This window comes from Carassius auratus, chromosome 3, assembly GCF_003368295.1.
Source record: "Carassius auratus strain Wakin chromosome 3, ASM336829v1, whole genome shotgun sequence".
NCBI classification, from domain to species: domain Eukaryota; kingdom Metazoa; phylum Chordata; class Actinopteri; order Cypriniformes; family Cyprinidae; genus Carassius; species Carassius auratus.
Window position 1 is genome coordinate 21,627,640 of NC_039245.1, and position 125,268 is coordinate 21,752,907.

At 36.5% G+C, this 125,268-nt stretch overlaps 6 protein-coding genes across 9 annotated transcripts in view; 4 read left to right on the top strand and 2 right to left on the bottom strand.

Annotated features, from left to right (window-relative positions):
- Nucleotides 1–30,231: 30,231 nt before the first annotated feature.
- Nucleotides 30,232–33,826, top strand: nfil3-6 (nuclear factor, interleukin 3 regulated, member 6). The gene is made up of 2 exons (XM_026214030.1): nt 30,232–30,528; nt 31,501–33,826. The coding sequence occupies exon 2, from the start codon at nt 31,610–31,612 to the stop codon at nt 32,702–32,704; it is 1,095 nt and encodes a 364-aa protein (XP_026069815.1). The 5' UTR covers nt 30,232–30,528; nt 31,501–31,609; the 3' UTR covers nt 32,705–33,826.
- Nucleotides 33,827–36,282: 2,456 nt separating this feature from the next.
- Nucleotides 36,283–45,271, top strand: LOC113050760 (uncharacterized). Its single transcript, XM_026214041.1, has 2 exons — nt 36,283–36,568; nt 41,399–45,271. The coding sequence occupies exon 2, from the start codon at nt 42,032–42,034 to the stop codon at nt 43,643–43,645; it is 1,614 nt and encodes a 537-aa protein (XP_026069826.1). The 5' UTR covers nt 36,283–36,568; nt 41,399–42,031; the 3' UTR covers nt 43,646–45,271.
- A 25,425-nt stretch (nt 45,272–70,696) lies between these two features.
- Nucleotides 70,697–82,203, bottom strand: LOC113050764 (ral guanine nucleotide dissociation stimulator-like 1). Its single transcript, XM_026214056.1, has 17 exons — nt 81,489–82,203; nt 78,649–78,923; nt 77,902–77,946; nt 77,564–77,733; nt 76,945–77,087; nt 76,649–76,855; nt 76,460–76,563; nt 76,280–76,364; nt 75,511–75,582; nt 75,328–75,414; nt 74,727–74,759; nt 74,246–74,367; nt 74,061–74,153; nt 73,830–73,953; nt 72,551–72,823; nt 71,795–71,909; nt 70,697–71,637 (listed from the first exon to the last, which is right to left on the bottom strand). The coding sequence occupies exons 1-17, from the start codon at nt 81,510–81,512 to the stop codon at nt 71,492–71,494; spliced, it is 2,118 nt and encodes a 705-aa protein (XP_026069841.1). The 5' UTR covers nt 81,513–82,203; the 3' UTR covers nt 70,697–71,491.
- Nucleotides 82,204–84,653: 2,450 nt separating this feature from the next.
- On the bottom strand, nt 84,654–109,278 carry LOC113050771 (choline transporter-like protein 2). Of its 3 annotated transcripts, none has more exons than XM_026214080.1 (22): nt 108,955–109,278; nt 97,281–97,329; nt 96,888–96,961; nt 94,115–94,193; nt 93,102–93,186; nt 92,401–92,511; nt 92,232–92,292; nt 92,016–92,136; nt 91,800–91,883; nt 90,887–90,999; nt 90,671–90,802; nt 90,234–90,333; nt 89,988–90,080; nt 89,695–89,779; nt 89,341–89,603; nt 89,161–89,255; nt 88,660–88,763; nt 87,915–87,988; nt 87,665–87,735; nt 87,448–87,536; nt 87,150–87,234; nt 84,654–85,318 (listed from the first exon to the last, which is right to left on the bottom strand). In XM_026214080.1, the coding sequence occupies exons 1-22, from the start codon at nt 108,992–108,994 to the stop codon at nt 85,221–85,223; spliced, it is 2,106 nt and encodes a 701-aa protein (XP_026069865.1). In that variant the 5' UTR covers nt 108,995–109,278; the 3' UTR covers nt 84,654–85,220. The 3 variants fall into 3 exon arrangements, with proteins under 3 accessions (XP_026069865.1, XP_026069851.1, XP_026069857.1); XM_026214066.1 differs by having other exon boundaries at nt 84,654–86,605; XM_026214072.1 differs by lacking the exon at nt 108,955–109,278 and adding an exon at nt 99,308–99,459 and having other exon boundaries at nt 84,654–86,605.
- Nucleotides 109,279–115,255: 5,977 nt separating this feature from the next.
- On the top strand, nt 115,256–120,764 carry LOC113050786 (serine/threonine-protein kinase/endoribonuclease ire-1). Its single transcript, XM_026214092.1, has 10 exons — nt 115,256–115,395; nt 115,891–115,930; nt 116,111–116,362; nt 116,451–116,993; nt 117,348–117,508; nt 117,739–117,959; nt 118,181–118,354; nt 118,863–118,974; nt 119,149–119,237; nt 120,488–120,764. The coding sequence occupies exons 2-10, from the start codon at nt 115,918–115,920 to the stop codon at nt 120,588–120,590; spliced, it is 1,668 nt and encodes a 555-aa protein (XP_026069877.1). The 5' UTR covers nt 115,256–115,395; nt 115,891–115,917; the 3' UTR covers nt 120,591–120,764.
- Nucleotides 120,765–122,549: 1,785 nt separating this feature from the next.
- Nucleotides 122,550–125,268, top strand: part of LOC113050796 (glutaryl-CoA dehydrogenase, mitochondrial-like) — a 6,981-nt gene continuing 4,262 nt past the window's right edge. The window contains exons 1-4 of one of the 2 annotated variants that reach the window (XM_026214112.1): nt 122,550–122,793; nt 123,238–123,350; nt 123,863–123,895; nt 125,157–125,268. The exon at nt 125,157–125,268 is cut by the window's right edge and continues 29 nt beyond it. In XM_026214112.1, coding sequence (XP_026069897.1) covers nt 123,251–123,350; nt 123,863–123,895; nt 125,157–125,268 — 245 coding nt within the window. In that variant the 5' untranslated portion in view covers nt 122,550–122,793; nt 123,238–123,250. Of the gene's footprint in view, nt 122,794–123,237; nt 123,351–123,856; nt 123,896–125,156 lie in introns of both variants that reach the window. The other variant, XM_026214102.1, reaches the window with a different exon arrangement.

Sequence of the window (125,268 nt, forward strand, 5' to 3'; positions counted from 1 at the left end):
TGTCACTAGAAAAAATGTTAGAGGATGAAGACAGACTCTCCATTTAAAGGAATAGTTCAACCTGAAAAAATTAAAATGTACTGTACTCACCTCAGGCCATCCAAGATGTAGATGAGTTTGTTCGTCAGAACAGATTTGGAGAAAGTGAGCATTACATCACCTGCTCACCAGTGGATGCTCTGCAGTGAATGGGTGCCGTCAGAACGAGAGTCCAAACAGCTGATAAAATCATCACAATTATCCACAAGTAATCCACACCACTACAGTCCATCAATTAATGTCTTGTGAAGAGAAAAGCTGTGTGTTCGTAAGAAACAAATACACCATTAAGGCGTCTTAACTTGAAACTCACTTTTGGCTAAAATACAAGTCCATAATCCATAATAATTTTGCCTTTAGAGAAAAGTCAATTTCTTGTTGTCCTCTCACATCAAAATCGACTGATATATTTGTTTAGAACTGATTTGGACTGTTTACACTTGTAAACAGTGCTTGATCTGTGCAGATATTTCTCCCGATTCAGACAAGATGACTTTCACAGGTGAAAGCGTTATGTATTATGGACTGGTATTTTCAGCCAGAAGCAATGGTTCAAAGTTAAAAAGGTCTCAACGACAGTTTTGTTATTTAATACCAACATGCACCCTTTCTCTTCACAAGACATTAATTGATGGAATAGAGGGGTGTGGATTACTTGTGCATAACTGTGATGTTTTTATCAGCTGTTTGGACTCTCATTCTGACGGCACCCATTCACTGCAGAGGATCCACTGGTGAGCAAGTGATGTGATGCTACATTTCTCCAAATGTGAACTAGTCCTTTAAGCATGTTGTCTAAGAGAAAGAATAAAGATGTCTCTCTACCTAAAGGACTGAAAACATCACATGCAACTGCACATTCTCTCTCTCTCTCTCTCTCTCTCACACACACACACACACACACACACACACACACACAGGTTAGTGAGAATCACTGACAGAGGCTGGATGTTCTTCACTGTGGTTGCAGCAGCTGGCAGCTCATGGAGAATCCAGATTGTGTCTGGAACAGTCCAGAAAATTAAAATCAGAGCCACATGACCTAAACGAGTTCTTCATGATGTGAGAAACAGATATAAGAGGAGCTGATAGAAAAACGCACAGGAATCTTCATCTGTCTGCTCTCTGCCACAACATGCATGGCTGCTTCAAAATATCCCATCATGCCACCGAATGAATATTTCAGGGATGAGAGCAAACTGAATGTGTGTGCATGTATATGTGTGCATATGTGCATGTGTGTTCATTTACTGAGACTAATGCATTTCACCACATGCTTCAAATGTTCCACCGACTTCTACTCTTAAATTCTTCTATAATGTCTTTGTGAGCTTTCCTGTGTGTTATATTCACTTCAAATTGATAATTATCCAATGATGAAAGAGTATTACTTTTTATAATCATCAAAACGATTATGATTTCTAACAATATTACCATAATTTTAAAGTCAACATAAAACAATATAGACTCTTTATACCCGAGTTACACAAAACACTAAGATAACGAAATATCTTTTATCATATAGAAAATATGTGGCATTATTTAAAATAAAATGGGGAAAATAAAAGTTTAAAGAGAGATTTGTGACATTTTGAACTATATTTCATCCCTTCAAAAAAGATTTCTTCATTATGAGTAGAACAGCTTGCAATTTGATGTGAAACAATTTTTTTTATTTGTGATGCTTTTGGGGTCACGGTGGAGCAGCTGTGAGTTGGGTGATGTGGAAGCATGTCATATTTTAGAGCCTGGGGCTCTCTGAGTTTCTCTGAATACAGCAAGGCCGAAAGCTCAGTTAGAAAGTGTTTGTGAGTTATGCCACAGCAAATCTCCTGCAAACAGGCACAAGCCCCAGGATGTGAAAGATGGAGCTGTTCAGAGGAACCACGAAACTGGTGGACTGCTATTAGAATCATGGAAATTACTGATTATAATCTGGTCTGCGTACAAACTTTAAATTATGGAAATTATAGTTGTGGAGTGAAAAAAAAGCAATTTGAGGTTCTGAGGTGAGAATTAATTTGACAGAATGACTGATGGTGGGTCCTGCAAGCCAACAGTTGCAAATTTAAACACAAAAGGACCGAATGGTTGCTACGCTGCTCTGGAGAATATGCTTGTTTATTATTTCTCTGTTTTGGCCATACAGCCCTATTGCTCTCACATCACATCAAATGACTTTATGGAACATAAAGACGTACATTAACCTCTACAAACATATTCATGAATCAAAGCTGAAGTGAAATACTACAGCATAATAGGAGTGTATTGAAGCTTTCACTGAAATATACAGGAGACACATCTGCAGTATAATTAATGTTCCAAATAACCATATTTGAAAAATAAAGATTTTAAAAAGGGGTTTTCAAAGTAATGCCATAAAATAATCATTTTTGGTTTCCCAAAGAACCTTTCAGTGAACTTTCTTTTTTCTAAGTGTTAATATATATATATATTTTTAATCTAAATTTTCCAGTATAAAGAACCTTTTGTGCATTTGAAAGGTTTCATGGAAGTTAAAGGTTCTTCATGAAAACATCAATGCCAGTTAAGAACCCTTATTTTTAAGCATGTAATGCATGTCCCTTTTTGATGTAATAAAGTAGAAGTTTATGCTAAGGTGAAGCTGTCAGTGGACTGAATTCCATAGCTGCATCAGCATTAGACACAACATCTGCAGACATCAGCATCTCTGCCATCAGTCTACAGCAGCCCTGTCAGTGACAGGTCACATCTAACCAGGACTTTTATAGAAGACATGATTGCTTTCACAAACTCTGTAATAAGTAAGGTGATAGAGGTAAACAGTTCTTCTGGAGGACCTTCTGATGGTAGAATTACATACTACAGCTTCCTTCATTTAGCCTCTGCCTATTGAAATTCTAAGAGAATGGCACAACATAACAGTCCTGTAAGAAAAACATTAAGTGTGAAGACAACACGTGTTGTGAAAACCTCAAATATATTCAAATACTTATCATATATATTGTTCCAAAGTGAAAATAGTGCCTTAAAACCCACCAGCACACAAGATGAAATGACACAAATACAGTACAAACTATATTTTTGTTAAAAAGAGAACACTTAAAATAAGATTATTTAAAATATCAAATAACTTATATATAAATTAACATTAATTTAACACTTTAAGCTTTTTTTTCTATGAAGAAACCCATCACACGAGAAGACAGTTTGTGCTGAAACACCTGCTGGGTCTCTGAAAGTAAATGAAGGTTGTAGAAGACTTTAAAAACAAGCCCAGAGCAGGTCAAAGAGGAGAAGCTGAATAAATCATTGAAGAGCCAGCCAGGACTCTGCTTCTCCAAGAGCAAAAGACAGACTCCCAACACATGATAGCGGAGCAAATCCACAAAACCACCGGGGGGAAACACTTTGTGGCTGGAAAAGAGAAAATATTAATAACTCCATTTACTGCATTTCATTTGCATTATCTACAATAACTGCATGTGTTTTACAATTTTTATTATTTGTAAAGGTAAAAAGGTCAAGGCTGAAGATAAGAGGTGTAACTGCTAAAAGCATTCACACAATAAAAACACACTGTCTGTTGCTTTTTTGTCACACACAATTATAACTCTGCCTTACATTCAGCTGGAAAGCCATCAGTTCACCAAGAGTGCCACGAGTCCAATCATCAGTGTGTGTGTGTGTGTGTGTGTGTGACTCAAACCAGATCTGCTCTTTTAGGATGTGTAACTAGACAATGATACGGATGGATTATCATTATGCGCCATTAATCAAGTAAGAATACTGCAAGATCTATTTCGTCTTTGTAAATTATTTGCATACATATAGGAAGACTGTTGTAGGTGCGTCCTAATTCCATGTTTGTTTTTTGTTTTCTTATAAATAGCATGAGTATATAGTGTGTACAAATTCACGTCAAACACTTGGATAAACATCATGCACTCAACTGTTGCAGCTTTCCTTATGTAGCAGATGTTGAGCAACTGTAAGACTCTGATGTTGGATCACAACATTTTCAAAATCCACATAGACAATTGAATACAACGTGCATAGTTTAAGTGCATAATGTAATATATGTAATTTGGCACAAATATTTCGGTTGCACTTTATTTTACAGTACGTGTACTAACATGTACTTATAGTGAACTTACAGTGTATTTATCTAAGAAGTTCTGGTAGCACAAGGTAACTACATGGGGTAGGGTTAGGTTTAGGGGTAGGTTCAGGGTTAGTACCTAGTTATTACATAGTTCTTGTAATTACTATAATAAGTACATAGTATTTACATGAGGAACAGGACTGTAAAATAAAGTGCTACCCATATTTCCATATGAAACAAGCTTTCACAGAGATCAACAACATTTGTGCTAGTCTGATTCTAACTGAACCATGTCTTTATGACCTTAACAAGTTATCAAGAGGATAATAGTGCATCAGCTGCAGATAGTAATCAGTGGTTGGTTTCTATATGCTACAGACTATAAACAGACTGTAAACATCAGGTTATTCCAGACTCTATTCATGTATCCATAATGAACAGACTTTGAGCTTGACTAACTCTTGAAAGACAGCAGTAATTCGTGCTTCATTTTAACATCACTTATTTAGTGTCTATCATGTTGCTGGAATGCACTGGATTTACAGAAACCTTTTTAATAATATATTTTTTTCCCCATAAGTGAAAAAGTACTTGTGATAGAAGATTTAAAAAAAAAGGAGTTACAAATAATTTCATGTGATTTCATAAAACTATATATAAAAAAATTACATTTACTTGGAAAGCAAAATTATTAAGCCTGTTTGTATGGAAAAACCTCATCAAAATGAATTTAATTAATTCTTGTATTATCCAAAAACTTATTCTGATCAATTTGTCAGTAAAATACCTTGAGTCATTTTGCCCGTCAAGTAAATGTATCTTGTGATAAGATATTTAGATATTTGTATTGGAAAACAAGACAAATATCCTAAGTAAGAAAATCTTTTTTTGAAGTGTAATATTGTTGCAGATGAATACAAGGCACTTCAACAGCTGCTTGTCTCTCTTTCCAAACAATGGCGAGATGCTTTTATGCTCTGTAAGCACTCAGTCATCCTACTGACATACTCTTGTTGTACAGACATATTCATTCTCCAACTGAAAAAGCACTGCGATCGTTTGAGTGATGGAAGCCATTGTTCCAGCATATCTGTGACAATCATCATGGTAACAGCTGTGCTCATAAACCCTGAAGAGAACAACACAAGTACCCTTATCATCCCTCTAATGTAGATCTCAATCAGATCGTCCTCTATTTCCTCCATACCTTACAATATTGCTCAAAAGAACTGATTAAATCTGATAAATACATCTCAAGTTCAGTAGCAGTGAATTTAGAAAGACAAAAACTCAGTGTGCTCCAAAATTAACAGTATCACAATGGAAACCTCCTGTAAATGTTTGTTATGGTCATGATTTATTCTAACTGCTTTAGTACCATAACATTTTATACTGTAGTAATAAAGACTAAAGCTGGTTTGACCCTCCTGCCCAACTAACCACAGGAAAGAGGTAAGTGTGATTTCCTGAGTATAATGTCTCTCTTGTACTCAGGGGCGGATCTAGAAAAATATTGATGGGGTGGCGAGAAGGGGGCAGGAATTTTTGAGGGGTGGCTACATATGGCAGACATATATATACTGGATTTAGTCACAGTTATCACAGTTTGATGATAAATATATGCATAAAGTATGCATCAACATGTAATTAAGAACATTATAAAAGGTTCAGTGTTATCAATATGTCAATTTATTATAAGAAACACAAGACTTTAACAGCCAATGACATTTCCAGCTGGGGAGACTCAACTGATTTTCTACTGTCTAGTGTTAATCATCATCTAACTCAACCAGTCAAGAGCTACATTTAGACTTAGATGTTATATGAATATGGTCTCTGAAGCATAGGTTTTATTAGTTGACAATAGTAATAAATAAATAAACATTAACAAGTCATAAACTGCCAAGCACACTTTTTTTTTTTTTACACATTATTATTAGACTTTTTGTCAATTTGGCATGAATTGTGCAAGTGAATCTTGACTAATGAAGAGAATGTAGATGATAAACCAATGATAAACCATCTCTCTGAAATAGCTCAAAGGTTCATCTCATGAATCTTCAGTTGTCTCAATTCTCTTCATTAGTAAATATTCACTTGCACAATTAATGGCAAATTGACAAAAAGTCTAATAATAATGTGTAAAAAAAAGTGTGCTTGGCAGTTTATGACAACTAGATTAACCATTTTGTATTTAATGACTTATACGATGAACTAAAGACTATGTTTTGAGGGGTAAGACTATTGCACAGAAAACTATATAATACATTTTGAGCAACATGACATTAGCAACTGATAATGTACGAAACAACAGAGAATTGTACAAAATCATTTGCATGGATGTACCAAAGCATTTGTAACTTGTTCAAAGAAATGAGAAACTGCTTTTTTGATGTGCACAAGTGACACAATGATGAACAGGTAGTTTTGAGAATTTCAATTCTGATCTGAGAAATGTACCAAAGTGACTGAGAAAAACTGTAAATTAAAACATCTATGAAAACTTGTGTGATATTCCTTTAAAATGATGTTTTAGTATATATTTTTTTACGTATATTTTAATTTTACTAAGCAATTTCTTACATAATTTCTTTGAGTTAGACCAAACTTTTATTTTGGTGAGTTGTAACCAGAGTTTCTGTGTTTTTTAATAAACTATTAATATTAGCTATTAGGCCTACTTGAAGTATAGCATACTCTACTGTGCAATAGTACTATAGTTCTGTTTGAGTTTCTTCAAGTTATACCGAGATTTTATTTTGACAGGTTGTCGTAAAGACATTGCCGTTTCTATCAGTCTGTGTATACGATACGAGTGAATAGTTTTATCAAATGAAATAGTGAAATCCTCTCATAGCGTGCTGACGTGCATATGTGTAGCATACATCATGTGTCAATATAGTGAAGAGCTGAAAACACCACATGTGCTTCAGTGTGTGTGTGTGTGTGTGTGTGTGTGTGTGTGTGTGTGTGTGTGTGTGTGTTTGTGTGTGTGTGTTAGTGTGTGTGTGTGTGTGTAGTAGAGCACACAATCCCAGAGACGTGTATAACAACACCTTCAGGACCGCTGCTGGCCAAATGGGTGCCCTAAGCAGGATTGAATTGTTGTGCCCCCCTTCCTCAAATATGGTGATGAAAAAAACACCTACTATAGGGGTGAAAAAAGAACTTTAATCAAATAAAAAACTAAATGAATAAATTGTATTATTTACAAATCACAATTGTAGCCTCTCGACATTTACCTGTGGCTATAACTTTATAATGACTATAATTAATTTTATAGTCTCAAGCATTCAGAAATCATGCAAAAGGAAACTAAGCAGTTTTACTATGATATAACCATGGTTTATTTTTGTAAGGGTTGTGATATGCACGTTTTTTGTTGAAGAAATTATAAAGCCTGTGTCATCTATAGCAAAAAGGTGTCCAAAAATGAAAGATTAAGTGAATATGAATTAAATGTTTGGTCAGTAGCCTAAACAAGGATTTGATTGTCCTGTAAGTGTAGCAGCATCACATGGCATTTGTAATAACATGTACATAAATTGTTTATTTTGTATTTGCCTACATTATGTATTTTATCAGTGTTATTATTAACCAATCATTATTGCATCATTATTTTTTTTATATAATGCATTTTAAGTCATTTCAAAGGCTATTGATGGCTTAGGTCTATTTTTATAGCAACAACAACAACAACAAAAAATATTAAAGTATATTAATGCTTTGTAAATTATCATTTTCTTTTCTCTTCGCTGGATTGGATTCATCCATCAATTATGAACATTCAGCCGCAAACATGAGGTGCGAGTGGGGATGGGAGAATGGAGGAAGTTTTTTTTTTTTTTTTTTGGAGCAACTGGGATTGTGCCTCCTCTGGGAGTTGGTGCCCCAGATCGAGTCAGTTCGGGAGTTCGTAGCGGGATCGCGAATCATTTGAGTCAGTTTGGGGAACGCGAATCATTAGAATCAGTTCGGGAGGTTGTAGCGGGATCGCGAATCATTTGAGTCAGTTATGGGGATCACAAATCATTTGAGTCAGTTCGGGAGTTCGGAGCGGGTTCGCGAATCATTTGAGTCAGTTTGGGGATCGCAAATCATTTGAATCAGTTCGGGAGTTCGGAGCGCGTTCGCGAATCATTTGAATCAATTCGAGAGTTCGGAGCGGGATTGCGAATCATTTGAGTCAGTTATGGGGATGGCGAGTCATTTGAGACAGTTCTTTCGGAGCGGGATCGCGAATCATTTGAGTCAGTTCGGGAGTTCGGAGCGGTTTCGCGAATCATTTGAGTCAGTTTGGGGATTGCAAATCATTTGAGTCAGTTCGGGAGTTCGGAGCGGCTTCGCGGATCATTTGAATCAATTCGAGAGTTCGGAGCGGGTTCACGAATCATTTGAGTCAGTGGAGCGGGATCGCGAATCTTTTGAATCAGTTCGGGAGTTCGTACCGGGTTCGCGAATCATTTCAGTCAGTTCAGGAGTTCAAAGCGGGTTCGCGAATCATTTGAGTCAGTTTGGGGATCGCAAATCATTTGAATCAGTTCGGGAGTTCGGAGCGCGTTCGCGAATCATTTGAATCAATTCGAGAGTTCGGAGCGGGATCGCGAATCATTTGAGTCAGTTATGGGGATCGCGAATCATTTGAGACAGTTCGTTCGGAGCGGGATCGCGAATCATTTGAGTCAGTTCGGGAGTTCGGAGCGGTTTCGCGAATCATTTGAGTCAGTTTGGGAAATCGCAAATCATTTGAGTCAGTTCGGGAGTTCGGAGCGGCTTCGCGGATCATTTGAATCAATTCGAGAGTTCGGAGCGGGTTCGCGAATCATTTGAGTCAGTGGAGCGGGATCGCGAATCTTTTGAATCAGTTCGGGAGTTCGTACCGGGTTCGCGAATCATTTGAGTCAGTTCGGGAGTTCAAAGCGGGTTCGCGAATCATTTGAGTCAGTTTGGGGATCGCATATCAGTTGAATCAGTTCGGGAGTTCGGAGCGGGATCGCGAATCATTTGAGTTAGTTTGAGAGTTCGGATCGGGATCGCGAATCATTTGATTCAGTTCGGGAGTTCGAAGCGGGATCACGAATCATGAAAGAGTCGCGCTCCTAAATTTTCAAATTGCTACCAACTGGGGTGGCAGCAGGGGTGGCAAGGCTTTCTTTTAGGGTAGCATTTGCCACCCTATGCCACCCCAGTAGATCCGCCCATGCTTGTACTCTGTTTGCAGTAAACACTAGAGTTCAGACAGTGAAACACTTCCAGTTTACAAAGGATCTTCCTCTTTGTTAGGATGTAGAAGAGAAGATCAGGAAATCAATGGTATAAATGCACTTGCTCTTTATTTTGGTTGTGTAATGTCTACGTCCCCCTTGCTAACTTCGCTGTGAATTTTCTGGGCTCTTGTCATAAATAAATCGTTGCTGCTCTCTACTGGAATGATGCCGGTAGTAAAACAGCAAGATGTCAAAGCTGCAATATTTTACTTGAAATATAGGCTTTTCAGCATTCATAAGGTTTTATACCAGTAGCTTTACATGCATATTTTTTTTTTTCGTTTTAGTATGCAATTCAAATTAAGAGACTCCCAGTTTATACAAATTATTCTTATTACACAGTAGCACTAAACTGTTCTTGGAAATTTACTCTGAAAAGTCAAATAACAAATGTTTATAGAAATAAAAACAAAATACAAAATTCAGAACTATAATATGCATGATGCAAATAATATAAAGGGAGAAGAAGGGGAAAGACAGTTTGCAAAGGAGACTGATTTTGTCAAAGATAATGCAAATTGTCATAAATACAATCCAATAACTGAAAGACATGTAAAATTGTATTGAAATGAAATCTACTGAATATAAAAAATCATGCAGACATGAAACCAAAGAAGAGAAAGAGGAGAAAGAGGCAGTATGGCTCCTTTTTTGTAAATTAATCACATAATGTTAACTGCCCATCTCCACTGGGAGACCACAAGTGGTTGCCATTCACTGTTTTGCACTGATAGAAAGTTAGTTAATAAAATATAAAGTATTTTTCCAAAACCTTTTAATATTTTTATATATTAATATTTTCATGCTGTGACAAAGGGGTTGAAATCTTAATGACATTGCCATGTGCACATTGTAGAGCTTCTTATTCTCAGTGCTCAGGAGGACTCTAAATACTGTTTTACTGTTTTAGAAGATGCACAAGGGATTATCGCCCACTTTCTGCAGGTAGCTCTGAGTCAGTTCCTTTTCCTGAGCTTCACAGACACATTCAACCAGCTTCTGGAGAGTCTGCTTAGATGGTCAACATATACAGAATTCTTGGTCTTATTTCTATGCCATGATGTATAAAGTCAAAAAGGCAGAACTTTGTCCTGTGGTCAAACCTGAGAGTCACTGGTCTCTGGTGACACAGTAGGACAGACAGAGAAACAGACAACATCTTGTATTCAGTGAAGTTCAAACACTGGACAGTCCACAGTCTCAGAATGATGGCCAAATTGCTCAGGACCCTGGACAGCTACCTCTCTGACCACTGTTCCATATTCAGGTTAAGTGTATGTGCAAATAAATGTAACTAACATTAATGAATAAAACACACGATGTACAAGCCGCCCGGCTATTAGGCTACTAATGAACTTGGGAAAAACTGTCACGCTGTCTAGTCTCTGTTTCCCTGGGTGTCCACTAGTGAGCTCACTTCCCCTTAGGCACTTCACCATAGGCACTAGAATTCCTCTAGTCTGGTCCTGTCTTCACTGTAATTGCACTCCAGTTAATTGCACCAGATGCAGGACATCTATTGTCATTAGCCTCCTTATAAATACTAGTCTTTCCCTGTTGTTTGTATGGAGTCCTTACCCTTCGTGTTACCAGCCTCTCGTATTCCGAGTTTCCTCACTTTCTTCTCGTCCTCCTAGTTCCATTTCCTTTCCTCTTTTGTTTTGTGTATTTTTTGTACTGTCTGTTTTGGCTTTGACCTCTGCTTGTTTTACCACGATTTGGATTACCCCTTAATTGTTAATAAACATCTGCGATTGGATCTCACGTTGTCCATGTGTTTCACTGGTCGCGAATCGTCACAAAAACAAATAAGTGTTTTTGATTAGACCGGATTTAATACACATCTGATATGAAAAAGAACAGATTAAACAACATATCAGAAAGAATACGTGCAGATTGAAATGTCAAACTATTTGGACTGGACAGAAATTTACCTGCCATTCACTTCAACAGCTACTTCTGACATATGGTAGACCTCCATATGTCTAGCCTACTGTACATATTCCCTGTAGGTGTGCCCATGTTAGGATTAAAGATTGAAAGAAAGGGGAGTTGTAAAGTCATATTCATGTCATTCTTTATATTTTGAATTTGACCAAAAACAAATAAAAGTGAAAGAAAAAAAATGAATTCAAGAATTCAAAGCATGATCCTTAAAATAATGGTAATCAAAAAACAAAGCTCCTTTTCTGTGACATAAATACAAAAAACAGACCTATAAAAGAATTTCAGTTATGCAAGTTACATATTTTTTGTCTGTAAATGGCATTTATGATACAGTCTACTCCGTACCACTACCTTAGATTTCAAAGGCAAAGGGCATGTTGCATGTTAGCGCAAATCTATATCCATGAAATTGATATATATTAGTAATAGATATTATTTATTTACCATAGTATTAAACACATTTATGTGCAGTGATTTGATGGAATGCACAGGTCAGGTAGATGAGGAATTTCTTTACAAAGAGAGAGTAAAAATAATCTGACCTGGGAGCCACATTACAAAGTCCAAGACGTCTAGGTCCAGAAACTCCATCTCCTGACGAATATCTTGAATTTCACACATGGCAACTGTACACACAACAAGCTCCCACAATCTCAGCACATCACATTTTACATACACAGAAGATGTCACAAAATGTCATGTAGACATGACTACATAACAACATGAGTTTAGTGCTTAAATGGATATATCTTTCTAACAAATATAAGACCTGATCTCAAAAAGTAATACCTTCAGGAATCAGGAATTTCTCATTTCAGACTTTCTGAAGATCCACAGGAACCTTGTCAATAATCAGAAGCTGTGTGAGAGAATAATAAAACCAAGGTTTCTTGTTTCTTTAAACGCTTGTACGGTTATTGAAAAATAAATAAACCAAGAGGTCTATTCACGCACACCTCATAGTGGATGAATGTTAAAGTTGTTCCACTTGTAACAGAAGTAGAAAACATAAGCACGTATGTTTTTATCAGTACATCAATAATGAGGATGAAACTCCTTGAGATGAGAAAGCTGTTGTTACTGAGAACATTAGAAATGACACATGATGAGCTCTACACAGAAATCAGCAACTAAAAAAAAAAGCAACAACCAATGCAGATTCACAGAGCCATACATCACAAAAAAAAGAATGAAAAATAAAAAAAGGGTGGCACCACAAGACCTCCAGTAGGGGGAGCTGCTGCTGTATTGATAATGTCGCCGGGATTTTGCCAAGTAAGACATGTTCCTACTAGATTTAACCCAAACCCTACCCCTTAACCCAACTCTACACATAATGTATTCCTAAAATCAGAGGGAAATGCAGATAACTGAATTAACAAGGGTGTAGAAGCACCAAATTCTGATCGTAAGCCTAAAACAGATATTTTCTGAAAAGTTTTATCTCAATTCTGACTGGAATGTTGTTCCGGGATCAACAAGGATGTTTATCCAGGAACATGTTGTACTTGGTGAAATCACGTTCGCTGTATTGATAACATTCGGTGAAGCAGATATAAGAATATCCATCTCGCCAATAAGGGGCACCAGCTGTCCAAGACATGCTGATGAACACTTGACATAGCTCCTCAAAGTCAGCACAAGGACGGCAAGAATGTGTGGTGTTGTCAACAAATGATGAGAACAGGCTGTCTTATGTAACTCTATTAAGTGATGGATGAGTCATGTGCGATACATCTGGAGAGAGAACATTTCATGTTAGATCAGTCCTCTCTTACGCACATTAAAGAGTATAAAATTAGCACCGTTCCTTCGCCAGCCTCCGGAACTGAGTCATCTTGCTGGCTGTCATCTCCTCCTGTATTAGTTGTATATGATATATAGTGACCTGAAGGAAGAGAGCCAGAAGCTTTTAAAAGCTTAAATGTCTCCACTATGCCTGCTATCTCCTGCCATCTCTTTCCCATTTACTCTTCTCTCCTTTACTCCGGTCCTTTTTATCAGAGGATGATACATAAAATCAGTTACACAGCATGCAATGTTTGTCTGTCATTTTCATTCATTTAGCATCTGTACATTCTTGACCTTTTGGCTTTAATTTTAGATTAAATTACTAAAACTAGAAAGTGTTTACAGGAAGTCACTTGCAAGAAAGCACTCAACAAAATTGCAAGTGTTCCTCAAGCAAACAAATCCAAAGGGCAGATGGGGACAGGGAGCAAAGGAGCTTATTGCCTGTGTGTGAGAAACATCTCAGAGATGAGTCATTATGCTTTCGTTCTGTTACAGGGCTGACCACAGAAGCCTATTAAACACCGAAATGCAGACAGGCCAAAATGAAGGTAAATAAAAAAGCATTATGCCATCTTTACACTACAAAGACAGCACAGAAGCAGCTTCTGAAAAGCTATACCATGTGCATATAGGCTGTGTAATGGTGCTTACAGAGAATAAGTGCATTTATATTTATATTACAGACATTATTCATTCTTGAATCAATGCTCCATTGGTCTCGCTGTGTTTTTGATTCACTAAAAACGAACTGGCTGATAAGAGTCATTTGTTCATGAATCAGACTCTAAACGCACTGCATTCACTGTAAAGATCCATCTTGTTTAAGTAATTTATTCGTGAATCGAATCGTTAAAATGAACCGTCTGATGCAAGTCATGTGTTCATGAATCGTATATTACTTGTCCAGCTCTAATCACTAAAATGAATCGTACTATCATTTATTCGTGAATCACATTAACTTGGTAGCGTTGTATAATGGTTTTTACGCGCATCCCTACAGGACAACTCAACAGAAAGACATTTCTTGTCATTATTTCATCACACACAGTCTTTTAATTGGATATTCAACACTGACTGCAAACTCAGGTAAAACATGACATCTTTTGCATTGAAGATAAAGGAACAAACATTTACACATTTAGCAGATGCTTTTATCCAAAGCGACTTACAGTGCATTTAGGCTAACATTTTTTATCTAACGTGTTCCCTGGGAATCGAACCCATAACCTACTGCACTGCTAACGCAATGCTCTACCACTGAGCCACAAAAACACAACAGGCTTGAAACACTGGTTAGAAAACACTGAAAATAAAGTTGCAAAGACTAAAGTCTCAAATCCAAAGAGATATTCTTTATAAAAGCTAAGAGTCAACCACAACTAAAACGTCTCGTTCTAACACCCCCCCCCCCACACACACACACACACACACACACATCTCTACATCACTGTGTGGGAAGATTTGCATAATATCTCCCAAATGTTCACGCAAAGAAAGAAGGCACAACTTTTATTCTCTCTGTTGCTGCCGCTGCCATGTTGTGGAGTCGCTGTTTCGTTGTGAAAGCCTTCCAAAAGAGGACACAACTAGAAATCAGTGGTTAAGTTGTATTTCAACACTTCCAGATCAGTTCAACCTGAATATTCAGATGTGTGCCGCACATTTTATGGAGGACGAGGACTGTTTCCTGAACCAGTAGCCTGCAATGCATCTGTGGCATAACGACTGTCTCTATATAGTTGGGCAGTTCAAACATTACAAGGACAGTCTGGTGCTTCTGACTCACATCCTGTAAGTACATTATTTATATTTAAATCATTTTCCACTGATGATTCAAACGTGAGCAGTAATGTAGGCTTGTTTGTTTCTCAGATCACAAATGCAGACATGGTTTTATGTTTACGCTGCGTGATATGTATAAATCATTATAATCAGTAATTATATCCCCACCAGGTTCAACAAATGCCTTGTTTGTAATTGGTTTAGTAACGTATCATCTCAGATAAAACAACATGTTTGTGCACTTACTATGGTAGATTTCTGTTTATTCTACCTGGATTGTGACAGACTAAGTAGTAGTAGTAGTCATGACAGAACTTGATTTTAATAAACATAACTTTTCAAAACACACTGAACCGTTGTGTCGCTAAGAGAGCGTCACTAGGAGTGCCAACAACACTTCAGTCAAGTCAAGTCAGGTCACCTTTATTTGCATAGCGTTTATACAATAATTGTGTCAAAGCTGCTTTACAGTGTTAAACAGGAAAATGGTTTGTCAATAATGCAAGAAATCAATAACGGTAATTTTTCCAGCTCAAGTCAGTTCATTTGTAATTCAGTGATATCATCATCCAGTTCAGCTCTCTTCCAATAGTGTCTGTACAATCAGTCAAGTGTCCCCAGCGAGCAACAGCGGCAAGGAAACGAAACTCCATCGGTGACAGAATGGAGAAAAAACCTTGGGAGAAACCAGGCTCAGTTAGGGGCCAGTTCTCCTCTGACCAGACGAAGCCAGCAAGGCATGGTTTAATTCCAGGCTGCAACACAGGTGCAGAGGACTCATCTGGTTCCCGTGGTCTTGTGACTAATCCAATCAGAGTTATATTAAAAAGCTTCGAAGCTTTATAATAGCAGTGGGTGGGTGTTTCTGTTCAACAGTCCAATGAAGCGCATCCATGCATTATAAAAAGTTACGGCTCATATGAGGTGAAGAAAGGCCTTCTGAAGTGAATCAATGTCATTGTGTAAGAAACATAACCATATCCATTTAAAACTTTATAACAACTTTTCTGTACCTTGCGATAACTGTCGTAGACAGAAGCCATTCCGGGCGGATGACGAAGGACCTAGGTGCAGTGTAAGGTCTGGTGAGATTTGTCTTGTGAAAACCAACATTTGTTTACAGTAGCAAAGGAAGCAAAGTCTCCTCTCAGTCCAGTCTCCTCTTGGCTTATATCGAATCCTCAGACATTTTTCTTTACAAATCCAACTCTGTTTGGATTCGTCTGAAAGAAGAAAATTGGACAGCTTTATATGTGTATGTATATATATATAATTTATAAGCACAATGCTTATTGTTGAGACCTTTGCTGGGAATAAATTTTAGAGACTGGACACTATGAAATCAAAATTGACAATTCATATTTCCTATGCAGTATTGCAGTACTGGACGTCCATGACATGTGGAGTCCCACAAGGCTCAATTCTTGCACCGCTCTTGTTTAGCCTGTATATGTCAAATAATGAGAAAGAACCAAATTGCCTATCACAGCTATGCTGATGACACCCAGATTTACCTAGCCTTATCTCCAAATGACTACAGCCCCATTGACTCCCTCTGCCAATGCATTGGTGAAATTAATAGTTGGATGTACCATAACTTTCTTCAGTTAAACAAGGAAAAAAATGAAGTCATTGCATTTGGAAACAAAGATGAAGTTCTCAAGGTGAATGCATACCTTGACTCTAGGCTGGCCCGTTGGGACAAGGCAGGCAAACCAAGCAATTGCTTGGGGCCCCGAGCTGGCCTGGGGCCCCAAGACAACGACTGGTTAAGAATAAAATGCAACGACACTGTGTGAGCGCCCGTTTGATCGTCAATGCAGTAACGTGTAATGACACTGTTATCGGGATCCCCCTCAAGGGGGCCCCTCTCAGTAGTCGCTGACAGCAGCCAGCCAACCACGTGATCTCACGTTATGGACTTATATCTGTAAATATTAAGCCGGAACAGTCTATTTAAATATGAATCCTGCATGTTCTGCGTGTCTCTGTCAATGAATGGAGCAGAAGCGCGAATTCCTTTATTAACATACACTGAAGCGCACGTGACCCTCGCGATAATTTCAGCGTCTGCTCTCACTAAATAAGACGAGAACACATGAACAACATCTCCAGAACTGCCCTGACAGTCACTTCATGAGCATTTGACCATTTGATTTGAGTAAAACTAGCGTCACATCACATACACAGAACTGTAAAGGTACGTCAACCCGTCAAAATAAAAGTCCTGTTTTAGACAAGTATTTGCCAGAGATGTATTTCTATTGTTCAGCAGAATGTACATAGCCTACTACTTAAAAAAATATAACTTTTTTTTTTAAGGTTTAATCACACAAAATTTCTTCCATGTTTTAATTTTAATAGTAAATCCCCATTGTTTACCAAAAAGTTAAGTTTGCTTAATTTTCATAAATTAAAATATAAATTAAATTAATGTTTTGTGTTTAATGTGCATCTCAGAAAATGCTTTATTTAAAACCTCAACTGAATGGCACTTAAATGCACTTAATTCATCTGACTTTATTGTCATTGTTCACAGTACAAGTACAGACAGAGAAACAATGGATAATAATTAAATGTTTATTTTTGATGTATGCATTGCATTCTATGCATTTAAAAATAAAAAAATAAAGATTTTCTAAAAAAGGAAACTTAGTTGTTCATTTTAAGAGACACAGGAGTCTTATTTTCTCTTGCATAATTAATATTAATAAGCAAAAACACATTTTATCAGATTTCTCAATTATTCGATGGAATTTTTGGTAGAATACTTGATTACTAAAAAATTTGATAGCTACAGCCCTAGATGAAAGTGGCATAGCAAATAGCATGCTATACTATTCCACCGTGATAATCTATTTACCAAATGGGGGTTATGAAAACCACACAATAAATTCTGTGCATCAAACATTAGCTTGGAATGTTTTTAAGCATTGGTAGTGAAAGCAGCTGTGTGCATCCCTTCCCTTCTAATATCAAAATATGGAAATGCTAACATATCTTAAATTTTTTCGGTAAACTTTATAATAAGTAAAAATACTGTTTGCTAACAGTTAAATGACAATTAACTCAAGATTAATTAACTATCAATTTACCATCTATTAATGATTGTTATTACAAAGTGTCTATCATCTAACTTAGTTAGCAACTATGGTTTTGGGAAACGCACCCCTGAGCTCTTAATAGTGACCTCTTTCAATATGCTAACAGTGAAATGGTAAAACGTCCCAGCTACACCATCAACTTCATCTTCAGCATCAACAGATGCATCACTTCTCAGTGCTGATGTTTCCTCTATATAGCCAAGGTACCACAAGCTCTATAATTATAGCTGATATCCTGCACAGCCCAGAGTTTAAACTGATAAGTGTGTGCTGTCATATTATTAGAAAACAAAAACAGTGCAAATCACTATTGAATTCCCACCAAACTATTTTTTCAAGCAGTATTTGCACTGTAAACCTTTTTTATTTATATAAAGTGTGGGTGAACTTAAACTGTATGGCTATGCTGTGGTTCCTATAGGCTTTGCGTGCGTGCGGGGGTCGGGGGGCCTCTATGTCCATTTTGCTTGGGGCCCCCAAATTCCTTCAAACGGCCCTGACTCTGGGGGTCAAACAACTAAAAATCAAGTCAGGAATCTTGGTGTGATTCTGGAGACAGACCTTAGTTTCAGTAGTCATGTCAAAGCAGTTACTAAATCAGCATACTATCATTTAAAAAACATTTTAACACAAGAATTAGATGTTTTGTTTCCAGTCAAGACTTGGAGAAACTTGTTCATGCCTTTATCACCAGCAGGGTGGACTATTGTAATGGGCTCCTCACCGGCCTTCCCAAAAAGACCGTTAGACAGCTGCAGCTCATCCAGAAAATCTGAGCATATAACTCCAGTCCTCAGGTCATTACACTGGCTTCCAGTTACATTTAGGATTGATTTTAAAGTACTTTCACTCGTATATAAGTCACTAAATGACCTAGGACTGAAATATATTGCAGATATTTTCAGCAAATATAAACCTAACAGAGCACTCAGATCATTAGGATCGAGTCAGTTAAAAATACCAAGGGTTCACACAAAACAAGGGGAATCTGCCTTTAGTTACTATGCTGCTCGCAGCTGGAATCAGCTTCCAGAAGAGATCAGATGTGCTAAAACACTAGTCACATTTAAATCTAGACTCAAATCCCATCTGTTTAGCTGTGCATTTATTGAATGAGCACTGTGCTATGTCCGAACTGATTGCACTATATTTTCACTGTTTTTTTTATTTTGTTTTTTTTTATGTAAAATCATTTTCTAACTGTTTTTAAATTCATTTTAAGTAAATGTTTTAATCATTTTAAAAGTTAAAAAATTGCTTGTTTTATTTTTGTTATAATTTTTCTTCATGATTATTTTACTTTCTTTTATGTAAAGCACTTTGAATTACCATTGTGTATGAAATGTGCTGTATAAATAAACTTGCCTTGCATTGCCTTGCCTTACTGTAAATGAATTATCCATGTACATCATTTTCATTATTATATTATATTATATTAAATTCATGTTCCCTCATGATCTTTAATCAAAATAACTTCCCCTCTTCCTTGCAAAGATATCTTTTCTCTCAATCCGGTGATATTTGTCATACTTGTCTAACCTAAGATAGATTGATGCATTAAACACAACTGTTTTTTTCTTCAAATACCACTTTCCCTATTAGCCAAATGTCTCATAATAATTTCTGTTTTGTTTAATTATTTTTTTAACAATTTTCTGTGTAGTTACATTCATACATACTATGTGTTTTAATTCAAGTTGTATTAACATATTTTGGACTAATGTTTACGTTTTGTTTTATGCAATATTATGGGATGCTGTTTTCCGAGGGTCATGGTGACTGAGTGTCCTTGTTGTATAAAACCATATACAGGTATAAAGGATCTCCATATCTTGGACTACATGAACTCATAAGATATGAATACTGGACGAGGTTGAATGAATGAATAAACATAGGCTCAGAGAGCCACATAAACAGTCCTCACACGGCCCCTGCTGTGAACCACTGTCCTTGTTACACCTCTCTCTCTCTCTCTCTGCCTTATTCTGTTTGTTTTTCTACTTTCATTCTCTGTCTTGCGCAACAAAACTCAATTGTTTGATTGTATATGTGACTAGCACAAGCATCCACAAGACTCTGCTGTTTGTGGAGCCACTGCTGAATTAAAGATGTACTGACAAGAACCCAGGGGGTTTTGTTGCCCTCTGGTCTGGAGCCTGTTTGAGATGTGATGTAATCCATGCATAGAGTCCAGATTAGCCGTAAATATCTGTAAGTGGGCTTAATGTAAAACCATGATCATAATGTACATACACACTTAAAAATAAGATTACCTTTTTTAGAATTCTATTGCGTAGCAATGCAGTACAAGAACCATTTTGGATTACCCATAAAACCTCTCAGTGAACAGTCCTTAAAAGAAAAACATATTTTTTTCTTAGTGTAAAGAATATTTTAATAATCTGAAGAAGCACATTCTACTTCAAAGAACCTTTTGTGCAATGGAAATGTTTGTGAAATGTTCCATGGATGTTATAGTTTCTTCACGGAGCCATTGATGCCACTAAGGAAACATTATAAAAAAAAACTTTGAATTTAATGGCTTTATTGAGGTACAGAACTACAATCCCATGAACCATCGCAACTGACATAAATTAAACAATGGAGAAATATAAAACTATAGCAGTTCTAGTTTTCACAAACATGCAATACAAATTGGGAAGTCAAGAATATGCGCTCTTCTGTGCTGTAGGAATCTGTGGTTTCCACTGGCACAGTTCAACAGACGCTGAAGGACTAACACAGACTGGGTTATGTGAGGTAAGGTCAGCTGCTCTGAGCAGGGAGCATTTTGGGACATCAACTGCTGTTGACCAATCACAGCATTAAATGAGAATTAGCTAAAGGCTCTGGTATTTGATTGGCTGGCGGGATCAGGGCCAAGCGCCACTCTCAGTTAAACTCTTCTAGGAAATGTTGTTCTGAGACAGTCTGTCTTTTAGCAAACACAACTATGGAGTAAAGGGTAGCCTTGAATCAGGCTCTATACAGGGTCAAAGAAACAAGGTGACAGGCATTAAAAAAAATACATTTGTGTGATAATTTAATTCTGTTTTAATGTATTCTGCCACTTGTCTTTCTTTCTATAAATGCTCCTCAATGCATGTAGAGACAGCAATGGGATTTTTAATACACAGTTGCTGTTTCAAGGAGACATCCAAAACATATTTTCTGCTGGTGAAAGGAAAGTGATTTGGCCAAACACTTGTCAAATATTAATTCTAAATAATATTTAAAAAATAAAAATAGTTTTACTACTATATCTTTTCTACAGAAATAATAATAAAAGCTAATTATACCAAGCTACTTACACTTACAAAAAATAAATATGCAAAATAACATTTCCGTTAACTCTAAAACAACTCAATGAAAATACAATAAAAAATGCAGGTTTAAATTAACACAGTACATTGTACCCTGTTGTTATAGTGTATGCCAGTGTAACAGTGTATTGAAAACTAAACAGAAAAAAAAAAAAATCACTGCCTTTATTTTTAGAGTTGGTCTGCCTTGACAGCTTCACACATTACTGCTAAAAATAAATTCATCTATGGATAAAATGTGACTGTAAAATGTGACATGACTGTTGTGTTTTATACCAGATTATGACAAAAGAAAAAGAAAATACATTTTCAGTGATGTCTGAGGGACTTGGTAGGTTGCTAATCGATAATGAAAAGGCCCATTATGATGAAATGAAACCATTTAATTGCATCAAACAGAACACAGGCTTCCAGATATGCACATGCGGGAAAATTAGGCCATCTATATCTGTCCTACCCCACTGATTATGTATGTATTATGCAAGTTACACAGCGGCTGTTACATAAGACAGTTATGCACACATAGTCCATCTCCATCTCCTTTGTTCCCCCTCTCATTCTCGAACTGCAAGGGGTTATGAGATTTTTCCAGCTTTTTACACACAACACACCAGTGACAATAACACCTTCCATAACCTGACATAACTCCAAAAAAAGATTAATATTTCATGGAAGAACAATGTCATATGGGAACAAACAAGAGTCTTAAACCATAAGCAGATATTCCACGTATGATTTATTTCATATGTGATGCAAAGCTCAATTACAGCTGAGGTAATAGATTAGATGATTATGGAAAAATTTCAACATACAAATCTCTTGCATAAATAATTTAATGCATACACAATTTAATCCAACATTGTTTGTTATTTGTAAAATGGGGTGTCACATTTTGTAAAAATGAGTGTTGTATTTTAAGCCTGGCCTGTAATAATGTACATGAAGTACAGTAAAATATATGTACATACTCTTATGATGTATTGCAAATCCATTAGCATCATACTTGTAGTTTACAATTTCATTTTACGTATTCATTTAAATGCGAGACAAACAAAGAAACATCTATAGCTTCCTAACTTCACCTTAGGTTGATGGTTTCCATTTGCAATTTCCAAATGAGGAACATTGCAAAACATTTTGTCGTAAGAGCCAATAGTTGTCATAGTACAATGCCAAGTTGAAAATATGAGCTTAAGCACAATCACAGCAAAAGTGAACTGAAGAGAAAAGAAGATAAAAATAACTTTTTAAAAAGTGTCAAGTTTTCACCTTTTTAATCCCTAGAATGCTTAGTTTGTAGTGACTGTAGTATTTTTTTGCATTGTATTATACGAAAAGTTGGCTTTAATCAAAAGAACCCTTAGGGACAATAAGTTATTTAGCATTTAATACAAGTAAATCACTATGACTTCTCTCTGAATTTTATTCACATCAGTGAAATGCCCTCTATTATTACACACCTGGTACACTAACTAAATGCCATCAAGAGTAATTTATCAGCTCCACTTAAAAATATATATGGTGAAACTGATGTACACTTTTGAGTCGTTTATGATTATTTCACAACGTTCCATGCTCCTAGTCACGGGTGATGGTTGCCATGGCAACGTATTGACGTATTTTGGGAACCAAAAATAGAAAGATAAAGGAGAAAGGTGTCCCAGGGCGTATCTCCTCCTCAGGACAACAAACTTTTTTTGGAATAGTGTACAAGTCAGTTCATAACCTGGTGAAATGACTATAGGAGAAACATAGATTTCGAAAAATGTCTGTGTGCAAGTTGTGTGGTCATTCGGATGTGGATTATGTGAGATGAGAGAATTGCATTATGTGGCAGAGGATTGTGTATGAAGCATTTCAATGTCTTTGTGGACACAGAAGGAAAGGCTGTGGCTCTCTGTAAAATAAGAGGTGAGACTGAGACTCTTGTAGAAGTTGAACACAACAGAGTGAGTCAGCCTCTATTCATAGTCTGAGAAATGCAACCCGAGCCCTGCAGAGAAGGCTCATAAATTAAAAAATATAGGGTACATGCTTCTATAAATACACCTCTCTGCCCACTCTTTAAACAAGATATCTGCACATATTGTACAGCAGCTTAAAGTATATAGACTCTTAAAGGGACAGTTCACCAAAAAATTAGCACTCTCTCATAATTTACTCACACTTATGATGCTCCGAACCTAATTTTTTGTTTTATTATCTAACAAAATGTTATTTAGTGCCAATGCATCCATCCAAATAGCCTAAACTGCTTTCATGGCCTATCATCTCTGACTGTCAGAGAGTCACTGTAAGTGGCTGTTAAGTTGCCATTTTACTTGGTATTGCAGCACGGAAGAAACATATCTCAAAGGTCAGATGCTTATGCAAGAAGAAATACAAAGAGAAGAGAAAACAGTGATTCACGCTCTTTTCCCAGAACGGTGGCAAGCTGAATTAAAGCAATTGTTTTCAAGCTGTTACATAAACTGAGATAATGTAGAGCTTTACAGGCGGCTTTGTGTGTGTGTGATTGTATACCCAGAGAAACAGACAGACTCAGCCGTTTACTAGCGCAGCCTGTGTCATCTGTCCTAATTAGGATTAGACCAAAGTGTTTGTTCAGATGCTTTGGTTGTCATTGCATGTGTTGCAAGATTTGTTTATTATCTGGATTCATTTTCTCCATAGAGCAATTCTCATTTTTGTCGCCAATCAGGAGACTGTTAAATCATAATTATTTAGAAGCTACAAGTCAGTTTGATATTAACTTTGTTTTTGAATGTGTTTAATTATGCCAAATTAAACTCAGTCGCTGATACCATGGAAACATGAACTGTGCCAAAAAAGGGCATCTGTGTACACCCACTATTCTGAATGACATAATCAGTTCTCAAACTACTTAGGCCTATAGTGTGTGGTAAGGATGACATTTTGTATAGGCCACCCTGGAAATCCTAACCAAAGTATCCTAAAGTAAGATCTTTCCATTGGCTTTTATATTAGTGCAGGAAATAAGCTCTGTCACCAACACACATTTATGATTCTTACACCTTTTGTTCATCATGATAATCTTCACAAATAAAGACAACTGTAATTTTGAAACCTAAATACAGTCATCAGAAATAAAAAGCTAAATGCACGCGCTCTAAACAATCTACTATGAGTCTCATGACTTTGTCACCATCATTAAGCTTCCATCAACTCTTTCAGTCTTTTTTATAATTATTTTGGAAAAAGTAATACTTTTTTAGTTACAATAGTGTGCAGCAAGAGTGTGATTATGAACACAATGAGTCTGTAAATGCAGACTAGTGAGTAGATAAGTTTGCCTATTTTGGTGTTGTGATGATTAATGTCCTATTTAGCTACTTGATGGTAGCTGCCTATTTTAAGAAGAGGAAAAAGTTCACAAGAAGATATTTCTAATTTATGTTGTAGAATAAACTGTGAAAATAAACATATCTTGAGGTTGTGTTAACCACAGACCTTAACAGATATTTAACCAAAACCCTATTCATAAAACACATTGACTTAGAACTCCGGTTTTCCATGTTTCCAGGTTTTGGCCTACAAAAACACATCACTGCAACATACAAAAATATTCTCACAACAAATTAGCTTTATCTATTTTTCTTCTCAGAAGTAAAAAATAAAATATAAAAAAAATAAAACAATTTAGTCATTCCACGCATGTTTGCACTTATCAAAAACACTCAAGTATGCATTACATGACCAAATAAACCACATTCTCCAGCAGAAATTAATGTGTCTTAAGGCTGGAATTCACTACGTGACGTTTGCCTAGATTTTTGACCATATCTACAGTCTGGAGAAGTTGATGCTAGTTGACGGAAGGCAGACCCATTGTGTAAATTTGTGTTGACAGATTTGATAGAAAATCTTGTATAGTGTATGATGGTCACAGGCCCCGTTTTTGTGTGTGTGTTTGTGTCAGACTATGATTCTATCCAGTCTGAGGATATCATACAAAATGGATATTTTGAGCCGTTTTTAGAACTTTTTGTTTTCATTTGTCAAGCATCTCCAACAGGCGCTCGTTTCAGCATTCCTGTTGTGATCAGACCAGCTTAGTGTGTAATTCTCAGTCATTTAGTGTATTATGGCCAGTTTTTTCTTTGTGACTAATGGCAAACAAAGTTACGGACCGCAGCTCTGATTGGTTATTTTTTACAGGGAGCGATGGAGTTTCTGCAAATGGCAATAGGACCACTGGGAGGAGCCAGAGGAGCTTGATTTTTTCACAGATTATCTGTCTCATATTCTACTGTCAGGACATAATGACAGGTTTAATAAATATGTCAAAAATATTTTTTTACAAAAGTTCCCTACTGCAGCTTTAAGTATCTTCGATGGAGTGTGAAGCCTCGAAGAAAAAAATATATATATTTAACTTAATTTGTTTAATTAAATATATCCTGTTGATTAAACCTGTATCTCTCAAATATTTTAGAAGTAAGTCATACACCTTTGACTGTTTCTGAGCATCCGGACATTTTTGCTGATTTAAATCTAGCGGTTCTGTTGTGTTTGTGTCGCAAGTTCAGTAATGCAGGTAGTGATCGTTCTCTCCGGCCAATCAGTGATCAGCAGAGTTTACACGTCATGTTTTGTTAACAGTACGGTTCACTTGGAACCTCCATAGACAGTAAAAGAAATGGACACAGCGACCCCAATGGATTCAACAGAGACAAGTGAAGTCAATTAGAAGTACGCACTTCCTGGGGGTCGGGCGTACTGCACAGACTCAAACTGAGCTTGATGACGTAGATGGCAACCTGTAAATCTTCTAATCGCTGTACCAAGAGAAATCTGAATCACCCATCGAATCTTCCAGAGAAGGCGAGCGTGAACAGGAGCAAATTTTGGTAAGTGTTCTGATTAATTATCTCCCTTGACTTCATGCCTCCACGTCCCCCCCGATAGGCTCATAGACAGTAAAAGATTGCCTGCGAGCTATTCCTCCTGTCCATACGGTAATTTCTCTACTGTGCGACAGAGAGTCGCTGGTTATGATGCAATCGTTAGCCTATTTTTTTACAAAAAACTGCTTCTACGGGACCATAACATAAGATACAAGTTAATGGAGCCTTTTATACATTTTCGTGTTTCTTTAGAAATAATTAATGGACAAATGGAGTTTTTAAACACCTCAGATGTAAAGTTATTCGCTGTCAAAGTTTTTATGTAATTATTTAACACACAACTGCCTGCATGGTTCAGTGCCTAAAACTCTTTTTTTGATGGAAACAAACCCTTTGGCAAAAATAAATGGGCAAAATAGTCGTAAAATCGAATGCCAGCATTTGTCTGTATTGCATTCTTCCATAACGTATTATTTTTGTTAAATTAATTAATTACTTTCTTACCATTAACATCTTATTCTGTTGGCACTAAATATTGTTTTGCACAGTTTGTCTAGTCTTTTGCAATACCATTTTGAATGCTTTCTTTCCCATTAAAGAACAGAGAAACAGAGAGAGGAGGGGTTTGCAGTTCAGTCCTCGCATGAACTGGTAAACATACAAGAGGTTAGATGAGGATGCTTTGTTGTTATTCTCACAGATTCAGACATTTTGTTCTCTGAAATAACATAAAAGAGCTACACTGATTGTTGAAAATGCTCTGGGGCGTTATCTCATAGACACAGTACACGATCAACACCAACAGACAGCCTAATTATCTTCATGAAAACACAAGCTTTGAAAGATCTAGTGATCTGATTTAGTGATTATTTAAAAAAAATACAATTCACACTTCCATAAAACTGAGAGTCTTTCTATACTTGTTTAAAAATAATTGATCTTCCCAAATATCTGCTCAGAAACATTTCCTGTTACTATATGTGAACTCATCTTTACATAATATGAGTTCATGCATAACCAGACCCTGAGCATTGACCTGGATCAATGAGGATCTTCACATACACGTGTTTGCCATGCCTCGAGTGTTCATAGCACCTCTTTCACCACAGTGATAACCCTTCCCTTGTGTTTACCCGCTTTGTTTCAAGGGTAGACTGAGGTTAAACAGCTAAGTGTGTCAATGTGTTAAAGCCTGAGCCAGTCTGGATTAACTCAGGGCACCTGCTCCAGCTCAAACACACACACACACACACACACACACACACACACACACACACACACACATAAACACGGAGGAATTTACAGAACATCCAGCTTCTGCTTATTTCAACGACTGTTCTTTTTGGAAGTAAACAGTTTCAAAAACACCTAAATGTTTATGAATGAACAAGCACTTTGGGAGAGCTTTTGTACATTTCAAAATCAGACAAGGTCAAAACGTGATTATGTCATAGAGAGCAGGCACACGATTAAATATTTACACGTGAAGGTAATAAGGTGAAAGGTTATTTTAGGATTAACTGTTGTCATTCTACCACAGAGTAAGATAAGTGACCTTTCCCCCAGTTTTTCTGCCTGAAAAGGGCTGTTGTTAGTTGGACCAATGGCAATCAGTCATAGCCACAGCCAAACAAAGTTTATAATAATATCTGATCCATTAGGAGTACAAAATGTATGTTTTAATGATGAGTATTACTAGTGAAGGTTTATATGTCCTTAATCACAAAATGACTGAATAATGTTGCTAGTTAAAAAAATAAAATCTGGGGGAAAAAATGAAAATCTATGTTAATATTTGATCTAATGCATAAGATTCACACAATTAATTAGTATATAAGGTGCAAAAGTCAAGTTTACATTTTTTGTATAGTGCAAACATCATTTGCATTTTTTTTAAATTTTATATCCAAATGTATATAAAAAAACTATAATTAAAGTAATATAACTTTATAGAGCTGTGTGATAACAGTTTACATTTTCACAGTTGGGATTTGCTATAACTGCTTTACGTGAGTGTATTGTATGTCTGCAGATTAACTAGGATGTACTATATAAAATATGGTATATATATCCAATAGTACTATAGTATATGTAAAAAATGTTGTATATCACTGGTTAAAAGCATTTTATCATTAAAGTGACTTCAATTTAAGTCATTTTCTCACCTGACACTATCTTGCGGTTTCAGAAAACTTGTAAAAGAGTCATATGGAGCAGTTTTACAGCACTGTAATAGTGTGTTTTTGTAGTATTTTGACAGACCCAAAAAATTATTCCCTTTCAGTGGCCTGGATATTAAGCTAAACATCTACTTTTGTGTTCAACAGAAAGAAAAAAACAAGAAAAGCATAAAAGTTTTGGAAGACATAAGGATGATAAAATAACAGGATTTTAATTTGGGGTAAAATCCTTCAGCAACTCAGTTTGGATGGATGAATGGATGCATAAATTCATCTTTGTCACCAAATTTGGAGTTTGTATGGGGAAATCTCATGTTACCTTTCTGATACCCAAGAGGTCATATGGGGCTGTGATGAATCAAGTGCTAATCAGATTGTTGCAATAAACAGTTTGGAAGAACAAAAAATGAATCTCACGAGTGCATTGCCCAAATTAAAATATCTCAAGCACAAGTTACTATAAATTCTCATGTAAAAATCTCTCATCTGCCTCATGTAGTGTCAGTTTCTGCAGCAGATGGCCCAGAGCTGATCTGATCACTCTAATGCAGTGTAAAAACACTCGTGTGGCTTTCACAGATCAAGAGCAGGAGGTTACACACACTGCTTAGAAGACAAGGCCATGCTATAATCAGCGGGATTGTTTGTTTGTTTGTTTGAGCAAGATGAACATACTGCTGTTCCTCGTGGCATGCACCAAGCATGCATGCTGTCAGTTTTGCTTTCTCTCCAGTTTCTCAGTGCTATGAGAGCTGTTGTGCAAGCACACACTGTCAGGTTCAATGAGATTTGCAAAAAAAAACTCATTTAAAGGACAAAGCACAATACAGATTAATGTGAATTGCAGATACACTTTGCTACAGTGTGATAATTGGACCCACATTAATTCATTTAAAGGGACAGTTCACCCAAATTTTTGCATTTGAAACAGGCGGAGGGTGAGTAAATGATCACAGAAGTTTCATTTTTGGGTGAAATATCTCTTTATTGTTGAATTATACACTGTATCCAATTTTTTGGCATGTTTCAGTGTTGTTTTGTTTAACGCAAAACAACTGGATTTTAATGCAAATAGGCCTTTAGGAATTAATTTGGACTAATTTTACATACAGTAGGTAAATAGTCTACATGTAAGAAAACAAGCTTCATAGCATGAGTAACTGAACACTATAAATCACTCATATTTTACTGAGCCATTTATATACTTTTACGGATATATTAAAATGAATGATTGCATTACTTACTATATTAGGTGCTAAATTTCATAATTGTTTTCTTGCCCATTTATAAAGTGTCTTTGTGTTTGAAATGTGTTATATTAATATATTTATTTATAAATACGCTTGCTTTGGCATTACTACTGCTTCTGTGATGGTTAACTTTCTGTGTGCTTTAGAAACCATAAGTTGTAGATATAGAACAGATATAGAACCATGATTAAATTCCACAAAGGTAAAGTGCTAGTATTAGATGGTACACATCCCATGATTCCCTCATCAGTGTTTTACCATAGCACAACCTTTAAGGCAATTTACACAGTTCTTGTCTTTACAGAGCAAACGGGTTTTTATCAGAGCAACATATAATCGGAGTGTTTTATAGCTTGCTGTGGCATTTACCTCAGTGCTGTCTTGAAAAAAGGCCAGTCGGTCCCGCGTCACCAGTCTAAATATAGTTTCTGTACATTTATTGAGGACAGACTTCGGTTTTCGGGACACACGAGGACAGTGGAGAGGGCGGGGGGAGATTGGGCAATATTACTTAATGCTTTCGAAAAGATTATTCTGACGAAAACTGTAACGAGGGAGAGATTAGAGAGAAGGGCAGGGTCCTGCGTGCGTAGGAGGGCGGTCCGTTCATCCACGCACACACGTGTGGTTCAGACGGGGTGATGGAGCGTCCTCGACTGAACCTGACGGAGCAAACACACAAATAGGGGTCGCGCGCGTCGCAGGCGCAACAGACACGGAACGACTGAACGGAGATAACAGTCCGTTTGACTTTAACCGGCGAAAAAAGAAACCGAGCACCGTTTGTTTTCCTCTGGGAAAGAACCGGACTGACCGAGGAACGAAAGTCATTGAAAACGATTTGAACTCGAGACTTTCAGAACAGAATTAAGCGACGATATATAATGGTAATAGTATGCTTTTTTGTAATTCTGTATTGAGTCTACATTCCACATGTATAGCCTATTTGTGTAGCTTACAAAAGTATAATAATTATATATATATATGTATCTGACAGGTGCAAGTTGCATAAAGCCTATCGTTTAAGTCTTTGTTTAATTTTGACAAATTATGGTCTAGAATTTGTAATATAACTGCTATCAAGCTCTGTTGAAAAAAAAATGTTTTGGGACATGTACCAAAAGTTGTATTTCTGGTGCAAAGATGACTTTGACCATCTAAAACCAAAACAGCCGCTAACTTTAAATTGTTAAAATAATTTAATCAAAGCTTAGATAAAGAACAGATTCAAATTCCGATAATGGTTACATTATGCAATAGTAGATATTTTTGTAATACAGTCGGGGTTTTTTCAAAAGGATTGTTTAACTGAAAAAAAATATTTAGGCTATTTATTTATTTAGTCAAATGCATTAATACAAATTTTTATTTAGGCGTGTTTTCATATTCAATCCACTGATGCTATGTAAAAAAAAAAAATTAATCGGTACTATCTAATGTAACAGAACCTGATGTGTTGAGTAAGGCAGGATCCCATGATGAAAGTGACTCACTGGGACAAGAAGATGATCAGATTCAGTCGCGCGCGCGCTTTTCCACAAAGAGGTCAACACTGGAAGTCTTAAAGAATGCATTCCTAGTTTACATGAAGTAGCTGTTTTCTTTTGTAAAATAAAAAACTAGTCTATGTGATGAAATTCGGGTGCTGTGTGTCTAACTCCTTACGTGAGAACGTTCATTTGTTGATGTCATTTTGCGTAAGGTGGCTATATAACTGTACGCTCGTTAGCCTCGTTATTATGCGGTGTCGCAAGAACGTACTGTGCTTTGCCATTGGGAGGTAATGAAGTTACATAACATTGTGTTGTAACTGATCTTACGTAACTGATTGGACATCATTGTGCTCCTTCTGCCACCAGGTGGAGCCACTGCTGCCTGAGTAACAACAGATTCAACCATATCCAAACACACCTGAGACGAAGCAAAACTTTTAACATTGTAGAAGAAACCACCAACAACAACCTTAAGATGTTTGAAGAGTCATCTCAGGAGATGAGGGCCAGTAGCACAATGTCTTTCACCGATGAAGCTGTGTCCATCCTGACGTCAAGCAGTTTGCTTGCACGCTCGCTACTGGGCCGAACGTCGGCGCTTAAACGCAAAGACACGTGTTCAGACATCACCTCTGTGAGGCGTAAGCGGGAGTTTATTCCTTACGAGAAGAAGGATGAGGGCTACTGGGACAAGCGCAGGAAAAACAACGAAGCCGCAAAGCGCTCTCGTGAGAAGCGGCGTGTAAATGACATGGTGCTGGAAAACCGCGTGCTGGCGCTGCTCGAGGAGAACGCCAGGTTACGAGCGGAAATGCTCGCATTGAAATTTCGCTTCGGCCTCATTAAAGATCCCTCGAATGCTTCCATACTTCCGCTCACAACAGGAAACTGCGTCCCACAACCTTCGGCGCCACATTACTACCTTCCACGTGGGGATGGCACTCACCAAGCTGGCCCAGTATTGTCAAATCAGTCCCAAAGCGGACCGCAATCTGGACGAAGTATCAGAGATACGAGCATGTCAGAAGACTCCGGTTTCTCCACACCTGGGGGGTCCAGTGTTGGTAGTCCCGTCTTCTTTGAGGACAGGTTAAGTGACCATGGAAAGTTATCTCCACACCGAGCAGATGAACTGTGTTACGAGTCACATCACTCCTCAGCTGATGTTTTAACAACGGGACACCTCACCATGCCATCCAACCGGATGGAGTCAGTGGACAGTATGAAGAGTCTTCCACACAAGCTGAGGTTTAAGTCTCCAGGCGGTGGCGAATGCGACAACACCGGAGACCGACAAAGTCCTGTGCTGCCCACAGTGGGCCCTAGGGTTCACAACCTTTCGGGTTCAACTGAAGGAGCAGGTTACTGGACACCACCAGATGGAGAAGACACCCGAAAAGTCATGCCACTACAACAGCAGTACAGGAATTACAGCCACAATGTGAACCCAAGCGAATCTCAATACCAAGCCGAGAACAGCATGCTCAAGTCTCAGCTCAGCTCTCTCAGCGAGGAAGTGGCCCAGCTCAAAAAGCTCTTCTCCGAGCAGTTGCTCACCAAAACAACTTAAGACTTTGTAAAGAACCCACTTAAACACTGCAGATATTCACAGTCGAATTCATGAACGGCCATAGATTATGAGCGGAAAGGACGCAGCATGTGCATCACTACCTCTTCACACGCGGTCATAACCAAACAGAACTTGCATATCCACCTTATTTTGCAATGCGAAGTAAGCTATTTTCTGTGTACGTGCGAGACTTTGGTTCATTAGCCAAAAAACTAGAAGAATAACAAAGTGCAGTAAACAATAAAACTATTTGCACCACAAACCAGTGTGTTTAAGATAATGATACTAACTAAAAATATAAAAAGAGTTGCCAGTTTGCAATATCAAGCAGCGTAATGGCCTGGAAACAAAGACTCCGGAAGCCTCAAGACATTCATGTTATAAAAAATGACCGTGCTCCACTCTTATGTTATAAATAAGGTGGATAATGACTCCCCCCCCCCCCTTTCCTTTAATTGCATTCAGGAACATGCAAGAGCATTCCAGCGGCATTGGTACACGTCAGCTACAACGCCTCACCTCAATTCGTTCAGTTGCTTCAAACACTGTGATCTTGCTCCAAAAAACACCTCAGGCTCCAATAAAACAATGTCTGCGCGCACAGACCTATCTGTCACTGTAAATTTAAAAGAAAGCATAACATCCTCCGTTGTAACGTCACTCCTCTACTATGTGTCGACATTACTTAAACACTTGTCAGTGAGTGAGAGGAGGTGTGATGTGAGCCTGATAGTCTTTACACTGTAATATTCCTCCTGTGGTTTGACAGATTTATGAATGAAGTGTAAGTATAAATAGTTGTTTTTTTGCATCATATATCATGATTAAAGCAGATGACAAAACACCAGGAAAGGGGAAATAATTAAATTTGTATTATTGTCATGAACCAGTAGCAACACAGCACTGAATGACTGCATTTTTTTTGCATACATATTACTGCCGTCGTCCAGACCAGGATAATATCTAACTGACCTACACTGTTATTTGCATTTTTTGTGGGTAAAATTTCTGTTGTCTTGTGAGTTCTTGTGTATATGTACAGTAAATATACGACATGTTTATGTGAATAAATATTTGAACTGTTTGTTTGCCTTTTATTATTAAACTGAAGCTTAATTTGAACTGCTTATTTGCTACCAATCATTTAATACAAATGATATATAGCTAATAATATTTAGAGTGCGTTTAAATGTCTTGAGGTTTTGCACAGCGAAAGAGTGGTTTCATGTGTTTTTTTAAACAAATTCTCTTGCATCTGAGAACTATCTGTGAATTCTGAATTCCCAAAATAAGCCAGGACAATGTTTTGACATGTACACAAGTGCATTTCTCATGGACCGTCACCTCTGCTTAGTACATGAAGTTTGAACAGAAATATTCAAAGCCCAAATACCAACTCAGATGTTACGTTCCTAGGAAAGCAGGTTTGTAATTTAAAATGCAATGCTCTTAATTCAATCCTATTAAGTATGTGTTGTGGATTGTTACATATGTGTAAGGTATTTCTTGAAAGATTGTTGGTTAAAATAATATCTACAATATATTAAGCATTGGCAACAATTACAGAATTGATGTAGAAACAAAACTAAATTTCAGAGTTGCAAATAAATGGCAAAGTAAAGCCGAATTAAACATGAAAATTAAAAAAAATTGTTAATGCACTCCAATAATCTGTTTTTAATTTAAAACTTTGAAAAATAATTTCATTTTGAGTACGTCAGTGTGTGTACAGTGCACTGTGAAGAATCCATTGCTCCCTTAAAAAGTTTAATAAATCTTATTTATATATTTGTCTCCAACTCCGCATGCTTTTTTTATGATTTTAATCCTTTGCAATTTGCAGCATATATTTTACAGGCCTAAAATCCACATTTGTTCTTGCAACACTAGCACAATCCACAAGAGGTCAGCAAATAATTGTATAGTTCCAATCAGAGTACACGCACTCGCACAGTCACGTGCACAGCATTAAACTGACACAAAGAATTGCACGACCAAATCACCTGATTCAAGATCAAGTGACACCTTGACATTTCCCTGTACTTCCTTTAGACTAAGAATAAACAGCTGACACAAAATATACCTCGATCCCCTGAAAACTGAGCTCAGCTGAGACCTGTGGTGACGTCAGAGCATATAAATAGACGCACGGCTATTTAAGGAGCTGAACTCCAAAACAAGATAAAGCTTTTCTGAAACAAGCTCTGCAAGCTGTTTAACTTCCACACATTCATGAAACACGGTTCATTTCCGTCCGTGACATCCCTGTTGCACTAGTCCACTGACCCCTGACCGGCTGATCTTCATCACACACGCATTCAGTGGAAGGCTTGGCCTGACGTAAGGCGGGTAGCGTGACGGTTGCCATGAAAACCTGTTCCAGCAAGTGATGATGCTAGGCTCGGTGGGATGGGTGAGGGGTAGAGGGATTAGAGGGAGAGCACAGCGGGCCACATCTAGGTTCAAGGTCATCTTCGCAAAACTATTGTGTCTGTGACTTCAGTCTGTAAGGACATTTACATGAGAAAACAAATAATTATCTTGCCAGTGCCTTTTTCCTATTTAGATCGGCACACGGGGGATTTTCAAGGGGTCATGTTTCACTGTAAAATAAAACGAAACAAAATAAATAGTTTTAAATATTTAGTTAGTTAGTACCATCAATGTAATTTTGATTATCATAGGGCTTAATAATCATAATAATTATTATTATTACTGTTATTATAATTATTATATAATTATAATATTCTCATTACCATTATGTTAAAATATCTGTTAGGTACCATTTGCTAGATTGCCCTTTTTTCAATTGAATTTAAAAATATATTTTAAATAATATTTATATGGTGATTAATATTACTGCAATACCATGCATGATATAGCAATAAAACAATACCATGCATGGTATTGCAGTAATATTAATCACCATTAAATATATATATATATATATATATATATATATATATATATAAACGGTAAAATGCTAAAATAAGATGTCAAGATGCATTACAGTAAATATGGGTAATAACTGAAGGTAAATGTACTTTATTGTCCGAAAAATATTTATGCAAAGTATCTTAATGCTCTAAATCTAAATGGATTTTATTTTCCTTTGTTTAGAAAAAATGGGGGTGAAATATGACTGAGACAGTCATGTACAAATATCCTAAAATACTGTCACTGGAATTCACTCGGACATTAAAATAAATTAAATCAAGCATCATGTGTTTGCATGGAAACTGGAACAAGGCTTTCACGAGGCACTTGTTTTTGCTTGTATATGTTTAGTAGCCACTTAAAAAAAATAATAATTTGAAAAATAATCATTAAAAACTGAGAAGGGGAGTGTTCCGTGCGATTACCGAATACACCTTGATAGGCATATCATAATACGCATGTAACCTCAGAATCTACTTGTTTTCACCATGTCAGCCTCATGAATATGAGCGTCCTTCATCTCAGAGATGGTCTGCACTGACTGATCCCTCTCTGTGATGCGCTCACGTCGCCCCAGGCTCTCGGATGAGGGCGGGACAGCGGGCGGGACGTAGGTGGGGGCAAAAGAGAGAAACAAAACGTGACGAGGCACCCGAAGCGTCCTGTTATGCAACTGCTGACCTACTAACATACATTTCTAAACAGAAGCAGCTAGGGGCAGGATACCGGAGCGCCTCGCCAACACAACACAAGGAGCCAGAGCAAAGACACACGGGCTGCGGAATCCATGCGCACTGGACACGGCGTGGAAGGAGTGTGTGTGTGTGTGGATCGCTTCAGTTATTATTCAAGCCACATAGGCTGATACAAAGAGACTGCAAATAGTCGTCGGGAGACTGAAGATATTTTAGATAAAAGCCACAAACGGTATGTTTGCTTAATTTCTTATTGATGCACGCTCAATACAACTGCATTGGTGATGATGTTTGTGTTTCTGTCGTGATCTTGCGGACATTTTTACGCGGTTATTAAATGAGGTGACTGCAATTAAACCAGGAATGATATCTGAAATGCAACGGGTCCTATTTACCAACAGATAAGGGTTTGGTTTATTTTAGTGTGTTTACTCATGTTCATTAGTACAGAATTGGATGTTACTCAACGTGCATGTTCGCAATGTTAAGGCGAGGCCAGGACCCCTCGTGATTGTTGGCACTTGATGCCCGTAAAATATTTTTATGTGTCTATACAAATTAATTGACCATGCATAAAAGTTTTCCGTATGCATATCTTACGTAGCCTATTGTTTGTTTACATTTAGTAATGATATAATATTGCGCCATTTGAAGATCAGTCAGTACATTAAGAAACATGAACCTGGGTTACAGAAAGTCCAGTCGGGTGTAGCACTTGTTACGATTTTAATGACAACACTAGCCAACATTACATCGATGGAAATGTCTTTATAGAAGGTTAATGCTTAATGTTTGCCAAAGAGGTTTTAATATAAGTTTTCACAAAGTGTGAAATCCAATCGGGTTATGAAGTTAATGCGGCAGTTTGCGAGGAAAAATCCCGGACACACTTCTCGCCGTCACGTGTAACCGTGCTCGGTAAAGGTTAACGCGGGTGTTTACGTTCGAAGGCTCGGACCCGTTAACTCTTTCCTTGCAGGCTAGACTCTAACAACCCGACTGGCAATCAAATGCAACATTGTTGCATGTAAAATGCAATTATCTAGCAACATGCAGTGCGTGCACAAATAAATGCTCGTTTATGTTATTGATATCCATCAATATTTTATCTTGGTACAAAGTGTGCGTATTGTCCATTGGGATTTTATCTCAAATCTGGCTATTTTAAATTTGACTCGCGAACCTCAGATAATTGTGAATGCAGTGAATAAATAATTACAGTACATATCAGATACTGAATGAAACTAGTAGGCGATCGTTATTATTTAGCTCACTTTTATTTTGTATCCTAGTGATGTTGGTTGGTCAGATCCCATCAAATGCATGCGATCTGTGTATATAATGATTATCAATGAACTATGCATTGTTATTCTCCGGAACTTCCTGACAGATTGTAAACTGATTGATTGAGCTCATCTTTTATTAAGTGTTTATACAGTACAATTCACACGTGTTGTAATCACTGTGTTTTTTAAGTTACAGTTTTATCCCCTCATGAGACACAAAGTAGTGTGCTAATAGTAGTATAAGTATGTTTCAGATTATAAGATTTTAGATTACAGATTTCAGGTTCAACAAAGTGTATTACTAAGTAGTAAGCAAACATGCACTGTAGGATTCCACAGAAGAAAAACTCATGCATGATCAGGCTACAATATGTGGATGTGAGAACTGCTTGACAACTTGCAGTTTACTTGTGACTTTATGCAATCTTTCTGTGTTAAGAGTTATGTAACAGTGAGAAATGAGAAGTGGCAAATGAAATCTAAATAAATATGCGAGGTCTTTAAGACATCAGGGGGCATCAGATAGACCACTTTGTGTGCCAGTGCAGAATGTAGGTCATAAGCCTGAACAAAACACACCCTCTAGTCTACCAAAAAAGAACAAAGATTCTTCCAGTTTACAATGAAATCTTGCAAACTGGGACCTGATTCAGCAACAATGCTGAAAAAAAACTAACAACATATTAGTAGTGCCAATTCTTTTTAATGTTAAATTGTGGAGATGAATCTTTGTTCATTTAAGTGCAATGTCATTATTAGTGTACAGTGTTGGTTGTGACTAAGTACTCTTTCAGCAGTAAACATTAATTAATTCAGTTAGTGGATTTTTAAAGATTTCTCATAGTGAAGAAGAAAGGGAGGAGGCACATAGTTGATGTGGCTAACAGGGAGAGGCGAATTACCATTTAGTTTTGTAGGGCAAGAGAGCACATGTGACTGGTGAAACACATGGACTTGGTCAAAGCATTTCTTTTTTTCAATAGAGGATGATATGAGTGTGTTTATAGAAAGAGTTGGCCTGAAACTCCTCCTGCTTGTCCAAGGCCTGCCTTCCTCCGACTGGAGGAGATAAACCCAGGCGTGGAATCCACAAGAGAAACAAAATGAGCTCCTAACCACGTGCCAAATATTACATTCTGCCCCAGGGTCAATTACATGGCCACAATGAAATCCAGCACCCCCCGCCTTCACCCATTATTTCCATTACCAAAACGGCTGTAAAGCAACACATGAAACATTTGAGCTGAATTATAGTTTCCAGGCCTCGCTCAAAACTATAGTGGGACAGACATGCTATTTCTTCCCCAATGACAGCTCACATGGACAAATATAACCCATATCCTATATATAGGGCAAGTGAAATTGGGCTTTATTGTCTCAGGACAATTTTAAGCTTTGTTAATTGCAGGTTATCCAGTGAATCAGTTATTAGGAATAAATTCTTTAATCCATGTGTCACATGATAATCAATAAATAGCCGTTTTGAGTAACAGAGACACAGGTGTGTCATGTCAGATTCTTTAAGATGGTTTGGCTGTTGGTGTCTGGATGCTTAAGATTTTTGATAATTAGTTGCATTGCTGCTAATGCTAGGAGATAAATGCATTTTTAATGACTCATGGGTGTGGTTGACAAGCTAAATAACTCATCCACTAACAATTTTTATTAATAGCCTCTTCCCTTTCCTCCATTATGACGGAAGAGATTAAATGAAAGAGACGCAGTATTTAAATATAAAATTCGAATTATTATATTTCGGTTTTTAAAACCATATTAAGTCGATAATAATGTCTGGCATTTGTGAATAATCTGTGGTGATTCATTGAGAAAATGAGTTTGAGTCTGATTGATTCACTCCAACAATCCTGTGTTGAAATCAGTCTGATTCAGCAGATGGTCTGAATGAATCATTAGAAAGAACTAAATCGAGCAATTTGTTCACAAATTTGACAGTGAACACTATGCCAGTATGAAAACATTTGTTCAAATTTGATTCAGTCTTCTCAGATAATTGTGAAATTGGCGCTGATCCTTGATGTGGATTTGTTGTTGTTGTTGTTGTTGTTAGGGTGTCTTGGAAAACTCCTCTGTGTTTGTGTAGCTGGTGTTCAACAAATTGCAACCTCTTTTCCCTGCATTCTCTTTAGTCTGTTTATCCTCTATCTATCCCTCACCTATCTATTCTTAGCAAACACTTCAATTCCCTTGCCCTTTCTGCCTCTAGCTCTCTCTCTCTCTCTTTCTCGTGATGCCTGTTGCACTCCTGACCTATATTTAAGCACAAAGGGAAAAAAGTTTTTTTTTCTTTCCTAGTGGCCCAGTTTCTAGGTCACTGGGTCATTCGGGGAGTCTCTTTTAGTTTCATGCCTCACTTAAATGACCGTTGATTCTCCCTGTTTACCCATTTAACATTATTTACATTTCATTAAAATTGTACTTTGGACTTATTCCATTCATTGCATCCACTAATTAATGGAGGAAAATGCCAGTTTTGGCCATATTAATTCCTAGGCATTACCAGACTAAAGCAGAAAGTGTTGATTGAAGCTATCAGAAGAGGCTTAAGCTCTCTATATTTATGTAACGTGCCTTAGATGTCTGGGATCAGAAGAACATAACCCATAAAAAGGGCAGCTAGATCATGGAATTACACTGCGTTCATCTGCCTAATTTCTGATGCAGATGTCATACTTAATGCTACAGAGTCATGGGGCTGTTTTAGATACGCAAGTATAGTCTAACAGAGACTAACAGTATATAGGAATGCAAATATAGGAATGATTTTACTCTCAGTAGTGTGAACTAAACTTTGTGATAGTGCACTTTATATTCAATCTTGTATTGTTAGAGAACATATAAAATATTAGACAGTACCAAAGTAGATTTATGACTTTAATATTACTGGGATCCCATCTGTGTCTACCTACTAGCTTTTGGAATTGACTGAAAATATTAATCAGATATTTGAGATTTTAAGGTTTTTTTTGGGGGGGGGGGTCTCTTCATTTTTTGTCTAAAGCATGCTTCTTTCAAAGTTCTTCTTGGAAGCCTTAGTGAATAGTCATTAAAAATGAAGTGTTAATGTTTTTTGTTTGGACTGTGCAGCCAAAGAGGAGATGTATGATTTGATGGTAATGTATCAAAAGCCTAAACCTCTTGCACTGGTTCCCTCAGACCAGATAATGTTATACAGGATAAGGTTTCAAAATGTTAAAACAAATCATGTGTTCATTGCTAATGTTTGCCACATGAGTAGTCCTGTTTACAGAACAGTCTTGACTGAATTCTGTAGAAAGGTTGATGTTCCTTCTTTCAGAATGAGGAAACTCTGTTTTTAGGTCATTTCTGTTTCGCTGTAGGTCCCCTTACAAAGAAAATGTGCAGCTTGGGTAATCGCTGATAGCATTCTTAACCTCTGTCCCTTTGCATCATGAGAGTCTAATGTCTAGCAAGAGACTAAAGGTCAAGGGTCGCAGACAGACAAATCAATAGCAGGGTTAGCAGGTCAGACGGTGGTTGCCGGGCAACAGAAAACATTCTGTGGTTGTCATGGTCGAGTAGATGAAGCAAGGGGATATGACAAAGACACTGCTGAACATTCCACTTCTAAAACTTCTGATTGCCCAGCCACGCAGAGAAGCATGGAGAGTTTCATTAAAAATTAAAAAGCACAACAAATTAAAAGATTTCTTTGAAGTGCCTAGAGGCAAATTGTGTGTTGCTTTAGCTTTTGAGGATTAACAAATATGTCTTTCTTTTCTCTTTTATGTTTCCAGCCTTTCATCGAACAGCCAGCTGGAGGCTTTTGGGAGCAGCAGCACCCCTCCCCAAGTGGCTGACAAGCTGGGGCAGACCGAGTGACCTATATCCTCCAACACGCTCAAGGCACTGGGACTCATCTCTGTCGGCTTGATAGAGCTGTTACATAAAGTAATAAAAGTGAAAACAAAGAAAAGGGGTCAGAATCCTTTATACAAATTTGGTCACATTTTCTGTACTTCAGGACTTTATTGCCCCTCTTTCGTTCCCCGGTTTGGTTTGACAGACATTGTGCGCAAGACAGCCAGAAGAGTTTACTCCTTGAGGAATTATTCTGGTTTGTTCAAAGCAGGAGACTTATAAAGAGGTGCAACTGTTCTTGCTCTTCTTAACCAACCTGGACACTTGATCACTTGATATTTCCTTGAGCTTCACATCAACAAAATCAATGAGGTTCAGTTTTCCAGAAGATAAAATATCTCATAAAGTCTTTGCTGATCCAGCTACTTAATTTTAGATTCTCCAGTCCACAGTTTTTGGGATATTATACAGGAATTCCCATAGCCACCTTTACCCCATCCTTGTTTCTTCATTTATTTCCATTACCAGTGGTGAAGCCAAGGTCCCAAACTGGCTCCCATTGAGGAACAATGGAAAGCGTGAGCTTACAAATCTCCACAAATTCCAGTGCAAGCAAAACCTTAAAGAACACAGAAAGCATTCAGGACTACGGTGATCTTGTCCATTCACCTCAAAGCAACATTCGCCAGAGCCGCCTTGTCAAATCAAAGCCAAACATGAGTTGTCGACGCAAGCGTGAGTTCATCTCAGATGAGAAAAAGGATGCATGCTATTGGGAAAAGCGACGGAAGAACAACGAGGCAGCCAAGCGTTCCCGGGAGAAACGACGCTTTAATGACATGATCCTAGAGAACAGAGTTATGGCACTGAATGATGAGAATGTGCGCCTGAAAACTGAGCTTTTACAGCTTAAACTCAGATTTGGTCTGATAAGTACAGCCTCCTACATGGAAAAGAGTCAGCAGATCAGTGGAGCAGTCAATGGAACTTCTGGGGAAAACTCTTCATCTTCCTCTAGCAACAGTCTCTTCTACCCTAATGGTTACTCTCAGATGATGATAAACTCTGATTCTTCTGAAACGGAGCAGTCTGTTCGAGGGGAAGGGCATGTGAATTTGGCAAAGTACTCCCCACGGGGTTCCCTCTCTGATATGTCGGATGGCTCCTCTCGGGACAGCCCTGATCCATTTGTGTATGACATCAAGCAGGAAGGGATGGGTCTGGATATGGACATTGTCAATAGCACTGCCACACAATTCATGTTAAACATTCATTCTAGGTTGCCTGCAGTACTTCACCAGCACACTTTCGAGCCAGATTATACAGGAAATCAACAGAAGCAAAGACGCCGCGAGACCACTGCAAGTCCAGTCATCCCACAATCCGCTCAAAGAAGTGTGATCCTATTCCGTTCAAGCAGTGCCTCGTATCCTGTGGAAACTCAGGAAATGATTCCTAAAGAACAGCAGAACCTCAATCAACCTACAGAGGGACCAACTGGAAGTCCCAAAAGCTTGGCAGAGGTGTCTAAACGACTAGAGAGAAATACTTTGGACTCTCCTCCTTATGACTGCCCAGATGGGGAAGCAGCCGAAAGGCAAGCGTACCTTGCTCAGCGACAGACCCCCAGGGTTGATTCTGCTGCCCCGGATCTTTTAATGAGACCTGAGGAAGAAGATGAAACACAGATGTACCACTGTTGTAATGGCACCCTGGAGAATGACGATCCACCAGTGCTGACCTACGAAGGAAGCTTGAGACACGAAGAGTACTACGAGGCTAATTCAGGAAAGGACACTTCCTCAAGTGACGGGGATCCCCGCAGCTCTGATAAAGAGGGCTCCACCGATGATGAGTCTCCCTCTTCATCTTGCTCCGATACAGGCAGCTACCACCCTCACATATTCGTGACCCACAGCTCTTTCTCACCAAGCCAATGCAAAGATGGACAAGCAGAAATCAAAGGCACTGCCCTACCCCACAAACTGAGACTCAAGCACAGAGCTCAAAGTGGCAGAGCATCAACTCAAGATTCGACAACAATGCCACCCGCTAACTTCCAGCCATTACCTCAGCATCCTTACCTGGCCTTGTCTCAACCTGGTGGCCTGGTGGCTGGAAGCATTGAATGTGGGAAGAAGGAATCCAGTATGCGCAACAGTTGCAACAAGAGACATGACTAAATGTAAAACTATGGGACTCACTTGGGTCTTGATATAAAGCCCAGAGAGACTTTTTATAAACCCATCTTGAGGTCCTACCTGATCTTGTACCCCATTCCCTGTTCAAATGCCAAGGGATAAGGGAAGAGGATATCATCAGGACTGCTGCATTGTACCATAATGTATATACTTTTCTTGAGTTGGTTTTGTTTCTTTGTGTAACCTCCTCTTAAGGTTACAGCAGCACTTTTATAACAGAATGAAATGGATGACGTGCTGTTGATCACATTTACCCATAGTTCCCATGCTGCAACAAGATGTCAAAATGTACATTCAATTCGAAAGCAATATCTACCATATGCGATGCATGGTAGTGGATTCATATTTGTAAACAGGCAACTTCAAGTGCACCTTTTTTAGTTTTTGGCCACACTTGGCGTCACATTTAAACATACCAAATACCAGAAGATTCAGGGAATATTTCCCTTGACCAAAGAAACATGGCTTAAGTTCATACCTCTCTCTGCTCCCTACCTCTATCTGTTTTTCTAACTAGTGCTCCCCATCACTTTTCCCACATTAAACAGCCTAGCTACCACTCCTTGATCAGGCACTTGGTTTGTATGTATAAAATGTGATATAAATATTATATAAGAATATATTTTAAGAAGAAAGTTTACATAAAAAATAGGGAGTTATGTGAATAATGATTTGGTCCTTGTCAAAAAATAATGTACAGTATCATTGTGTTTGTTACTCACTTTTTTTAAACTTTAATTTGCAATTCAATATTTTTTTTTAAAACTGTCCTTTTATAGGAAAATTTCTAAATGCCCCAAAGCCTTTACAGATACATTAGCGGGTTGATGTAAGCTTCATGTCATAGATATTAAAATGTGTTTTCATTGCAGTTATAGTTCATTGCCTGGTCTTGAAACACTACTTGGCGTTTAGCGTAAAATGTATTTTCCAGATAAAGTTTAAAATGTTAAACCTACCCTTAAAGTGCATATCTTGCTTCCCTTTTATGTAGCTTTCATGTTTATAGTTTTCATTATACACCAACTGATGTAAAAACATTGATTTTCTTAATAGCCTGTTACAGAAAGAACAGGAAAAATTAATTTAATTTTTATTTTATTTTATTTTTTACTTTTCAAAGCATGCTTGTAAATGTTTCAGGTGTAGCTTAATGTAGTCACAACCTCCCTTTTGTATTTTTTTTTAAATAAGTCTACATGTCACGTTAACTTATGGCACTTGTGTATAAATGTAAAATATTTTTATTCTCAACACTGTATTGTAAACTGTTTTGGGGTCCAAGTGTTGTCCTGTTTATCACTAGCTGCATCTTTAATTCCAGTTTACTGTGATTTCGTATTTGGTCACCACAATGTCACCGATCTCCTTTCGTCCTTTCAGTGTGTTTTAAACTGAGTGATGTTTGATGTTTTTATTTTCTTTTGGTTTTATCAAAACAAAAGTGAAAAAAATGGTGTTATTGAGTAGACCGTGGCACTGTTGTTCTGTTGCTCTGTTTTGAAATAACTGCATATTGTAAAGAAAAAAAAAACACTAATATTCAGTGCTAGGGTTGGGTGCATTTCAAAAATTCAACAAAAAAATAAAAAAGATTGTTGCATTATTCATGCATTTGTTTTTAATTCGTTTTTAATAATTCATCCACCTACATAATTATATACCGCAGTTATGTAATTCGATTTCACAACATGCAATTATAGCCTTATTGAATCAAATTTATTGACATCAGATTACATAATTGTGAACCTTTCAGTTTGTTTGAAGAAGTTTTGATGGATGTCTAAAAAGAATTTCACTCAAGCTAAAGAGATTAGTGAACACAGGCAAGAATAAACAGCCTGTATCGTGTGTTTTAATCTGGTTTAACATTGCGAAAGGGAAGAAGTGTTGAATATCTTGAGATCCTGACACACTGACACACATCAGTCTAGCTTTACCGCAAGCTTACTCTTGTTACGTAACAGCGACCTAGTTACTCAGTGTACTGCTTAAACCAGTGTTCAACGAACTGATATGAACACATGACACATTGACAGTCACTCATAATGTAACATGATATTTGGAACACAGTGTACATATCTGAGAATCGTGCTGCATAAACAAACACAAACTAGTCAAACAGGATACAATCTGTTTCTTTCTCTTTGTGATTGTATCTACCAGTAGAGAATACAAATTAAACCATTATTTATATAGTTCCTTCATTGTTCTCATGCTGTAGACATGCATGTACGGAACAGCGTGTCCTGCTGATGAGGACATACACAGGTCAGCAGATCTTTCAGGTGTTTTCAGTTTAAATGCCACACAAATAGGCCAAAACAAAATCCATGGTGAATTTAAAGTCTAGACATACCAAGAACAAAATACCCCCACTTTTTTCAGATCTCTTCCACACTCCAATAAGGATATATATATATATTAACATCCTCATTCTTGAGACCTGCTTTAGTTTAGCTGAATGAAACGAACATACAATGCCTGAAATATCGAATCGAACCAGTCTCGTCAACTTGTGTCCTTTGAATAAAACCAAAGCCCTTGTTCTGATTACATTTCAACAAGGAGGATGTTACACAATCTGTGTGTGAGGACACAGAAACACTCAGACAGGTCCCAAACACAGAGCTGACATAAGAGTCTATTCAATATGAGTCTGGTGGAGAGAGAGAAAACCGAATGAGGGGATTTAGATCTCACCCGAGACACCATACCGTCTGATTGGAAACACCCTGACCGGGTCAACACTACAAACAGACGATGTGACACAACAGAACTAGTGCTCTCTGATTATAATGAGGCCTAACTGAGGTCTGTCTATAGCAGAGCTTCAATGCATAATCTATAGCCAACTAGAATAGCAAGGTATAATGTATATTGATATTATACAGTGATTTTATTTGGGGGGGGGGGGTCATTGGTATTTACCATCTGTAATGAGACACTGAGAATTATTTCAAGCATGATTGTCATTAAATATATTTTTTATGAAGATATATATATATATTTACACATACACTAAAGGTTCAAAAGTCTAGGGTCAGTAAGGTTTTTAGCAATATTGTGAAATATTAGTACTATTTAAAATAACTCCTTTATATTTGAATATTTTTTAAAGTGTAATTTATTCATATGATGTAAAGCTGAATTTTCAGTCTTTAGAAATCATTTTTATATGCTGATTTACTGCTCAAGAAACATTTCTGATTATTATTTACATAGAAAACAGTTGTGATGTTCAATATGGTTTTTTTTTCAGGGTTCTTTGATGAATAAAATGGCCAACATGGCCAAAAGTATATTATTAATATATATGTTAATATATTAAAGTGCAAAATATATTGAATATATAAATAAATAATTATATCTATTTATAAACATATATAATTATATGTTTAGTTGCATTTCAGATTGGATTAGATTCTTCATATAAAGGTATAAACAAATATATTTGTTACAAAATTTATAATTTATATGAAAACCAATCTCCCAAATTGTAAACTATTTTCAAACAGAGACATTTTCTAATTATTTGTTTCATAAAAGCCTATATTGCAGAGAATCATGTTGATAAATATTAATAAATATTTTTGATAAATATTAACCCAACTAGTTAATATGGGCAATGAAAGAAATACATGCCACTAAAGTGAGCCGAGTGAAGTAGCCTCATAACTACATTGATTCTATTAATAATAACTCTATTTTTGTCAGTGTCGTGACATTTTGGGAGCTTTGAAACACAATTGCAATGGCTGCCGCAGAGCTGAGAGGTAAAGCTAATGATCCCCAAACAACAGCAGTGGCAACAGTAGCTCAGTCCTATGTATTCAGCTTCCCATTTGTCCCCTTTTTTTGTGACTGGAGCGCATAAAATCTTGCATAAACAGGTCAGTTGAAAAGTAGGTCAGCGCTGAAGAGAGGGATGAGAGAGAGAGATGGTGATGGACACAGAAGTGCAAGTATTGGGAGAAAAACAGAAAAGAGAGAGCGAGAGGCCTGTCCTGTAAAGGAAAGCTCAGGGAAAACAGGCTTCTCAGGTTACCTGGTTTATTTCGAACTGCCAAGAGTGCTGGGTCAACAGATCAGGCCACTGCTGCATGTGTGTGTGCCATTGCACAAAGGAAATATTGTGTGTTTGGATTTTGGCCCATTGTGAGCTTTCCTTCACATGGACAGGTCTGCAGAAACACCATCTGCCCTCGGCAATCAGTCAATAAAAGGCAGCATTAAAATAAAACAACAGTTAACTACTTTAGTTAACATGAACTAAGAATGAACATGTCCATGTTAATTTCATCCTTTATTAATGCATTATTAAAATAAAACTTGTGCTTGTTAACATAAGTTAATGCACTGTGAATTAACATGGACAAATAAATAAATCTATTTTTTTCAAAGATTAAATACTGTAATAAATGTACTGTTCATGGTTCATTCATGTTAGTTACTTAATTAACTAACATTAACTAATGGAACCTTATTGTAAAATATTACAATGTTTTTAAAATGGTTTTAAATTATTAATGGTAGTAGCATACTTATTGTCAAAGAGAAATTAGTCTGCTGATTCTGTCATTTTCAAAATCATAAAATAATCACATTTATGTGCTGTAGATCTAGACTAAACTAATCAGCTGCATTTGTATGCAACTCTACACTGTTGTAACAAATTATTGTAGCTTGATATACTATGCTATTTCATTCTGTCTAGTTCAAAATTTAACTTTTAATTGAACATGTTCAGTGCAATCAATTACTTAGAGAAAATGTTTCACGCAGATATTAGTGAATTCCACAAATAATTACAAATAATATGGCAAGAAAGTATAGTGTACTTGCCATTTCTTTAGAATATTTTTTTTTCACTATCAGAAAATAGTTTAAGTAAATCCTCAGCAAATTAGTTTTTCAGTGTACACCAAACAATGCACATAAATGATAATTGGAATATACAGTTATATTTAGTTTATATATATAGCTTAATATTTATATCAAGTCACTCTGGATAAAAGCATCTGCCAAATGAATACATGTAAATGCAATGTACATGTAAATATTTATTAAAACATCAGACTTAAATGTTTGCCTATGGTTTGCACGTGATTCATGGTTATTTATGTGTTTGCACAATGCATGTTAACATAATTCCACTCTCTCCATCTATTTACATATAAATGTTGTTAGTTACTTTTTTTATTTTATTGTTTGCTTTAAAAATTCACATTTAATGTGTTACTTGCTGTCACTATTATTTTGTGACATTTACAAGCAACTTTTGAGTGTATTTATATATATATATATATATATATATATATATATATATATATATACAAAAATGACAAAAATGTAGTAATGTAACTTTAACAAAAAGCAGAAAACAAAAGTGTTTCAGCTGCTGCAGTGTTTTCTCCACCCACACACACACCCACCCACACACACACACACACACACACCCACCCACACACACACACACACACACACGCACGCACGCACACACACACGTCATGAACATGCACGACTCACCTGTTTGACGTGTTTACTCCACAAACCATGACCATAATCATATTTTACAATTCCTATTACTAACAATTGGCAACCCTTATTCATTTATGTTTAATCATTAATGCAGGATATGCCACAAATGTCACAGTGTCACAAAACCCAAGGTCAAGGGCTGTTTGGTTTTCATGGCTAAGATACATTTCAATATTTTACAATATATTAATGTACCATGCGGCTATGGTATATAAAAAATACTGTATATAGGCATGTGCACATATACAGTATTCACAGTATATAACAAAATATATTTTCCTCATAACTGTGTACATACATTACACATAAATAACATCTCAATATTATGCATTGCATTTCTGAATATAAAATTAAATTACATGTATATTATATAAGTAGATATGTTGTCATTTTTCAGCATTATTCAATATATTGTTACATAAAAACATATATATTAAATAATTTAACATATTGATTGTTTATATATAAGATAATATATTTTCTTTGTCTGGTACTTTTTGCAAAGCTCTTAAAACATGAAACATATTTTCTCTGGCATAAAACATTTGCACATTATTTTGTTTTATAACAGGGGAAATATGTACTGTATGTTGCAGATGGATTTATTTAATATGAATTATAGAAAAAATAATAAGATGGTTAAGCTGGTTAATCTGATCCTTTCCTAGGTTTGCCATATTAAATACAGATATTTCACTGTCAGTTTCCAAACACTATGCACTTCAAAATAAAAATAAGTTTCTGCCTGGAAACTGGGCTATAAATACTAATAACAGAGATCGAGAGAGAGGAGTTTAATATGAGAAAGGAAATGGTTTTATGTGTTTGGACATAATTCAAAACAAAAACATGGATTTTATCTCTTCCTGCTTTGATTTCCTTCCTGAAGCCAAAAACATTCCCACCTTCTGTTTTTCACCTTCCTGTGTGTCCTCTAAATTGTTTAAAAACATTGTATAAAACGTTTTTCAAAATTATTATTGTTAATAATTTGATATTTTTCCCTTGAACACCATCGAATTTCGATTTATATGAGATTTTGACACTGCTATAATAACTACAATCTTTATTTGGATGATGTAAATGTAAAGCATATTCAGTGTGCATTTAAAGGTTATACCTCAGCTAATAAATAAAATCATTGCTGTTTTTCTCCATTAAGCACTTTTTTGTTTCTAGCTCACTTTGCTTACTGTAGTAAGTCAATATGCATTAAATGCGAGCAGCTCAGACAGATTGCACAACACAGGGAGTTTTCAGTAATGGTGTGTGTGTGATTGTCTGTGTTTAACCATGCATGCTGTCTCATAAGAGAACAGAGATCAGCTGATCAATGGTCTAACTGGCTCTGTGCCCACACCAGTCTGCATTCACCAAATATCACTCCAGCTGCTGTTTTAGTTTTCATTTTCCTATTTGTATCCTAAAATGAGGTCAGATGGCCCATGTGAGGCCGGGGAAGCATGGATGCCGGATGGAGAGCTTAATGACTTGTTTATCCGTGCCTTTATAACTTGACACTGTTGTACGAGTCTGACTCACATTCTAGTATTACAGTTTTGAATGGCACATACAGACTGACCCATAAACAGCAGCGTTCTGTGTGAATGAGGAAACACTATACAGAACAACAGCTGGAAAAGGAACAATCCTTCATGATAACTTTCTGAAATATCAACAGGTGCTGCACAGCACAGAACGAGTGCTTGACAGAGACAGACAGACAGCTTTCCTTCTTATACATACACACATACATACACACATCTTCAGTTATAAATATATCTATACACTTACACATTTAGGACATTTATTTTATGAAATTAAATATGTATTTATTTTTAATAGCATATTTTGATATTAAAATGTCCTTGAATATTTGTTTAGCCCATGTTATTTTTTTGCATACTACTGGGTTTGTGCTGTTTACGGTTATATGAGGAAAATCCATGCTTGGTTTTTAAAGTCAATAGACAATAGACAATTTTGGTCTGGGGAACTTGATTTGAATTTGGGTCCTGAAGCAAAACTGTTTGCATATAAATATACCTGAAATACCTGATTTTTTTTAAAACATACATGAAAAAAAAAAATAGTATCTTTGATTGTGATTTAAAGTTATGTTTAAAAATAATGATTTTTTTTTTATGCAAGATATCTGAGCGGTTATATTTTTCATTATTTACATTTTTTTACTATTATTATTATATTTGAGCCCATGCACCTGAAGTGTTTTGGACCTTTTGATCATTAAATCATTAAACAGGTTTTTGGCACTGACATTGTTATTTTTCCAAAGGAAAAAAAACACACCCTGCAAAGCTTATATAGATCAGGAAATGAGAATCATAAACTGTGTGGTTTTGAACTTATAGATTTCTCCAAAAGACAGTAAATGAAATTTTACAATATTATTTGTTTACGCAAGTACACATGAGTGCAATTCACGACTTTATAGCTTCCTTATTTTCTGCCATGTAAACATCGATGACACTTAAGCTGGTTTCCTGTGAAAAGCGTCATGGGATTGTTTTCGTGTTTTGACCGGAAGTGTTCGGTGCACGCACCTTGCTTTAATGCTCCCTCTTGAAGGACTGTTCAGACTGATGTGCAGCATGCAGTTCTATTCAAACCGGCTGTTACAGAAATGTGGCCACTTATAAAGCCCTGCATTGACTCTGCAAAAGCCGTCTGGATCACAGCTTTTGTATATGTAAGTGTGTGTATGAGCGTGGCGTGTTTTTAACAAGGGGCAAGGAACTCGACCGGAAGTTGAAGTCGGGTGGGGGCTGCCATCTTTTAGCAGAACTTCACTTGCCTTAGCATTCCCATTGACTCCCATTCATTTTGGCGTCACTTTGACAGGGAATAACTTTACATCTGAGGCGTTTAAAGACTCTGTTTGTCCATTATTTATTTCTAAAGATACGCGACAATGTATAAAGTGCTCCATTACCTTGTATGTTACATTATGGCCCCGTATAAACAGTTTTTGTAAAAAATAGGCTAACGATTGCGTCATAACCACTCGGCTCTCTGTCGCATTACCGTACAGGCAGGAGGAGAAGCTCGCAGGCAATTAACTTAATATGGCGTACTGGCGTTACATTTTAAAATACTATACAAAATAATTAATCAGAATACTTACTCCTGCTCACTCACGACAAAGAACTCCCCGCTCAAGCTCGCCGTCTCTGCAAGATTAACGATGGCAGTTTGCACGCACAGCCACTTAGAAGATTTACATCTTGCAGACAGGTTGCTGACGTCGTCAAGCTTCGTTTGAGTCTGCGCGTCAGAAACGGAAGTGCTAAAAAACGCTAAAACCGGGCTTCATTTGTCTCAATTGAGTTCAAATGGGGTCGCTGTGTCCATTTCTTTTACTGTCTATGGTTTTTAACACTGTCCACTAGGACCGTTCAGAGGCTGCAGCAGAATGTAGGTCAACTCCTCCCAGCTCTCGACACGGAACCTCACGTGAACTCACTCGTTATGGCAACGAGAGGGCAGCCAGTCATAACACAGCTCAAAAGAAAGGGGCGGGGCCAGAAGAGTATCGGACGTGAGCATTCCGATTCGCTCTGCGTCCCGTCTCCTTTATAGGTCGATCCTCCCATTTCTGCTGGTTTCCAGGGAACTGGAATCTTTTTCGGAGAATCCTAGAGTGCGTCGACGCATCCCAAGGCTGAGCACGTGTCTCGCTTTTCTGAGAAGCACTGCTAATGTTTGGCACAGCCAGAGAGCACTTGTTATCTTGTTGCTCGGCAGTGTTGATACTGTGATACTGTAATTGCTTCTTGTACGGCAATATTTATTTCCACCAAAATATGTTGACACTTTGTGAACGGGGTAGATTATATCCAAAAACGAATTCCTACTGAAAATATGGTTAAATCTTCAAAGGCTAAAACGTATTACAAAATGTACTTTAAGATGCAATTAATAATAATAATAATTATATATATATATATATATATATATATATATATATATATATATATATATATATATATATATATATATATTTAAATGAATAAAGAAAATAAATAAAAACATCTTATAATATACTTTGGATACATCAGGCAAAGGGACTTGCATAACTCCGGTACATTTAAACTTATTTGAATGCTGATGAATGTGCTTTGTCCCTTTTTTTAAACAAACAAACAAACAAACATGCATACTGGAATATAATTTTTTTTGTTTGTTTTTATTTATTTAATCAAAAATGCAGTATGTGTAACTGTTTTCTATTGTAATAAATTGTAAAATGTTATTTATTCCTGTGAATTTTCAGCATTACTTCATTCTTCAGTGACACATACAGAAATCATTCTATCATGCTGATTTGATGCTTAATTATCAGTTATTATTGGTGTTCATTTATTAATATTGGTTTTTATCATCAATGTAGAATTTATTTATTCATTGATTTTTTTTGCTGCTTAATATATATATATATATATATATATATATATATATATATATATATATATATATATTTCTCTTTTTTTGGGGGGTACATTTCTAAAATGTTTTTACTGCATCCTTGCTGAATAAAAATATTTTTGTTTATACATACTTACCCCAAACATCTGAATGTTAATGTATTACCATTTCAATAAAAACATCAAGCAGTAAAAACTGTTTTTAACATTGATAATAACTGTTTCTTAAAGAGCAGAAAATCAGAATATTAGACTGATTTCTGAAGGATCATGTGACACTGAAGACTGGAGGCCCAGCCGGTCATGTCTGACAGTCCTCGTTTATAAGTCACGTGTCAGTCTTCATCACACATGGCTCTCTCTTCTGAACTGAATTATGATATTTTAAACATGCAGGAAGCATTAATGTGTGTTGAAACAATTTAAACCACAAAAAATGCACACCACTTATGAGCCGTTCTGAAATGAAACACAGAAAGGTATGTAGGAAAACCACAAGCTGAACTGTACAACCAGTGGAATGCATTACATACACATACAGTTCAGGTTTGACGACCCTTGTAGGAAAACCTATTGGCAAACACGGAGTAATTTACCCAAATGCAGACCTCTGAGTGGTTTGAGCTATGCTTATGTTCACCGCAAGCTCGGCGATAGAGCGTCTCTCTCACGCTCTTTAGCTGTCTCTTTCATCACCGCCTGAATTTTGCAGCTTTCTAGTGTCCAACTCATATCCTGAAGAGATTTGGGGGGGGGGGTGCATCGAGAAAAGATTTAAGGCTGAGGGGAAACTGACAGCTTTGTTCTTGCAGCATTTTTAGTCCAGCTTGTGCAACCTTGTTGAAAAACTCTCCCTCGTGCTACAGATTTTGTCTAACGGCATAATCAGACATTGTACCTTAAAACAGGTGTCCCAGGGTGATGAAAAGACTCAGCTGTCAATCAACACTGCGCTACACCAGGGCCAGTTACATGCAGCTTTAAAAGAAAAAAAATATTTTATTGAAACATTTGGAGAAGCACATGCATATACACAACTGTTCAAAAGTTTTTTTAGTTTTTAAAGAAATTAATACTTTTATTCAGCAAGTTTCAAAGATCAACTTTTCTATTCATCAAAGGTTCCTAAAAAAAAAAAAAAAATATATATATATATATATATATATATATATATATATATATATATATATATATATATATATATATATATATATATATATATATATGTATATATATATATATATATATATCACTGTTTATGCAAAAGATATTTAGCTGGAAATTGTTTTTAATATTGCTAATAATAAGACTGGAGTAATACTGGAGTAAACATCACAGGAATAAATTACATTTTAAAATGTATTGCAATAGGAAACGGTTATTTAAAATTGTGATTATATTTCAACCCCAAACTTTTGATCAGTAATGTACATTAGCATGAAATATTATGCAACATTTTTTAATTGATTGAATTGCTTTCTATGTTTACATATTTAAGAATAAACCCAGGTGAACAGCTGTTTACAGTACTGATCATTCATGAATTATATGTCATATTCTCTCCTGACATGTATTAATCCTACAGCTGTCACTGAGGCTTAATGTTAATGTTAAGACCGGCAGGATGACATTTCATAAGGGTCAAAGGTCAATCACTGCAGAACACTAGCTTAGCATAAAAGGACCCCAACTTGAGGCAGCACCTGCTTACAAACAGAAAGCCATGAAAGGTTTGGGCAGCAGACTACACAAGTGAAACTTCCTGTATAGGTGAAAGGGCAAATAACAAGCATTTTTGTGCAGCCACATGAGCCTGAGATGTTTTTCCCTGTGCAGAGCGAGTTCAATTTGTCATCGGTACATTTTCCAAGAACATCGTTCTACTTCAGATAGCCGCAACTTCTTTGACCGTACATTTCTGAGTGATGCTATCTAGACATGGATCTATTATTAGATCAGTATTAGAACGGCCCAAATCTTTCCATATCTGCATGTATCATCTGTTTCACATCAAAGAAACTTCAAATACACACTCTGCCTCTCTGGGATTCAAGCCATGTGCCTTTAGACTGCGAAATCCAACACCATTTGTTTTATTCAATTTAGCTTTGTTGATGTCAAGCAATGAAATCATTAACAATTCAACTTAGCTGAATTCAATTCAGCTTAGTCAACAGCTGAAGGTGTTGTTTTTGTTTACTTAAACTATTCAAAATCATTTTCGATAAAGCTGAATTAAAATAAATGATAAATATTAGAGGAAAAACTTTAACTTAAAAATTGAAAATGTTATCTTGGTACCAAACTGAAAGTTGAGGCACTAAAAGTACTAAAACTTTAAAAATAAAGTTAACAAAAATCTGAAAATATAGATATATATCAGACGACAAGATGCGTTAAAAAAAATTATAACATAAACCATTCAGTATTATGTTTAGTAAAGCTGAAATAAAATATATTATAAATATTTTAGATGAAAATATTTTTCTTAAATGAAACTGAAAAATGTTGCTTTGGGACTAGAAGTACTAAAACTAAAATAAACTAAATTCATAAATATGATAAATCCACATAACAACATTTCAAAGGTTAAACTGAAAATATAAAAATAACATAAAAAAAAAAAAATTTAATTACTTGGATTTCAACCGGAATATGAACTTTAAAAATATCAACATTATGAGAAATGTTTTGTTTGGTGAAATGTTGAAATGAATTTCAGTGGAAATATTTCTCTAAACTTTTGCAAAACATGAATTACCACAACAAGGAAACAAACACAGCAACCTATCGTGAATAACACAATCTGGTATTTCACTTAATTTCATCTATTTAATTTCACAGAATCGGGAAGCGCTTGGCACTGCGTGTTTGTTTACATGGCAGCCGGCCAGGGAACATGTTTTTCTCGCAGGTGGCATAGTTTTTCCTCTCACGTGTACTCGCTGACCTGCTTTGCTCTCAGGGCCGCACCCAGACTTTGATTTGTTAATGATTCAACTCAAAGCCTTCTCTAGGTTTCACAACAACAACACTGAAAAAGGAGCGGAGAGGCACAGGTTAAACAGTTTCCGTAAGTTCAAAACACTATCAGGTGAATTCATGAAGAAATAAGCCGAGTGTAGCATTATCTTTGTGAAGCACACGTGACTTTGACTCAGAAGAATGAGGGAAAATACACTAAACATTATCTCATCATTTACCATTATATGTCGGTCACGGATGAATCACATCTAGCTCACACATGTAAGCGCTTCACGTGTTGACACGGCGGGGTTATGTTACTGTTGTTAATGTACTAAAAAACTAACAGAGAAGAACTAAGAAAAAAAATCGCTGATGTCTAGAGGTTAATCTAAATGTAAACTTGGCTTGTAACACACTCAGTTAGTAAACAAACATTACCCAGTTGAAATAGACATATTTATAACCTCAAATGATCCGAGAGGTTATCGTTCGCCTGACATAACTACCAAACAAGGGTGTGACAACATTTCAAAACTAAACCAAATAAATCACTCATCTATCCATATTTTAAACATATTACTGCTTTTATTTATATATTATATTGTGTAAAATAAGCCCACTTAATTGTATTCAATGTGCACTTGTAATGTACTCTAAATCTTATAAGTATATTTAAAAAAAAAACTGTAATTGCAGATAATATTAATGAAATAAAAGTTTCCACTTAATTGTATTTAGAGAGTACAGTTTTATGACTTTTTCTTAAGACACTTAAGTACACTTTTAAAAAGTGCATTTTGTGTTGACTAACTTACTAAAGCACAGGCAAGGTACTTCATTATAATTTTAACTGTAGTGTGTTATTTGATATTACATTTAACATTCATATTTTAAATGTACTAAATTACAACTTCAGCATAGCAAATGTAAAAATAAATGACATTCAAGTATCAAAATAAATTACTTAACTCTATTAAGTTTACCGTAAATGCTACATTTGACAGTACACTTGAACCATATTTCAAAGACAACAGAAGTAATTCTGAAATTACATGTAAAGATGTACTTAAGCAATTTCTAATTCAGCAAATGGCTGATATACATTTAAACTACAATACATTTATATTTAATTGTTAATAACTTGCAATTAAGTGTTGATAACATTCAGGTAAATTCCTATCTTGTTATCATACTAAGTACTCTTTTTATGTGCACTTCTTTATTACAAGCGTTTGTTCAACGGCGTGCAAAGTAAAACAATCTCACAGAAACCTGGTAACCTTATTTCACTCAAGAGAGCAGACAGGGAGAGGGAAAGACCTTGAGATTATATAAATGGCTTCTGTCCGGCTCAGCACAACAGACGGAGGCTTCAGGTTACTGGGCCAGCCCTCGTTTACAGGCCGAACAACTTCCTCCGCCCTTAATACAAACACCTGAAGGAGGGACATGGCTTAAGCCATCCCCATGTGACAGCGGGTTCACATGCACTGGGGGAGAAACGTGTTACTGTAACACCTTGTCGTAGGCCGGAGCGGTTATGTAAAGACCTGGCGGCCTCAAACACTGCCAAGGGCACCGCAGGGAGGGGCAGCAGGAATAGAGCTGTGTGTGTCAGAATAGGGGCTGGGGAGCAGGAATGCATCAGCTGTTATTGTGCAACAGGAAACTGGGCACGCATTCACAATGATTGTTTTTTTTTTCTTTTTTTTATTTATTATATATATTTTTTTACTTTATTTTATCAAATGGTGTTTAAAAGTTAGGGGATAGTAAGATATCAATAATGACAATAAAAGTATTTAAAAGTGTAATATGTCTTGTGTGTTTAAGGATTATTTTTATTATTTTTATTTTTAATGATAATATAAATAAAGGTATATATTTGTGTGTGTGAGAGAGAGAGAGAAAAGTATCGCATATACACAAAATAATCATAACAAATTAAAAGTTACTATTTATTTTATATATTATATTTTTATATATAACATTACATATTTGATATATTTTATCATATAATGTTCAGTTTATATATATGTGTGTGTGTATAGATAGATGGAATAAACAGGAATAAACTATGTTAAAATAAAAACTGTAACAGGCTAATTTTATATTGTTATCATATTTCACAGTATTACTGTTTTACTGTATTTTTGCCTTTATTGTATATAGCCTTGGTTCATATAAGACACTTGAGCGAGTGAGTGAGTGAGTGTGGGAGTGAGTGAGGGAGAGAGTGAGAGAGTTAGGGAGTGAGTGAGAGAGTGAGGAAGTGTTTGAGTGAGTGAGTGAGTGAATGTGTGAGTGAGGTAGAGAGTGAGAGAGTTAGGGAGTGAGTGAGAGAGTGAGGAAGTGTTAGAGGGAGTGAGTGAGTGAGAAAATTAGTGAGTACGTGAGTGTGTGTGTGTGTGTGTGTGAGTGTGTGAGTGAGGGAGAGAGTGAGAGAGTGAGTGATTGAGAGAGAGAGTGTGTGAGTGATAGAGTGAGTGTGGGAGAGAGTGAGTGAGAGAGTGAGAGTCAGTGAGTGAGTGAGTGAGTGCGTGAGTGAGGTAGAGAGTGAGAGAGTTAGGGAGTGAGTGAGAGAGTGAGGAAGTGTTAGAGGGAGTGAGTGAGTGAGAAAATTAGTGAGTACGTGAGTGTGTGTGTGTGTGTGTGTGTGTGTGTGTGTGAGTGTGTGAGTGAGGGAGAGAGTGAGAGAGTGAGTGATTGAGAGAGAGAGAGTGTGTGAGGGATAGAGTGAGTGTGGGAGAGAGTGAGTGAGAGAGTGAGAGTCAGTGAGTGAGTGAGTGAGAGAGTAATAGAATGAGAGAGTAATAGAATGAGAGAGTGAGGGAGAGAGTGAGTGCGTGAGTTAGAGAGTAATAGAATGAGAGAGTGAGGGAGTGAGTGAGAGAGTGAGAGAGTGAGTGAGTGAGTGCGTGAGTGAGAGAGTAAGAGAATGAGAGAGTGAGGGAGTGAGTGAGTGAGTGAGTGAGTGCGTGAGTGAGAGAGTAAGAGAATGAGAGAGTGAGGGAGTGAGTGAGTGCGTGAGTGAGAGAGTAAGAGAATGAGAGAGTGAGGGAGTGAGTGAGGGAGTGAGTGAGTGAGTGAGTGAGTGAGTAAGAGAATGAGAGAGTGAGGGAGTGAGTGAGAGAGGGAGTGAGTGAGTGAGTGAGTGAGTAAGAGAATGAGAGAGTGAGGGAGTGAGTGAGAGAGTGAGTGAGTGCGTGAGTGAGAGAGTAAGAGAATGAGAGAGTGAGGGAGTGAGTGAGAGAGTGAGTGAGTGCGTGAGTGAGTGAGTGAGTGAGTGAGTGAGTGAGAGAGTAAGAGAATGAGAGAGTGAGGGAGTGAGTGAGAGAGTGAGTGAGTGCGTGAGTGAGAGAGTAAGAGAATGAGAGAGTGAGGGAGTGAGTGAGTGACAGAGTGCGTGAGTGAGAGAGTAAGAGAATGAGAGAGTGAGGGAGTGAGTGAGTGAGAGAGTGAGTGAGTGCGTGAGTGAAAGAGTAAGAGAATGAGAGGGTGAGGGAGTGAGTGAGTGAGAGACTGAGAGAGTTAGGGAGTGAGTGAGAGAGTGAGGAAGTGTTTGAGTGAGTGAGTGAGTGAGTGAGTGTGTGAGTGAGAGAGTAAGAATGAGAGAGTGAGGGAGTGAGTGAGAGAGTGAGTGAGTGCGTGAGTTAGAGAGTAAGAGAATGAGAGAGTGAGGGAGTGAGTGAGTGAGTGCGTGAGTGAGAGAGTAAGAGAATGAGAGAGTGAGGGAGTGAGTGAGAGAGTGAGTTAGTGAGTGAGTGCGTGAGTGAGAGAGTAAGAGAATGAGAGAGTGAGGGAGTGAGTGAGGGAGTGAGTGTGTGAGTGAGAGAGTAAGAGAATGAGAGAGTGAGTGAGGGAGTGAGAGAGTGAGTGAGAGAGTAAGAGAATGAGAGAGTGAGGGAGTGAGTGAGAGAGTGAGTGAATGCGTGAGTGAGAGAGTAAGAGAATGAGAGAGTGAGGGAGTTAGTGAGAGAGTGAGTGAGTGCGTGAGTGAGAGAGTAAGAGAATGAGAGAGTGAGGGAGTGAGTGAGTGTGTGAGTGAGAGAGTAAGAGAATGAGAGAGTGAGGGAGTGAGTGAGTGTGTGAGTGAGAGAGTAAGAGAATGAGAGAGTGAGGGAGTGAGTGAGTGTGTGAGTGAGAGAGTAAGAGAATGAGAGAGTGAGGGAGTGAGTGAGTGCGTGAGTGAGAGAGTAAGAGAATGAGAGAGTCTGACAGTGAGTGAGTGAGAGATAGACTGAGAGATTGAGTTAGAAATTGAGTGAGGGAGGGAGAGAGTAAGTGAGAGACTGAGTGAGTGAGTGAGTGAGTGAGTGAGGGAGGGAGGTTAATCTAGGATCGCAAGAGCGAGACACATCACACCAGTTTACGCACAGAAGCATTTTAGGCACATTTGCACAATCCAAAACATATAGCTATCTGAACAGCCTTATAGGCTCAATTAGCACAGAGCTTGTGTTTTAGTTCCATTGCAGCTGTAGAATTCTTTAGCAATCAATGTCAAAAACATGAGGCTAAAATTATTATTCCATGCAGTTAAATTAAGCCTTTTTGAATGGATTTGTTTATGTTGTAGACTTGGTTTAGGTTTGCTTACAAGATGCAATGAAAATGAGAAGCAGAATTCAAACTCTGTTTGCCCACATACATGCACCAAGCAACATCATGCAACATTTAATACTACATAATACGTCTATGTTTTATTAAACATGTGATAGCTGCAATAAAAAAACTTTAATGCAAAGTCCTTAAATTAAAATCATGGAGTAATGCTAGTAGATTTTAAGATGATGTACAAAACATTTTCTAATGTGTCTGTAAGATTTTAATGCATCTTTATAAGTCTTTATAAGGTTCCATTTGTTAACATTAGTTAACATAACATAATATTAATTTTAACATTTACTGATGCAATATTAAAATCACGTTGTATTTGTTAATATTATTTAATGGATCTGAGCTCACATGAACATAAACAGTTGTATTTTTATTAATGTCAACGACAAATATATAATATTTATTAATCATAATTGTATATTATTTAACATAATTATTAATGGGTAATACTGTAACAAGTGCATTGATAATTGTTAGTTAATGCATAAATGTAAACAAATAGCTCCTTATTAGTTGTGCTATTTAAATTAATTGCACATGATGAAACTGTTTAAAAAAACGCTCAACAATTGTGTTGCATTAGCTCATTTTGATTAATGAAATTTCACAAGCAGTAAAAGTTGATTTTCTAAATGTGTTGCTCACACTGATCTCTGTTGAGGATTAAAAGGAAGAAAGGAGATGGAAGTCTGGAAAATGCTAAATAAAAGGTGATATTTTCATTTTGTTTTATGTCTGTCCAGACCAGCATGAACGTCAGGAGATGTGACTCATCTGGTGGATGCAAATTACAGAGACTGCATCATCCCACAAGGGAGACTCCATTTATTTTAGCCCTGTGTGTGGAAACAATAGTACACTGGGACCAAATGTAGCATTTTATTCCCAGGCATGTGGTTAGCATTGGAACAAGATTGCTTGGTTAGGTTGCACAAAACTCTGCACACAAGACAAGCAAATTACATTTTGTCACTTATAAACACAGCAGACTACTCACCTTCTGCTAAAAATAAAACACTCGCACATTACTGATATCAAATGGCTTTTGAATAAATATGCAAACTAATACACTAATTCTAATGCATCTATGAAATGAAGGCAAATCAAGCAGGAATACCAGTTTTCTGATTTGATTGAAACTGAATTGTTGATACAAGAAAGTCAGCTAAATATGTGCAGGTAACTCGTGTTACTGGTTGACTGCAAAAGCATTGATAAAGTTAACATTAAAAGCAGAAAGAGGAAGGGGTGCTGATGGAAAGAAAAAGAGAGAAGGATAGACAACACAGTGCCACCACGTGAAGGGAGAGTGTGTGCTGTCTTCAGGCCATGTGCTGCTAGCAAACGTGTGTGAGCGAGAGCGTCAGTGTAAGCAAATGACTCATACTGAAGGAGCCCCTCCACACACACACACACACACACACACACACACAAACACTCACGGTAAACGAAAGTATGGAAAACACATTAAGCCATCATCCAAATGAGAGAATGGCAAGGATAGAAGTGGAAAGAAAACAACAGTGTTTTTCATCCACTCTCCCCACCTCCCAAGTGGGATAGAAATAGCACACATATACAGCGGCTGAGCTGAGCTACACTCATCAGGGCACTGGGTCAAAGTTCAACCCGGCTCTCAGATGCAACAGCTTGGTAAATAAACACAGCAATGCTGGTTAAGACTTGTACGCAAAGAAGTGTGCTTAACTGTATTGAATGTGCACTTTTTTTGAACTGCTTGCAAATAATTTTAATATCAATTAAATAAGGCCACTTAAGTGTACTTAAAGTTAAAGTTCACTTTCATGATTATGTTCTTTAAGTAGGCAACACTTTTAAAGAGTTCACTTTATAAAAATGTCAAATAGTTTTTTTTGCATTTCATATTTCAAGACAATAAAAACAATTATTAAGTTTCATATAAAGATGGAATGGGTGGGTCAAAAAGCACTGTAAATTTCAGCTAATTGCATTTAATAATGTAGTCTATAATACGCTTTCATTTAATTGCAGTTAGTGTCTGAAAACATAAGCTACATTCCGTTTGCACTTAAGTATATCTTTTAAGTCCTCTTTTTAAAAGCACGCTAAATTGGACATTTTCCACAAGAGACTTTTTGTGCTATTGGGGGGATTTGGAGGGGAGTTATGGGTAAAGATGGGAAATGTCAAAGTGTACTTACCAAAGCAAACAAACAAAACCATTGTAATAATAATCTACTATTTATCCAAATAAAGAGACTAAACTATATTTTCACTTCAGCACTCACGAGTCGTTACATTAAAACCATCAATGAAGGTTTGTGATTTTGCTTTTATACAACATTTAATATTGAGGAACTTACATTTATGAAGCAATATTGTCCAGTAACAGTACAGTAGGCAAAAAATACCCAGATGACCTTCCTCTTTTCCAGCCGAATTCTGAAGTGTACATTCGATGGACACTTTACTATCCCATGAGGCTAGTCAACTCTGGAAGATCACGTTGATTTTTCACGTTAGGGAAATATTATGAGAGTATAGAGACCATTAGCTGGCCCTTATTTCATCCTTCCACATTTACAGGATCTTAGGACTGACAGGACTTCTCTATGACATTTATCATCCTGTCTTTCAGCTGCTGAATAGCTGATTTTGTGGTGTGTCATCTTTCATGTTGAAAGATGAGCCATCGTCTCATTTTCAACTTCCTTGCTTCAGGTTTTAGTTTTGCCTGTAATTTGTCCCATCCATCTTCATCTCAGCTGACAAGAGCTTCAGTCCCAGCTCATAAGAAATACTCCCACAACAGGATGCGAACCCAATGAGTTCACGTTTATTATGAGTTTGGATTTCATCAGAACTACAGCTGTTGATATTAGCCGGAATGCTGATCTGATTGCAGCAACTTTTGCATCATGGCCAATATATTTTATCACAGGGGTAAGCAAACTTTGATAAGCAAACCACTGCTGGGTCGGGAAAGTGTAAGCACTGACACACACTCAAGCAAAAAAACTGAGAGAAATTATGGTATGCACTCTCAGAAAATGGGTACAAAGTTGTACCTTAAAGAAACTAATACTTATTCTACCTAAAGTGTACATATCAGTTCCCTTTGAAAAGGTATCGCCCCAGCTACAGTTTTATCATTTTTTTATGAGTGTGTAATTTTTTTTAGAAAAGTTACTTTGTAAAATAAAACATTACTTCAATATAGAAAAAAATACATTTCGTATAAAATATTATTTACAGACATTGGTTGGGGGTTTGGAAAAGTCTAAATAAATAAATATGTAACATTTAAAATAAATCACTAAAATAAAATAAAAAAAATAGCCAAAGTTATGAAACGGTATTAAGACCTATGCAAATTGTAAACATTCAAAGGATATGGGGAAACATTAAATAAAAACATGAAAAATTTACATATATTACAGACTACGGTAAGCAAGATTTCTTAAAAAATTAATTGTTTTATTCAGCAAGGATGCATGAAATTGTTCGAATAAAGGCATTTATAATGTTGCAAAAGATTTATATTCCAAATAAATGCTGTTCTTTCTACCTTTTATAAACCATATAATTCTGAAAAAAAAACAACTGTTTTCAACATTGAAAATAAAAATGAGCAGCAAATCAGTCAATCAGAATGATTTCTGAAGATCATGTGACACTAAAGACTGGAGTAATGACGTTGAAAATTCAGCTTTGCATCACAGGAATTACATTTTAAAACATTACAATAGAAAAAATGTGTGTCCTAATATTTCACAATATTGCTGGTTTTACTGTATTTTTGATCAAATAAATGAACAGAAGATACTTCTTTAAAAGAACAAGAAAAAACTTCATGAGTGTTGTGTAATTTGAGTGATTATTCATTGTAAGCCAGCTGTTCATTACTGTAACTCATCACTATAATAGGACACATTGAGAATATATTTACATGTGGATTTAGACTTTTTAGGCCTTTTGATTGTGTGCTGTGACACTGTCAGCAGAAGTACATAAGTGTGTGTGTGTGTGTGTGTGTGATGAACAAGTCTGTTCTTGCACGGGAGTAAACCTGTGATTCAGCTCTTTCTTTTGAACACATTCTGGTTGAATCTCACTGCATCAGTTTTGTGTCAGTGTGTGAGTTCCTGTTAAATGATTTTGGACAAAAGTATGTAATGATAAATGTGGGAGTGTTTAAACAGTGTGAGTAGATGTGTCTGTTTGCACGTACTCTTCCTTTATAAACATCCATACATCCACGTGCTTGTGTCTGCGCGTGTTTCCTCGTGAAAAGGTAATTTATCTCTCGAAATAGAAAGTATGTGTCAGGTAAGAAAAACAAACATTGATGACAGGAATACTCACTACGAGATTGCTGACTTCCTGTGAAGGCGGTAGGTCTGTAACGATAAGGTTGTAATGAAAACAATTTTATCGCTATAATAAAACTTATCTAATTTATCTTGTAATGTTTTGGTGTTTTATATGGCTGTTTTCTTAAGACTCTTTCCGGCCAGTTCCAGTAAAGAGCCAATTAAATGAAATATGGATTACAATAAAGTGAAATGCTGAATGCAAGCAAATGATAAACATGGAAAAATAAGAAATAAATATCAGGTAAAAGTGATTTTGAATGGTCACAAATACCATAGACATTTACAGTAGAAGCAGATGTCTACTTAATATTCAGATCAGAGATCAACCAGTGTTGGGTTTTGGTTCTTGGTTTGTGAACTACCTTTACCTTTAAAAGTCTGGGGTACTAATATTTAATTTTAAAGAAATAAAACTTCCATTTAACAAGGGGTGCATTAAATTGCTGAAAAGTGACAGAAAAGACATTAATAAAATGTAAAAAATTCAAGAAATACAAAAGAAATGCACTTTCTGTTCAAAGAATCATGAAAAACAATGGGAAACTAATTTAGCTTTACCATCACAGAAAAAACTCACATCTTAAAATATATTCAAATAGAAACCACTCTTTCAAATTGTAATAATATTTAACAGTTATTCCCATTATTACGGTGTTGTTTGATCAAATATAAATGCAGCCTTGGTGAGCAGAAAAGACTTCTTTCAGAAACACTGAACTGCAAACTTTTAAACGGTATTGTTTTCGGTTATATTCTTGGATTATTTACATGTTTTGTCAAACCTAAAGTTTAGCTCAGATTATATTTCCATAATTACAGTCAACTTCCCATCTATAATGGTACAATAAACCCAGAACATGGTAATCAAAGAAACACTAAAGCTTGATTTCATCATTCCAGTTTTGTTACGTCATTCCTTCAGTGTATACACAGTAAAAGTGTCAGAGAGCACTGGGTCTGATTAATGTTGGGGTGCTCCATATCCCCGTCCGCCCCCAGTCAGGGCCCGTCTGGACCGGGCACTCTGCACTGACTCAGGACCTGCTCTTGTCTCGTCTGGCACAGGGCCTGGACTGAAAACCCCACAGATCTGCCAGAGAGTGAGTCAGTCTTTTCCACCCAGACACCCTGAACATGCTGGAATGCAGCACTACTCTCTCTCTCAGTTTTCTGTTTGACATTATTTCTTTGTTTCTTTATTCTGCTTGAAAACATTCACATCACCTCTGTCATTAAGTTAAGCTTCACTGACATGCAACAACGGTATTGAGGATAAGACATTATCTTAGCACAAAGTGAGAAGCAAATATCCACATTCCAACACAAAAATTAATAAAAAAATAAAGTCGATACGAGGAAACCCAGATTACAAAATAGAATTTCACTCAATTGGGCAACTATATATTGTACATGTTCCCTAAAGGCTTTGTTTTCTGCCATCTAGTGGCCAAAAAAAGTCACTTAATTTATGTTTCATGCAGCATGCACTGATTAAAATGTTCCACACTCCTACAGAGGGCACATCTTCTTTGTTTCTCTTTTAAATGCGTTTAATATGTCGTCTTATGTCACTGTATAACACCGGGACCCATACAACACAACCTTAAATGAACATTTTTAGGGGTTTTATGTCGGCTAATAAAATTCCATGACTTTTCTAGTCGTTTCAATACAATAGGTTACATAAACACATTGATACATAGGTGAGATCGAAGTGACCTTTATTACAGATACTTACATCTGTAGCCTATCATACTGTCTCAAAGACAGTCACTTGACGCCACCAACCGGCGTAATGACGTAACTGCAGAAAGAGTCACTGCAAATATGCAAATGGTATTTCTATTCAAAACAGCTACTTAAGTATAGAATTGAGAGTACAGAAATGTTTACTCACAATTCCTTGAGATTTTTAATCTTTTCATAAGTGTGCGACTCCTGCAGATGATTCAGTTTACAGTGGACCATTTAACTGTTTTTATTTTCTTATTTTATTACTACTAAAAATAATAATACATTTTGGTCAAATTTAGTGGTCGAGATATGAAATTTGGGAACAACTAAAAATGTCAAGTCGAAGCTGTGAGGACACCATTAGATGCAGAGCTGGACGACGCTGAAAGCATCGAACACGTGCGTGCATCTCCCTCAGCTCTGCCACCGTCAGTCTGCCTTGTTTTCATCCTCCTCCATTGCTTTTACTTGACAACTTAAACCATATGTCTAAATCTAATTTAACAGTTCCCTAAAAACTAAACAATTTTGTAACCAATCGCAATTTGTTTTTTTTTGTTTTTGTTTTTTTTTACTAGACTACTTACATTAAAGGGGGGTGAAATGCTCGTTTTCACTCAATATCCTGTTAATCTTGAGTACCTATAGAGTAGTACTGCATCCTTCATAACTCCAAAAAGTCTTAATTTTTATTATATTTATAAGAGAAAGATAGTCTGTACCGATTTTTCCCGGAAAAACACGAGCGCCTAGAGGCGTGACGTGTGGGCGGAGCTAAAGAATCACGAGCGCGAGTAGGCTTTTGCGTTGAGAGCATGTGGAAGCTGTGACACAGATCCAGAGGCTGAAATTTAACAAGAGCAGCATCAGCAAAGGCGGTATGCTATGTGGTATGTACTGAAACTGTATATATTTGCTTAGCGGTTTTGGAAAATGACTAAGTTCCACTTTATGTCGTCTTTTTTTTTTTTTTTTTTTTTTTAAGCTGTACATGTGGAAAGTGCAGTTTGATGACAACATCGCATGTTGTTTACTTGATGTGCTTACGCGCTGATAGCTAAGTTAACAACACAGAGATATTTGAAGCAGTTTTACTCACCGCATGTGGTTCCAACACACAATCGTGACCCTTTTCCGTTGGGACTGCATTATCCTTAAGACATAAACGATGTGCAATCCGAAATGCAGGGAACAAACAAAAACACTTGCACAACTCCGTTGATGCTCTGTAAAAATAAACTCCATCCACTGGTCCCTTAATGCTGTTTCTCTTTTGGTAATCTGTGCAGGGTTGTCTTGCCCTGGCAACCAAAAACACACTTCTTTTGTGACTTTTCGAGACGCTCTCGCTCTGATCAGGCTGTGCTCAGCCTCTCTCTGCTCTGCTATACGGGAGCGCGCGCTCTTCCGGCAGAAGAGCGCGCACTTAGGACCCATATAAGGAAATTCTGCTCCATCTAACGTCACACAGAGCCAGACTCGAAAAAAACTTTCCGAAACTTGTGACAAACCGGAAGAGGTTTTTTTGGAACAAAAATACTCCTTCAAACGTACAACTTAATTTTTGAAACTTTGTCCATGTTTAGCAGGGGAATCCAACTCTTTAACAGTGTAAAAAACTCAGTATGCATGAAATAGCATTTCACCCCCCCTTTAATCTTTGACTCTTTAACCATATCTGCCCAAGCTGTGCCCTGTCCAGCACTTTTTAGCCACAACTGGCTAAAAGGCTATTATGAATGGCTAAAGTTCACAGTCACGATGTGCTTGAGGTGATTTTGACACGCTTTCAGTAAACGACGTTTATTACTGTAGTGTTTTATGGGTCTCTTTTCTGAGTTGGTTCAGAAAACCGCCTCGAAACACGTTCAAACCAGATCAGTGACGATCACTAAAGATCACGTGGTGATCAATTATTTCATCAAGAGCATAATCAACGATTTCCGGCCACTGCGTCTTTTTTTTCTTCTTTTTTTCCTTAATTCACATTTCGTATTTCTTTAGTTATTATCTGATAATTCTAATTTATATAAGTTATAATTTAGACTTTTTGTTTAAATTCTCTCTGTCTCTTTTTTATTATTATTTAGTACATTTAGTATTTAGTAAAAAAAAAATTTAAAGTAAAAAAAATTTAGTAAAAAAGACTAGAGGAACAATTTTTAATTGTAAAAGTGTTATATTATTCTGGACTTTATAACAAAAAGTTTACAAAAAGTCAATTTCAACTACTTTAATATTATGAAATAGGCCATATGAAAAAATAAAGTGTCTGTGCCTGAGGAAGACTTGTTGTTCTATCAGTGTGCGGACATTACATTTGCTTTTTGCTTCAGTTTCTCATTTGTCCCGCACCTGAGCCCTGTTTGTGTTTGTGGGAAGTGTGCACCTTTTTGTATTTTTGACTTTGCAATATATGTGTGGCCATCAATATACAAAGATTCCTTTTGGATCTAGATCTACAGTAGTAGGGGCTAACTGACAGAAACTCCACCCCTTCATTTGGGATGTGAATTATGGATAAAGGTTAGTCTAGGAATGAGAAACCAAAAGTTGTTTTTAAAACAAGGTTATCTGGCAGTTATTCCCATTTTAAATCCACGGGAAGAGTACAGCAGTGTCTAGAAACCCAGACACACAAAGACTGTGCTTTTGGCTCAGTATTGTACATTACTTAATCTTAGTTACCTCTTAGGCCAAAGCTTGTGCAGATTCTTCAGAATCAGAATCAAAAGCCTTTTCGTGAATCTTTTAGTTGAGGTTTTCTAAACCGATTTCTCCACATGCAATCTGCGGAGTTAACTGATATCTCCATGCAATTCTAAACACATTACGGTTTACAGTAATGAAATACAAATCTGGATACAAGACTGTACAGATCCTTCAAAATTTGTTAATCATGGTTCAGTTGAAGGCAGTTTAGGGGTCTTTTACATGGGGCAGGTGGATGCATTCTGCTACTGGTAGAGATTATTAGCATAACCAGACATGGAATGAATTTTCTAGCTCAGTTCTGTTCAGAGATTTCATATGTTTACTTCACATTCAATTAGTTTTTTACTTTGAGAGATGCAGAATATCAAAAGAAACTAATGGAAGTTTTTTTTTCAGACCCAAATGCACAAATCTATCAGTTAAATATTGCAGGGTTCAGAATACACTCACATAAAACAAAATGGACCATGCAACTTATTAAACAAATACTATCTTATATTGTACACTGCATTATATCTGAAATTTACAGAAAACTAATATATTGTATTACTACATATCTATATTAAAATGCATTTGAGTGCTAATATAATTTATCTTCTTTTTTAACTATGCAAGAGCTTGTAAAAGCTCATAAAATCAAACTGATTGTGGAGTCAAGTTACTTGAATTTAATCCTCATAAAGGAGAATATACAGTAAAACATGGTATAAAAATATCCATTGAATGTTCAGTAATGCTGCCACACTACATCATGCAATAAATCAGAAATGATTTATTGATCAGAATACAGCTGGATTCGTCAGATGACGTGTAAATGCAGTCCCACATGACAGTGGATGTGACGGTGTGTCTCTGGAATGATGTTGCACCGGTTGAAGCGGCTCGTCTTCTCACACACCGTCATCATGCTGTAATCAGGAACACTGTGAACTCATCGTGTGATATCCACAGGCAGTCTCTACAAACACTGACCTTTAAAAAAAGTCTCATCCCAAGCCTCTAGGAGTATGACTGTGTTTCTATTCAAATTTCATGCATTTTCGCACAGTGTATCTGGTTAGACTGTCACATTATTGCAGTCAAAGAATGAGAGCTGAAGGTCACTGAGAAACTTTGCTTCATTCCATTATCACTGCACTGAATGTGAGGAATTCAAGAAGATGAAGTCTGTTATCAGTCTCTTGTCACTGAAAACAATTTAAAGCACCTGGGTTATGAATTCATGAAACTGAACTCATGATATTTGAGCTCTACAGTTAACATCAGTGAAGCTATTTACACGTTTTATCATGCATGATTCATTAGTGCATGTTACTGGAGTAAAACAGCTTGGAAATGCCATCTCATAAAGTCTTCGGCAACTCCCAAGGTGAAATGTGGGCTAGAAGACGAATCATTTTCAGCAACTGTGCAGAAAAAGTTTTCCATAATCAGAGCTGAATCTGCTTTTATTTTGTGGCTCGTCCTGAAAACAGTGAAATAGAGCGAATGAGTTGTTTCCGTTGGCCCTTTGGGCATCGACGTAGAACGAAGTCGTAGTTGGCTGATGTAGACATGGCATAATATACGTTGGCCTTTTCTGGAATATGCAGCTCTACAACAAAAATATACATAAGAATTATAAACACTGCATTAAAAACATTGAGATTAACCTTACATTTATTGTTTTAATCTAAATGTGTATAGAGGGTTTCAGAACTTTTTGATTTCACCAATCTCACATTTTATTTATTGAAATCAGTTTTCAGTACCTCTGCCTTGGGCCAGAAGTTGTACGAGGGTGAAGTCCTGATCACTAACATCCTCCAGGTTGTGTTTTTGCAGAGCTCTCTGGATCACCCGAGCAGTCTTATCCTGACTGGTCAACTTAGCAAGAAATCAGAAAAAAAAAAAAAAATGAAATTAGTTTAAGCCAGCTGAGAAAGATTTTTTATTTTATATATATATATATAAAAAAAAAAAAATCTGGACGGTTTCTATATATATATATATATACATACACACACACACACACACACACACACACACACACACACACAAAAATGCATGCATGTATATATTTAAGAAAAATGTTACATGAATACATAAATGTAATTATTTTCAAAATATTCACTGTTTTTATATAAATCTAATACATATACACAGTAAACATTTACATACAGTATAATGTAAACAAACTTATTTTTGATGCGATTAATCGTTTGACAGCACTAATATTTATAATTAATTATAAATCAAACTAGTTAGGGTTTAAGGTTTCCAATTATTTTTATCTTTTTTTAACTACAATATTATTAATAAATGTTGTTTTATTAATTAATTGTGTTTTTACAGACGTACGTACATTCTAAACAAAAATTATGCAAGAGATGCAAATTATTTTTTTTTTATTATTATTAAATTAATTAATAATTTAAGTAATAGTTTACACATAAAATTGATCTTTTCAATATTTAATAGATGCTGTACAATATCTATAGCTACCGCTTTCTCTGTCCCACACTTACCAGTAAGCTCTTGTACATGTTTCCATTGGTGCAGAACTCCACGCTGACCCTGATGATGCAGGAGTCGTCCACCTGCCTGTTGTAGAAGGGCAGGGAGGTCATGGAGACCGAGCGCCTGTGTGAGGAGACCAGACGAGGGTGTGCTGATGCTGATGAAGACTGATTCAGGTAGAGGATTCGCTGAGAGCTGGAGGACGAACTAGACACGGTGGAGGAATCAGGAGAGGAAGACGAGGGAAAGGCCTCCGTGCTCTGACTGCAGCTGGAAAGAGCCTTTGAGATGAGAGGAGACATTTCAGAGCCACTTTTATCATTAGACACCATCACAATCATTATCAACTGTGAAGCAACAGTTCAGCACTGGCACAGATTTGGATGATTAGATATAGACAAAAAATACCAGGTGACTTAACTTTGTACGGGGTAATATAGAGTTGAATGACCATTAGAATGACTGAATGATAATATTACATCAGTTTTGTTGATTTGAGCTTAAATTGCTCTATGGGAAGCATGAAGAATAACTACACAGAAAATAGAGGAAGCTGCTGGATACACCAAGGTTTGGGTTCAATTCCTGGTCAAATGTAGCCTGGATGCATACAGCATGAAAGTAATAGTTGTAAAGGAGCATATATGAACTGAACAGCAACTTTAAATGATGGAAGCGATTAAGACAAAAATTTTCAAGAATTTGAAGCATTTGAGTGCTGTCGTCTGTCTGTCCCTGAATACAGTACAGAGGACACGGCTGCTGACACAAAGGACACTTTTTTACACTGTGCTTGAGTCATGACAGGAATGTAAAACGCATGAGACATTAAAACCAAGGACAGAAACTTTAGCTGTCGGTAGGAAATGATGTCAATGACCTTAGAAGTGAACATCCTGATGACCTTAAAAAAGACATACATGGCTGCAACTGCTTGATCAAAAATACAGTAAAACTCTAATATTGTAAAATATTTTTATAATTAAAAATAGCTGTGCTCTGGTTAAATATTTAAATGCAATTTATTTCTGTGATGCAAAGCTGAATTTTCTTGTCTTCAGTGTCGCACGATCCTTCAGAAATCATTCTGATATGCTGATTTGATGCTTCGACATTATTAATGTAGACTATAGACATATCTAAATATGACAAGAGGTGTATTAAAATAATTGTAATGATAGCTAATTTTTATTAGGATTAAGAACTGAAAGTCCCTTCTGACCAATGCACTAAGTGAAAGAGCCTAAATGAATAAATGTACATTTGTATGTGTGTGCACAAAAGTACCGCTGTTATAAAAGACGGTGATTGAGCAGCAGATATTTCCTCAGTTTCAGAGCCGCTGGATCCTGACGAGGACACACTGATCTGGTCCGAGTTATTTTTGGACCCCTCGGTCCCTGACAAGAGCCTGAAAACACAGAGGTTTGCTATGTTATGCCAATGAAAGCTTGCAGATAGCAGGACAGTTGCTGGAGACTTAAATTAAAATGATGCTCAAGCTAGACTTATACGCACAATGAGAGCTTTTTGGTGAGAGTTCGGGGACTCCAGCCACTGTTGGATGGAGAAGTTTCATGAGGAGTCTCCAACTGTCTGGAAAATTCATAGCTGAGGACAGTGACACATGATATTAATTGTATAACCTCAAAAATGTATTGCATACATTTACCAACCACTTTCATAAATCGATCATGACTCACCTCTCCTGATCCGACAGCAGTTTCTGACTCTGTAGCCATGCAGCGATCCGAGGATGATGGGGTAAATCATACTGGGAACACGAGGCCTGCAGCTGACGGATCTGCCTTAAAATCTCATATTCCTGCAAAACAGTGGGGGTAATTCCCATGAAATGAAGAGGCAAAGCAACAATACACAGAGCAAGAGATTAAAGAGGAATACAAGGAACAAAGCCATGACTGTTACGTAACACACCATGCACAAATAATTCGTCATGAGATTAACATCAGTCCTCCTTCAGGAGAAGAGCTCTGTAAACAGAAGTCTCTCTCTACGGCTCGCACGTCAAGCCGACGCGTTAAAGAGGACTTCATGATTGTTCAGAACGGGCTCTTTAAGATCACACCAAATCTATATCAACATCAACATCTGGACGAAGACGGCTAGCCTTAGCAACGTTCAATTAGACAGTTAAGAAGATAAACCAAGAGAAGGACTCACCCGTCTCCTCTTTTCAAAATTAATGAGGCCACCCTGTTGATAGCATGTACAGAAATCAATCAAAATAATACATTAATGACAATTCTCCATGTGCAACCAAATGAAAAATGTATATAAAAATAACTTTTTATTATAAAAATGAAGATGTTTCGCTGTGCCTGCTAAGGTGTTGTGAATATTGTAATGCAGCTATACTATTTCTGATTGATCAGATTGGTTTTAGCACATTTTCTAACTAGTCTGAGTGTTGCTAGGGTCAGTAGAGGATGCTAGGGTTTTGTCACAATATTTAAGCGCATTGTGATGCAACTACTACGATGTTTGCGGTATTTTATGGCACATTCTCTGCTAGAGTAATCTGTGTTTTGCTAGGACATTGATATAGTGTTTGCTAGGGTGTATCTGAATGGCCTTGCTGTGCTGTTCTGCTGATTTTAGTGCCCAATTGTGCAGCTGGTTGGGTGTCTGGGGTGTTTTTGGGCATTCTGTGCTAGGGTATGGTTGCAAGGTGTTTGATAAGTGATGGAAATGTAATAGTAAAGGCATCACTAATAAAGGCAAGCAGTCCGTCATTTCTAAACAAGCTTGACTCGATCCTCACCTCCACAGTGTGTGGTAGGGCAGTGTCCAGCATGTTCAGCACTGAAAGGTACGTCCCCAGGTACGGAACGGTCCCTCCAGTCGAGCTCTGCAAGAAATCACTCCACTATTAATCACCTGAGCAGCATCACCGTAAAACACTGATTACTGACTATAAATAAGTGTCAAGTGTCATCATCTTCACCATCTGTTTGGTTAAAGGGCATCTCTTGGATGTTTTTGTGGTAGTGTCATCCATGTCATCTTGACTCCCATCCTAAAACATGTGAGAAACAGCATGAAGTCAAGATAAGATGTGACACTCTAATAATTACAAAAACACACCGCACGAACAAATACTGGGTAAAATACTCTGTTAAATCATTAGGAATGAAGCTCTTTGTTTTTCGCTCATCGGTAATAAAAATAGTGCTTTCCCATGAACTCTGAGATCAGGTAATTGCTCTAATAATCCCAGCACACTCTGGTCGAACAAAGTGTCTCAGACCAATAATATCATAAGTGGATTAAGAAAACAACTCCAAATTAGAGATCAAATGTGTTCCACTTCAAATTGCAAAAGAATGTTGCTTGATCTGATTTCAAAAACCTTGATAAAAACACCAATTCAAAGTCTATAAAGCATACTGAATTACAGTGATTATACGGTTTTAAAGAAAATGCTAAATGCTAACAATCTTTTCATCAGGTAGCACAATGTTCCAGAGTTGTTATTGTTAAAAGGAACATTGGATGCCAAGTTAATATGTTTCTTAAGGTCTTCATGAATGTCTACAGCATACTCTGGTTGAAGTTCCTGGTTAAAGTTCACAGCGAGCTGTTTCAGTGCATGTCTCTAAATAATAATGAGCTACTGCCCAAGCACTTAAAATAAAAATAATGCATTAAAATATTAAATCTATATTCTATAACGGTTTATAAATACTACTAAAATAACACTGATGTCAGCTTACATCCACAAAGATTTCTCGGCTGGTCAGAACACAGTTCTCATCTGGGAATGTTTTACACAGGTTCTCAAAGACAGACATGGCCTCTCTGGAGATACAGAATCAGATTCACAACAAAATGAATTAAGAGAACAAAACCAGCTGTGTGTGACTATAGTGTCATAACATTTGAGCAGTCCATACCTGCTGAGAGCAGCCCATGACTTCTTGAGTGTGTAGATGGGGTTGGACTGAAGGGCAGATAAAATGGCTTTAAGAGAAGAGAAGTTCTTCAGCTCTCTGCATCCCTGCGTGAAATAAATACAGCATGAGAGTGACTTTGAAACACTGAAGATCATTTACAACCTCCACCCATCTCTAAAAAGAGCAAACCTGTGCAATCTGAACCCATTTTTCAATGACTCTGGCTCTTTGTGTGGCAGAAGATGAGGATCGAAGCAGAGAAGTGATGACCCAGCTGGTGACTGCATTAAATTGGGTGACGGTGGCCGAAACAGTGGGTGAGAGGTTCTCTTTCTTGTCCCGTTGAGACCACACACAGCCCAGACACTGGAAAGGGACCACCTCCATGAACAGGTCCTAAAACATTCAACAAGATCACAAACATTACAAGTCAATATAACCATAAGGAGTCAAACAGAAGCAAGCGATGAAACACTGGCACTCACAGCATCCAATCGTGTGAGATGTTCGGCTACGTCCATAACGGAGAAACCTAAGAAATCCATCAGGTTATCTGACTCGAAGTCTCTCTCCTCCTTATTCAAAGCAGATTCTTCTAGACGATCAACTGGACCACCTGACACAACATCTGCATGTGCACAAGACAGACTAATTCAAGAGGCTAAATGTGATCTATACACCGTTTTCAGTCTATAACAAATAAAAATTTGATGTGCACAAAAAAAAAAAAATTCTATGCATTTCAATATGTAATCCACACAAAATTGTGTAAGCCCATCGATAAATCAAATAAAAATGAATAAAACACATTTAAACCTCCATTTGTTAAAACTTTAAGACTTAAAAAAATATGGGATTAAATCTGGGATATATAAAAGCTGAATAAATAATCTGAATTTTCTGCATCATTACTGCAGTCTTCAGTTTCACATGTCCTTCAGAAATGATTTGGATAATCAGTTCTGATTTGATTTTCAAGAATCATTTCTTATGATTATCAATGTTGAAAACGGTTATGCATTTTTTTCAGGATTCTTTAATGAATAGAAGAAACGAAAGAACATGATAAAAGTGATCATTCACGATACATTATTCAACAATGACCTTCAGCCTGCAATTTCTCAAGGAGCGTTTCACAGCGTTTGGCCAGCGGGAGGAGAACAGGGTGTCCTCTCAACTGCAAGCACATGAGACGCAGGGACGAGTGCATGGGAGCGTCCCTCAAATCATCACTGTACTCCTCTAACCACATCTGAAGCACAGTCCACAAGGAGCTATGAGGGAAATAGAAATACACACACACACACACACACACACACAGAAGCTGGATTTTTTAAGTTGTATTACAGCAACTGTATACATGTAGAGCCAGTGTTTATATGCACACATGCACAGACAATTTAACCAAGGTCTACTGTACATAAAGGTTTATATAGTTTTACCTGCTGGAGTAATTGGTGCTGTCAAGCGCAGAGACAAGGTTGCCCCTATTAGGGGAAAAAAAATAGTGTTTATATGTAAACATTACTAGTGCTGTGTGGTGCTTATTTTACACTTAATGTCGTAAAGCCTTGTTTACAAAACAGAATAAGAGACAGTAGCTATAAATCAAACTATATTATCAAACTAAGATACCAAGACACACCTTTACATTTTACATGTTCAAGTACAACTGAAAGACTGACGCAAAACTGTTAAAACCTTTATTATAATTAGAATCTATTTTTTTTTCTAGAAAAAAAAATATCTAAAACATGAATTTGATAAAAACAAATCTAATAAATAAAAAGTGCAAAAAAGTTTAAAAGTGCGAACCACCAATCGATGTATGGTAATTAGGTTTATATGGACACTGAATTCATCTGATATCTTTCAGACTTTAAAAGTGATGCTTTTAATTTGCAACACCCAGACTTTCTTGTAATGGTTTAAATAATATACAAAACTGGCTTTCACAACCCAAGTGTTAAATTAAAAGGGTGAAATTTCTCATTAAAAATGCTTAATTGAAACCTCAAAGAAGGTTGATGAGTATATTATAAACCCATGAACCTTCAGAGATGACCAGTAAAAACTGAGAACAGGGAAGTGATCAGTGATGACATCTGAACTCAACACACCACAAAATACAGCTGGCCATCACAAACTCACATTTGCATAACAGTGTGCACACATCTAAACACACACACCTCTGAAAGAGCATCTGGATGAGTTTGTTGGAGCTGGTGAAGGTGCGATACGTGGACAGGAGTATCCTGCCGTAGTCTTGCTCCTGACAGCAGGGGTCCAGAAGGTGAGAGACCAGCTTCTCCAGCGTGGCCGCTTTTAACCTGCGGACTTTACATGTCCGGTACTGAACGAACGCCTCTGTGGGATCAGCTGACTGCTGGACCGGCTCTCTGCGCAGGGTGATCCCAAACACTGCCCCACTCTCGTGCTCCTCACCCCACTCTTGAACAGGCTCCTTTGACCCCCCAAAAAAATTAGAAAAAAAAAATGTACATACTGTATTTATATATACTGTAGTTCACTGAAAACATTTCTGATTTTCTAAAGGCTATTTACTTATACACAATGTTCCACATGTGTACTTGTTTGCTTTTGTTTATTCAAAAGGAGAACTTTTTTTTTTTATAATTGTACTAGGATAGAATTTTCGTCAGATGCAATTTATTCCTATGATGCATTGTGTGTAAAACAACACTGGTGACCGGCCTGTCAGCTAAAAGCAGCATGGATTTGCAAACCACAGACTGCTTCAGCTGAGGGGACTATAACAGCAGGGCAAGTCCACACGAGCACACCTGAGCCGTCCTGAGTGTGGATCACTCCTCCTCTCCTGCGGAGTATGGGTTATGTGCTTGCACTTAACTACTATTATGAGCTGCTGTGACACTCCAGACTATCAATTACAGTCCATTACTGACGAGCCAAAATGATAAACAAGAGGAGATGTGAAAACAAGCAAGCAAAACAAGAGACTACTGTTCAATTCCAAGCTTCAAGAGAATGAAACCGTTGCTAGGGATTGCTAGTATGTCACCAGGGTGTATCCAAAAGTTCACCAGCATGTCGCTGTGTGTTGTGGGTTGGAAAGGCATAGCTATGCAATCGCTATGGTCTTCAGCAGTGTAATTGCTAGGATGTCAGCAGGGTGTTCTGGGTAGTTTCTAAGTGAAAAATGTATTCAAAGTTTACCAGCATGATGCTTTGGTGTTGTAGGAGTTATGTAGTTGATATGGTGTTATAAGGGGTTGCTAGGGTGTTCTGGATAGTTTCTAGGTAAGGACTATATCCCAAGTTCACCACCAAGACACCAGTTCCTAGGTGGCTGCTAGGATGTCACGAGAGTTTTCTGGGTGCCTGGCAAAGTTTAAAACTCTTGTTTTATTGCAATGGCTATTTGAAAAAGCACGTCTCCCTCAGAATTGCTAATAATCACAGCTATTATATCTCAATCTGAATATTACATGAGTCCTTCCTGATGAAAAACAGTGCCTTTATATTCCAGTGAACTAACACTACAGCTAACGAGAAGCTGTCCACAGCTCAAGAGCTACAGCACTTCAGTTCAAAGGACATGCACCTGGGACACATAACATATCATTATACAAAACAGTTCATTAAAGCTGCATAATAATGACACACACAATGATTCTCACTCAAGGGTAATTTTTAAACCTTTTTAACATCCGTCCCGTTTCAAAAACAGTGCTCTTTCAGCTCCATATCTCCTCCAAACAGCACATTATTGTTTCACATTTTGCATTCGATCAAGCAAGTCCATGGGTAATTGTCATCAGATAGCAGGACACATGAGAAAATGGCTATTAATCAAGGACTAGGAAAAGAATAACGTCTACTTTGACACCCAACAAACAGTCCAGGCCATGTCTGTTGTCAGCCCAGCACAGAACATGATTTTCCCCTATTAAACAAAAGCTGAACTGGAACTGCTGCTGCTGGTCATTTACTTTGGCATAATGTCTGTTGCCAACATTCACCATGCCAAATCTCACAGCAGACTAAAGAGAGGCACATGACACACAATGCTGGACGCAAACTGGTGGCTGGTGTTGAGCACAATGAGAAAAATGTGAAAACAAAACTGATTTCATGTCCAAAAATAAAGATCTAACCATAATACGTCTTAAACAATATTATACTCTAGTCTAGATGTTGGAAACAAAATAATTTTAAGGGACCTGAAGGATTGTTCTGAAGAACAGCAGGCAGTTTATCTGTTCAGGACAAACAAGGGACTCATGAACAACGATCACACAAAAAAAAAAAAATAATAATAATAATAATATATATAAGGAACAATTGGGAAAATAGTAGACAAAGGTTAATGTGGTTTCACAGTATGACAATATACTATATATATATATATATATATATATATATATATATATATATATATATATATATATATATATATGTATATATGTATGTATATATATATATATATATATATGTATGTATATATATATATATATATATATATATATATATATATATATATATATATATATATATGTGTGTATGTATGTATGTATGTATATATATATATATATATATATATATATATATATATATATATATATATATATATATATAGACAAAAACGTTTCTCTTTTGCACTAGATATTTACTTCATATTAGATATTTTGCACAAACCCACTATAAAGAAAAAAAGCACATACTGATATATAGCTTTTGTGACAACTTGCCCCTACAAGCTATGATTTATGAGACTGTAGCTGAACACAGTGAGGTCAAGCCCTCTCTGACCCACACTGGACTGCCTCGTCTGTCAGCACTGATGTATATCTGTATGTAATCGGACAGCACTTTTTCTCAACACGATCTCTTACTCTTAAGAGCAGTCAGACCACAGCAATACACTGCATTCAACACATACAACTCGATTCAAAGACACACTTATGTTTTGCACAGCTATAAAGTAAGCTAACCTAATTATCATAGTCATTCAGAAATAATTATAAGAAATAATCCATCGTCTTACCATTGTCAACTCCCTTTTTCCCATTTCTACGAGGATGTTTTTATCGTATAATCCATCCCATCTTCATAAATAACCAGAATAACGTAAATGCCTTTTAGAGAACAAAAGCATTTCGTATGTATCTTGATGTAGCTATTGCAAAGCCTATAACATTTAAGTTCTCACTTCATTTATAACATCTTAGTTGCATATAAAATAGCCTTTTTGAATAAACGATTATTATAGATACGAAAATAAACTATAAGTATAGCTTCTATATTCGCTGTAACGATCAGAAACGCCTGTAAACACGCACCGGGGAGGAGTAGCTTTGCTTTGAGACGATCGCACTAGTGTCGCTTCACCTGCTCTCTGATTATCATCACACAGTGGGAGGTGTTCAAGTTCACATCTACACTGTTAGCGACACCACAGCAGCTAAACCTTCACATTCAACACTGAAAGTTATATAAGAATTATTTAAGGACTTTAAACGGAGTCTCTGACTGAAAGCTGTTGAGCGTCGCCGTCAGCTGAGCCTATCTTACCATCTTCAATTTAATTTAAAGAAAACACGAAGGTTGTGTTTGTACATCTAGAAATGTAAAATTAAGTTACAAATAACCTTACTTTTATAGAGTTTGTCGAGGTGCCGTCTGGTACTGGTCTAAAGGGGCTCTATCAGATATATCAATAATTTCGTTTTTTTTTTAAATAATTATTATAAATGTGAGGGGTTTTTCTTAGAGTAATTTTTTACCTGAATGAAACGTGCATTCATGAAAAGGTTACTTTTTAAAAATAAAAATGAATGAATGAAAATATTGTACCACTACATGTGCCATATTTTTTAAATATTGTAAGCCTTTTAATTAGACTTAACGTGAACATTTAATATTGCCTATATGTAGGGTACTTACGTATCTAAATATGTATATATAAAATAATGTTTCAGTGAAAAATATTGAATATTATAGGCCTATACACACACCTACATACAATTGTTTTAGATATTGAACTAATATTCTATACACACACACACACACATATACATATACATATATATTATATATATATATATATATATATATATATATATATATATATATATATATATATATATATATATATATATACATACACACACACACATACATACATATACATATATACACACATATACATACACATATATATACATATACACATATATACATACACATTTATAATACACTTTGATTTGTACTCTGGCTGTCAGAGCCTTGGTAATATTGAACAATCTTATATTTAAAATATCACTTCTATATCCTCATAAACCACAGGGCTGGAGATGAAGTGCCTGAGGGAAGGGTTTTTCTGCTTGGTGCACAACAGAGGCCAAGAGCTCAGTGTGTGTCTCGTGGGACTGCTGTGATGGGGTTACTGTCGTCACTGCCGATCATATGATCCAGCCGCTATCCTGCCAAATAATATTTTACACACGTACAGTCACGTGTGCTTCATTACCATGAGGGCTGGTGGAATTTTCTGATCTCAAATCAGGTTTCATCTCAGAAGCAAAATGAAGTGAGATGAAACAAACCATAATTAGGACACGGCTGGTGTGTGAAAACAACAGGACAACCTTAGGCCACAAAACCCATCCTATGATGAGCACACAATAACACCTACATTCTGTGTTAATAAACAATAACTCAAAATCTGAGCTCTGGACTGAACTCCCAAAGTGCATATGAGCTTTATAAAACTGGGTTTGTCTGCCCCTGGAGACGTGGGTCTCATGGAGGGAGCTGTGCTTCTGTGTTGAGGGAGTTCAGGCACTTTGAACACAGTGTTACTCACGAGCATGTGTCTGAACACCAAGGTTATTTGGGAATGGGATATTTGTATTTTAGTACTTCCCTAATATTCTAGAATATCAGAAAACGTATTTCCTGGTTAGACAAAAGACAACCTTAAACACTGGATATAAGTTCAAGCATATTTCAACATTTAAAATACGGAAAACAAACAAACAAAAAAATTCCTTTTGGACTGATTTTGTATTTTAGTACTTAAAGAATATTCTACCATTGTTACTATGGGAGAATAGTAGATAATATTTTCATTTTCTGGGTAGCTAGCTATAACAATTCCACAAGAGATCTTACAAACTTTAAAACATAAGTAAATTTAGCTCAGTTCACCCCATTTTGAAACTTGTACATAAAGAGATTCATACGTCAACAACAATAATAACTCTGACCAAGTAAACGATTAGAAGATTCTTGTGTCATGCTGTTTGAACAAGCATGTGAAGCAAGTTTTACCCACAAAAATTGAGAAAAAGTGAAAAGTTGAAACAATACCGCTAGAGATGTAGTTTAACTTGTGTGCTAAACTTTAGGGAATAGTACACCCAAATGTGAAAACGTGCTGGAAATGTACTCACCCTCAGGCCATCTTAGATGTAGGAGTTGGTCTCTTCATCAAAACAGATTTGGAGAAATTTAGCATTAAACCACTTGCTCACTCACTGGATCACACACACACACACACACACACACAACAGTGAATGGGTGCCGTCAGAATGACTGTCCAAACAACTGATAAAAACACTGGGTGAATTATTCTTATAAAGACTGTGCTTTTGAATGATAGGGTCTACACTACTGTTTTTAAAAAAATAAAAAATAATTAATCAGTAGGCCTACTTGTTTTACATTTTCAAGACCTTTTGCCTTTAAAATTGACAAGACCTACAGACAAGTATTCAATGTCATTAACGTTTTTTTTTAAATATAAGTGCACGAAAAGTTTTAAAATAAAATATTTCTCCATACTAGTACATAGAGAAAACTCCTTACACATACCTTCTTAAAAGCCAGTAATCTACTCAAGATCAGAGCCCCTACCAAAAAAAAAAATGTGCTTCTGTATAATTGGTCAACAGCGCCACCTGGTGGATGACTCAAGATTAGCCGCTCGATAACTACTAGAAGTGAAGTAAACCGTAAAACTATTTGCGCATCAAGCGTGTTTATGAATGATTATTAACTAAAATTATACGAAATATCAGTTTGCAATATCAAGAAAAATAACATGCAGTTCTAAAATAACTAAACACCGGAAACTACTTAGTGTCTCACATGAAAAAAGAAAACACACCCACTACACCATTTTAAAGAAACCGATTCTACCAGAGTATTGTAGAAAATTCTTTATTTGCCATTAATTGAGTCGTAACAACGTGTAACAAAACACTTAAAACACTGAATAAAGTCAAGAACACGATTATAATAAAGAAGCCTGAACCCAATTTTAAGCACTTCTCGTAACATACACAGTCCATGAACCGGAAATGAACGCGTGATTAGAAGGAAAACAGTTTTTACAGTAACTATCCCTTCTGCAAACATTCTACAATCGTGTCCAACAGCAAAACGAACACTGCTGTATTGGGTTTTATATAAAAAAAAACAAATATAAAGACTATGAAAAATACAAATCAAACTGTCTAGTCCGAGACATAGTTATTGTTATTGCAAAACTTTTTATACATTTAAAATATACATTTAAAACCTCTTGGGAGAAAGCAGATGTGTAATTTTCTCTCATTCTAAAGTAAAACTTTCCACATATGGCTGAGATCAAACACTTTGATGCGTTTCATAATTAACATGTTCGTCTGGATCTCCAAGGCACGATAAATACAGCAATGAAAACGATTTCTGAAGCGAGGCACAGATGTATAACCCTGACCATCAGTGAGGACTAGTTGGCCTGGTTCTTCTTCTTCAAAACATTGAGCAGTTTCTCAGACATCAGATAGGGTCGTGCTGGGCTGCCATCGTTCCTCTCCAGGTCCTCCACTGTGTTAAATCAATGTGAGAGAGATGTTGAAGAAGAAACGAGCCAGGTTTACCTTTAGCTAGCACACTGGAGGAAAGGAAAGTGACATGCATGCCTTCCAACACCTCACACACAATATAGACAGACTTAAATAACAAACGCACCTTCTTGCATAATATTTATTAAAGATTAAATAAAAAAGCCTGACATGTTAAGCAGCCAAGCGCCCAAAAGACAAAGTTTAAGGCTCCTGGAGAAGGCAACAAGGTGCTTTTCCAAAGTAGGTTGCAGATTGCTACCAAAAACAATAGAGAATCTTCAAGTGCATTAAAAGGTTATGGCTTACAATCTGAAAGAAATGCATCAAAATCATCAGCTGTACGACACTTAAACAATTAAGAGTAGCATTAGATGTTCTTCCATGATGGAATAAAAGGGGAAGAAAAAAAAAACCTTCATTTAAAACAGCCAAGTGATGTATAAAAAGTAGTCTTAAACTGTGCTGCGGAGCAGAAGAAGAGACAAAGCAGAAGATGCTTTCTTAATAATGAACATGAAATCAACACGAACCTTATCTGCTTTCTTAACATTCATATAGTGCATAACTGCAATGGTCAAAGACACTTTTCAACATCAGCGTTATATTACCGTTTTAATAGTAACACTTTACAATAACGGTTTAAAAAAAAAAAAGAAAGCTAACAGACACATTTAAGATTTATTGACCTTTGTTGTAGTTAAAAAGACTGTTCATTGTTCTGATTTTAATTTTAATGATTTTAATTATCAGTATTATTGTTGAAACTAAAATTAACAAGATTAAGAAATGCTTTAGAAGCATTTTTCATTGTTGCTTGATGTCATCCAAGTAGTTGAGTAAGTCAACAAACAGAACCTTATCATAAAGTGTTACCATTTTTGTGATTTAATATCACATTCCACTTCGAGAAACTTCACATTATTGAAGAAAAATGGCTTGTTATTCAAGATGTTATTCAAGTACTAACAGTACTTTTGTTCCCCTAACATACAATAACTGAACGGCTGACAGCTGAATGATTTAGTAACTGCAGGTATGACTGAAGCTATTGACCATTCGCTCTCTAAATGACGTTACATTAACAATTAATCACACATTCTAGGTCACTTTCATCAGTTTTCCATGGTTGTGTCGAGAGCGTCAGCTGCATCTCCACGTCACGTGAGGGTCTGAGCCGCATCCGTGTCCTTCATCAGGATGTCACGCAGCTCTGTGGTCATGTAATACGGTCGTGATGCGGTGCCATCATTACGCTCAAGGTCTTCACCTTCGTGTGGCGTTAGTGGGTTTAGAGATGTGGGGATGTCAGAGGGAACCAGCAGAGGATTGTGTAGGTATGATAAGTGAAATGAGGTTTGTGATGAACAGATGTTGAATAGGAAATAGGAAAGGTAAGGGGGAGGGGGGCAGCCATAAAAGAAGAAAGAGAAAAAAGAAAGAATCGGGTTATTGGGAGATGAAAGACAGAAAAGCACATCAGTCCCATTGAAATGACACACCTTAGTTATTCAGGTACCACAGACGGATTAGAAACACCTCATACCAGAATATTTAACTGAAACAGTAGTGCCACCGGAGGTTTAAACCCATCTACATGCACTGCCATGAACAATGAAGAGTCGCTCAGTGACAATGATTCATCTAAACTGATTAAATACTTCCCTAAATGCAGCGTTTTACCATTTTTTAAGGGATCAAAAATTACGATTTGATTTTCTACCTTCCAGAGTGGAGCTTGATGTTTATACTCGTACTATATACACTTGTACTATACACACACACACACACACACACTAATGCCAAGTACTCACAGAAGCAGAGGAAGAGTGTGTCCACACACATGGCATAAACGCTGAAAAACCCATGTGCAATGAGGTAGGATCCCACCAACACAGTCTGGAGAGAAAAATTCAATAAAAGGTGTTCAAAGGTGTGGGTTTTTATTTTAAAAAGGTGACCGAGTTATTCAACAAAGATGTATTGATAAAAATCAGTGAAGAAATATTTTGTAAAATTTCTACTTCAAATGCACGTTTTTCAAGCTTTGTTCAATAACGAATTCTGAACGGCAAATCTGCATATTAAAATGATTCCTATTCGGTCACTCACCAGAATAGGAACCCAGTAGTAATGGAGACTGGGTCTGGCGCCCTTGAACGCATCCGTATGTCCTGAGAAGAAGAAGAAAGCGAAGATCCCTGGGGAAAAGAGGGAGGGAGAAAAGACACTTTATGCATTTCAAAATATTAATGTTAAAAATATTAACTTTGTCAGTAGTAATTAAAATCTAAAGCTGAAAAAAAAAAGTCTAAAGTAGAATACTTACCCACAAGCCCCACAATAAGGAGCTTTCCAAGGAATAAGATGAAATCTGTGACCTTATCCAAGACTACCACCCTGTGATGAGTGAAAACACCTGTGAAACACTCTTCAGATTCAGCCAGACAACATCAGCTTACAGCCTAGAGCGCGCTTCACTTACTGCACCTTGCCTTCTGAACTTTGTGCAAATGCATGCAGTTTCAGCATCACAATTCATTGTTAGTGTTTCATAACATCAGTTTTATGACACCCACCTAATTACATTTCTCATGAGGAGGAAGAAGGCATCACACGCCGATCGGCAGAAGTTTTTACCATATATGGCCACCTGTGGCAGAAAAGACACGCAAGAGTGCATATAGAGATGCTATTAAGATTATACATATACACACACACACACGTGTAGACATCAGTTAAAAGTGAAGATTGCCTCCTTTTTGACACTTTAGTGAATGGGTGCCGTCAGAATGAGAGTCCAAACAGCTGATAAAAACACAATTCACAAGTAATCTACACCCCTCCAATCAATTAATGTCTTGAAGCTAAACCTTGCATATTTGTAATAAACAAATCCATCAAGTAAAATCTGCAGATCAAGCTTAACTCAAGTCCAAAACAATTCCAAACAAACATATCAGTGGATTTCAAATGGGAGACTTTTTCCTCCCACTGAAAAAAAAAGCTTTATTATGGATTACAAGATAATTTTGGTCAGACATTTTGATGGATTGTGTGTTAACACCACACAGATTTTCACCTCATAACATGTGAACTGATAGACTAGAGTGGATTATTGTGAGGTTTTTATCAGCTGTTTGGACTCTCATTCTGACGGCACCCATTCATTGCAGAGGATCCATTGATGAACAAGTGACATAATGCTACATTTCTCTAAATCTGCTCTGATGAAGAAACAAACTAATCTCCATCTTTGATGGCCGGAAGGGGAGTACATTTTTAGCAAACCATTCCTTTAAGTTGTAGTGAAAGAAGACGCACCATAATGTAGGCGTTCCTGTTCATGAACTTGATGAACTTCTCCAGGCACCAGAAGCAGCATTTCAGACAGCACATCAAGAACTTGGCAAATTTATTCTCTGCTCCTGTGGGATCAAAAGGCGGCAAAAAGTTCACAAACAGATTATTCTGAACAGTGTGGGATATGGCAGTGGATAACATTCGGCATCATCTCAAAACTGCAGGGTTTAATCACCCTAAATATAATGAAGACCTGCTGAAATGTTTATTAACCTGCTTATTACATGACTACTTAATAAATAAAAAGGACATTATTGATCCGAGTTAACATTACTTTATTATGTGAGATCTAGGCTGCAGAGTAATCTGAGAGACAAGAAACTAGAATAATTGTGTAGGAAAAAAGTCAAATATGCTTTAACGGTCATTGTATATGCACATCTTTCATAATATATTGCAATGATTACCCAATTAGATCGTTTTTCCAGTGGGTCGAATAATAACTAAGAGTGAATGTTTTACCCTTGAGTTTGTGGTCAATATACTCCAGCAGAACCCTGATAATCTGGACTATGGCAAGGATGAGAGAACCAAACGCCAGAGAGCCCGTGTGATATCTGTGTACACAAAATGCTTTAAAATCTCAACTTAATCGTCCTTAGGACACATGCATAGCGCATTCATCTTTTTCTGAAGTCAAACCTGAGGGATCTGCCCAGAGAGGCAAACAGCGGGAAAGCAGGCATGTCATTGGGTTTACTACGAGCCCAGTAGTAAGATGCAAACGCTCCTGCCAGAGTCATCTGCCCCAGAGCAGTCACAAAGTTTGCACACCAGAAGAACAGGAAGACGTTGTAGAACTGAAGGAAGATCAGGTATTTGTGATATGGCGTTTCCCCACCATAGAAAGCAAACAGGCACTCAGAACGAGGACAGTCTTTCTTCATATCAGAAAGACTGAAGTTCTGGAGGAGTCAAAGAAAGGAGAAATAGGGATCATTCATTTTGAGACTGTACTACATACAAAAAATTGACACCATGATTAAGCATGAATACCTCAGGGATGCAGGTTTCCCTCGAATGTTCACAAACGGTTTCATTGAAAACCTTATAAACCGGTTCACTGGATGTAGAGAGGAAACTGATCAGAGCGATTAAGGACTAGTACTCATAACATATATTGGACCTACACTGGTTTGTTTTAGTGAGTGACTCAGGAGGTGACCTTTTGCCCTTTGACCTTCCATTAGAGTGATTCTAAATTCAGATTAGGGATTGTAAGATGTATTTCCTGTATAAAAATGCAAACACTGATTAATGTTTCCGCTTCAGTCTTGAGTCAAGGATACACGGCAGTGACGGCCCAGTACGTGATGACTATGGTCAGGAGGAGGAAGGTAAAAATAGGGTAGAACAGCGATGACATCACAAAACCCACGGCCCTGAAATCAGAAAAACAGCACCGAGTGTAAACAAGACTTGTAGGTAAAACAGGTAAAATACCTTTTAACTTTAATAGTAGGCAGAATGCGCATAACGAGATGTTATTGTGGAACGTCTTCACTAATGTTTCACATGGATTCTCAAACACAAACCTGCTGGCCTCCTTCATGAGCTCAACAGCGATCCGAATTCGGTTCCTGAGGAAGATGAGGAGAATGATGATGATGAACTCCAAAATAGCCAAGATGATAACTGCAGAGAGGAACAGGAGTTACTTTTAAAACCCACAGCAAAACCACTTACATTTCTTAGAGGAGTTGTGGGAGAAAGAGAGACTAGCCACAGCAAAATAGTAATAAACTGACAATTTAATGGGTCTACAGAGGTTTGCCCATGCAGCCATCATGCTAAGGGTATTGTAGACTGCTTTTAATGTGAAGCTGTGCATTTGCTAGAGTCTTCTTAGCCCTAGTTAAAAGACAATATTAAGATAATGGCTCGGGTTCCTAGTTTTGAGTAACAGGCTTTAATTCAATATTTAAGGTCTTTTTGTCAACTGATAATCCCAAACATGAGCAGTAGTACTCACTGAAGGCCAGCCAGGTCTGTCTGATGTGCAGGTACACAGAGAAATCAGGCTGGAAGCCCAGCTGCTGTAGAGTGATATTAGCACCAGGTGTGTCCTTCAGACTGACATACTTTACACTGCAGTGGCCAATACCTGTGTAAGGAACAGACACATGATTGAGTTTAACAGATATACTGGACTAGCTGAATGTGCTGAAGAATATAATCCAGGCCATACCATAGGCCACGACAGCGATGACCATGATGATCATGACCCAGACCATGATTCCAGCCAGATAACGCAGAAGAACGATGAAGATCAGACTCAGCACCACAGCAATCAGCAAACAACTGCACGAAGAAACGGATAAGTGTCTGTTAGTTGGTTATAAACTTGAAAGTGTGGGGATTCACATGTAAATAATAAACAAAAACAGCACAGATCATGTCGTTTCAGTTTTTTTTTTTTTTTTTAAACAACATTCTAACCCAAACTGAATCATTTAAAACAATGGGTTTAAATGGGTGAATCTAACAGTCTTTTGACATACTCCAATTCTTGTTAAAACCCACAAGACATGCCTATTCTGTGCATTTTTAGCACTTTTTGTCTGAAATTATATTCATTTTGAATGAAACCTGCTTAACACTCACGCAGAGCAGGAAAGACACATCCAAACCAGTGTTACTACGGTCAACTAAATCTATTAAAAACATTCTTTAATATAAAAATATTGAATAAAACAACTGACAAACACGATTTACATAAAATCCTGATTTATATTTTTAACTGATTTTTCATTACCAAAAAAAAAAAAAAAAAAAAAAAAAAAAAAAAACTTATCATACAAATAACCACTTATAGTAAACTAAACTTAAATTGTAGCAAATTTATAACATTTATATCATAATTTAATTCGATAAGAAATGTTAAGTTGAAATTCTAAAACTAAAATCCCTAAATTAAGACATTTGCCTAACAATATCATCATCAACAATGAAACTGAAATGTATAAAAAAAACTTATAAAAAAATTAATCAAAAATGTTAATTAAGATACTGATCCAAACATTACACAAAATATTTTTATTGGTAAATAAATATATAGAAATAGATATTCACTAATAAAAAAAAAAAAAAAAATCACTTACATTAAGATCCAGTACCAAGACTTTGTGTAATCCTCAAAGATCTTCATTGCAACCTGACGACCCTCCATGACTATCGTTGCGTTCCTTTAATTGTCAAAACAAATATGAATTAATAAAGTCCCCTTCACCTGCACTGCAACTGCAGCAGTGGCATATAAATTAGGAATTTCCTTGCATGTCCATGTTTGAGTATTTGAGTAGTATAAATGTGTTTACTTCATTCCAGCCACCAGGTCTTTAGCGTCTCTTATTTTGTCTCCATCATTAAAGGTTTCTTGATCACCCACTGTGATGACTTCACCCTTTTTGCCCAGAGATGGAAAACAGCGCTGCAAAACTGAGGGAGATAGAATCGGATTAATAAACAGAATCATGAAAAAAAATGTATATCTTTCCATAGTGTAAATATTGCATTAAAAACAAAAACGGTACATGGTTTGCTGGAAATCAGATATGCAGGGCACAGTTTTTCTTGCAAAATTTGTGGCACTGGCTTTAGAAGGAGACAGAATTAATCGGTCATTAGACTTTCCAAAAAAATAAATAGAACTGAATTTAACCAAAAAAAAAAAAAAAAAAGATTAGTTAAAAACTAACTTACCTTCACCCCCGGGTCTTCTCTGCAATAGCTCTTGTAATATTCCCAGTCTGTTTTTTTTGCAAAGGCAGTTAACAGAGTCATAGTGCGATTAGGACATGCTTCTACACACACCTACACAAAGAAAGAAAACAATCTTCAAGATATAATCTGTTTGCCTCTCAAAAACACAGCAAAGTAGAAGTCTTTCATTTATAAACTTATTTTTGCATGCACTTATTTACTGAAACAGGAGATAAATACAAAAATACTTCATAATGGAGTATACTGCACAGTGTCATTTATTTAAAAATAGTATACATTACATAACTCAAAGTTGCATCATTAAATTTGACAAAATGCTGTCCATTTATTACCAAAATATCTATATATATTTTTTGTAAATAATTTTAAATTCAGTGTTGTAAAAACACCAGATTGTTGTAGCCAAGTCAGAGTGACCTCCTCTGCTAGGTTCACGAAATGGTTGTCCATAAAATGCATTGCATTTCTGTTGTAAGTTATCTTAAAGATTCCTAGTTCTGGAAGGTCAAATAAAGTGCATTTGCTTTCACCTAGATAGAGTCGGGTTGTATACTGCACATGCAAGCACACAACAGTAGAGAAACTTCAAATATATGAACAGAACTCTGCTATACGAGTAGTGTAGTAGTAGTATGTTAGTATAATATCCACAGACAGAGACCGGTGGACAGGACACGAACCTGAGGGGTGGGACACTGGAACTCTAGGAGGACCATGGGACTGGCACACTTCATCATGTTGAAGTAGAACAACAAGGGCTGCTTCCTGTTTCACACATCATAAAAACAGATTCTCAACTCATTGAGGCTTCTCGGATTCATTTCAACTCAAATATTCACAGATCCTTCATGCATTCTTAGACTACCTTGAAACAATTGTCATTATTATGGTTGCTTTTTATCTTAAACTGTCCATCTTCTGGTTTGTTCAACTCCAAGACATAAGGTTGTTGTGTGTGTAAATTTATATATATATATATATATATATATATATATATATATATATATATATATATATATATATATATATATATATATATATATATATATATATATATATATAATTTAAATTATGTGTAAATAATAATAATAAAAGTAAATAATGTGGTCTGCTCTCCTGATTTAATTATACATGTCCTCTGAATAATTCACTGGAATTCACTATGAATCTCAATTTCCCCCCAAAATCCTCACGTCTCTTTCCAGGTTTGTTTTCAAATGTAATGGTCTCCCCTTTTCACTTCTATTTCCTATTAACAGTGATTACTTGAATATTTCTAATGCAGGCAAATAAAATGTTATCCATCAAAATGACAGAAATTACTTTGAAATCCCTCATTTTTATAGTAAATAAGCATTTTTGATTAAGGCAAAGTGTATTACATAACAGACATTACAACAGAAATATTGAACATGTCTTCTTTCTTTCGGGTCTGGGTAATATGTTAATGCTTTTACGCTTTTAAAAGTGCTTTTAAGGTTTGGACGGTTGAAGGACAATTAGATTATGTCAGCTCATTGTACCTGGTTTTGCATTCATAAAGCAAACCTTTCGTTTAGGAAAAAGATGGATACTGACATGACTTACAAATGATTCATCAATTGTTATAAAGAATCAGTTCAGCTATATGATGTCACTAACGATGTCAGAGTATAGCAACATACGTCATAATTCTACATTTGGTGCAACTTACTGCAGTTTTCCCTGGCCACAGAACTGTCCCATGCTGTCTGTGGGATAGATCACCTTCCTCGTGTCACCGTGAGTCCAGGCTGACAGATGAAAACAGACATTTTAGTGCAATTTATTTCCTGAACTGATACTTCAGTTAGTACATTCTAAACTCTGATTTGAAGATTCATATGTGAATTCATTTCAATTCATATGTCAAATCATTCAATGGTTTAAAATTAGTGCTGTCAATCGATTAAAAAAAATTAACTAATTAAATCGCACAATTTTTTTAAATTAATCGCGATTAATCGCAATTAATCGCAATAGAAAGACTGAAACTTTTTGGATATGTAAATGTAAAATTTAAATAATTAATGTAAACTCAAGACAAAGAAACTATTTAAATTCAAAATATGATTGTTTATTGGAATTTTTATTTAACTTGTAACACAGATTTTCTCATGTAAACAACATCCCTGCAATAAACCATCAATATCCTCCAAATTAACTGTTGGCTTGAAAGCCATATTTATTACAGAAATAAAAACACAGGCATGTAAGTACCATTTGAATTTCAAAACAATCAATGCCAATAAAAAACAAAAATGATTTCCATGTTGAATTCTAAGTGGACTGCAAAAAATTCCAAAGTATAGTCATTGCCAGTGCTTTAAGTGGGCAGGTACGCACCGGTACTCAGTACCGCCACTTCCAAATATAGCTCTTGAGCTTACCGCCACCTCTCCGTGCGCCCAGAACGTGCTTGTAGCGTACCGGTACGCTCATTTGGACATCTGTTTTAATAGAGGTTTTAATCTTTTACCTGCACTGCCGATTTTCAGAGCGCCCTTCACAATGCAAGCTTCCTAATTCATCCCACCCAGAGCAGAAACTACAGAAATTACCCATTCACCCTTAAGTTACACAAGTGAATAGCGCATGTGTCCCACTGTTAAGTGTCAACAACTCAACGTGGCCGGAGAAGGTGTGTGAAACTCGTTGTGAGTTATACTAAAGCAAAATCTTGAGTATTTATTGTCTGATAAACATTAAAAACTGTCTGCGGAGGTTGAGTCGTCCTGCAGCCCCCGCTGGCTGCTCATTGGCTGCAGCATCTTTTTTCTAAGTTCTAAAAAAATACCGTAGACGGCAAGGCACAAATTTAGATATTCATTTATCTAATTAATCTATAGCCTATTCACAAAGACAATATGATCTTTTTGTCCCCTTTTTGTTTTAAAGCTTGATGAAGAGAGAGAGCGCAAGTTGCTGCAGCTGAGGAGGACAGTGATGCACGCGTACAGGAGTGATTGACAGTTCGCGGCACTGTGTACAAAAAATACTCCACTACACAATTATTTCGTTATTTTCGTTTAAGCTTATTAACGTTAGCGTTACAGAAAGGTCTGATTTACGCACTGTTACAACAGTCATTTTTTTTTTTTTTTTTTTTTAAACAATGACATTTGAGTTCATGATTTTTATGTTGCTGTTTCTTGTGGCAGACTAAATGAAGAGTAATGTTTCTTGTGGCAGACTGAAGAGTAATCCGGCAGAGTTTTATACTGAAACTTTCCGTCTAAAAGTCCTTCCTTGGTCTTATCCATATTTCTTTGCACGTTGAACACACATAGGCCACAACTGGAAATAAAAAAAACTGCAACCGCGTTAATTGCGTTATTTTAACGCGTTAAATATTTCAAATTAATCGAATGCGTTAACGCGCTAATTTTGACAGCACTATTTAAAATCAATAAATGTAGGTAAATACTGCGGTGTTCATTTAGGAGGCTTTCACACTAGCACTTCTGGTGCTCAACCGGGTTCGAATGACATCAGAGTTCAGTTTGTTTGGATAACGTGAACGCTGTTTTCTGAACTCCAGTACAGTTCGCTTCTGATATAGACGCAATCATCCTAAATCAAGGTTGTGAACCGCTATTCATGGCGTATGAATTGGTCAAATGGTGTATTTCTACGTTTACTCACTCGCTTTCAAGGAAAGTGTTAATGGCGCGCTGCAACAGAGAGATTATTCATCTTTTTTTGCTCGCAGAAATAGACTACCACATTCTTTTGAAGCTTTGCATTACAGTCTTGACAATCAGATGCATCAATTATAATTTCATCTGAAGTACACAGTGTTTCCAACTTAGCAATTTTGTTGCAAGATTTAGCAACTTTTCAGACTATCCAAGCTACCTCAAATAATCACCTAGCAACAAGTTTAGCCATTTTAAAGTGTATTTGGCAACTTTGACCCAAATGATAAAAGGCACGCTTTTTGTTCTAAGTTACACAAAAGAGGAAATCAATGGTGTCTAGCAGTACACATCACGTAAATTAGATCACTAGTTGCACTTGCAATTGTTCAGTAATTATTGCACCTTATTAGTTTGTACCTGCACTTGAGGTTTAAAATTTAATAATATTGTAAAAAAAAAATGATAATAATAACTCCTATCTATGCAGTCTTGCATTGGGACTGCATAATGATGCACTTGCTTAATGGCATAATCGGTCTTTCCTTTAGCAACGTCCCCTGAATTTTTTTTATTAATAATAATAATAAATTATAATAATATCCTTTTAAAGTCATTTCAGAGCGAATACGGATTATGAAATAGCCTACTTTGAACAAAATACTGAAATCTATTTTTATATCTAGCCCAGAACTAGCAAAAACACACAGATATGCACTCTTCACTCACAGACCAATAAACACTACCACATACAAGTTTAAAGGGTCATTGTTACACAGTAGCCAATCAGTCTTCAACACACTGACTTACCCAGTATTCCCACTGCAAGGTAGCCCACTATTGCCACGATGAAGAGGATACAGCAAATGATGTCTGTGCATCCTCTGTGGAGCAGAGAGAAACCGTGTGTTGCAACATGCTTTAAAAGGGTTATGAAACAAGGTTAGTTTATAAAGTCTGCTAAGTTGTTAGCACCCAATCAGGTCTAATATTTTTGTAAAAAAAGAAAAGAAATTCACACTATGAAAAACAGAAGTGAAAGAGGGGTTACCTCTTGCAGAAATGGAAGTAAATGCCCCCACTGCTGTGACTGGCTAACTTTATTACACTATATCCACACCTTATATAGGATATATTTTGGACAGTAACTAGTAACTTTTTGCACCCAAAAAAAGAAAAATGATTTTGTGTGTATGTTCTTACCTGTTTTGGATGGGCCCTTTGAAGTCTGGGTCAAATTTTTTGGGCTCTCCTATGAGAATAAATGAAAAACTAAATTAAATACCATTGAACTAAAACATTCAATATAGGAAAACCACTCACAATCATACGGTTCAGACAGTGTTAATCCAATAAGCACAGCGTATAGTTAAGTGTTTGCATAACCGCTGCTGATCTCCAGCAGGGGAGTGTCTCCAGCACATGCCTGGGAAATGACATTCCAGCACAGTGAGTGAGCAAGAGCTTCTGCAACATAGAAAACAACCACCCAAAACACCACAGCAACGTGTAGCAGCTTCTTAAAACCACTCTGAACACCCTTGTCTTTGATTGTGAGTGGTGTTGGCCTGTGCAAAAGTCATGTTGCCATTTTATCAGAAAGTGACAACTCTACTCTAGCTTTGTGCCATAAATAATAGCACCACACTCATGTTGGTTTGGAAAAAAAAAATTCTCCCATTTTATAGCCCCGGAATGAATCCTCCCATCGCAGAATGGAATGGAAAGGACAAGCCAAGCTAGCTAAGAGAGAGCATTTCAATGCAAAACACGCATTCTTTTAATTACTGTGCATTTTTTGCTGCTTGTCAGTTTAGAAACTAGTGCCAGGGGGTTGCTTCTAAAATAAGTCTGTCATATGTATAAAATGCTGTGATAAAGAGCAAGTGGCCAAAATATCGCAGTCAACTTTGCTCAGATTACTCAGCTGGAAGTATTTGGATCCTTATGCCATGCTTAAAATGTCTGAATGCCACTGGCTGCATTAGAAAATAAATATAAATCCAAAATGGCATGAATGAAAAGACGACTGCTCAAGCTCATTTTATTAAATTTAAACCAAGAGATATGCAGATCAAAACAAAGACAATGTATTTGGGCCCAACCAATTTTTTTTCCAAAACCAATTGCAGTTCATTTAGCGCATAAACAACATAAAACGATTTATACATAGAGATTTATAAATGAGGAACAACACAAACAATGTTATAATTTGCCAACACCATATGAGAAAAAAAAAATAAATTAATTTACATCCATGTTAAAACTAATTTTAGTTATTCAAATTGCTTCGAATGAGTATACATTTATTCATTAACCTGGTGAAACAAAATATGGCTAGTTTTATACGCACTCATATACATTCATCTAAATATACAATTGCACATTTAAAATGCAACCAGTTTATTTGCACCACTGTTCAAATTTGTTGAGTTTTATGCATGACTGAAGCATAAACTGCATTAAAACTGTTTAATCCTAATGGATGGAATTTTTATGCATTTCAAATACATAACTGAATGGCAATATCAAGTTCAGTATAAAATAGATCAGTAGAGCAAGGGTGAGATGCTTTTTTTAATAATAGTAAATGTTGGTTTATGGTTGTAAGGGTTAGGGTTGTGGATTAGTTAAAACCTTAATTAACTAAAAAAATAAATAAAAAAAAAAAGACACTAAGTTGTTGCTATTCAGCTTTAGAAGTTAGTTAGGCCTCCTAATTACAATGATTTCGTCAAACTGAATTTGACGCCGTGGATTGCTAAGATGTAGGGAAACCCCAGGCACTTAATGGGAAGATACATGAGAATTCCTAAAGTTGCGTGTGACTAAACCTCCACACCCTCCGAGCAGAGACAGACCTTCAATGACCGAGTTTGAGTTCCCAGGCACACCAGGGTATTGAGAAGAGACTCTAATGCAGTGTTAACACTATGGAACAAATGCAAATGGAATAAAAGCCTGAAGTAGTGCCATTAGAGCAGCTTCAGGAGACTTAGAAAAAAAAAAATTCTGCTAAATATCTGGACACAAATGTCTGGACACGAAACTAGGCTGACTGCACAGAAATACTCCCAATTATTTCATTAATCATAAGAGAGAACATAACAGCACAATTTTACTGGTGGTAAGCTGTTCAATGTGAGCTTCAAATGGCTTTTCCAGAAACCAAACCCATGAAAACACATGCATACTTGTATACAAGACGAGATGCCCTCAGGTGACTTTACCGTTCTTTTTGTAAGCTCCTTCCTCCACAGGCATCTTTCCGTTCAGTGGCTTTATCTGATTATCTGATACTCCTTCCTCACGGCTAGGCTGGAAAATGGTCTTTCTGCCCACAATCTGATTTTACTTCCTGAATTCAAGCAGGAAAACAACCTGCCACGATTAAAAACTGGTTCAACCAGTCTAGAACAGGTTCAAGCTGAACTAAAACGCCCCTTTTCAAGCAAGTAAATATTGGATTTCCCTCATTTGATCTCTTTAAACTTGGCTGGGTATCCAGTTTTTCCTCATCCTTTGTCTCTGCAGGAGTAAATGGAGCAGTTGTGTCTCTAGAGATCTGAGCGGGTGTGATGACAATGGCACTCGTTCAACTCCATTCATGTTACCATTTTGTTAAGTAGGTTTCTCTTAAACCTTCCTAAACTGCTTTTGCAGCACGACTGAAACAATTTGAACAGATACAAGATCTTCTCTTGCAGCTCACACACACAGCCTGATGTGCAGTTTATCAGTGTGTAATCAAAGTATAAGAACTTTGTTATTTTTCACATTATCTAGAGAGACCAGTTTATATGTTATGGCACTTTTTATATGGATTTATATGACTAGAAAAAGTCTGGAACAAAGCATTTACACTTTCATAAATGTACAGTTGAGGTCAAAAGTTTACATGCACCTTAAAGAATCTGCAAAATGTTAGCTAATAATAATAATAATAATAATAATAATAATAATAATAATAAGGGATCATACAAAATGCAAGTTTTTATTTAGTACTGACCTGAATATTTCAGATGTTTACATATAGTCCACAAAAAAACTCCTTAATTGGTTTTATTCCTAAGGAATTGCTAGAAAAAGAAAACCTACACCAGCACAGAGACTAATATCAAAGCATATGCATGCGTTAAATAAATTTATCTTGTATTTGCCTTTATTACTACACTTAAAATGAGTCCACTAAACATTAATCATTGCAATTAAGCAATATAAAAAGATTCCAGTGAAGAATACTGCACTTCAATGCAATTGCAGTCAAACTCTGGTCCTCAAATGGCAGAAACAGCACATTAATACAGCTAAGAAAAAAGGCCATGCTATCAAGATTTTCCTTTTAAAAAGCATTCACATACTCGTCCTTTTTATAAGCCAGTTTCTGAAGCCTTCTCACTTCACAACAATTAGGGATGTATGGACAAAAACAAACCTATCCCGATTTTGACCAATTTTCCAATTTAGATTTTAATCATGATTTTGACTCACAGACATGCTTTAAGGTCATTAATGCATTCAGTATGTGTATGCGGTGCAGAACCACGTGCAGGGTGAACATTCTGATCCGTTAAAGAGCCACACAGATGGGAAATCAAAAATTATCCGGATTTACAGTGTATGGTGTAGCTGTCCATTAGTGTAAACAATGTGCAAAGTAATTAAACCAAAAAGTACACGATTTATAAAGTTATTGGCTTCTAAAGTAAGGAGTTGACTCTGAAACGAGTCGTTATAGATTTCAAATCTTTTGCCCATCTCTATGTACGTCACTAGGACATACCTGTCAAGTTTTGAATTTGAAAATAAGGGAAATTTTCCGGCGCCCACCGCAAGCAGTCCCACCACCCCAACAAAGCTCCAGTATCCCTTACATTTTAAGGCAGGTGTTATAGCCCACATGAAAACACAAAAGGGTAGGCCTATATATGAAGAGCATTTATTTAAAGGCTTATTTGCATATTTTCTGTTAATTTAACATTGCTTGTCTTTACATTTACATTTTATTTTCATTCCACACATTCTTTTCATTTCATATTGCTTTTCTTTTACAGTTTTTCTTTTTATTTCACATAACTTTTCTTTTACTCTTTTAGTGAGTTGTTGTACAAATTTGTTGCAGACTTTGCATTCTTTAAAAAAGTAAATTCGCTGTCCCATTTATCCTGGTATTTACACATGGGTTTTGGTTCTTTGGCAGGTGTGCCTTCACTCTCTATCGTAGCATCCATCATCCGTCTCGGTTTTTTCTTTTGTTGTTGTTGTTTTTCCCGCGTTATAACTCATGTCACCTGACCTCACACACCCCTCGCGACAGGCTACTTACAGGTGGCAGTTATCGCGAGACTAGTGACAGAGCTCAGATTGGGAATGTTTTTATTATTATTATTTTATTAATAACGCAGGTTAAAATAAAAAAAAAATACGGGAGATTTACGGGAAAATACTAATACGGGAGGACGGCGGGAAAGAAGGGTAAAATACGTGACTTTCCCGGCCAAAACGGGATACTTGACAGGTATGCACTAGGAACACTTTGCATAATAATCTCCGCCTACCGTCTTGAGAGAAACGGAACTCTCACCTGCCCCACCCCCCACACACAGACGCTTTGGTTGGTGTGATAGCATCATGTCGAGGAGACAGTGTGTTTTTAATTGTAAAGGCAATTTTGTTTTATTTTCACTGCCAAAGAATGAAAATCAGAAGAACCAATGGCTAAAATTCAGTTTTACCACAATACCAGAGCAGTACAACAAATCCCTTTCACTAATGACTGCTTTTCTAGTCTCGGTGAGTACAAGGCGGGATTTTCAAAGCATTTGGCCATAAAAGAGGGTTCATTACCAATTTTATTTAGACCAACGAGCATCTCCAAATCACAACGCGAAGTATGATTATGAAGTTATGTGTTTGTTTTCTCCCGAGCGTCTTATCCGTACGTGTGCTGTCTGCAGCCTTTGTCTTTTACAAACAAGTCATTAAAATGAACTGTAACTCGGTGAATACTCAACGAAGAGACATGAGAGAGATATCTATAGAAAGCTTGATATGTCTACTTTAAAACTAAATAAGTGCTGCCAAAAACCGATATTCTTTGATAAAGTAATCCATATGAAAACAATGCGATGTCATGTCGCCCTTCGTTATATGTAATGTGACCACCTGCTGTCAGAGAGTGAATGTGCTTTCATTCAGTGCGTCTCTCATGTGTTCCTCCATGTGCTTCTCATGCGCGCTTCTTTACATCAGAGCGCATGTGCTCTTTCAAGCAGCATACAGCGATGTTGTGCATTTTAAGCAGCAGATGGGAATACTATTCTTAAAATGCATTCCAAATTCTGAATAATTGTAATAACAGAATATTGTATGCTGCCTGCTCAGCTCATTCTCTGAAAATGGTACTACGGAGTGCAAGAGATGCAGAGAGCAGGGCTGGGGTGTAACGAAATACATTTAACATCATTAAGGATTTAAAATAAAAACATACAAGTAACTGTATTTTGTTACAATTACATTTTAAGTGAGGGGTAACCAGATTTTAGATTACCAAAGTGATTACAATTAAGAGTAATGTAATTTCTTAATTTAATACTTAAGTAAACAGTCTGGGGATTTTAACCAACACTGTAAAACCGAACAGAGAAAATTACAAATAAATTAGTTAATTTCACTCAAATAATAAAGTTCATTGGATTGAACTTGAAATAAGTTCTGTAGACTCAAAATACTGTTGTAGTAAGGTGAACTTAAAATTATTGTGGTTTCTAGTTCCCAGCATGCTTTGCATTAGCCAACAAGGAAATTAATTTCTACACTTAATTATTTTTTGTGTGTTTTTACCAAGCGTCAAACTCCCGCTCTCTTTCGTGAGGCCAATAAGAAACTGACTTAAACTGCAATTCATCGACTGGCCACTTGAGGCTGGCTGCAAATGGGAGTCAGTCCCATAGACTGCCCATGTTAACCCTTTCGAGTCGATTAACGCATATATGCGTTTTGAGTCATTTTCACCTGATAACCCCGAAAAGAACTTAAATTACACTCTCAGTTTTAATCGTACAGATAAGAGCAATACATCAATCGAATCTGTAAAGGGTCTAGTTTTTTTTGGATACAGACATAATAACAAAAAACCTTTGTGCACTTATAAAATAAAGATAACAAACAAGGTGCGCTGTCTACAGTCTTTGTCTCCGCTGATCCTCATGTACAAACATTTCATTAAAATGAACTGTAACTCCGTGAATACTCAACGAAGAGACATGAGAGAGATATCTATAGAAAGCCTGGAATGTCTACTTTTAAACTAAACAAGTGCTGCCGAAAACAAATATTCTGAGATAAAGTAATCCATATGAAAACAACGCAATGTCTGTTTTTCATATCTCCGCTCATTATATCTAATGTGACCACGCCCCCGCGCTTAACGCGCTATTCAGATTCAAACTGAAGCGCGCGGCTTGAATACACCCACACAGAAGAAAAAGCAGCCAGACTATTCTTCAAGTTTTTATTTTATTTTACTGTTTGCTTCGCGATGAGAGGACTAAGACATAATTCACCCCAAAAAGATGTGATGTGGTTGAGGATTTGAGAAATGGATTTCCTCAGAAAAAAGAATGAAGCACTTTATTCAGCAGAGATCATAAACATGAGTAAGTCTCTTTTTATTTATTTGTACTAGTTTTCACATAACGTGTAAACATTTTACTAGTTAGACTTTTTCCAAATACTTTTTCCAAACTATAATTCCTGACTAAATGTATAATCAAGTGAAACATTATGAAGTTTCAATAACAATATACAATACTATACCATTCAAAAGCTTGATGTAAATAATATAAATGTGACAAATAGAGATAACTCTAACAAATGTAACAACAATGCAGTTCTTTCGATTTATTCCCCCTAAAAAAACCTGAAAAATATTATCAGCTCTTTTCAACATTAATAATAATAATAATAATAATGATGATAATAAATGGGGTTTATTTGGTAGAAAATAATATTGTTAAAAGGATTTCTGAAGGATTGTGTGACTAGAGAAAGGATGCCAAAAAATTTGAAAGTCAGCTTTGATTGTTCCTAATAAACTGTTTAACTGCTCCCCCAAGTGGATATCAAATTATGTTGTGGGATAATTAAATATATTCTTAATAAACTACAAACATAAAATTATATACTTTTATTTTGTTCTCTTTCTTGTTAGTCCTCCCTCACAGTGGCACAGTTGAATGAGAGGCTCATTATGCAGCTCATTATGCAGGCCTTTGTCTTCTCAGGTGTAAATCACAATGATATTCATGATAGTTGACGCCTACTCGCATATGACTTTTACCAACAAAAAGTGTTTTAGAAAATTTAAATCAATATATTGTTTTCTGTGAGTGAGTAAACAAGATGATTTTCACATCATTCAGAAAGAAAAATTCTAGGCTACAAGCTCCAGTTCTCAACTTTTCCGGCAACCAATTTTATGTATGTGTTTTATTGCCTTATTCAAGTGATTTAACATTTTTAGTTTTTCACTAACCATGCATAACATTTTTTTTCTCAAAAATACAATCATGTACATGCATGGGTTTCACATATTATTATAGCCCAGTTTGTGCTGATTACAGTGATATTAGACTTTACCCATTTAGATATTTATAATAAACTGAAAAAAGCACAAATGTCAGGGCATAACAAAACTTCTCAAGGCCCCAAAAATACCCTTAGACTCCAGAGGGTTAAAATGCTCAACTTCACAGCAGAAAACATGTTTACAGCCTGGTGCAAAAAATTATTTTGGTCTAAATGGCTAATTTTGCCCTTCATGACAATTGTGAGGGGGGGGGTTTAATGTTTTTTTTTTATAATTAATCCGTTTAAATTATATTAAGACTTAAAGGCGCAATATGTAATTTTTCTGCTTTAAAAATAGCAGAAATCACTATATCTATGTTATATATTTTTTAGTTGTGTACTTACATCATCCTGACAGTTTCCACGAACTTTCAAATCCAGAGAAAATTATAGTTTAATTAGAAGACACGGCACGTTTCTTTATTTCCGTTTTGTTGCCCGTCTATGGCGTCATATAAACTTTGACCCCTCTAGTTTATCTAACTTCCTGCGGAACTGCCAAATACAAAAGGTGAACAGAAACAAAGACGAGACGAAGAAGAAAAAGTAGTAGCCTTGATCGAGACTATTATATTTTATATTTATATTGTTTATATTCGTATTTATACCTCAATCAATAACTTAGTTATGGATCATGATTATGCTCTGCCTGCACGTCCTGTGAAGCGCAAACGCACGGGTGAAATAAATGACCCGAGATGGTTTTGGGACAAGAGAAGCAACAAGACACGGGTAAATATTGGAGTTGCATTTCCAAGATAGAGAGAGCTTCGTGACAAGCTGAAACTACAGAGAGATGCCGAACTCGCTTGCATTCTGATAAACAGGTACGCATCCATTCAGCTAACTGTACCTATCCGTATATTTGTGTATATGATGATGTCTTGTGTAAACGCAGACAGACTAGCTCTCATGTAAATCTACATTTGTTCAATATCTAGCTGAATAAAATAACATTAGCTTCAAATGCAGTTCTCTAACTTGTTCGATATCATAGTATAAACGTAATTATAATTATTAACGAAAGGCGACCGTGTTTTTTTTTTATATTACTACTAGATAGATGGAATATTGATTTGATAGGAGTCTTATAATTCATATAGACGGTTTCATCTGGCGCACGCGCCTGGAACTAAGTTAACCTCCGGTCTGTGTTGTGTATATCGGTCTGGCTGCGGTGCCTTCTACAAACGCAGTTAAAGTTAAGGTGATGAGTAGACTGAAGTTATCAAAAAATATCTCCTCTAGAGGGACTTGGCTGTTGTTATTGATTCTATTTGGAAGTCTACCGGAAGTTAAGTTAGGTCCACAAAAGCGCTCATGCGCAGTAACGTTTGTTTATGTTGTTGCCGTTGAACAGTCTCTCCGTTCGAAAAGACGTGATTGTCAAAAAACTAAAGTCAGAATGAGTGAGGAATGATAGGGAGCGACAGAGCGCGTGTTCCAATGAACTACAACTCCCATGAGCCTATCGCTCTTTCCCGACGTCATCAAAGTACGTCTTATGTTTTTATTTTGATTGAGTGACCCCTGGTGGCCAAAAATTCCATATTGTACGTTTAAATTTCTGCATAATAAGGCCATGGCCACTGGAGTGACCGGTAGATTGATGCTGCTAACACTGCCGTCGCACTAGGTGGGCGTGGCTTCAGCAAGTAGCTCCTGCCTTTTTGCTCATTTTCGATTGTCAGGGTGAGTCGCGCGGTGATGCACTGCCAAGATGGCGACGGCCCGCTCCGCACACTTTAGGCTTCAAAAACACACTTCAGGAGTCTACGGGTGACGTCACGGACATTACGTCCATACAGCCTATGGTTTTTACACAAGATTTACAGAGAGAGAGAGACATACGTTAGTACTTAATGATGTTACAGTTATGTTGGTTTTGTAATGTTACCGTTGTGGTGAAGAGTAGAGCCTGTGATTAGGTTGAGGATGGAAAGTAGTGGTGGAAATTATGATTCTTTCTAGAGATTCGTTCGTTTTCAGTTCATTCACCAAAATGATTCGTTCAGAATCGTTCACTGATTCGTTCAGTGACCATTTCTTCGTATTACACAAAATAAGCCAGCAGGTGGCAAAAAAGAGTGTATTATGTGTTATGTCTTAAGTCAATGAACGTATTTACTTGTTACAAAAACTGATCTGGCTTTATTAAAATGCGTGTATAATCGCATTCAATATATAAAGTCTAATTAAGCACAAATAAAACACATAAATCGGGGATTAAACGTGGAGTTGCTAAATATCAAAACAAGCGTATGTGCACTGCTTTGCATTTTGCGAGACTGACATGCTAAATGGCAGACTAACCCGGTTTACTCTCATTCATTTAGTACACGAGCGAGATAAAATATGTACCAGTTCATTTCATCCACGAACAACATGTTGATCAGTTCAGTCATTTCATTCACGAACAAGATGTATCAGCTCATTCAACTCATTCGCGAACGACATGGGCCAGTTCAGTCATTTCGTTCACGAACGATCTTTAGATCTAGTTCAGACTCATATGAAACTCGTTCATTGAAGGGCGTATTCGTTACTACATTCAACAAATCACATACTCTGTCACATCTCATACTCGAAGGCTATTGGCTCGATGTTGAGTAATTCTTTGACAGGATGAAATGGTTCAGGTACCCGGTTCACCGAGCTGCGCATGCGCTACTAATAGCGCCGCGCTGCTGTGGAGGGAGGAACTTCACTGAACGAGAAATATGAGTCAGTGGATTACGTGAACGAGAACGATTCGTTCACCTAAAAGATTCGTTCAAAAAGAACGATTCGTTCACGAAAGACACATCACTAATGGAAAGCAAAACTTAAGGGTTATATATACTGCATGATGTTTGAATATTTATAAGCAAGTATTGTCTATGAGTCTTTTTGATAAGTAAGTTAGTGCATAGTACCAATGATACCATTGTGCTGTTGCTAACTGGCACTAATCTCGAAAAACTGGATGAGTCTTAACTTCTATAAAGAATATCTCTTTGGAGACTTTAGTCTTCGCAACTTCATCAATCTTTATGCACCAAGAGCTTGTAACACTCGAAAGAGAAAGGAAAAATTGAATCATATGACCCCTTTAAGCATTTCAAAGTATACTGAACTTTAGATTAAGTTACTACACCAGAATAATCTAACAAAAAATACATTACTCATTACTTTTTAAAGCTTGTATCTTGAAATCTGTAGTTAAATAAATTGTAAAAGTAAACTTCCCAGCCCCTGGCAGACAGACACACAGACAAATTGTTGAATAAAGTTGTTATTTGTTTTCTTCATGCACAAAAAGTCTTCATCGCTTCATAACGTTAGTTGAACCACTGATGGCAGATGGACTCTTCTGATGACGTCTTTCATACTTATCTGGACACGGACAGTGTTATTTACTTGGCAGCCTATGGGACAGTCACAACCCACCCAGTTTTCATCCAAAAGATCTTAAATTGTGTTCCAAAGATGAACAAAGCTTCTATGGGTTTGGAACGACATGAGCGTAAGGGGATTTATGACAAAAATTCTCATTTTGGAATGGAGTAACCCTTTAATTCTTGAAATCACAAAAGCACAAATATATACTCGCTCTCACAAACTCGGCCTTCGTTCATTTGTATGTCCATCTACAGTATAAGTGTTTGGACTGTTTAATATTAGGATTTGGTCTAAAAATCCCCCAGCACCCCCAGATAACCTGTGTCCCCATGACTGTTCATACACAAAACATCTGTGTGGTTTAATATATCCTGAGGCACAGCTTTGCTCGATTCTTTTGACGATTTTGCAGCTACACAATGAATCTGTAAACAAACCAGCACACTATTACTATAAAATTAACATTAATATTTCATCCATATGAAAGCCACATGCCCAGTATTTATTTTCCAACCACGAAATTTACATTAACTAGAAACAAGTTACCTACTTTATGGTCAAAACCCGCAATAATTGCCAGTGTTCAGCCTTTTGTGTTTGTTTCGGAGTAAGAAAGTCACAAGACACGAGGTTCCTCCTAAAGAAAATCCACTGACAAAGCAAATAACGGTAATGTAACTCGTTGCCTTACTAACAAAACACTTTAAACACCACAGGATTTCACTTTAGAGCCCAAAACATCTTTCTTATCTGATCTGGGTTATGTTGTTAGCGGCAGTGACGTTCAAATCAAATTTCAAGTTTATGTTCGGAAGCGTTAACTTTAACAACAAACACTAGCAAATGTTAACCAGGAAAAACTTACCGTATTTGGGCTTCTCATCCATATCCATATCCATCTCCATCTCGGATAAGCGTGTATTTACTAAAACTGTGGAGAACTGGGGCCCGTTGTTTGTGCGTCACTTATTATAGTTAAATCTGAAATAAAATGGCATCATCTCGCTATACCGGATATGGTTACTGCGGTTCTTCGAAAGCACCAGCTGTTGATGATTGGTTTGGCTGCATTGAGTAATCTAAGGTAATTGCGCGTTCATGAGCCGGTTTAAAAGGGGTTTATATCGATCGAGAGGGGGCTCAGCGAAACATCGGCAGCTTTCAGCAGGGAGTGGCTGTCACTGGCGGCAGGAAGTGGCTGCCACTAAACCGGATGGCAGCTGTCTTTTTTTTATTTTTTATTTTTTATTGAAGATATAAAGATTTACAAACAAACATGGCTGCATAAAGTCAGTTTCTTCATAATAGGATACAGAAAATATATAGCCTGAGGGAGCAGCTCTTAATACAAACAGGAAAATATATAGTCTTAGTAACAAAAATAAAAAGATTTATAAAAAAAATAAATAAATAAATAAATAAATAAGAAAATAAAAGAAGATTACAATACATACATGACATAAGGGGAGAATTCAGTCAGTACTCATCTATCAACCTCAGTTGGGAAGTGTTTTAGGGTATCAAATATTTTTTGTGCTTTAGGACCTTTCAAGATTTTTTAATATTTCACTTATAGTTTAAATTCATTTAAAAAAACAACAAATTTGGGAGATGATTTCACAATTCTACATTTGTGAATGAAGAATTTAGCTAGACATACGATTGTATTAATACAGAGCTCATCATTCTTGTTTTTCAAAATCAATCCAAACGTTATGTCATCACTAGAGAAAGAGGTTGGGAATTGCAAAATGTCTGAATCACATTACATGAGAAAATGTCTGAATCACATTACATGAGAAAAACACATGGTCCGTAGTTTCAACATCATTTTCACAGAATGTACATGTATTATCCTCTATACCAAAGCGAATATTCAGTAAATCTTTAGAGGGGTAAATATTATTCATTACTTTAAAGTGTGTTTCTTTCACTTTGGGAGGTATAGGGAGAGTTAAATACATTGTTCTTAGTTTAATGATTGAATCTTTATCAAATTTTTGTAGGATGTTATTTTTATTTTGGCTTTCAGGGTAAAGATAATCAATAAAACATTTTCTAACAAAGTGGTTAGTGCATTTTTTATCCAGAATATAGATCCCTTGAATTGATAGTGGGGCCAATTGTGGTTATATCGTATAATATGTCAAAATGCTTCTTGTTAGAAGGACAAAAGCTTGGGGTAGTGCTTTATTTAATGTAAAAAAATCAGATTTTGAAGGTTTGAAATTATGTTTGATGCAAAATTGTTCATAATTTAAAAATTGTCCGTTGGTATCCATTAAGTCGGCCATGGACCATATATTTCTCCCATATGGGACACAATATGACCTTTGAAATTATTTAGGAGGATGGCGACACCTGCTGACCTTGAAGTGCCATGGCTAAAGTAAGCTTCATCTCCCCATTGTTTAGACCAAAATATAACATCAACCTTAGAATGTGTTTCCTGCAAAAAAATTATATTTGACTTCTTCCCTTTACAAAATAAAAAAATACTTTTTCTTTTTGTTATGTCTCTTAAGCCCCTTGCATTAACAGAAATTAGAGAAATGTTCGGATGGCAGCTGTCGCTAATACCCGGAAATTGGAGGAGGCTGCCGGCGGCAACAAGACAAATAAATAATTATATACACTTATGATTATGTTTAATACTTTAAGTATAAAGGTCAGTATTGTAGATTATTTGATTTAAAATATTGATCAAATATAAACAAAGAAATAAGATCATTTTGCTAAACGTTAATTTCCAGCTGAATGTTTATGCATGCATGTATCATTGTTTGTGTGAAATAAAACAATTTATATTTATATACGAGAGTGGCACTTACTGGGTGTATGTTGTATATTTATTATAGGCTATATACACAAATGACTGAAAAGAGAGAAGTCTCAGAGACCTTTATTTAAAATCATAATTTGTGGTTATATTTGTAGTATTTCAAGAAACAACTATATATATATATATATATATATATATAGTATAAAGTAGCTGTTAAATTTGTAACTGGGTTAGTAAGTTGTCAAAGTCAGTGCTTTACAATGTAAACCGTATAAAATATATCCAGTAAGCAAGCAGACTAAAATATCAATCAGAATCACTAACAACAATCCGGAGGTATTTTCAAGACTCTTAGATCAGAACTGATGAGGTATGCGGAGTTACTTCTCCAGCATCTTGCACCAATCACTGTAAAACCCAGGGTGGATATGCATCTCTCCTCATTTTCCTCTTGCAACATGGTCAAGTCAAGCATCGTTTATTTATATAGTGCTTTTAATAATACAGATCAAAGCAAAGCAACTTTACAATATTAAATAGGAAAATAGTGTGTCAGTCAATAATGCAGAAGGACATTAGTAAACTCAGTTTGTAGTCAGTTTAAAAGGCAGTTTATCATTCAATTCAGTGATGTCATCCTTCAGCTCGGTTCAGTTTAAATAGTATCTGTGGAATCATTTGCAATCATGTCAATGATATCACTGTAAATGAAGTGACCACAACGAAGCAAGCCAGAGGCGACAAGGAACCAAAACTCCACCGGTGACAAAATGGAGAAAAAAAAACAATGTCTTTACAGGGGATCTGTATCTGGGGCTCTAGTTGTCCTGGTCTCCGCTGTCTTTCAGGGCAGTAGAGATCCTTTCTAGGTGCGATCCACCATCTGGTCTGGATACGTACTCGATCTGGGTGACTGCAGTGACCTTCGAATAAGAAAGAAACAGATTAATATAATTGAAGATATTAATATCTATACAATGTTTGATAGGGAGCCAGTACAGGGTTTACAGAACTGGGCTAATCCGGTCATACTTCCTGATTCTAGGAAGAAATCTAGCTGCTGCATTTTATTATTCATAAGAAAATGGTGACTTTAATACCCAAATTGCTTTATTAACAGTAGACATGCATGCACAGCCATATTAATGATTATTCCCATTGCATCTTGTCATCATGTACAGAGCAGTGATTAAATTTTCATGCATAATTTGCACACCTGGTAAGCAGTTGTTGTAAACCTCTTCGCAGTGTCTGCAGGGTGTACATTTTGTTGAATTCCTGACATGGCTTAGACTTGTTCTCCATTTTGTTCCACCTGTATATTGAGATGAGGAGCATGAAAACAGCATTATTACAAAGATAAACATTCAGACATGGTAACTGAGAAATGTAATGTTATGGCACCTTTTTAAACCTCTAATCAAATATGTAAAAGAAGATACTCAGTCAAGCCAGCTGGATTGTGCCCTCTTTCGAAAGGAGTCTGTATACAGTACAGCAGACTTCTGAATTTGGAACAAACCAAAGACGGACTTAGTAATGTAGCATCACCCCTCCTCCAGGATCACGTAAAGAAGAATTTCCAACAGGACAGCATCTGGCAACTATTGGGTATTACAAAAAAAAAAAAAAAAAAGGTGTCAGTGCCATGGTTTTGTCTCAAGAGGCACATCAGTAATGTTTTTTTTTTTCTCTAAATGCATGTTTACAAAAGCTACTTCAATGTTCTAAATTTAACTACAGCCTAATCCTGGCTTAATCCAAGCCCTGTCTGTGAAACTAGACCTAAAAGTTATAAGGAATTATGAACCGGTCCATTATATTGTGTATAGATAATAAAAAAAAAGAAAAGAAAAAACTTGTTTTGCATTCACATGCTTACAACTTCAACTGGTACACAGAACAGTTCTGCACATGCATAGTATTAGAGAAAACACACCTCAATAGTGCAAAAAAAAAAAAATACTCTTAAGTTAATGTATATCACACAATCTCCTGAAAGACTTAACATGCAAAAATATATGGTTAGTGTGGCAAATTTATCTTCTATCATTCCAGTCAAACAACATTCTTTTAGATTATTCAATAGACTGTTAACACGCTAACAAACGTTAATATTTAATGGTACGTCAAACGTAATTTGAAGTTAATGGTAGGCCCCTAACAAGGTACACAAACAACGTTGCTACCACTAATTAGATTTCATTGAACAACTAAACCAAAATAGGCACCAAGTCTACCAAGTCGTTCACCAAGATAACAATTAAAATCAAACTTACAACGCAAAAAAACATTAATTACTCCGATGACCAATTTCCGAACTTACCGTTTGATCAATCGCAACCATTACTGAAGCGTTTGGGTGCAGTTATATCTGATTGGTTGCGCCCACGTTGGTCGATACTGATTGGCTCCCACCGAATGGCAGGTCCCGCCTACCATCCGGCTGCCAGTTACTGCCTTCCGGCTGTCAATGGCAGCCACTTCCTGCTGCCAGCTGCCGATTTTTTATCTGAACCCCTGCTGGATCGATCCCATAGACAGTAAAAGAAATGGACACAGCGACCCCATTGGAACTCAATTGAGACAAATGAAGCCCAGTTTTAGCGTTTTTTAGCACTACCGTTTCTGACGCGCATACTCAAACGAAGCTTGACGACGTCAGCAACCTGTCTGGCAGATGTAAATCTTGTAGTAGCTGTGCGTGCAAACTGCCATCGTTAATCTTGCAGAGACGGCGAGCTTGAGCGGGGAGTTCTTTGTCGTGAGTGAGCAGGAGTAAGTTTTCTGATTAATTATTTTGTATAGTGTTTTAAAATATAACGCCAGTACGCCATATTAAGTTAATTGCCTGCGAGCTTCTCCTCCTGTCTGTACGGTAATGCGACAGAGAGCCCAGTGGTTATGACGCAATCGTTAGCCTATTTTTTACAAAAACTGTTTATACGGGGCCATAATGTAACATAGAAGGTAATGGAGCCCTTTATACATTGTCGTGTATCTTTAGAAATAAATAATGGACAACCAGAGTCTTTAAACGCCTCAGATGTAAAGTTATTCGCTGTCAAAGTGACGCCAAAATGAATGGGAGTCAATGGGAATGCTAACGCAAGTGAAGTTCTGCTAAAAGATGGCAGCCCCCACCCGACTTCAACTTCCGGTCGAGTTCCTTGCCCCTTGATCGATCCTCGAAACCACGAAGAGCAGCGCAGTGATTGGCTGGCGACAAGACAGCAACGTAATGACATCATAGAATTAAAAAAGACACCTGTCGAAAAACTTGACAAATTTCGAGACTTTTATAAGGAAACAGCCAAGCGAACAAAACTACGTAGATGTTATAATAGATCAATGAAATGTGCACTGTTTTTGTTTTATTTACATTTTTTACATGATTCCCAATTATTTATATTCACGATTTCTAATATTTGTGCAGGCTTTACATTTTATTTAATTAGCAATTCATTTAATCTGATATTTGAACATTTTTGTTACGTGACAGCATTAATTAAAGTTTCTTAAGGATCAAAATCATGTTATCTGATCTAACCTGGTTTAGGTTTAGGGACCATAAAATATAATCCAAGAACATACCAAATCTTCAGCAATCAAATCCAGCTAGGAACGAACTACAGACTGAGCACTGAATCCATAGGCATGAAAGTAAAATCTTCCCTTTTTATAAAAGGATAAATATTTTTGTAAAGATTTTATCCTTACTGAGAAAAGTTCAAGGAAACCTAAATGTATGTCCAGTTTCTTAAAATGACTTTACACACACTAAGGGTGTAAATAGTGTCTGTTTGCTCAATGAAATAAACTATCCTGGTGTTGGTAAATTCCCCTTTTGTTAAAATATTATTGTTCCCCCTCATTTTAGCCCACCCCTGTATACATTAAAAGTGTATGCATGTGCAAAAATAACAAGGTGAAGAAAAAAAACGTATAGGCTACTTAATGATTTAGGCTAAAAGTATGTACAAGCTATCCAACAGAGCAGCTGTTAAGAGAGACTGAAAAAAAGAAGGGATATATAGATATTTTAGACTTGCTTGCGTGTTTATTTTCATTGAATCAGTGCTGTAATGTTAAATTAATGTTATTTGTATAATGTGAAATGGTTTGTAAAAGCAGTCAAAGAATGTGTCTTATGAAGATCACAGATACAGTGATAAAGGCATAGTTTAACCAAAAATGGCAATTCTGTAATCACTTAATCATTGTTAAAAAATTTAATATATAATATGTTAATATTTCAAAATTTTCATTAAACAAACATACCTCAAAATACCGATTGGTGAATACAGAATATACTTAGTTACGTCTTTGACGTGTATTAACGACAGTTTTGTATTAAAATGAGTTTGTTGAACTGTAGGGGGTGTGGATGTCTTTGGATGTCACAGATCTCGTGTTATTGTACTCTATCGATGATTGGCTGCATGGGTTTCCTCTTCCGCATTCATCGCTTTAACCTAAAGTCTTCAAATCTGCACGAATAAATCCGTGATTAATAAACTACAGGTATGTGAAACGCACATCTTTACACATGACAGCAAATATTAGTGTTTATAAGCTTCTAGATGATCAGAATCAGAATGAGCTTTATTGCCAGGTATGTTGTTTTCGTGACAGAAGCTCCGCAGTGCAACATAATGACAGCGACAAAACAAACAACACAATTAGGAATAAAAAATACAAATACAAATTATTATAGTATGCTTGACTGACTGCGCTCTTGGTCAGTTTTTTCAAACTAATTTCCTTTCGATTTCTATCAAAGTCGACGTGTTCCTATAGTATAGCATAGTATGTATAGTGTACAGATAGGTGAAAGAAGTTACATAAATACAACAAGTGACAACTTGCCCCAATATTATACTATAAAATGTGCCCTTATTATCGTAGATCAGCAGTTACAGTGTACTTTGACTATGACTTTACTTCCTCTAAATGATTAAGAATGCAATCATTTTTATAAAAGCAGTATGTTAATGTGGTTTTGCTTTTTTTTTTTAGCAACTTTACAGGAACTGAAGAAAAACAATGGAACATCAGCGTAAGTTTTGCGTTCACTCCAACTTAAATGCACAACATTTAAAATAATATTGACTCAGATTAAATTTGCTTTATCTAATGTGGCTTACTGGTTGATTTGATGTTTGGTTACCATGTACTGAAGGTGAGAAAAGGTGGAAATCTGTCTTTGCTAGCTGGGTGATATTTCATATTTCCGCAGATGCTGAGTTCGTGGACACACACTATGAAACTCTCCTTCAGATAGTTACATCTGTGATGCCCATCGCCGATAAGCTGTATGAAAGCAAAAAGCTTACCTGGCAAGCTTATTCGAAGATCACAAAGGCCACAACTAAAAAAAACCAAATGAGAGAGCTTCTAAACACTGTGAAATCTGGAGGACCTGCAGTAAAATCTGCTTTTTACAAAGTACTGCAAGAAATCAAGCCTGATGTCATTCAAGAACTTGAAGGTAAAGCAAGATTGGGAGGAAAAAATGAACAAAGCAAAGTACTTAATCCTTATGTATTTTCAGCTTTTATCTTAAATTGATTTTGCAGGGCCATCATCCCCGACAGATCATGAAAAACAGGTCACTGAGAACAATATCATCAGGTGGAACCTATCCTCAATAAAGTACAAGAGTCAAATAAAGGAGCTCTGGATTGATTCCTCCAGGAAAAAAGTCGGGAACCTTTATTTTTCTAGAAACAATAAATACATTATTGGCTCTGGAGGAAGTGGGACAGTGTATCTTGGCCTGAAGGAAGATGGCACTGAGGTAGCCATTAAACGAATAACCAAGGACCAACAGAAAAGCAAATGCTTTGAAAATGAACTAAAGCATCTACGAGATTTGAATCTTGAGAGCAAGAACATTGTCAGGTACGTGGACTTAGCTGAGGATGAAGACTTTTATTATCTTGCACTACAGCTTTGTGAATATGATATGGAGGATTACATGGAAAATCTTCGTCAGCAAGAACAAAAAGACAAAGACGCCACTTTGAGAAAAATAGTGAAGGAGATTCTTCTAGGCCTTCAAGTTCTTCACCGTGCTGATGTGATACATCGCGATATAAAGCCTGGAAATGTTTTGATAGGTATTAAAAATAAGTTTAATTTCTGCTTTTGTAGCTTCACAAGTTACAGAGCCTCACACATGACATGCAAGAAAAAATAAATAAATCGTGTGCATGATTTACTTATTCGTTCCCTCAATTTACAAAAAAACGTGCACACGATTACTATTTAATTCCCTCGATTTGCTAAATCGTGCGCTCAATTAACTAATTCGTTCTCTCGTTTTATAAATCAAGCATCATGCACATGATTTAGCCGGCTATTTTTTTTTTTCCTGCATGCCATGTGCGGAGCTCCGTAACAAGGGATTCATCAAAGTAATGTTACACTTTGTATTTAAGGAGACTTAAAACTCTGTAACATACTCTCACCAGATTCAGGAAAAAATGCGAGGCTGGCCGACTTTGGCTTAAGTCGCAAACTGGAGGAGGGCAGAAGCACAGTGCATACTGCTAGAGCTGGCACACAAGGATGGGAAGCTACCGAGATCCTGAACCAAAAAGATGCAGTTTACAAGAAGAGCTCAGACATCCAGGTTTTTGTGAAATGTCATGAATCAGCTAAAGAGATCTTCTAGCTGTAGGATATATGAGTCTTTCAAACTCTTGAAAATGCCATTTCTTTATTAAACATTACTAATAAAATGCCACGTGAGACTGGTTCCAGAGTTCAACCTTCTTTATCAGCTCTTTGTATTGTCTCTCTCTCTCTCTCTCTCTGTCCTGCGGCCAGCATGTGTTTGACAGTCTGCTCTGTTTATTACAGGTTGCTGGGATGTTAGTGTACTACATCCTCTCTGACGGGAAACATCCTTTCGGGGACGTAAAGGATCGTGAGGAGAACATCAAGAAAGGGCAATACTCTCTTGAAGATTTACAAGATATAGTAGCAAAGGATCTCATAGAATGGATGATCAACATTGAACCATCAGAGAGACTGACCATTGATGAGGTCCTACGACACCCTTATTTCTGGGATAATGACAGGTGAGTAGTAAATGCAGGTGTCTTTCATAGTTTTTATCACTGTGAAGGTTTGTTAATCTAGTGTTGCATCTTTCTGAAGGAATATTTCACAGTCGTGGCTATATTTATGTTTTTTTCCCATGCATATCGTGTGTGTTGTCTTTAAAGTGCACTTTCTGAATGTACTCCCTTGTTGTTGAACTGACCCTCTCAGGGCCTGCACTTTTTTTTCTTTCCTTCAGCAAAGACACAGTCCTTAGGAAGCTGGGTGATAGGCCTGAAATCCAGAACTACGAGACTTTAGCAAAACTTCGCAAACTCTACATAGAAAAAGGACTCACAGAGGAAACAGAGGCGACAGCAGCGCTGACCATTGTTGAGGCCTTCAGTGAACTGAAAATAGAGAATGAAAAGAAGTACGTTTTAAGTCTCTTCTGTTCACCAAGGCTGCATTTATTTGGTCAGAAATACAGTAAAAGCAGTAATATTATGAAATATTACAATTTAAAATAAATGTTTACTATTTGAATATATTGTAAAATGTAGTTTATTCCTGAATTTTCAGCATCATTACTCCAGTCTTCAGTGTCACATGATCCTTCAGAAATCATCATAAATAATATTAATATCAATGATAAAAACAGTTGTGCTGCTTTTATTTGAATGGAAACCATAATAAACTACCATTCAAAAGTTTAGGAAATCAAAACAGTTATTTAAAAACAATATTCCACACAATTAAAATTTTTATTGTATTTTTGGTCAAATAAATGCATCCCTTTTAAGCATAAGAGACATCTTTCAAAAAACAGTTTTGAAAATCTTAATTATTCCAAACCTTTGACCAGTAGTGCACGTATTATTAAATTAATTTTATTTTACATAATAGTTCTCATGAAATGTGGATCATTTTTCATCCTTTAGGCAAAATGACATTGTTACAATAGTGGGTGAGGATTTAAAAAACCTTTGGAAGCTCTTCAACGCTGCAGAGAAGGTCACAGAGGGAAAATGCTTTTCTAATTGGCAATCAGAGGTGAGTAAAACAGTAAAACAGCCAGACTCACCTCAACACATCATGGGAGCCTTCCTCTCCTTGCTTTGTACATTATCTTGGTTTATTCAGCAGTGTTGGGACTGCTAACAGTGTTACACACTAGACAATCTGTGCTAGCCTAATGCCATAAACATTGTATTTTTTTATGTGCAGCTTTCAGAAATATGGAAAGACATTAACAAAAAGCTTCCAGAGGACATTCTTGGCCTGCTGCGTGTTTTGCGCAACAAATTGGTGCATGCGTGAGTGATAAAAAATGTTCATCCAGATCTCAGTTAGATCTCTGTTTCTGTCATTTGACCCTTTTACTTGTTTCAGTTCGCATTCATTAAAGGGGAGGTGAAATGCTATTTCATGCATACACTGTTTTTTACACTGTTAAAGAGTTGGATTCCCATGCTAAACATGGACAAAGTTTCCAAAATTAAGTTGTATGTTTGAAGGAGTATTTCTGTTCCAAAAATACTCCTTCCGGTTTGTCACAAGTTTCGGAAAGTTTTTTTCGAGTATGGCTCTGTGTGACGTTAGATGGAGCGGAATTTCCTTATATGGGCCTTAAGGGCACTTCTCCCGGAAGAGCGCGCGCTCCCGTATAGCACAGCACTGAGAGCACAACAGACGTTCACTGATCAGAGCGAGAGCGTCGCGAAATGTCACAAAAGGAGTGTGTTTTTGGTTGCCAGGGCAAGACAACCCTGCACAGATTACCAAAAAAAAAAACAGCATTAAGGGACCAGTGGATGGAGTTTAATTTTACAGAGCATCAACGGAGTTTGATCGGAGCAAGTGTTTGTGTTTGTTCCCTGCATTTCTAAAATGCTTGTTTTACAAACAAAGCCCAGTTTGACGCCGGATTTGGGTATCGTTTATTTCTGAAGGATAATGCAGTCCCAACGAAAAAGGGTCATGATCATCTGTTGGAACCGCATGCGGTGAGTAAAACTGCTTAAAATATCTCTGCCTCCTTGTTAGTGCGTCCCCTCCCATGCCGGAGACCCCGGGTTCGAGCCCCGCTCGGAGCGAGTCGTTGCTGCTGCTGCTCTCGTTCAGTTTCAGCCTCGGGATCTGATTCTGGATCATAAATAAACGGCTGAATCTGACTGTTAGCCATGGTTAGTTTTGGATGTTTTTTTCCTCACGGTAATGTCACAACTTCCAAACGCTCTCAACGCAAAAGCCTACTGGCGCTCGTGATTCTTAGCTCCGCCCACTCGTCACGCCTCCAGCCGGTCGTGTTTTTCTGGGAAAAATCGGTACAGACTATCTTTCTCTTATGAATATAATAAAACTAAAGACTTTTTGGAGTTATGAAGGATGCAGTACTACTCTATAGGTTCTCAAGATTAACATGATATTGAGTGAAAACGAGCATTTCACCCCCCCTTTAATATGGGAATGTAGGTAGTCAAGTGTTGATGCATTTATTTTTGTGACTGTAATGCTTCTGTTCTGACTTGTAATGAATTCATTCTGTCTCTTTTGTTTCTAACAGAAATGTTGGAAATGAGTTTGAAAAGAAGAAGATTTTTGACCTCTTCCCGGACTTTTTCATCAGTTTACACAGAGTGGCTAAAATCTTGAGCTGGAAATACTGAAGATGCTGAGAGAACATCACAACACGGCATGACTACAGTTTTCACCGTCGACATAAAACTTCTCGCTATTTTAGATGGAGCAGTTATTATTGTCAACCATTTTAAGCACTGTTCTCAGAACTCACTTAACTTCACTCCTACATGAATCACAGATTAAATCTACTTTTTTAATTATTATTTTAATTTCTTTTTTTTTTCTTCTTGGAGCTCACACCTCCCTAAAACAAGTCTCAGACACCAGTGTCTTTTCTATTTTGTAATGTAAATAATAAATATATTTACATAAACAGCATGTATTCCGAGAGTTTCATTTCTAATCTTCTGTTTTATTGTGTTGAGTTATTCTCTTTTACAGTTTTGCATGCAATTATATAGCATAGTTTGTATCACTTAGTTCTTCCGTTAGTATATCAGGTCTATTAGGATATTAGGTAGAATCAATAAATTATTATTTACTGCCGTTTTGTGAAAAATAGGCTATGTAATATCATCAGTTAAGTCAGTTACCACCCACCGTGACACACACAAATACACACACCCCTCACAGAAAACTGCATTTTTACATTTTATATATATATATATAGTATTCATGCAGAGTCCCTACCTGGATAGAAAAACACGACTGTGTGTGTGTGTGTGTGCTGGTATATTTGGTTTATGAGGACACAAATGTGACCCTCTCTCTCTCTCTCTCTGTGTCTGTGAAATGCAGTCTAAAGTCTTAAATTTGCATTGATTTTTTATGATATAAAAAAATTGCCAGTGGTTTTCTGTAAGGAGGAGGTTTAGGGCAAAAGAAAATAGTTTGTACAGTATAATGTGGCGATTTATCGTCGTATACATAGAAACTTTGCCAACAATAGTAAACAGTAAAATAGTCATTCGACTCCATGCCGGTAAAAGCACATTTCATTAATTTTCTTTCTACCCTGATTCATTTAAAGCTGCAGTAGGTAACTTTTATAAAAATGTATTTTTTTAAACATATTTTTAAAACCTGTCATTATGTCCTATCTGTGAAAAAAAAATCAAGCTCCTCTGGCTCCTCCCAGTCGTCCTATTGCCATTTGCAGAAAGTCATGCGCTCCCGGTAAGAAACAACCAATCAGAGCTGCGGTCCGTAACTTTGTTTGTGTTCAAAATGTAGAAAAATGTATATAATAAGCGAGTACACCATGAATCCATTTTCCAAACCGTGTTTTTAGCCTGTCCTGAATCACTAGGGTACACCTATAATAAGTGTTTATATTCAGACTATTTTAGATAAAAGGAAATATTGATGTCAAAATTAAATGATCAAAATCAGAGGGGAAGAGTTTAGTGTGGAAAAAGATAATGGAAAAATGGCAGCAACAGTGGGATAATGAAATCAAAGGGAGACATCTGTACATGATACAAAATAGGATAGGTATGGAAAGTAAGAAAGGGGGGAATAGGAAGGAACAAGTCATAATGAACAGACTGAGGATTGGACATTGCAAGTTAAACAAAACTCTTCATATTATAGGAAAACACCCAACAGGATTATGTGATGAATGTCATTAGCAGGAAACAATTAATCACATCTTTATATCAGGCAAGAAATATATTAGAAAGGCAAGAGTTTAAGAATCAGCTACGGAAAATAGGTATTAGAATATAATGTAAATAATACAGTAATATATGGAAATAATGAACAAGGACGGAGATATTTGTTTAATTTTCTAAGGAGAACTGGACTGAAAAGACGAGTAAATAATAAATATATAAATAAAAGTGAGTAAGCTAGCATAAGACAACAGATGGCAGTAATGCAACACTTTGGATGCCAACTGCCATAAAAATCCATTGAAGAAGAAGAAGACTATTTTAGATTGCTTCGGGGGTACCGCGGCGGAGTAACCCAGTATCTTTGTGATTCTTCATAGACATAAACAGAGAGAAGTAGTTCCGGCTACAAAGTTCTTCTGCAGGATGCAAGCAGTTCTGTTTATTGAACGCTAGAGCATCAAAAGTTACCGACTGCAGCTTTAAATGCTTTTGTGAGGCTGCAGGTGCCACATTAAAAATGGCGCCCTGGACTCTCCATCTCTCACGCGTTCATCATGTTCCTCTTCCGGCCTCCATGAGCTGCCAATCTGTAGAGATCCCACCTGTCTAATGTCCTTAGCGCTGTACGAAGAAAGTGTATTATTACTGTGTTCACACCTCGTCTTGATTACAGGTACGTGAAGTTCTTATCTGATTACATGACAGTTTAACGGAGTATATTATCAGCTGCTGGATTGTACCTGTTTGTGTGCATGACCTATGGCCAAGAACTGTGACGCTTTAATGTGTATGCAGATTGATTAGCTACATGAGGATTTGTTTACAGTGACTGACACTCTCCCACCTGAAGGAGCATTACCAAATCTGTCATTTAAATCACCGCTGATATATTTAATCTTAACTAGTGTTTTACAAAATATTTAGCTGATAATTAGTATTTTGTTGATAATGTATTCCGTCATTCTGGACAGTTGTCTTTTATCTTATCTGAAAGGACCGACCTGGTAAAATAAAGATTTAATAGTAATGATGCACAAAAATGTTTTAGGGCATTGTCCTCTGTTTTGATGCATGCTTTGTAATGTACGATTGCTCTCTGTCATGCATTGTTTTCCAGAGGCTCACTCATCATGGCATTAAGGAGTGTGAGTCGCCTGCTTGTGAACAGCCAGAGATGTGTCCTCTTTACAGCTTCCAGATCACAGAAAACTTCTGCAGCTTCTCCATGGGGTCAGAACTGCAGTTTGTTGGATATATGTCTATATATATATATAATGATAAAATTATGCTACTTTGTGTTATTCTGGACCTGTGTTTTGTTTTTTGTTTTTTTGATTGGAACATGACCATGCCTGTCTAGCTGGAAAAAAAACATAACATAACTGTAATCCATATAGTTTTTTGCAATTATTTTCCAAGCCTTCTGAAGTCATTTATTGGATACATGTGAAGAACCAAGTCTTTATTGAAATCATGTATTGTATGCAAATCATTATGTAGCATGAAGATTCTGTAAATAAAAATAACAACATCCATTGGAATGAATAATTAGAACACCATTAGAATGATTTTTGTATGAGCTATCCATTTCAATGTGAGTTTTATGTAATCTTTATCAATGCATTTCAAAGCTCAAGTATAGAATTAATTTTTTTAAATAATTAATATTTCATGCATTTATATTTTCACATGCATTAACATTGTAAAGATGCACGTGTATAATTCTATTCTATCAAATGCAGAGAAGTCTGGCGAAAAGAAGCAAGTGAAAACAGGTATGTTTACTTGTTGTGCAATATTTACCGCTCTAATTGTGCAATATTTACTGTGGCGTTCCGCAAGGCTCCGTTTTGGGCCCCAAGTTATTTTTGTTATATATATAAATGATATTTGTAAAGTATCGGATATTTTTAATTTTATTCTCTTCGCGGATGATACAACAATTTATTGTTCTGGCCCAAATCTTATAGAGCTTGTGTTGGTGGTAGAGAAAGAATTATATAAATTAAAGAATTGGTTTGATTTGAACAAATTATCACTAAATTTAGATAAAATGAAATTTATGGTATTTAGTAATAAAGAGATAAATAATCAGATTAGGATCACTATTAATGAAAATGAATTAGAAAGAGTAAATCATATAAAATTTCTTGGAGTAATTATTGATTGTGAAATGACATGGAAACCGCATATTTTAAACGTTCAAAAGAAAGTATCAAAAACGATTGCAATTTTGTATAAGTTGCGATGTATTTTGAACAAAAATGCACTACATTTTATAGTTCACTTGTCACACCATACCTAACGTATGGTATTGAAATATGGGGAAATACATATAAAACTAGAACCAATTTAATTTTCCTATTACAAAAGAAGGTTATCAGATTAATTAATTATGCACCTTACAATTCACCAAGTAATTCACTGTTTCTTCAATCAAAAATTTTGAAGTTTTATGACTTAGTTGATTTGTACACGGCAAAGTTTATTTACCAAGTTAAACATAATAAAATTCCTAAATGTTTCCAAATATTATTTACCCAGCGAGAAAGTAATTATAATCTCAGAGGACTATGTATATTTAATCAACCACAAGTACATTCTACATTAAGAGAACACTGTTTATCAAACAAAGGAGTTAAATTATGGAATAGTTGCTGTAATGAGTTAAAACAAGCCACGTCTATTTTTCAGTTTAAAAATATTTACAAGAGAATAACAATGGAAAAATATTCAACAGAATGAAAATTAATTAAAGCAGCTTGCTTTTGGTGTGGTGGACACTGGTCCACTAATGTGTTAATGTTAATGTTATGAACAGATGTTGTCATTAATGTGTTGCATTTATGATTTTAAAGTTAAGGGCAGGCACAATAAGCTTTAGCTTCTGCCTGCACCAGGTCATTGTGTTTATGTTTTGAATGATTGGATTGAATGATCTGTAAATGACCAAACCGAAATAAAATAAAAAAATGTGTGAAGATGAGGTGAGCACTAACCTGCATGTATGTTTATAACCTGTGATATAAACCTTAGCTAAAGCACAGTTTAACTGGCGGGATGCTTTGGACCTGGAAGGTCTCCTGACGGAGGAGGAGGTCATGATTCGTGACTCCTTTCGCACCTACTGCCAGGAGAAACTCATGCC

Coding starts and splice junctions, on each gene's coding strand:
- nfil3-6 (XM_026214030.1), top strand. CDS start 31,610: ATGTTTGAAGAGTCATCTCAGGAGATGAGGGCCAGTAGCACAATGTCT.
- LOC113050760 (XM_026214041.1), top strand. CDS start 42,032: ATGGAAAGCGTGAGCTTACAAATCTCCACAAATTCCAGTGCAAGCAAA.
- LOC113050764 (XM_026214056.1), bottom strand. CDS start 81,512: ATGGGAAAAAGGGAGTTGACAATG. Junction 76,856..76,944: donor ATCTCACACGATTGGATGCT/GTGAGTGCCAGT, acceptor TGAATGTTTTAG/GACCTGTTCATGGAGGTGGT. Junction 76,564..76,648: donor AATGGGTTCAGATTGCACAG/GTTTGCTCTTTT, acceptor TATTTCACGCAG/GGATGCAGAGAGCTGAAGAA.
- LOC113050771 (XM_026214066.1), bottom strand. CDS start 108,994: ATGGAGATGGATATGGATATGGATGAGAAGCCCAAATACG. Junction 89,256..89,340: donor TCTCTGGGCAGATCCCTCAG/GTTTGACTTCAG, acceptor TTGTGTACACAG/ATATCACACGGGCTCTCTGG. Junction 87,736..87,914: donor CTCATGAGAAATGTAATTAG/GTGGGTGTCATA, acceptor CACTCATCACAG/GGTGGTAGTCTTGGATAAGG.
- LOC113050786 (XM_026214092.1), top strand. Junction 116,363..116,450: donor TGTCATTCAAGAACTTGAAG/GTAAAGCAAGAT, acceptor TTGATTTTGCAG/GGCCATCATCCCCGACAGAT. Junction 119,238..120,487: donor CGCAACAAATTGGTGCATGC/GTGAGTGATAAA, acceptor TGTTTCTAACAG/AAATGTTGGAAATGAGTTTG.